This window comes from Tasmannia lanceolata, unplaced genomic scaffold (genome assembly GCF_043159265.1).
Source record: "Tasmannia lanceolata isolate RefF3 unplaced genomic scaffold, GAP_Taslan_0.1 ptg000012l, whole genome shotgun sequence".
In the NCBI taxonomy this organism is placed as follows: domain Eukaryota; kingdom Viridiplantae; phylum Streptophyta; class Magnoliopsida; order Canellales; family Winteraceae; genus Tasmannia; species Tasmannia lanceolata.
Window position 1 is genome coordinate 18434739 of NW_027518689.1, and position 144179 is coordinate 18578917.

The 144179-nt window shown below is 38.9% G+C and overlaps 3 long non-coding RNA genes and 1 pseudogene across 7 annotated transcripts; 1 reads left to right on the forward strand and 3 right to left on the reverse strand.

Moving 5' to 3' along the window:
• Window positions 1-38302: 38302 nt before the first annotated feature.
• Window positions 38303-74028, reverse strand: LOC143887677 (uncharacterized). 2 transcript variants are annotated; one of them, XR_013254331.1, is made up of 7 exons: window positions 73896-74011; window positions 73481-73799; window positions 73135-73266; window positions 53269-54419; window positions 53095-53179; window positions 38837-38926; window positions 38303-38733 (listed from the first exon to the last, which is right to left on the reverse strand). It is a non-coding gene; the product is annotated as an uncharacterized LOC143887677 (long non-coding RNA). The 2 variants fall into 2 exon arrangements; XR_013254330.1 differs by lacking the exon at window positions 73481-73799 and having other exon boundaries at window positions 38308-38733; window positions 73896-74028.
• Window positions 74029-83784: 9756 nt separating this feature from the next.
• LOC143888593 (uncharacterized) lies at window positions 83785-84395 on the forward strand (annotated as a pseudogene).
• A 2713-nt stretch (window positions 84396-87108) lies between these two features.
• On the reverse strand, window positions 87109-111877 carry LOC143887679 (uncharacterized). Of its 3 annotated transcripts, XR_013254333.1 has the most exons (4): window positions 111244-111803; window positions 95802-95889; window positions 87256-87728; window positions 87109-87183 (listed from the first exon to the last, which is right to left on the reverse strand). It is a non-coding gene; the product is annotated as an uncharacterized LOC143887679 (long non-coding RNA). The 3 variants fall into 3 exon arrangements; XR_013254334.1 differs by having other exon boundaries at window positions 87109-87728; window positions 95788-95889; window positions 111244-111877; XR_013254332.1 differs by lacking the exon at window positions 87109-87183 and having other exon boundaries at window positions 87217-87728; window positions 111244-111754.
• Window positions 111878-125058: 13181 nt separating this feature from the next.
• Window positions 125059-126604, reverse strand: LOC143887096 (uncharacterized). Of its 2 annotated transcripts, none has more exons than XR_013254030.1 (3): window positions 126293-126604; window positions 125759-126210; window positions 125059-125555 (listed from the first exon to the last, which is right to left on the reverse strand). It is a non-coding gene; the product is annotated as an uncharacterized LOC143887096 (long non-coding RNA). The 2 variants fall into 2 exon arrangements; XR_013254031.1 differs by having other exon boundaries at window positions 125059-125565.
• Window positions 126605-144179: the final 17575 nt, after the last annotated feature.

Here is a 144179-nt window from a genome sequence, read left to right on the forward strand (position 1 = left end):
AATGTGGAGCGGGAGGAGATTCTTGCCCTGGAAATCCGTGCTGTTCTTGTGGGATTGTAGATGGCCTCATCTTTGGGTCTTGTTAGTATTTGGATGGAAGTAGATTCTAAAATTGCAGCCGATGTAATCAATGGAAAATCTAAAATTCCTTGGAGATGCTTCAATCGTATTCAGGTAATTCACCAGCTCTTATCCCATTTCCAAACTGGAGGATTACTCACATTTGGCGAGAAGGAAACAGTGTTGCAGATTTTCTCTCCAAACGGAAATGCCCTTGCAAAGGGACAGACATCCCTCCTTTTCTGTCTCCCCCGGCTCTCCTTCATCTCCTGGATTCTGATAGGCAAGGAAATGAGTACTGCAGATTGTAATTCCTCCATGCTTTGTAAGTCTGTTTTTTGGATTTTCTGTTGTTGGGAGCTTGTTCCCTTTTGGTTGGCGTTTCAGCCCCCTTAGTTGTATCTTTTTCTCTTTCTTAATGGCTGGTTGGGATCCTACCTAACCCCTGCTTACTCATCAAAAAAAAAGACAGTTGCAGTAAGTTTTCATTAACAATGTAATGTTTTTGGGGATTAAATATATTATCTTATTTTGCCCCCCTTATGTGTAAATACTGCTCCGCGACTGCTAGTTGGACCAAAGAAAGAAGAAACAGTGATGAAAAACAAAATCAAATTTTTTTTAGCCAAAATTTGATTACGGGCGTTGGTGGATGGCGATTTTTAGTGGCTTACCTTCAATTGAACCAAACTATTGTTTGTTTGGACGATAGATCATGTGATACGGAAACCCATCCACCGTGGGCCCACCATGGATGATGATTCTAGATTTGAAGTGAGTAGCAAATGTTCTGGGTTGGGAGAACTTGGAGTCTCCAAAGGTAGGTTTGAGGAGCAGCCATTGTGATGTAGAGGCTGCACTTGCATGTCAGAAGAGAAGGATGAAGTTGCCCTGCGTGGGGGGCCTTTTTCACGTTTATGTTTTCATGCTTATGGTCGAAGATTTATAGATGAGCTTAATTTCGAAAAGTGGTACGTGAGACGTGGAGATTGCCGTTACGTAATTTAGCAAGATTTGGGGATTGGGAAAAAAGAAACAAATCGCCCATATTAGTGACTGAGATTTTAGGGAGGGCTTATTTGCGTTTCTTGAAGGGAGGTTGCCACGTTGGATTGAAGGCTGGATGGGGGAGCTGTCCACGTGGGTGTGAACAGTGAAACCCCCATCTTGCTATAATATAATAGATTCCTGATCTCAGCAACTTCATTCCAATTTCCTCATTCTATAAGGACTTTTCCATGTATATTAAAAGCCATGCACATCTTTCGTTCACATCTTTTGTGCCCATCTATCTCTCGGTATCTCTCTCTTTTCCTTATTCACAACCACTTCAGCTTCTCCTCAAGGTAAATATACTATTTAGATGTCTTCAGATATTTATGATTTCATCTTCAATTCTAATTGTTTAGTTTCAAGAGATATAATAAATTCTGTTTTGCCTAATCTCTTCATGCTATTTTTTTTTCTTCCTAGCTGTAGATTTAGATCTTTAAAGAACAAATTTAAAACCTTTTAACTATCATGTTTAATCATATAATTTTTGTTGGTTTTAGTCAATTTAAACTTTAGAGTAAACAGGTTTAAATTGTAGAGATACAATATGTTAGAAGGTGTATTGCATAGTGTAAGGGCATAGTGGTCTTTGTATGTTCTCTTTATATATAAATACTAAAGTAAGGGGGAGTAAACTCTAACTTCTTCATTTTCTCTCTAATCTCTTCTCCTCTCAGCATGGTATCAGAGCCCTAGGGGTTTTTGTGCCCTAGGGACCATTGGAGGAGCTCCCCTTCTCCTTCTTCTCTCCTCCCTCCCTCCATCACGCTCCTCCTTTTTTTTTTTTTCCCCCGCCCCTGCTCTTCCTCCTCCTCCCTCGCTCTCTCTCTCTCTCTCTTCCACCACAATCTCTTCCTCTTTCTTCCCATTTTCACCCTTCCATTCCTTTCCCTCATTAAAACCCTCATTTTCCCCTACTAATCCCATTTCCTATCCCTCATGAAACCTTAAATCCCTAACCCTCCCACCCTAAGTTCTAACCCTCTTTCTCTCTATGGTCTAAATTTCTTCCGCCCCTCTTTTCTTCTTTGCTCCGCGACTTCAACCTTTCATCTTCTCCATTTATGCCCTCGAGGCCCTATTATGTCTTTTTTTCTCCTCTCCTTCGTCGGAGTCGCGCCACATTCTCTCCCCACACATAGTGGTCTCTTTATGCCCTAGAGGCCTTCTCATTTATCTTGTCCATTACTTTGACGTCGTGTGTTGTCTATTTTGCCTTCGTTCCTTCTATGGATCCTCCTATTGTAGACAATCCCTCTCTCGGGCAAACCTCTTCTTCTTCTACCCCTATTTCCCATTCATCGGGTGATGCCTCCTTCCTCCCGATGATCACGGTCAAGCTTGATGGTTCCAATTACATGAATTGGAAAGTGGCGGTGGAAGTTTATCTCATTGCCAAAAGGAAGGTCTACACCATACGTCGTGACCCTCCTGCGGCTTTGGATCCCACTTATGAGCAGTGGGAAACGGATGATGCTCATATATGTAGTTTACTCTGGCAGAGTATGATCCCACAGATTTCAGGGACTATGATGCAGCTTCCGACTGCAAAGAGGATTTGAGATCATACTGCGGTTATGTTTTCAGGCGTTGGTAACCTCTCCCGTATTAGTGCCACATATTCTGCGTGGATGCATCTTCGGCGTGGTGACACCCCTCTTTCTACATACTATGGTCAGTTCGTCTCTCACTGTCAGCAGCTTGACATTATGGGAATGGACATCCTCCCCTTAATGGCTAGCTTTTGAGGGTGAGTTCTACCCGGATCCCAACAATACCCTCCCTGTGTCAACAAAATAACAAAAAAAATAAAAAAAAAAGTTTAAAATCGCCATGCACCAAATTACCAGTTTACCATTGGTGGATTCTGTCGGAATGGGTCATGTCACTCGCACAAGGGGAATCTGTGAATCATTTGTTACTCCACTGCAAATATGCTAGAGCAGTTTGGGCTAAAATTCTTGTCATGTTTGGAATGAATCTCGAGTTTTTTCGGTTCATTTTGTCGACCTCTAGGATCTCTGGTCTTTTCCCCCTTAGCCTAGGAAAGGCTTGATCTTATGGATAGGGGTGAAACTCGGGTAGGGATGGATCGGGTTGAGGCCAACCCTAGCCCAATCCAAGATAACATTCCCTCAACCCTAACCCGGCCCAACCCAAGCCTTGGGTCGAGGATGGTCAACCAGAACCAACCCAATTTTAAGGTAAAAGCTCAACCCGAATTCTCGAAAAATCAGCCCGAGTTGCATCCCAAACTTTTAGTCATTTAAAAGTCATAAATTACATTTCCAGATGGGAGCCCCATTTAGGGTTGTGAATGGATATTCGAAAATTCGATAACCGTCCGTATCCGAATCCATTTAAAGCGAATATCATCCGAATCCGTTTAAAGCAGATATTATCCGAATCCGTTTATGAGATATCTGGCTCTTGGCGGATGCGAATATGGTAAATGGAATATCCGATCCGTTTAACATTCGAATCCGAGAAGTACATCCTTTTTATTTATTACATCATTTTTATTTATTATTAATAATATCATTAATATTAATTTTTAGTAATGACACACTATCTTTTTTTTCTAAAAGAAAAGTGAATTTTTTTTTAGAAGAAAAAACAAAAACAAAAAGTTTTTTGATAGGAAATGGAGTAATCTCTCATTTTAAGGGCATCCTTAGAGTTTGACATGGCTTCTTTATGAAGCAACAAATGTGGGTTGTAGGACGAAAGAGAAAAATGGATGATGGCGATTGAAAGAAGATAGCATAGCTTCTAGAAGATTCTAAAGGAAAAAGGCCATCTAGGCAATTGATGGTAAATGGACAGCTCGGATTAATTTTCCAACTTAGGGTTATATAAAAACTCAAAATGCAATTAAAAGAGGAGACTTCTAAGGTTTGCAAGGAGAAGCAAGAGAGAGGACAAGGGAGGAGGCCAAGACACCATCTCCGGCATTCCTCGGTGCCCCCAACCCCCACGAAAATCCACCGGCGCCCCTCTCCACCTTCTCATGGCCACCTTCATCACCGCCAATCACCTCCATCTCTAACCCAATCCCCATCTCCATTCCCATTTCTCTTCATCTTCCACCATCAGCACTCCCACTTCCCCTGATCCAAATAGCCCAAACCCATTCCATCATATACAAAAAAAAAAGAAGAAAAAACCCAAAGACCACTACCAGCACTATCATCCATCCCCCATCGCTTCTCTCTCCATCTCCCTGTGCCTTTGTTTTAAAAGGAAGAAGAGGATCTCATATATTTTAGTGTTTGGGAGTTAATTTTGAGAAGAGAAGGTAGAGATCTAGTTTTAAGGTTTGAGAAATTCATTCGAGGAGTAAGAAGGAGAGGAAAGATAATGTGCTGCAATAAAATTTTAGAATTTATCGGATAAATGGATACGGATAATATCCGAATTCGAACAATATCCGCCAAATTTGAATTCGGTAATAGATATTAAATATCCATCGAATTCGAATTCGAATTCGGATAGTGTCTACTGTAATCGAATTTGGATATAGCCATATCCGCTTCGAATTCGATCCTTTTACACCCCTAGCCCCATTTTAGAAGTAATCATAAATGCAAAATTTTGTTTATTAAATAGTTACTATAGGGAAAAAGTCCTAAAATACTTTTTCTTTTTCACAATAAAAATAGAGGTAAATCCGTACGGGTGTGGCTCTTTGGCTGAAAGTCATGGGTACGCTCCCCATTAATGCGAGTTCAAATCCCCCTCGGACTTACCCGATGCGCGTGGTTTACGGGTGATTGCATGCATCCGTAGGGAATAGTCTCGCCCTAAAAATTGGGGTGGGGATACCCTATGTCATAAAAAAACAGACAAAAAAAGGTAAAAATACAAATATTCAAGGTTTAAATTTTCAGACAAATGACATCACTATTAAAGTTATCACCGGCAATAAGATGCGACAAGTGCCGATTGTGGTCTCTCTACCTAGCCACTACGGTGTTAGTCTGTTAGAGGAGAGTGTGACTGGTGAAATGTGGTTTGCTGGCCTTAGGAAAACAAATAAAAAAAATTACAGGAAAACACTTTTAAAATGGAACTCTTTCTAGAAAATAAGAACAAAGGTGAAAATGACCCCGATTTGGTCATTTTTAGATTGTTTTCTACAGTTAGTGGGGATGAGACTATGAGAGCTTTCTTCCCTGTCTTCTTGTGCTCTTGTTACGACTTACGACCATAGCTAGCAAAACTTCGTTTTAAACGACGTCTTCCCCTATGGACCCCGGTCCGAGAAATGCTGAGGAACGGTCCCCAACAATCTCTAGATCTTCACATGTGAAGGAGAGCCCTACCAAGGAACTCTCGAAATAGTGCCACCCTCATAGCATAGCACGAGTGATGATATATGAGATACCTCTTGATCCGGAGATAAAAGCCTCGAAACCAAGACGTACCTAAAATAACTCAGAGTCACCATCCATGGATAGGCCATGGAACCAAAAACAAATCCTCTGTACAATGGATAACTAGAAATAATCGGGTCGTTGCCTGATTACGAGTTGGGAAGGTCCGTAGAGCATCCAACTCGCCCGAGCGTACTTGGTCTCTTATGCCATTTATTTATTAACTTTGAAGAGTTTTGGGCGAAAACCATGTGAAATGAGAACAAATATCCCTGAGAAAATGTCTACCTAAGCATGCATGACCCGGGGACGGATAAAGAAAAATAAACATCCAAGTCCTAACTCAACACATCTAGAAAGTAGTAACAAACACATGCACATCTACAGCTAAGCAGGTAATAGCAGATAATGATGAGATATGATAATCAAGAAAAGCAGTAACAACTAGAGTTAAGCATGTGATCAGGAGATAATAAATGAATAAAGAGATAAAGAGCTACATCAAAAAATGTGAGTAAGCAAAGCAATAAAGACACAAGTAAACTACTGCAAAGCATGTGAGTGAACAAGTAAAGAAATGATCACTGCTTGAAAAAGCACATACTATCATGATCCTATGTAAGAAACAATGCTGAATAACAAACTCAAATCCCAAAATGCTGACAACAAACCCTAAAACTCTAAACGTTTCCGCCCGAATCTTGGATGGTCTGATGTTCATCCAAGCCGCCTACGTATCCCCGCCTCTTACAGGAATCAAGGACACGTAGTTCTTGCGCCTATTCTAAACTATGATACCTAAGACATCTAGACCACTAAACTAGACTCAACCTAAAAGACTAGACTGATTTTTAAAGCTTCTTGAATGCTGTTTAGGTTAAAGTGAATTGTGGATTTTAGGATTTCCTATATGCCCTAACTAGATGCAAGTTTTAGACCCTAAACTAATACAAGTGGGCCCTACATCATATGTGCAACTAGGCTGTGGGTCCTAAGAAAAATAATGGGGTCACTAACGCATCCTATTCTAGTAATCAGTTGGCGATGCGGATCGCCAACTGACCGGACAGAGGCGTAACATACTCCTAGCTGGGACAAACTCTTAACTCTAAAACAAATACAAAACAACACCCAAAACAAACGCATAACAACCAAAACACTCTATCTAGGACAAACTCCTAACTCTAGAGAAAGATCTTTTTGAAAATATTTCTTTTTGAAGGTTTGAAATGTTTATTTTGAAAGGTTTGACTGGACTTGGAATAAAAATCTCAAGCTGCCTCGTGAAAGAGGATCAAGCCAACGTAGTTCGGAAACAAACTTTCCTAACTACTCTCCTAAAATCTTAGAGCATTTCAAATATTTTTGAATTTTTCAATTTCTGATGTTTTTGGATTTCAAATTTTCAAGTGTTTTTAGATTTTTTAAATGTTTTCACCAATTTGGTCAAAGGCCAAAGGGAACACACTATGCAACACCTTAGGGCCAAACCCTAGGACAAAAGGGGAAACCCCAAACAAACAAACTCACTAAAAGTGAAATGATCACAAGACAAGTAAACTAATGTCCCACTATGAAAGCTAAGATCCTAAGCAGATAAACTCTAACAAGGCTAAGCTAGTCTCTAACAAAGAGGAGAGACAACAACACTAAAGGACAAACTCCTACTCTAAAAGATAGACATCTAAATTAAAGGGCTGACTACTGGTTTAAAAGACAAACTCCTAAATAACAACACTATGGAGCGGGTGCAAATAAGACAAACATGTCTCACAACTCTATGAAAATGGTGCAAACAAGTCAAAGACTCTTTAATAATGCTACCAAAATAGGGGTAAATAAGAGTGCTAGTGAGACTGATTAAATCCACTAGACACAGAGGTGGGCTCCAAGTATCCCTATCATTGCCCTTGCAATGATAAATAGGGAATAAGACAACTAATAGACTAAATTAGTCTTCTAAATAATAGGGGGTTCTATAAATGAGGCTAAGTGACTCTCTAATGAGACCAAAATGGTTTCTTATAGGCTCTAAATAACAAGGCTTGCCTCCAAAGAAGAACTACCTTAATGAGACAAAGTATGTCTCCTAATGGGGCTCAAGATGACTCTTTCATTGCCCTTGCAATGAGCAAGGGTTCTAATATCTAAAAAGGTGTTTAAAGACTGGGCTAGTCTACTAAATAAAGAGGGGAATGCTACTTGGACCAAGCAAGTCCCCTAGGATGGGCTTGGGCTAATGCCTTCATCGCCCTTGCAATGAATGGAAAACCTAATAATAACCAAGAAAAGTATCTAAAAAGATTTTGTAAGTCTCTACGAAGAGAAAGAAGAAAGAAGAAAGAAATAGTTGGGATATAATGAATAGATCATGAATACTAATTAAAGTAAATAACTGTCATAAACTAAAATATCTATGTACTCACTTTCTTTATTTTATTGTTGTATTAACACAACTACATGTAAAATTATATCTATATATAAAGAATAATGTACTAAGACCTAACAATTCTTCAATAACCTAAGACTTAGCCATTCACTTTCATTTCTAAACATGAACACAAACTCAATAGCCTACTGAACCGAAACCAACTTTCTTTTATGAGGAAATGGTTTGTGTGCAGCTGCACAGATAGCTAATCTGTGCATGGCTGCCACAAACCATGGAGGGGCCACATTTTTGGAGGGATCCAAAGCATTCATTTGGAAGGCCCTTCCATGGATAGGGTGTGTTCCAAAAATCAGCCCTATAGGATCATCCTAACCCAATCAAAGTTGGAGGGGAAAATGGACAAACATTGTTTCTGCCTATTTTTCTCCGCCACAGATGGCAGGGTTAGGATGATCCTATAGGGCTGATTTTTGGTACACACCCTATCCATGGAAGGGCCTTCCAAATGAATGCTTTAGATCCCTCCAAAAATGTGCCCCCCATGGTTTGTGGCAGCCATACACAGATAAGCTATCTGTGCAGCTGCACACAAACCATTTCCTCTTCTTTTATTCTCAAAAGAATTGAAAAATGTTTAATACCCCTATGGCTTATCAAGTCAATTAATTGCATTACCTTCTATGCTACCATGACCTAAAACTTCACTAAAACTATATGATAGTATCTACACTATCATATCTTAGAAGTGTCAATACTATATATGTGAAATGGTTCTAAAAGACAATTCCTAAACAGTTCAAAGAATAAAACAATGCCATCTTATAAACCGAATGATATCTATTATGGTACTAAATTAATGCTATATATAAAATAAGCTTAAAGAAGACATGACTATTCTTCCATTATTCTAACATACTTGAAGACCTCATTATCATGAGTTAAAGCAACAAACAGTAGAGAAAAGATATCATATTACTATGCCTTTGTCATAGCCTGACCACAGTGAAGGCCTTACATCCGAATTTTAATGCATTAGGAGCACTACATTGAGTCGATTTTCCAGAAGACGAGCCAATTCAAAGCTTTTACCAAAGTTAAACACACTCGATCATAGCAAGTTAAATCATGTAAATCTTTGTCAGAATTAGCACTATATAATAAAGGTTTATCAAGGAATAAGCAAACCTTACGCCCCTGTCAATGCTATAACTGATCTTAACCAAACAAGATATGCAAACCTTGTGTCATGTTTTACAATCAAACTAACTAAGCAACCAGCTAATCTCTCTAAGAAACTCTTTGTCCTATATACACAAATAAACATAAAAGAAAGCTCCTAAACTCTTCTATTTTGATCTCTTAAGCCATGCTTAGTAAAATAAAGTATTCCTTGTGAAAGCCTATGTAAGCCCAATGGTTTCCACCTTGGCATTCCCATCTTATTTTGATGATTCCAATACACAAGTGATTAATGATCACTAATGTGTTTGATTGTCTAAGTTGTAGATCACATTGGTGCTAAGACAACATTGCTTGGATTGAGGCCAAGAAACACTCATTGGACCACATCATGAAGGCCAAAGACAACGAAGTCCAAGACAAATGAAGACTTGAAGAATCCATTGAAGATCAAGTTATATTAGATTGTATTAAGATCCAATACTAGTTTTGGATTTTGAAAGGCATAATTAAGCAAATAAACACACACCCTAAATATATATAAGTGATTGCCTTTGTGAAGTTCCAACACCTTGGAACCCTCATAGCAATCCCAACTTGGTGTTAAGTTGGAAGCCTAAAAACATGAAGTGAAAATCTGCTCAGCATAGGCTTCTCGGAACTCCGAGAAATGGTCCAGTAGACTTTTTTCAACTTCTGTGTGTATTCCCGGAACTCCGAGATTTTTTCTCGGAACTCCGAGAAATATTCTTGGAACTCCGAGAACACTACAACGGTCGGAAAAAGAGCCGTTTGGAATTTTGCTGAAATTACCACAATGCCATTGAACGGTCATATTTGGTTTTTCCTATATATATGGGCATTCCAAACATTCAAATTATCAATCCTAACACTCTAAAAACCTACTTGAACATCCTTAGAGTGAATCAAACTTGTTTATGCCTCTCATCATCTAAGATTAGGATTTGGATCTTTAGGCCATATTTGTACATCTTCTGCAAAATTGTAAACCCTTGTGAGGGATTTTTGTTCTTTCTTTCTTATTCAAGAAATTGTATTCGGGCGAGTGTTCGGAGAAGCGTAGCCCACTCTCCGTGGTGAAGATTGCCACCAAGGTTAAAGGTGATCGGAATTTGTAATCGGCACCGATCTTCGCCGAAGTTAAGAAGATCTCTTAGTGAAGCCATCAACGGGTCTTTGTTGGTGGAGTGGAGTAGGCCTTGCGTTTTGAGGACCGAACCACTTTAAATCTCGGGTGCACTCTCTCTTGAACTCTAGCTCTTTATTTTGCATTGCACCTCTAGATTTAACTTGTGTGCTTGAATTTCATTTTGATCTCTTAATTTCCAATTTAGGTTTGAGTTCTCAAAAAGATTAAAACTTGTTAGAAACCTAATTAATTCTCACTCCTCATAGTTGCCGTACTAGGGACCACCTTTGGATTTTCTCTTGGTATCAGAGCAAAGGCTCTTAAAAGATTTTCTTTTCTATAAATCTTTGGAAAATTTTTCTTTAAAAATTTCAACAAGGGAAAGATCATAAGATCTTTGGCAACTTTCTAATTGTGAAATGGCGGATAGAAATGGAACCGGATTTCCGGAGGGCCATTCCACAACTAGACCTCCCTTCTTTAATGGGTCCAACTATGGACATTGGAAGACAAGGATGCGCATCTATCTTCTTTCGATAGATGTGGAACTTTGGCATATTGTTGAAAATGGATACATTATGCCTTCCACACCATTTGAAGAATGGAATACGGTAGAAAAAAGGCATGCAAATTTAAATTACAAAGCTATAAATTCTTTGTTTTGCGCCTTATCTACGGAGGAGTTTAATCGAGTTGCTCTTTTTGATTCCGCCAAGATTATTTGGGATACACTTGCCGTTACCCATGAGGGAACTTCTCAAGTTAAGGATTCCAAAATAAACTTGTTAAAGAGCAAATATGAAATGTTTAGAATGGATCAAAACGAAAGCATTTCCGAAATGTATACCCGTTTTTCTAAAATTTCTAATGAATTAGCAAATCTTGGTAAATCTTATCCTACTGATGAGCTTGTGAGTAAGTTGCTTAGGTCTCTTCCTCCATATTGGGATCCAAAGGTAACCGCTATACAAGAATCAAAGAATCTCAAGACGCTAACCATAGAGGAGCTTGTAGGATCTCTCATCACCCATGAGATGCTCCTCACTAGCCGACAAGAGGAGAAGAAACCGAAAGAGAAAGAGAAAGAGAGTCGATCTCTAGCTCTAAAAGCCTTCAAAGCAAACTCATCATCCTCTAGCGAGGCGGATAGCGATGAAGAAGAAGCTTTGAGAAAGTTTAAAAGCTTATGGAGAAAGAAACATAAGAAAGATAAAACGAAGAAGAAAGAAGAAAATGAAGTAGAAGGAGGAATAAGGTGCTATAATTGTAAGAAGGCCGGACACAAAAGACCGGATTGTCCACTTCTCAAGTCATCTTCCTCAAAATACAAGGGAAAGAAGGAATGGAAGAAACATAAAGCTCTTGCCGCCGGATGGGATGCTACTAGCATCTCGGGAAAGAGTTCAAGCGAAGGGGAAGAAAAGAAAGACGATCTTTGCTTCATGGCACTCACCCATGAAGACGAGGTAAACTCTAACCCTTCATTGTATTCATCTAGCAGTGATAGTGAAAAAATATCATATGATGAATTGTGCTCAACCTTGCACTCTCAAATTTCTAAAAATAAAGTTCAAAAGAAATCCATTTCAAAATTAGAAAATGAACTTAATTTTTTGAAAAATGAATTTTCTTCCAAATCTCAAATACAACTTAAAAATTTTAAACTTGAGATTGAAACCCTTAAAGGTTGTTTGGATGAGAAATCTTGCCAAATTGCAAAACTCCAAGATGTGGCAAGCTCTTCCAAATCTTATGAAGATGAATTTAATGATTTTCTAAATCAAATAACACATCTTCATAATGAAAATGAAAGGTTAAGATTATGTCTCCATGGATTCTTAAATGGTGACAAAATTATTGACATAATCTTAAAGAAGACTAGTCAAAGACCTAAACATGCATATGATAGGACTAGCGTATCTAACCCTCATGTTAGATGTCATTATTGTAGAATAAATGGTCATTACCAATTCCAATGTGCATCTAAGATTAGGGATAGAAGTGGAACCAAGAAATCTTGGGTTCCCAAAGCCCCCATATGATTTTCATCATATATGCTTAGATTAGGGGCTAATGCTTAAAATTGAATATCTTTTTTCAAAGTTAATTAAATATCCCCTCTTATATTGAATAAAAATTCTAAATAGGGGGAGTTCTAGGTTTGTCTTTTTCCTTGAAAAAGGGGGAGCTTTTAAATTGAATATTTCATCCCTTTGTTTCTCTTTTACCCCAATCTTTTTGATTGATGCCAAAGGGGGAGAGAATTCTAGTGTAAGGAAAATATGATTGCTTTTATTGGAAAATCTCTTGTGCTTGTCATCATCAAAAAGGGGGAGATTGTAAGCCCAATGGTTTCCACCTTGGCATTCCCATCTTATTTTGATGATTCCAATACACAAGTGATTAATGATCACTAATGTGTTTGATTGTCTAAGTTGTAGATCACATTGGTGCTAAGACAACATTGCTTGGATTGAGGCCAAGAAACACTCATTGGACCACATCATGAAGGCCAAAGACAACGAAGTCCAAGACAAAATGAAGACTTGAAGAATCCATTGAAGATCAAGTTATATTAGATTGTATTAAGATCCAATACTAGTTTAGGATTTTGAAAGGCATAATTAAGCAAATAAACACACACCCTAAATATATATAAGTGATTGCCTTTGTGAAGTTCCAACACCTTGGAACCCTCATAGCAATCACAACTTGGTGTTAAGTTGGAAGCCTAAAAACATGAAGTGAAAATCTGCTCAGCATAGGCTTCTCGGAACTCCGAGAAATGGTCCAGTAGACTTTTTTCAACTTCTGTGTGTATTCCCGGAACTCCGAGATTTTTTCTCGGAACTCCGAGAAATATTCTTGGAACTCCGAGAACACTACAACGGTCGGAAAAAGAGCCGTTTGGAATTTTGCTGAAATTACCACAATGCCATTGAACGGTCATATTTGGTTTTTCCTATATATATGGGCATTCCAAACATTCAAATTATCAATCGTAACACTCTAAAAACCTACTTGAACATCCTTAGAGTGAATCAAACTTGTTTATGCCTCTCATCATCTAAGATTAGGATTTGGATCTTTAGGCCATATTTGTACATCTTCTGCAAAATTGTAAACCCTTGTGAGGGATTTTTGTTCTTTCTTTCTTATTCAAGAAATTATATTCGGGCGAGTGTTCGGAGAAGCGTAGCCCACTCTCCGTGGTGAAGATTGCCACCAAGGTTAAAGGTGATCGGAATTTGTAATCGGCACCGATCTTCGCCGAAGTTAAGAAGATCTCTTAGTGAAGCCATCAACGGGTCTTTGTTGGTGGAGTGGAGTAGGCCTTGCGTTTTGATGACCGAACCACTTTAAATCTCGGGTGCACTCTCTCTTGAACTCTAGCTCTTTATTTTGCATTGCACCTCTAGATTTAACTTGTGTGCTTGAATTTCATTTTGATCTCTTAATTTCCAATTTAGGTTTGAGTTCTCAAAAAGATTAAAACTTGTTAGAAACCTAATTAATTCTCACTCCTCATAGTTGCCGTACTAGGGACCACCCTTGGATTTTCAGCCTAAAAATTACCAACACCAAGACTGAAACAAAGGCCATAAAAAAACAATTAAAAACTAAACACAACTCTTAATTTGTACTCTCATTTCTATATTAGACAAGGCAAAAAAAACTGTTTCATATCCTTAAAACCACTATGAAACTTTGAAGGAACTGGATAGTGGAAGTTGTATATTCTGCACAATAATGAACACCGATTAATATAGGCTAGGTTATGTTACATCACTGATGGTTCTTTTCCTCCCATAGTTTGATTCAATGCAACAAATGTACAGAGCAGTCATATAACCAAATCATTCTATGTATGTTCACATTTCAGCATCCTAGAACAAAAGTTATTCGAATTATTACAAAAATATTACATAGACATTTATAAAAACCATTTGCACTATATTACATTTTTCATGTAAACAGACACACACACACGCACACACACTCACATATACATGCACACTCATAAGCGCGCGCACACACAGACACAGACACAGACACATATATACACACACACACACACACACACACACACACACACACACACACACACACACATATATACATTAAAAAACATACACACACACAGCACATGAACCGAACTATTGAATTCATAAAATGCACAAACACATGAACTAAACTATAAATGGATAAGCTAATTTCATAAACACATAAAGCAACATGGAATGAACTGCAAGTGAATGAGCTCAACTACTAACACAGGACATGGACTGAATAGCAGGTGCAAGTGAAGGGGTTGAACTACCATCACAGAACATGGACTGAATAGCAAGTGCAAGTAAATGGGCTGAACTACTAGCACAAAACATGGACTGAATAGCAAGTGCAAGTGAATGGGCTGAACTACCATCACAGAACATGGACTGAATAGCAAGTGCAAGTAAACTGACTTTTACAACACAGGAAATGGACTGAATTACAAGTAATGGAGCTGACTTTAGTACACAGAAAACCTATGCTGAAAGGCAAATGAATACAATCAAGATGAGATTGTACATAAGGGATAATCTAATAAGATAACCTATGAGATCTTAGGAAAAGATGAGATTTATATCCTAATCTCAAAGGGAAAGCTTTTAATCTTCTTACATCTTATCTGGTGTTACCTGAATGCATCCACCCTAATCCAAATCTAGCGGAGTGGAGAGATGATCTCGACTCATGACTTTATTTGTGTACCTAAAACCGATCGTAGCTATTGGAAGATTGACTACGGCCTAATCTAGACACAAATGGGTAGGATATCCTAATCTAGGCTCACACACGTGATGCACGCGTGTTCGTACTATATGCATGTGTGGGATAACCTAGGGGTAAGGCCAAGAGTTCTCTTAGCGTGAATCCGTGTTCGATATACTGTACTAGTGTCCGGTGTATCAGTACGTGAATAAGAGATCCGTTTACGCACCATGAAGGTACTAGGCTAAGAGTGGAATGCTTCTCTAGTACAGAGGCAGCAGGTGATGAAATCCCAGTCAACCATGCTAGATAACACTCCGGGTTCCTAAATAGGACATGTACGTAAGTGAGATGCAGGGGTTTGGATGCAAGTGATGTAAGTGTGTGTAATAAGTTCTCGCAATCTATGACGTCTTCAGGCTTTGTTAGATTAAATTTGAGTATGATGTGATGAAAAACTAAAACATACAAACTAATCTATCAAGCATATAAGATATAAGATAGAATTTTCATGAGCCAATTAAAATTAATTCAAATGAGTTATCCTTTGGAATTTTAATGAAGTTAGGTGGACCCCAGCAGAGTAGCCAATCAGTGGGACCCGATCCCGTGAGAGGGGCACGACGCGTGACCCGCCTCTCTCCCACGCGAATGGCATGTGCTTTTTTTTATTATTGATTTAATTCATCTTTTCCGTGAACTTGGGATCACTAAAGCAATCCGAATTTCACACAAAAGAAAATGACAGAGTCGCCACCTAGATGAGAGATCTAGGACCCATAATTGACCAGAAATCTAGATTCGTTACCTAATTACGAGAATGAAAGGTATAAGGAGTTACCACCACATGCACCATTCTTGCCCGATAATCCGGTCTTTAATTCCAAAACTTAACTCTCTTGAATTTCTTTTAAATTGCCCATTTAACTCTATATTAATGTGCGAACTATATGACTTGCATCCTATGATCCAATTTCAATGCATTTCCTAATGTGTATTTTGATTTTCTTAATTCGTTTGGATTCAATCTATGTGACAGTTCTCCTAAAATTCTAATTTGGGAAAAAGTCCTAAGTGATTTAATCAATTTTAATTTAAGGTTTTAAATGATGAAAGAAAATAAAAACTACCCTAAAAAATCCCACTGATTGTGTGTAAGGCCGACTCGTGATTGCTATGCCATCAAGCATCCAAGCTGCCTACGTACCCAAGCCTCACTGGGATCAGAGTCGACGTAGTTCGGTGCCTAAACTAAGCTATATGCCTAGACACCAATCTAAACTAGACTAACTGTTTCAACAGTTTTTCAAAAGATTACTTAATATAAGTTGAATTGATTTTATTATCTTACGACTCCATTTAAGATGCTATATGATCCTATCTAAATGCAAAACATTCATTAGACTAATGCAGGTTAACCTACATCCTAGATAACTAGGCTTGTCTTATGAAAAAAGAGGTAACTAGTGTAACTAGATCTATGACTCAATGGCTAATAATAGCAATTGGTCGTGATGAGGCTGGACTCCCTAACTCTAGGACATCTTAAAACCTAGAACACAATATGACGGAAGTGTTCCTAAGGGGCTATAAAGGTTCATATGATGGGAGACCGCAATCCAACGGTTCCAAAGACACAGATTAAATTAATTCAGTTTGCTGAAATTAGCGATTTTTAGTTCTTTAAAGATTTTTGAATCCTAAAATCTAAGGAATACCAATGGCTCTAATATTGGCAAATTTCAGCCTTGATTTGCATTCATGGAAGGGAATTGTGCTTTCCACCATTTCATAATTTAGCACGTAAGTTATAATATGTTATTACGTGGCATATTTCTCAGGATTTCTGTGGACAGTGGACCCCGGAGCCAACAACATACTAAAATTTAAATGCTCAAATTATTAAGGATTGATCACAATTAAGATACGATTATGGACGCAATCTTGGCAGTTAAACTATCATAGCATTGCAAATTAGTAAAAAAAATTAATGATTCCTAAAGTTTTTATTTCGATAGTTTAAAGATTGAATACACGATTAAGTAATAGAATTCTCTGAAAATTTTTATAACAATTTGAATTTGCTTAAGGATTTTACAATTTCAGTTCAGATTATAGATTTACACATAAACCTATAGCAAATCTAATCGAATTAAGCTGAAATATTTACAGTAGCTTTCTCTTGACCAGAAAAGGTTACTGTAACATTTTCATGAATTTCCAAAGAGATTTACTATCACTTTTTCAATGTTGAAGGTGTCTGTCCAGATTATAAATTTAGACACCTACTTGTAGGAAATCTAATTTAAATGATTTCAAATTTTTACAGTAGCTTTCTCTTGACCAGAAAAGGTTACTGTAATATTTTCATAAATTTTAAATGTGTTGTGCTATCAATTTTCCAAAGTTGAAGAGATCTGTCCAGATTATAGATTTACACATCGACTTATAGCAAATCTCCTCTAAATGAGTTGAAATTTTATAGTAGCTTTCTCTTGACCAGAAAAGACTATTGAAACATTGTAATCTATTGTTAAGATGATATACTATCAATAATCGATTTTAAAGTGGCGAACTTTTTCTTCCCCTTCTCTTACTTTGCTAAGCGAACCTGTAGCTTCCTTTTAAAGATGGAAAGACCTCCTTTAGTAGCCCGAAGCAACAACAGTTTGAAGGAATGATTATTTCTCTCGGGTTTAATGTCACCTCGTGAGAAGGAAGTTTCTCCTTTACAGCAACTTTTTTGCTTCCGTGCTGAAGTGACACATATCCTTTCGTTATGACACTTGCCCACCTCGGCCCGATTAGGTTTCCCTATATCCCTTTTGTAGCTATCTTTAGATTTCCTTGAGGCCATCAAGACTCCTGCCGATTGCGTATCCTTTCCTCCACCTATACGATTTATGTTGACCTCCCTTCGAGTGCCACTTGTCCTAAATATTAATGCTCTATGATTATCCTTTTGATCAGGTTTTCCTTCTTTTCTTTTAGGACTCGAGTTGCAAATCCCTGACACCTGCGATTCAATCAATTACACCCTTTTTGGTTCAAATTCAAAAGTTTGGTTCAACGGCTCTCTTTCCTCTCCATTTCCTTTGTCTGGAAATACTTTTCCTTCACTCCCTCGAATTAGTTTTTCCTTTGGCAATGGCATTCCGGTGTTATGCTTGCCTTCCTCCTCTCAAAGACCAATGGAATTGCCTTCTATGCTTGTTTCTCTTGAGTGTTGTTTTTCATTGACAATCATCTTGTAAGCCCAAGGGTTCCCCATGGGTTCATTCAATCATCTTGTTTTGATGATTAACAAAGGCAAATTGATTAGTCGTTTATGGACTGATCATTTGCCTTGAGTGTTGTGCTTTAGACAGGTCCTACACAAGTCAAATCATACTAGCACACACCTTGTTGACCTATGCTTGAAGATGAACCAACCAATGGACAAAAGAGCTAGAGCATTCTTGGACAAACCACACCTTGGAGGATCTACCAATGAGAAGCTCAACATCATCCATATCAAGCATTGAACATACAGAGAAGATCATGAAGGCCAAAGCTGGAAGATCAAAGACCTAATGCAAAGGACCAAGGAGCTTGTACCACAACTTGAAGATGTCAAGCATGGAAGCTCAACCATAGAAGATCCCAGCTCAAGAGAAGAGTTCAAGAGAGTGATAGAACTGGTAGAATGTATTCATATCTCTCTTGCATTTTCTCTTAGCAAGGCACATTGTTTTAAACCCCTAGTAAAAAATAACATTTTTCGAAGAGACTACAACACACCCTTAGAGCCTAATTGGATTAGTGAATGTCCATGTGGTGTTCCATCATTGTGGGACCCTCATATCATTCCAATCTTCATAGAAAATTAGTTCCAAAAGCCAAAGAAAATCAGCACTGAAAACACAGGAAATCCTGTTGTCTTTAGGCTTCTCGGAGCTCCGAGCTCGGAACTCTAAGAAATGGTCCAGGGAGTACAATCTATACTCTGGACATTTTCTCGGAACTCCAAGAAATGGTCCAGGTAGTATAAATTTATAATCTGGCCGTTTTCTCGGAACTCCGAGAACACTACGAACTCAAAAAAATATAGTCGTTGGAGGCCCAACGGCTAGTGGACTGTTTGACCCGAAAATTACCAGTTTGTCCCTAAAACAGTAATATTGAGTTGGGAACCTATATATACATGTTGTATGGTTTCAAAACACAAAGGAGAACATTTTCAACTCAAATCAAACCCTAGAAACACACTTGCAACTATTTTGGGTTAATTTCTCTCACCAACCAAACTCATTGTGCCTTGATTTGTGAAAATCATTTTGAAAGTGGTTTAGGCTTAAACTTGTTTATTGTTTAGAGAACCTTGTGAAGAGCTTCATTGTGCATTGTAGCCTACTTAGAGGCATAGCTTTCTTCTTCTTCATTCGATTGGTGGCAAGGGCATCCGTTTGTTTTAATTCCCTTGGAAGCAATCGCTTAGAACTCGGCGGAGTAGGAAAGTCATTGTAAAGCTGGAAGGGCATCCTCATTTAATCCCCTTAGAGTGTAAAAGCCTCGGAGCCGGGCATCGTGGAGGTCTCAATAGTGGAAATCCTCAAGTGCGACCTTGAGTAGAGTCGAGTAGGCCGTACGCCGAACCACTATAAATCTTTGTGTCCCTTGTGTTGGTATTTCTCTATCTCTCTCTCCCTCTCACTCTCTTATTTATTTGTGCTTGTATTTTTACATATTTGGAATTGAGTGAGTAGTTAGCATTTTGGTTTTGATTGAATATTTGTACCTTGCTAACTAGGCTATTGTTTGTCTTAATAAATAACCGCAAGTGCACGGATCATATGTAGTCACAGGTCGATCTCAGGGAAGAGGATGTAGACTTCTATCTTTATATTATTTAGAAAATAAAAGTATAATAGGTTATTGCCTGGCATGAGTCTCAGGATTTTCATGAATTTACCTCGGAGCCAACAACTTACTATAAATTTACTCCTTAAACAAAACAAAGATAGAAACCAACTTTAATTTGATTATTACTTTATTTCCTATATCTAGGCAAAGTGAACCAAAGATTTAATTTGATTATTACTTTATTTCCTATATCTAGGCAAAGTGAACCAAAGATTTAATTTGATTATTACTTTATTTCCTATATCTAGGCAAAGTGAACCAAAGATTTAATGATTCTATTAAGTACTTACTAAATAAGAAAAATCAGTTCTAATTAATGAAAGAAATCAGTTCTAATTAACAAACAAATTAAAACTATCCTAATTAGAAAATCAAAAACTAAAATCTGAATTTTTAGAATCTGGAATTAAAAATACTTTTTACTAAAACAATCATATCTCACTCATCTGAATTCGGATTTTAACCCAAAAGTACTCATTTCGAAGGATTTTGAAAGATCTACAACTTTTATGTCTATGATATTTCCTGATTTGGTTGTTTACCTGTCCAAAATTGGCTTCGAAAATTGACTAATAGCATTAAAACGGAAAAATCAGATTTGAAATCAAACTTGAAAGCTAGAATTAAAAAACAACTAAAATCAAGATTTGTTTAAGAGATAAAAGATAGATTAAAAACTTACTTAGGGGCTGGAATCTACCATGGTTCCTGTTGGGATGATTAATTAAACCAAATGTTTGCTTTAACTCATCATACAATTGATAAACAAGGTCAATGGAAGATAAGATCGAAAGATTTCATTTTCCATGAGTTGTTATCGATTATCTAACAAGTTTTAAAGAATATATAGGGTATATAATCTACTTTATCAACAATCAATCATACGAACGGGGAAAGCCGATGGCATGATTGATTGTGATAAAGCAATCATACAACCTATATATGTTATGTTATTTTTTGCATCAAAAGATTTAATCAAAACTCATTCCCCTTCCCCATGGTTTCATCTAAACCCCAAGCAAGGGAATTTAGTTGCTCATGGAGAAGGGAAAATAATCCCAGAAATTAATGTAGAACACAAACATATCCATCTAAATGAAAAAAAAAATAATAATAAAAGACTCTTCTTTAATTGCTCTTATAACAAGATTACATCAACTTGAAAAGGAAAATAAACAAAAATAAAGAAGACTTAGTCTTTTCTCTCCTTCGAGCAACAGCCAACTTGTCCTTCTCCGTCTCTTGATGTCACCTTGGATTGGAGCCTTGGATGGTTGATCCTTGGTTGAAGAGAAAAAAATGATAAAATTGAGAGAAAGCAAGAGAGAGTGCAAGAGTGAATAAGAGAGAAAAGAGAGTATGAGGGGAGAGAGAGTAGAGAGCAAGAGAGTGGTCGATCCTCGAAAAATACACCTCCTTTTTTCTATTGTGAAAACGTCCAATCAATATTGCTATTCTCCCCCCCCCCCCCCACAGTGCTATTTTTTATCGAATCCATATAATCCAAGTGGGTCCCTTAATATAGCAACATGCCTTTTCTTTTCTTTTTTTAATAAAAGAAGGAGTGAGTATATCCAATTCTATCGTAGAGAGATAGATAGCTGTTTTGGGTTGCCTTGAATATTTTATTCCAACCAATTCTTCCAATTAGCATATCGTATTACCCTTCTTAAAAAAACGCCATATGGCAGCAACATGAAAGAATTACATCATGCAATCCTTCTAATCTTAGCAACCTGCTGTTTTGGTTTTCCTCACTTCCACGTTTTCAAATAACAATGGCAAATGGCTATCAATATAAATCGGCAAATAGAGTTCTTCCTAAAAAAAAAATGCCGAACATTCCTTTTTATAATTTTCCAAAAAAAACACAACACTCTCTTTTATAAAATCATCCATAAGTTGATTGAATTTGGCAATCATGGGCCCACTTTCTATTATATGAGAGCCAGATATCTGGGCACCATGGAATGCTCAAAACCATCCATTTACTTGGCTGCAAAGTAAACAATTCGTGCTCCTCAATTTTATATTCCGTAAAACAATCCCAACCGTCCAAATGATAGCCCAAATTTTGGATATTTTGCATGCCTTTTGTTATTGCGATGAACCCCACTTGTATTGTGCATGGCTTTCCAAAAGCCACACCATACGTGACATCATTCCCTACCTCATCCACAAGAACTGCCAACTATATTGGTTTTATTGCCAAAAACAAATCATCACTCCTCTCTTTTAGAAAGTGTTAGCCCAAGGGTTCAACAAGTACTCCTATTGAAATGTTTTGATTATTAACAAACTCAATTTGTTATAAAAAAAAGGTTTTATACACTAATGATTTTCATTGGCAAAGTTATGGTGTTCATAGCGTAGCATCCTCAAGAGTGCATGACAAATGGCAAATCATTCAAGCTCAAAGTGATATCAAAGGCATGAAGAAGGCATCACCATCACAAAGGAAATTTAAAGACAAGAGAAAACCAACACAAAGGCAAGTCAAGGTATTCAAAGACAAGGTTGAACTCTAGGCTAACAAGAATGGCAATCAACTCAAAAGTTCAAGCTTGGCTCAAGCATCAATGGAGTTGAGTGAAGACATGTCAAAGCCTCTACAAAGTGCCTACAAGATTGAAGACCAAGTAAAATTAAAATGTAAATGGTCATTCATGTATAATCTAGGTCTATGGCACAAAGGAGAGTTAAAATCAAACTAAGTAGAACTTAATGGGTTTGTGAATGTTCATGGTGGTGTCCCAACATTGTTGGACCCTCATAACATTCCATTTAATTTGATGAATTAAAGTTCCAAAAGCCCAAACAAAGTCAGCAAAAAATATAAGGAAAAACTGTTGTGCATAGGCTTCTCGGAACTCCGAGAATATTCTAGGAGCTCCGAGCTCGGAACTCTGAGAAAATTCTTGGAGCTCCGAGAATGGTTCCAGGTTTAAAAAATAAAGGAATTTCGGCCACTCGGAGCTCCGAGCCCGGAGTCCGAGAAGACTGTTGGGGAGCTTAAAAAAGTGTATTTTCTCCCCTCTTTAAATATGAACCTTGGGACTTTTGGGGAGCCATCTAAGGAGTTTAAAAAACATTCTAAGAGCACTAAAAGGTTTTCATTCTCCTTCTCCTCAAGATTTTCACTCTCCTTCTCCTCAAGATTTTCACTCTCCATCTCTCTCTTGTGCCTTTACCTTAGATTATTCTTGAGAGACTTTAGGGTTTTCATTTGTTGATCTTTTTCTTGTGAGAGTGAGTGAGCTTTACATGTAATTAGCCTATCTAGAGGCAAGCAAGCTAAAACCTTTCATCTTCTTTGTATTTGGCACAAAGGGCGCCGTAGAAGACCCTTGGAGCTCGAACCTCGATTTGTACAAGGCGGAAGGAACGCCAGATTTAAGTTCCTTGGTGAAGATAGTGGAATCCTCAATGAGAGCAACTTGAAAAGAGTGGAGTAGGTCTTGAGCTAACACCGAACCACTATAAAAATTCCTGTGTCAAAGCTTCTTTGTCTCTTCACCTCTGCTCTTGTGGTAAGAATTTTACTCTTGCTTTTAATCCTATTTTTGATTTTCTATTCAATCTAAAACTAGTGCAATCTAAGTTTTCAAAATCCTTAAAATTTGAAAAGACACCCAATTCACCCCCTCTTGGGTTGCTAAGTGGAATTTTACTTGGTATCAGAGCTTAGGCTCTTACATAGGATTTCTCTTTGAAAACCTACAAGGGAAAGATCCAAATGGCAACCTTTTCTCATAGCAATAAGGGGCAATCCACTACTAGACCTCCCTTCTTCAATGGCTCAAACTATCCATATTGGAAAGCTAGAATGAAATTGTTTTTAAAATCTTTAGATTTTGATGTTTGGAGAAGTATCCAAAATGGATATAAAGAACCTAGTATTGATATGGACTTATGGGATGATAATGAAAGAAAAGAGTCCACTATCAATGCTAAAGCAATGAATGCCTTGATTTGTGCCTTATCTCCTGAGGAGTTCAATCGAGTTTCTACTCTTGAAACCGCTAAGGAGATTTGGGATGTGTTAGAGGTAGCTCATGAAGGGACAAATCAAGTGAAAGAGTCCAAGATGAATCTTCTCTTTGGAGAGTATGAATTATTCATGATGGACCATAATGAAACCATTGCCGAAATGCATACTAGGTTCACAAACATAACCAATGGTTTGAGATCTTTAGGTAAACAATTGTCCAACAAGGACTTAGTTACCAAAATACTTAGGTCATTACCTAAAGATTGGGATCCCAAGGTCACCGCCATTGAAGAAGCAAAAGACGTATCTAAAATGAGCTTAGAAGATTTAATAGGTTCTTTGATAACTTTTGAAATGGTTTTAAAAGGAAGAGAAACTTTAAACAAACAAAATGAAGATATAAAAAGGAAAGGAATAACTTTTAAAACAAGAGTTGAGAGTGAAGAAGACATACAAGATAATGATCTTGCTCTCTTCACCAAGAGATTCAAGAAATTTCTTAAGTTCAAGAGATGAGATAATTCTAGCCAATGAATAAATAGGCCTTCAAGCAAAGAGGAAATGAGATGCTATAAGTGCAACAAGGTTGGTCATATAAGGCCAAATTGCCCACTCATCAACAACAATGACAATGACAAGAAGAATAGAAGAAATGGCAAAAAGGCTTTGTGTGCGGCAGCTTGGGATGAAGGGAGTGCTTCATCCGAAAATGAATCCAACGGAAAGGATAAAGATGACCTTTGCTTCATGGGACTCGCCGATGTGACGCATGACATCTTTGTATCCGAGGTAAATGATGTCGATGATATCTCTCATGAATTTTCTATTAATGAACTATTAATTGCTTGTGAAAAACTTCATGAAAATTTGGATTTACAACTTGCCAAAAGCAAAACAATGAAAAAGTCCTTACATGATATAACTAGGGATTTTGGGTTCTTGAAAAATGAATTCGATTTGCAAACCAATTCAAGTGAAAAATTGATTTTGGAAAACAAGGCTTTGAATGAAGATGTAGACAAATTAATTTTTGAAAACAAAAGCTTGAAAGAGGAAGATGAGAAACTTGTTTTGAAATGCAAAGAACTTGATTTAACGTTTAGAAAATTCTCATGTAGCAAAAATAAACTAGATGAAATTCTTGAAAATAAGCTTGTCTCTCTAGAAAAAATTGGTCTTGGTTACCAACCCCTTTCTAAAGGAGAAGCCTCATTCAGAAATAAGTTTATAATGAATTCCTCTCACATCCATGCTAACACTAATGCTTTTATTCCTACTTGTCACTATTGTGGTAGAATATGACACTTAAAGTTTGCATGCAATGTTAAGAAATCAAAAGCATCTAAATTTATGTGGGTTAAAAAAGATGAGATTTATGATGTTGCTAACCTTGAAGGACCCAAGAAAAAGTGGGTACCTAAAACTTCAACATGAGCTTTGGTTTTTGTAGGTGTGCTTGAAAGGAAAACCCTCAAAGGACAAGTGGTTCTTGGATAGCGGTTACTCAAGGCACATGACGGGAGACGTAACCAAGTTCGCCTTTGTCACCATGAGTCATCAAGGAAATGTCACATTTGGGGATGATACAAGAAGCAAAATCATTAGTGAAGGTACCATTAAAATTAAGGACATTAAAGTTGAACATGTTTTGCTTGTTGATGGTCTTTCATTTAATTTGATAAGCATTAGTCAACTATGTGATCTTGGTCACAAAGTTCTTTTTGAAAAAGGTAGATGTAAGATTTTGAATGCTAAGAATAATGAAGTTGAATTTGTTGCATATAGAGATGGCAATATGTATTCATTAGTATGAGAAGACCTTGAAAATCAAAACATCCAATGTCGCTCCACCATGGATGATAACCCTTAGTTATGGCATAGGAGACTTGGTCGTGCTCATATGGATTTGATTTCAAGATTATCTTCTAAGAATCTTGTGAGAGAGTTACCTAAACTCAAATACATTAGAGATAAAGTTTGTAGTGCTTGCATTCATGGAAAACATGCTAAAGACTCTTTTAAACTCATAAGTGTATTATCTACCTCTTGTCCACTAAAACTCCTTCACATTGACCTATTTAGTCCCATGAAGACTCGTAGTAGAGGAGGAAGTAGATATGTATATGTGATTGTTGATGACTACTCTAGGTTCACTTGGGTGTTGTTTTTAACTAGTAAAGATGAAACCTTCAAGAAATTTATCAACTTGTACAAGAGAATTCAAAATGAACAAGGGGTTTTCATAAATGAAATTAGAAGTGATCATGGAACCGAGTTTGAGAACATTGAGTTTGATACCTTTTGTAATGAAAATGGAATCGAGCACAATTTTTCGGCTCCAAGAACTCCCCAAGAAAATGGGGTAGTTGAAAGAAAAAATAGATCACTTATTGAAATAGCTAGAACCATGTTAAATGAGCACAATGTTCCAAGAAACTTTTGGACGGAAGCCGTTCACACGGCTTCCTATCTTTTAAATAGAGTGCTCATTGGACCTCACCTTAACAAAACACCTTATGAACTATGGAGTGGAACACCCCCCTAAAGTTAGCTATTTCAAAGTTTTTTGTTGTAAATATTTTATATTAAACATGAAAGACACCTTGCACAAGTTTGATTCAAAATCCGATGAATGTATCTTCTTAGGATATTCAACCCATAGTAAAGCTTATAGAGTCTATAACAAAATAACTCAAATTGTGGAAGAATCCGTGCATGTCAAATTTGATGAGTCATTTGAACCTCCTAAAGTCATTGATGAAGATGATGATGGTGTCAATCTTCTAGATCCTCATAGTCAAGTAGAATCCATTGTTCAACCCTTAGAAAATCTTGATTTAGAAGGTCAACCTATAAGCTTGAAGTAGAAGGTATTCCCAAACATAGTAGAATCATGTCTAGTCACCCTTCTACTCAAATCATAGGTGAAACCTCACAAGGAGTCAAGACAAGATCTCACTATAGGAATGTTTGTGCCAACATGGCCTTTATCTCCCAAATAGAACCCAAGTCCATAAAAGAAGCCGAAAATGATGAATTTTGGATGGTTGCTATGCAAGAGGAACTAAACCAATTTGAGAGAAACTAAGTATGGAGGTTAGTTCCTAGGCCTAGTGGCCACCCGGTCATTGGGACTAAATGGGTGTTTAGAAACGAACTCGATGAGCATGGAGATATTCAAAGGAATAAAGCTAGATCAGTAGCCCAAGGTTACAACCAAGAGGAAGGTATCGATTATGATGAGACCTTTGCTCCGGTTGCTAGATTGGAAGCCATAAGGATGCTACTTGCATTTGCATCCCATAAAAACTTTAAGTTGTATCAAATGAATGTGAAGAGTGCATTCCTAAATGGGTATATTATGGGGGAAGTTTATGTTGAACAACCTCCCGGTTTTGAGAATTTCAAATACCCTAATCAAGTATATAGGTTGGACAAAACCTTGTATGGTCTAAAGCAAGCTCCTAGAGCTTGGTATGAGAGGCTTAGCTCCTTCCTATTAGAGAGTGGCTTTCAAATGGGCACGGTTGACAAAATCTTGTTCATTAAAAGAAAAGAAAAAGATATCCTTATTGTTCAAGTTTATGTAGATGATACAATATTTGGTGCTACTAATGATAAGATGTGTGAAGAATTCACACAATCCATGCAAAAAGAGTTTGAGATGAGTATGATGGGAGAGCTTATCTATTTCCTAGGACTTCAAATCAAACAATGTAAAAATAAAATTTTCATCAACCAAGAGAAGTATACTAGGGAACTCCTTAAAAAAATTGGCATGGATAGCTCACAAATCAAGCCAACTCCTATGAGCACTTCCACCAAATTAGAAAAATGATGAAATTGGCAAACCGGTTGATGAGAAGAAGTTTAGAGGAATGATAGGTAGTCTATTATATTTGACCGCTAGTCGGCTGGATATAATGTTTAGCGTGTGTATTTGTGCTAGGTTTCCATCGGCTCCTAAAGAGTCTCATTTGAGTGCCGTTAAGAGGATATTCAAATATCTCAAAGGAACTCCTTCTTTAGGTTTATGATATGAACGATCGAATGAATTCAACCTAGTAGGATTTTCGGATGCCGACTTTGCCGGTTGTAGAATTGTTAGAAAAAACACAAGTGGCACTTGTCAATTTCTAGGAAGGTCTCTAGTGTCTTGGTTTAGCAAAAAATAAACTCTGTAGCCTTGTCTACTACCGAAGCCGAATACATTGCGGCCGGAGCTTGTTGTGCATAAATCCTATGGATGAAGAACACTCTCATGGACTACAATCTTGCATTTAGTAATGTTCCAATCCATTGTGATAATACAAGTGCCATCAACTTGACAAAGAATCCAATTCAACATTCTAGAACTAAGCATATAGAGGTAAGGCATCATTTCTTAAGAGATCATTCTCAAAAAGGAGATATTGAAATTAAGTACATCCACACCAATGAACAATTGACGGATATCTTCACAAAATCCCTTATTGATGATCGATTTTGTGACCTTATGAGTGAACTCAACATTTGGAGTTTGAATCAAGTCAAAGAGTTTGCACATGAAGCATGAATAGAAGATAAAATTCTCCTTATATATATATATATATATATATATATATATATATATATATATATATATATCTTGTTTTGATAGTGACTAAATGGTTTCAGATGATCCAACCCTAACTCTAAAACTCACTCAATTGGTACCCATAGCCCACTTCATTTCAAGGGGGAGTCGGTACCATCACCCTTAATTAAGATACCTAAAACTTTGGCCATGTGCCATCATCTAAACCTTCGGTAAGTCATATGTGTGATTCGTGCATTGGATCATGATTTATACTTGTAATGTCACCTATATACATATCTATCTATGTGTATGTGTGTATAATGTTACAAGTAAGTAAATTTGAAATATCACGTGATGTATATGTAACTATGTTCTCTTTAAAAAAAAAAAAAATTGGAACTCCGAGAATAGGGGCAGAGGGAACCTAGAAAGGTTCTCGGAACTCCGAGACAATTTCTCGGAGCTCCGAGATTTCGTCCAGGTGATCCTCGGAGCTCCGAGAAAATTTCTTGGAAATCCGAGATTCGGACAGTAGAAAAATAAAAAAAAACTATTGTGTTCTCGGAACTCTGAGAATTTTTCTCAGAGCTCCGAGAATCGGGCCAGGGGCGTTAAAACCCTGGACCCGGTTCTATTTTTTTTATTTTTCTCTCTTCTTTCCCTCTTCCTTCCACTTCTCTTCAAACCCTAACTCCATTTTATCTTTTTTTTCTTCCTTTTCTCACTACATCTTCCTCTCTTCCACCTGTTTCTCCCTCCAAAACCCTATTTTATCCCTTGCCCAGTTGTTTTCACCATCCAAACCTTAGGTTTTTGCTCTTTTTCTCCTCAATCCCCATTTTCTCACCACTTTCTCTCTTCCTTTTACATTTTGTTTTCATATTTCTCCCTTCCTTCTCTTTTCCTCTCGTCTCTCCCTGTTTTTCTTCCCATTTAGGGTTGTTTCACTTCCCTTCTTCCCTAATCCTCCATCCTAGGTTTCCCACCATGCCTCCTAAAACCAAAAATCTCAACATTGGTGGATCCTCCCACGTTGACGACCCCGAATACATTCCTGATGACGTTCCTGAGGAAGAAGGGCCTTCACGGAAGAAGGCAAAGGCCAAGGCTGTGGCGGCCGAGGTTGTGCCTAACTTCTATTTTACTGGGGATAAGGCCAGGAAATTCTGGGCCGACGTCGGCACTAGGGGCATCCTCATCGGTAGGTACATTGATCCCTCTGTCCTTCAAAATTTTGATTTAAAGGCCAAATTTGATGCCCTCCATTGGACACCCATCCTTCACATCAACAAACCCGTTTACCCTCGATTGGCGCGTCTCTTCTACGCCAATCTCACAATTTCTTCCTTCTTCAAAATCAAATCTAAGATCAAGAAAACTGTCATCAAACTCAACTATCACACTTTAGCCACACTTCTTGACATTACCCATGAGGGCTTCTTACACTATTTTTTGCCGGAAGATATGACACATTCACTTGATGATCTTGATCATGACATTATCTATGGTCGGATTACACGGCGCTACCAACTTGATATGCCCGTACAAGCTGCAGACCTCATTCTGGTTGCGCGCATGCTCCATAACTCCATGTACCACATCTTCATACCTCGTGCTGGGATGCATGAAGCCCTGAGACCCTTAGAGGCCTATGTTATCTACTGCATCTTAGAGGGTCGTCAGCTTAGTCTGTCGTATATCATGTTTCGCTACATGTTTCAGACCCCTGGCCGCTACCGCTCTTCCTTGCCATATGGCATGATTCTCACCTGTGTCTTCCGCCACTTTGGCATCATCTTGGACGGAGAGCTGACCATGACTCTTACTGCCCCATTTGATGATCAGACCTTTAACCGCATGGCTCTTAATCAACCAGTGGTTGACATTGATTTTGGCGATGGTGGCGAAGAAGCAGCCGAGGCCTAGACTGCACCAGCACCCCAGCCGTCACAGGATACATCTCAGTTCTGCACTCGTAGGGTTTGGCTCACATGCAGCAAGCCATTGAGCGGTCCATGGCCTCATAGTTTGAGCGGCTGTCTACTCATGTCGACTCTGCGATCTCCTCTCGCTTCCAGACTCTTACTACCCATGTTGATGACCAGTGGGCCGCCTATTACCACTACATCTCCAGTGGCCAGTGGGGCCAGGTACCGGGCAGTTCTTCTCATCAGCCACTGCCTCCTCTGGAGCAGCATATGGCTCTCGTTGAGGATCGTAACAGGCCCTCTTTTCTCTTAGAAAGAGAAACCCACTTTGGCTTCTCTTCTCCACCGACTTGCCAAGGGGCGGTGTGTGGCGAATGGCGCGTGGCGCGTGGCTCGGAAGCTCCGGCAAGGGAGGTTGACGGCGAAGGCGCGACTCCGGACGAGCAGAAAGATACAGATTTAGGTTTTCTTTCTTCTCTCTTTTATTTTTCTCCTAAAAATGGGTTCTGTGAGGAAGAAAGGGTTGGGTTTATGGATGGAGATGAAGAGCAAGGGGCTGAGATGGGCTGTTGGAAGGCTTGTAGTGGTGTCCGACTGAGGCTGAGATTGGGTTTGGGTTGAAATTCAAGGAGGGAAGGTGAGGAGTAGGGGCTGAAATAAAGCAATGGGCAGATATGGGTGATGGTTTGGACTAGGGTTTGCAGGTTGGGTTTTAAGTGATAGAATAAGAGGGGTTTTTGTAAAGGGCTGGTTTCAACAGGGTGTGGGGGTTGGGTTCAATAAGGGTTATGGGAACTGGTTTCTACACGGTAAATAGGGGTTTTGTGGGCTGTGATTTCTGCGGCAAAAACCTCAATTGGTGTGCTAGACTTGAGGCAAAATTCGGATAGATTTTCGAAGTCTTCGTTGCTCGATCAAAAGTTGCAACTCAATCTTCGGTGTCTTAGATCGTTAGCTCTGATACCAAATTGATGTAGCACCGTGAAGAAAAATTGAGGAAATGTGAGAGAAATAGACGAAAGGGGATAGAATTAGAAGATTAGGAGAAGAAAATAAGAGAAGAAGAAGGAAGGGAAGAGAAGACGAATAGGGGAAGAAGAGAATAAAGAGAATAAGAGAATAGAAGAAGGGAGAAAAGAAACGACGAAATTAGAGGGAAGAGAAGAGAAGAAACATTGTTCAATATCAATCAAAAATTTTTCAATAAAGCTGTAAAGAGGCCTATAAATAAGCAAACAACAACCTAGGAAATAGTAACCTATTAAAACATGAACTTTTAAAGAAGCCTACTAAAATAAGAACTCTAAATAACCAAATGACTAAAATACCCCTAATAAAATACTAATCGGCAAATATGCCACTTATTTAGGCATAATATTTGCATCACTTATGCATCACCGGACACTTCCGACATAGATTGAGACTCCCAAAATTCTTATACCCACAGCCTGGGCATTTCCAATCTGAATGGTGAGAAAAGATATTCCAACAGCTCCTCTCCTCCCATGAGCCAGAACTTCTTCTAGCACCTTCATGGAAGTTTCGTTTTAGTGACTCCCTTACATCCTTACTTTCCGAAGCTACATCCAGATTTCTTGGGTGGGGATGTAGCAAATCGGTAGAACTTTTGGATGTTCGTGCTACTAACCCAAGGCGCTGAGCCTCTCTGTAGAAGAACCACATCCTCTCTGTTCCCTTATCCACCAATGCAAAACTCAACAACAAAGAATTGAAGCAGTAGTGGACCATGTCAAGTTTGAGATAATCTGAATGTTGACGCTACAAAATTTGGACAAAATGTCAGTAAAATTCAACCATCAGCTACTAGTTGTGCTATTTTATTTGTTAAAATTTAGATCCCGAAAAATTTCCCTCTTAGCTACTTGGTGGTGTAGGGTTTCCTCCAAACCAGATGACCCGTGGACAAGAATTTTGTCCACAATATATCAGACTCAGGATGTGTCATTGGGCCTCGGGGAATGAAACTCTGCTCAATCCCATCCCTGGATTCCCCTCCATAAGGATACGATTCAATGTCGAAAAGGGGTCCTCTAGTTTCCTCTAACTTGATAAACGGTGTTGGGACTGGGACCACCATCACGGAACACAGTCCCACAATATTTAAAAATATAGTAAAAACTCTTCCATAATATATTGAAAGAAATTGCTCTCGTGCAAATATCAAATATCACTCGTAGCTTAAGGGAAGACTTATCTATTCGTGCTTATAATAAATTTATCTTGTTGAGATGTTGGGGTATTTTTTTCTTCTACACTTCCAAATCCAAGATCTATTTGTGTTTTCAACTTAGTATCAAAGCCAATAAATGGACATCACATGTATACTGACCGGGGACATCTAGAAAACTTGCAGCTAAGTTGTTGACGTCAACTGGTCATTCTGCTGAAATCAGTTGTAGAAATTATCAAAACATCATTCACAAATCAATTAATATAGGCATAATTTATTTATTTTTGTAAAGAATATAAAGGCATAATTCAATGTCATCGTTCAATTATTTTAGATTCTGACGTGTAAAGGTTGATATTGTTTCATTAATACGCTAACAAGCAAGTCCGTTGAGAAAGTGGCACAATCTGTTTATGTTAAGAAATGTGAACTTGTTTGGGCAAGGACACAAACTGGTTGGGATGGGAACACGAGTCTGCCAAATCAGAAGTTTGAATTTGTTAAGATGGAAACATAAATCTGTCGAGTTAGATGTGATAGAAAGATACCAAGCTCGCTCACCATTTAGGTGTCCTATACATCACTTCTTCAATCCATTGAGCAAGAGACAAAAGGGAAGCAGGAAAAAAAGTCAACTAATATTTCTAAGAGAAGCGTTCTTCTCCAATATGACTCATTTACTGGTCCATTTTCCAAAAACAAAAATGACTCATTTACTGGTATACTTAAATGAAACAAAGCTAGCCACATAGAGATGCAACTACACTCAAAAGTAAATTGCCTAAACAATCAACTGGGAGTAATTCATTAATGTTTGCCCGCTAGATGTGATTCCACCAAAAAACCTAAATAAAAATGATTAGGGAATTCCACTGAAAAAACAGAGGTAGCGGCCAGATGCAAAACCAATGAAAATTAATAAATATGTGATTTAGGAAATCTACCTATACTACTAACGAATGCAATCAAGTGCGCGTGTCTGAGATACTGAAGGTGTTTAAAAACACGAATGCGGCATGGAACACGGCCGAAGAAAATCTTAGTTGACTCAGCACAACGCAGTCGAGTACTCGGTTGATGCGGTCATAATTCGTGACAGTCAAAGGAGTTTTTATAGACTCTGTAGGGCAAAACAAGGAACGCGGCCAAGGTAAAACGGGGTCAACTCGTGGGAGTCCACGATGACACGAGGGAGTTTTAAAACTATGATTGAAATACCAAATAGTGAAATCACTTGATGAAGTGTATGACAAAACCTTAAAGAAGAATAGCATTAGATCGGTTTCAGCATAAATAATACGGTGAAATAAATTCTAATGGAACCTATTTTTCTGGTCGGAAGGATGAAGTTTGCACCGTGACCTCAACCTACAAGCATGCGAGTATCACCACTCGAGCATAGTCTCAACTTCAATTGTAGTGAAATCTCATCAAGAAAGATAATGAAAGTTACAACCTGTGATCCTGACATAATATTGCGTGAAATATAAAGAGTGCGATGTTTACCATGCTGAAATAAATGAGCAGAACTCGGAGAAAATTGATCAGAAGGTGCAGATGGTGGCGGTTTCTCAACAATTGTTTCCATAAGCTCATAAAAGTTAATCCATCCTTCCTTTTGGTTAGGTGGTGAATAAGGAAAGCATCCTGTTGCACACTCCAGCAAAAGTACTCCCAAGCTCCAAATATCACTTTTATAGCCATATGTTTTCCCATTGATTCGTCCTGGCTATTCAACACAAATTCAATATAAGCAACTATACTTATGCTTCAAATATAAATACAATATGGAAAAGGTTGCTTGTGTACTGTTAAAGCATAAAAGATTAAACAATGCCTTCTCCAACAGCTTAAGCTTTGGAGTAATTGGTTATTTCACATGGTATCAGAACCAAAGGTCCTGGGATCAAAACTATGTCGCAAATCTCGTTCTCGGGAATTTCTCGGCAAGGGAAATCTTGGGAAATATTAAAATTTTCTATTTTTTCAGGTTTTTATCGGAAAAAAGCGGTAAAAATAAAATTATTTAAAATTATTAAATATTAAATTGGAAAATTTCTTAAAAAAATATTTTTTAATGGGATAAAACCATTCAAAAAAAAAATTATTATTATTATTATTATTATATATATATATATGTAACTTTTTTTAACTAGAACTTTATCTAGGAACATTGGCCAGCACCTTAAATTCTATTAATGTGAAGAAAAGTTATAAAACTCGCATCGCAATTAAGAAAGTATCAAATAAAGTCTTGGAGTACTCACATTAAAATAATTACAAATTGTATTCATCAAATAAAAAATTCTTCAACATTTTCAGAGTCATCTTCTTCTTCTTCGGGATCTTCATTCTCATTGGCATAGAACGGATGAACTTCTAATCCTTCCCAATGGTCTGTATTGCCATCAGCAAATGCTTCTAGATCTTTCATAGATATTGGCATTGCATCACGCATTTGTTTCTCTGCACTGGTCTTCTTCATATGCAAGTCCATCCGCACAAACACTAAGTCTTGCAGTTTTTCTGGCTCTAATCTATTTCTCTTCTTGGTGTGGGTTGCCTCAAATGCGCTCCAATTTCTCTCACAAGCCGAAGAACTGCATGGTTGGCTTAATATTTTAACAACTACCTCCTGAAAAATGGGAAGTTTTGAACCGTACATATCCCACCAAAGTCCTGCATAAAGGAAAAATAATAATATTAGTAATTATTCTAATAAAATTAATGTCATTAAATCAAATACAAACTTACTTGGATGAGCTGTATCAAGACATGCTACTGCAAGGCCTCCAAATACCTTAGGATCCCGTCCATGATGGCTTGTGAGTTCTACACTTGTGAGTTCTACAGCTAAATCTTTATTGTGGCTTGTTCCTGAAACCATCTTCTCAATAACTTCATCAAGTTCAATCCTCACCTCTGGATCAATGCTCACCGTGTTATTGTAAAATAATTGAGGATTGAGATAAGCAACGGCTGCATGCAGAGGGCTATGCAAATTATCATTCCATCGTTTATCTATAATATTCCATAATGGCACGTATTTATCAAGTCTCCCACTATAAAACTTTTTTATCGCTTCCTTCGCTCTGTCCATTGATTCATATAAATATCCTATTGTAGATCTATCACTATCTACCATTCTTAATACATTAATCAAAGGTACGATGGAACCGATTATCTCCTTTCCATCTTGCCAAAATTTATCACCCTGTAATAATTCTATAACTTCTCTCCCATGATCTGATTTGGCCTTATTTAAATTCCTACAATCAAGAGATGCTACCATGTATCTCAATCCATCTTCCTGCTTTAAAATTGATCGCAAACATAAAAAGTGTGTTGCAAATCGTGTCAACGCAGGCCTTTGTAAGTCTCTTCCTTTAGTATGCACCCTCATCACATCCATTGTTGCATGATATTTATTGATAAATTTAACAATTTTTCATGCATTCACAACGACAAGTTGCACAAAAGGCAACTTATAGAGATCTTCCAAAATCAAATACAAACAGTGTCCTGCACAATTAGTCTTAAAAATATTTGGATATTTGGTCTCTATTATATAACCTGCTGCCACATAATTAGACCCATTATCAGCTACGACTTGAACTACATTCTCTGGCCCAACTTCTTCAATGCCAGAAGAAATGAAATTAGCTACGTAGCCGGCATCCTTCATCTTTCCCACACAACATTCTGATTTCAAGAAAATAGCTCATTTTGGAGAAGCAACTAAAAGATTAATATGTGGGTGATTCCTTCCATCAGTCCAAATATCAGACATAAGTGAACAACCAGTCTTTGTCCACGACATTTTCACCTCTTGTATGTATTCTTCAACTTGTGCCTTCAATGTTTTTAATAATTTTGTTCTTGCTGTTTCACTACTAGGAGGAACATATCCAGGTCCATGATTTGCAATAGCAAGAAGTGCCTCTTTAAATTCATCAGACCTTAGTAAGTCGAAGGATAGATTATTCATAACAATACTTTTCATTATTAATAAATATACCACTTCATTTTCCTTTTCCTTAACCATACTAGTAATAATTTGTTGTCCTTTTAAAGAAGAAGTGGAATGAGGAGAAGAACCTACTTGTGTCGAATCTCCACTAGGGAATGATGAACTTGATGATTTCATGATGTAATCTGAAATCTTAGCTTTCTTGTTGCTCCATTTTCTTTCAACCTCTCGGACAGAGGCAACATCAATGTTCTTCACAAATTCAGGGACGCTCGGACATATTGCAACACAACGCATCTTGACTTGAGCTAGATTATACTTTATACGAGAAATCCCCCCATAATATGTTGCACCACAAAACTTGCAACGAACTCTTGAACCCTCTTCTTCGGCATATTCCCACCTTTAATCCCTCTCCCTCAACATTGTATATTAAATGATACTTTATACAAGAAATCCCCCATAATATGTTGCACCACAAAACTTGCAACGAACTCTTGAACCCTCTTCTTCAGCATATTCCCACATTTAATCCCTCTCCCTCGGCATTGTATATTAAATGTAACTACAAATATAAGGTGGAAGCTCATTAATCTAAATTGAAGATCTAGAAATAATTAAACAAAGATTAAAATAGAAAAAGAACTACCTAATTGATAAAAATTAAAAAGTAATCATGAGTTTGTTGGGTTGTCTAGTAAATGTTTGTAGTAATCATTTATTCAATTTGGGCGCTGATTGACTACTCAATCGTAAGAAGGTTAAAATGCTTTTTCTTGATGGAACAGAGCAGTTTTTTAAGAACTTAAATAACTGCAAGAATAGAGAAGCTGCAGATTTATTTATTATTTTGACCAAGTGGTATCTATTTAGAGTTGCAGTTGGGGACTCAGTCGAAATCAGTAGGGCTGCTCCAAGTGCAACTCTAACATCTAAATAGAAAAGTATGTAATATAGAGGAGTGGAATTATCATAACAAAAGGAGCAGAGGTGCGGCAATTTAAACTACAAAATTATTTGCAGGCAAGTTGGGGCAGTTTAAACTCCAATAAAGTTTTATGGAGACAAAAAAAATTAGTAAAGCCCTGTCCGTTGGAGATTGATTTTGCAAACATATTGCGTGTCCAAAAGCAATTATTGGACTCAACATTAAACATGAATTTGAGTCAAATAATTGGTTTTGGACTCAAAATCCATTTGGATTTCAATAAAAATATTCTGATGTAAAAAACTTGAGAAAATTTTCCTTCCCATGATTTAGAGGGAAATAATGTGATTATGATTAATTTAAAGGGATATTATCATAAATTGAAGTTCCCTCTTAAGTAAAAAATTGAATAGGGCTATCTCAAATTATCCTTTTCATGCCTTAAAAAAGTAGGGAATTATAGAAATATTTTTCCTTTCCAAACTTTTCCAAAAAAATCATACAATCCAATCAGGACTTAGGGCTCATTTAGTTATCGGGAATTTTTTTAATGATAAATTGGGGTCTCCGACAGCAAGAAATCAGAGAGGAATTGAGTGGGTGTAGTGGCTGAAAATCAATAAAATAATGTCTCCAGGTGGTGAGAAGGGGATAAAAATCAGAAAACAAAAAATTCAACTCAAAATCCGATGGCTATTTACTGATTTTTAGCCACTATCGTTCTCATCTGAATCAGCCCTCTCAAATCTCTCTCTTTCACCGTTAGGAGACAGCAATTTTTCATGAAAAAAATCCTTACGATGAAGATTTAACAAGTTTATCGGCTTAGATGACGAATGAAGACATGGAAAAAATAGTGCTGAGAGTTGTGTTGTATTGCACTATGACGGCATCGTATGGTGCGGGCCATACCGTACTTTTAATAAAGTGAAGAGTGCCCTCATCAAAATACAGTAGTGCTGATAACATTTCCCTTTTTGCTAGTTCTGAGGCTTTTTGGTAAATACAACCCTTTTTTTCTACCCCTTGAAAAAACCTGGAAAACAGGATCCCTAGAAATAGAAGACTAAAAATTGAAAAACAAAAAAAAAATCCTAAAATAAAAAAAATAGAAAAAAAGGAAATAAACAGAAAAGAATAGAAGTAGAAACCCTAGAATGGAGGTACTTGTCAATACGGCACTCACACCAAAGTCAGTTATCTTGGCTTCTCCTCTATGATTGATTCATGAATTGGATGGTTTTAAATCCCTGTGAATTATGTGTTTTCCGTGATGAAGATATATCAAACCCTAAAGCACCTGCATAGAAGAAAAAGCAGGAAAGAAATAATTTACATGTGAAGTACATCAACTCTCAAGGAAAACAAAGGAATAAGAATTTATTCCGCCGTGTAACACTGACCTGCTTAGTGATGGCAGCAAGATATGGCTCTGGAATTGATTTGACTTTAATCTGTTTGCTAACACTCTCCAAGATATTCATTTGAATAACCTGTGCATGTTCAAGGAGAATATGTAAGAACTATTTCTCAAAAAGTGAATAACACTGATAGGCCTATAAATAATGAAAAGCCTGTGATATTTATTTTAAAGGGATCACTTTGCAAAAGGCACAATCCTCAATATCTTTCTCCTCTCTGACATTTTCCAAAGTCATATGCCCAGGGAACAAAAGAACAAATATCTAGCTGAACTAGAGATGTCTCTCTCATACATGCAAGCACGTGTGATTTTATTGAGGAAGGAAAAATGTCTGTAGTTGCTAGGGAAATTTCAGCCCTCCGTTTATATTTACTAGTCAATCTCCTTGGCGCCTAGTGATTGCCTGCGACTTAGGGTGGAAATTACCACTTCAAGTCAATACAAAATAAAATTTTCTCCTCTCAAGAAGGTAAATCGCCGAGGGCTTTCATTCCTGACCCTCTTAAATGCCTAAAAACACTTTGTCTACAAAAAAAGGGAGGCCCAGTGCACGAGCCTCCCGCCATTGCGGGGTCTGGGGAGGGCTAGATTACGCAGCCTTACCCCCTGCTTCGCTTATTGGAGTGACATGACATTGATTTCGTTCGGAAAAGTTTTCAAGGATAGTCGAAAGTCAGGTCTGTTCTAGCTTATTTGAGAGGTTCTTTTCCACCCAAACTATGGTGGACGGTTGAATAGAGATTGTTCGGAAAAAAGTATGTGAATTCTGACAAAAAAAACATCATCTTTGGCAATTTGAGCTTAAGTCGTTATATTATGGGTTTTCTTCTTTACTTTGATTCAAGACAAGATCTTTGACAATTTAAGTTCAAGTTTACTATATTTTGGATCTTCTTCTTTTCTTTGATTCCCATTTTTCTTACTTTTTCTTCCTTTGTCCATCTTTTTTTCTTTATTTAGGTATAAATGTTAAATTTGGTATCCTCTTTCTTTTTCTTCCCTATAGGTATCATCGATGGGATCTGATAGTATAATAATTGCCAACACCCAAGATCAACCGATCCAGGTTGGAACATGGTTATTATGTGGATCTAGTGAATGAAAAGTAGGGCTGCAACTCGAGCCGGGTTTTACCCGACCCGCATCGACCCGACCCGAAAATAACCTGGGTCGGGTTCAGGTTTCATGGGTTTCGGGTCGAGCCGGGTTGAGCATTCAAAAGCCCGCATGAATCTCGGGTCGAGCCGGGTTTGAAGGGGCCCGACCCGACCCGACCCGAGTTACATAAGTTATAGTGTGTACATATTTTTCTATTGTTAGTTACAAGTTAAAAGTGAAAACCCACACACCCACTGTTATTGTATGTGAGTGTAATTTCTGCTTCTATGAGTTGAGTTGATTCAAGCGTTTGCTTCAGCTTTGTTTGATTGTAATTACAACATTGTTTGATTACGGCATTGTTTGATTCAAGTGTAATGTGAGTGTAATTACATCATTGTTTGATTCAAGTGTAATGTGAGAGTTTTGTAGGTTTTTGTTCTTTTTACAAAAATTATAATTGTGCAATGTCACCTATAACATTAATTTTTATTTTTATTTTTGAAATGGAAAATATAGATAACGTCGACAGCAGGATTCGAACCTGCGCAGGCAAAGTCCAACAGATTTCGAGTCTGTAACACCTATAACATTAATAAGTTTTAACAAGTTATCCTAGCAGAGACAGAGCCTCTTCCTCCATCTCCCCTATTGTTAGACAAGGAGATTCCCTTTAGCAATTCCTGTAAGTTCCTTGACATCAGTAATAGGCTTGGTCATTTTGCTTCTCCCTCCATCTCCCCTATTCTTAGATAAGGAGATTCCCCTAGTGATTTCTGTAAGTTCCTTGACATGATTAATAGGCTTGGTATTTCTATCTCCAATCCTCGAGTTGTAACGACCAGATTGTTTGGCTCCCTGACCAGTGAAGCACCTTCTCAGTTAAATCTTACTACCCTATAGTCTGCCATGATCCTCCATCTCAGACTTTTCCAAATATCTCGAAATCATCTTCTTGCCTAAAGCATTTGCACTTTTATGGTGTGTAATTCACGGTAAGATCCTAAATGGGGATCCATCAGAAGACATATTTGTTCGGCTAGAGATTGCTCATTCTGTAGCATCCCTGATAAAACTCCGACCCAAGACTTTTCTCAATGTCCTTGGAGCTTGCACATTTGGAGTTTTTCCCTTGGTCAGTTCTAACTTCCAAGTCTATCCTATCCCAGTACCCTTCAACATTCTTGATTTCTGACAGTGGTAGGACTCCTATGTCGGTAATAAGAGGACTCAATGTCTACGAAAAATGTTTTACCATCGTGTATCTGGCTCATTTGGAAAGAAAGGAAGGATCAAAGACTCTTGGGCAGCTTACCAACATGATCATTGTTGAAGTTACTGAAAGAGCTTCTAAGAGTAAGGATTTCACTAACGTTCATCTTAAATTCTTAATGATGTTATGAATGCTTGGATTACGATTAGTGAGTGTTTGCTTCCCTTGGCTAGCTGCCCGGACTTATGCGCTAACCCTCCTAGATGGATCAAGCTTAATTTTGATGGTGGTAGTAAAGTTACTGCTGTCAAGTCTTCAGAAGTTAGGAGGGCAAGTATTGGAGGAATCATCATGGATGCCTGTGGTGAAATAATTACGGATTTTGCAAGCCCCTGGGATGAGGCCAATGCAATTTAAGATGAAATCATGGCAGCCTAGACCGGTCTAAGACTACTTAAGAAGGGAAAATTTAAGAATCTTTGGATCAAGCGTGATGCGGTCAACATAATTTGGTGGCTTAACAAGCAAATCTTTCTTCCTTGGAAATTTTGGAGACTCTTTCTCGAGATGCATGATATCATTTCCAAGTTGGCTAAATTCTTATGTATTCATATCCACAAGGACAATAGTTTAGAAGATAGATTAGCAAATTTTCGGGGGGGTTGTGGGGGGGGCTTATCAAGACGTGAATCGACGGAATGAAACGACTACTCTGTAATTAATTTCGTTGTTGGGGCTGTGTTTGTGCTCCACTTGCCTTCTCAAAACAATATCAGTATAGACAAGTCAATGATGGCCGATAGTCAGTAACACATCTGAAACATGTATAGGAAACGATATTGTTGAATGAGCACCCACAGATAAGTTCGACTGTCTTCATGTGAAACTTTCCAATGGATGAATGTCAATGATTTTCTGTATATCCCTTCGATAATCAATGGATCCATTCTAGATTTTGAGAACCATTTCAGCCCCCATAGCAAGGCACGGACTTCAGCTTTATTTAAATCACATATGCCAACAAATCCAGAAAACAATAAAATCTTCTGTCCATTACAGTCATGGAAGAGTCCCCCAATCCCCTCCCGATCCAGTTTGCCTTTACAACTTCCGTCAAAGTTGACCAGGATTGATCCTGGAGGTATTAGATTGACCGTTGGATCAATGTAGTGGTAGATTAGAAAGTTATTTTGGTTATATATTTTGAACTTTAAAAACAGGTAGTTATAGGGACTTTTTTTTTTAAATGGTAAGTAGTTATAGGAACTTAAGCACATGTTTTTCACGTATTTCATGGAAACTACTTGTAATATTTCTCTATAAATATAGTGCAAAAGCACCCCAAAATGTATTGGATTTTCTCCCTATTTTTCAATCTCTTTTATGGTATCAGAGCACCACGCACTGCACTGGGCGCAATACTGACTACATTGTTTTCTCGGCAGATGTGATCCCGTCGGCCCAGACACCATCCAACCTAAATACTCCCCATTCTCGAAGACCTTCCTCCAAAGCCCAGACCTTTTCTCTTCCGGTATTGCTTAAAAAAAATATGCCACATTTGCTTTCTCTGTTTTGGAAATCTTCCCATTTACTCTCCATCAACATTTTTTTTTTGCCTTGCTTTAGCTTTAGATAGCCCTAGAAACCAGTATTTTGTTGTATTCCCTTTCTTTGCACTGGTTCTCGATCCGATCTTCTTCCTCCATTCTTCAGTTAGACTAAAACCATAAATCACTTACCTTCTTCCTTTTCTAAGAATGTTGGTTCTCTTTCTAGTTCTCCTCTTTCCCGTCAACAACCGATTCAGCGGCGTTAGAGGGTTCTCACGGCTGAAACCACGGGAGCAAAACCCTGACTTTCACCGTTGCATTCTCCACCTTCAGTGATCCAGATCTTGCCAGGCCGCAACAAAGAAAATCCATGCTCTCTTTTTGTTCTTTTATGAAACAAGAATGTCACATTGTACAAAGGATATTGGGTGGTTGCCATCATGATGGCTATAGTCAGCCCCCTAAATTCGATGGCAAAGGCTTTGGCTTGTGGTGGCACTTTGCATCCTTGCCAATTGCTAAGTGGGCCTGGGGAGTTACGCCAAGAAGCAATCAAGGGGGGAGAAAGACCATGGCATGGAAAATCCAAGTGTGGAAGGGCTTGGTAACGGGACACGGCAAAAGCCTTGACGGCATAGTATAAGTGTGCAAGGCAGCACACAAGTATTGATGGCAGCAGCACCAAGCAAAGCCATGGGCTGGGCATGGCAAAGAGGACTGGTACACAAGGCAATGCACAATAGCCAGCAGGTTTTGTAATGACCGACCCCGCCAAAGTTCGGAAATCCAGGTCGTTATGGACATTGGCGCCAATCAATGGCATTGGTGGACAAGAGCGAGCCAAATGTGGGCGAAACTGGCCAATTGCATGGGCATGACGCACAACACTCCGGCGGGCAGTTAGCCATGGGCCAATGGGCGTGCAACTAGGCAAAAGGGTGGCAAACCGCGGCAAGAGGCAACATTGCTAGGCGGTTTTGCAGTTACGCACGTGGTAACAAGGCATTTAGCCAAGAGGATGTTGCACATGCACACTTTTGAAGCACCAAGATTGTGGTTGTTGCTTTATTGGGGTGGAGAGACGTGATGGAAGTCTCTTCATATGAGGCTTATAAAGTGAACCTCTAGGTCCCTGCTTCAATCCACGTGAAAAGCAGAGAGGAATTCGAGGGAATCCATCTCCAATTGCATGAAAAGAGGAGAAGGCTAGAGTGGATTCCTGAAGTACTTTGAAGCTCATCCACATCACTAAAATCATAAAGAGAAGTCATAAGTTGGGCGGTTTGAGAAATGGTGCGTGGATATGCGAACAACCGGCGCTATCCCGGCGGCAGACGACAAAACGATGAGGGTAGGAAGGATGGCTGGCGTACTCAATACGCTGGGCATAAGGGACGGGGTGGCCTTGACGGTGGGCATGAAAATGGCTAACAGTACCAAGGGCGCTTCGCTGAAAGACTGGAGAACATGCAACGGCCTAGAAACAGAGGAGGGCAGGAAGCAAACAACCGAGTTCTACCGGAGGACTGCTTCTGCCGGGGATGTGGCTACCACAACTTCCGGCGTCGTGTCGATTGCCGGCATTGTGGAAAAACGAAAGATGACGCTCATGTACCGGCTACAACGAATCGGCGTGGGGAGGTCCGGGAAAATGAAAAGGACTATAACTATCACGGGCCGGAGGGTGGATCAACGGAGGCAATGATTGACGGCGGAAGGAGGAGTGTTATCGTCTCCGGCACCGAAGTTGCTGAGAGGATAAAGCTTCTCAAGACATGCTTGATTGGAAGGATTAAGAAGCCTGAATGGGAGATTGGTGAGATCTGGGATTGGGCTAAGTGGTTTTGGGGGATACCGGACTTACCTGAACCATTTATAATGAGTAGGAACGAAGTGCTAATTGGTTTTGCCAACGAGAAACAAGCGGACAATATTTTCGCCCGGGGTGGGAGGGCACTTGGTGAGTTCCTTCTGTCCTTGTATCCCTGGAATCCATCGTATAAAACGGGTGCTAAGGTGATTTGGATTCGATTTTTTGGCATTCTGATGCATGCCTTGGCCATCTCCACCATCGAAGCTGTTTGGGGACTGTTTGGTTCGGTAATGGAGGTTCGCGCAGACGCGGGTGACCCCCAAAATCTTTGTTATGCTAAAGCGAAGGTATTTACGACCGAATGGTAGTTCTTACGTTCGGTGGTATCTCTTAAAGTGGAAGACCGTGTATATTCCATTGGGGTGGCCGAAGAGTTTGGTATCGACGTCAAGATACCGGCGGACGATGGTGGTCATCCTCGTGTTCATGGTGTGGAAAATGGGCAGGTGGTCGGTCGTAATGCTGATAGCGGACCACCGGTCAAAACTATGCATCGGAAGCCATCTGGTGTGCGCTCGGTGAAGACAGTGATGGCACCGTCCGATCAGTTACTGATGGATAATCCACTATCCAACGATCCAGATTGGAACGCTAAACAGAAGCGGAAAGGTAAGGATCTGACGACATGTGGCTCTGGTGGCGATACTAACTCGATCAATACCCTTCATTCAAATTGTGATATTTCGAGGCGGGAGGAGCCTCCTCTGTTGCACACTGGCGATGGTACAAGACATGTGTCATCTTTTAGTGGGGTCTCTTTCTGGACAGATAGAGACGGTTCTGGAAATTACTTGTTGGGCAAGGAAGCAGGACAGCTAGTGGGTAACATGCATACGGCCAAGTCGCGGGCGGTTTCTGAACCTGACGGATCACGCGCATGCTGGACATCTGTTGGGTCCTATCGGGCCACGTGGCCATATCGAAGTCATGGGCAGCGAGATGGTGACAGCTGGGCATTATTGAGTAATGAAAACGTATTCTCTAGAAATCCGGGTGAAACACTATGCCTTGGTGTAAATCTCTCCCATCCGAAGAATATTAGGCGTGCTCCCCTCAGAGGATACCTATCTTCACGCTGGAAGAAACATCGTGGTTACCGTCCCTATAAAAAAAATCCGATTTAGATCATGGAAGCGTCAACCGGCCGCGAATGAGTTTCCAAATCGTGAGGAGATCGTTCGAGAGTTTATTAAACACAAACGAAAGATATCAAATGGTGATGTGAGTCTTGGAGTGAGGGATACCATCATCTCAACCGGGCCCAAACCCTCGACTTCGCTGGGGGTGAATGCTGAGGGGTGAATCGACGACCTGGCGGTTTCTCACATAAATGGCTTGGATATTGTATCTATAATGGGGGATCCTTCGATGGAGGAAAATGGTGAAGGAAGTGTGGGGGCAAATGTCATGACTGATTTAAATGGGCTAGAATCTGAATCTGTGAAGGGGGATTATGCAAATTCGAGGGTGGTCTCGCCATGTTTGAACGGGAATGCAGGGCTGGTCCACGACAATCCGAGGGGCAAAAATGTGACAGTGCTGGAGGAGAGCTCAATGGGCTCTTCCAATCAGGATTCACTAGAAATAGAACTCCGGAACACGGTTCTTGAATGCATGCATCGGGGGGCGGGAATCTGGTCGCGGATTCTACGGATAAAACTGACGATTTTGGGGAATGGCTTTGATGGCGGATGATATTGGCACACAGTATAAAGAGAACATTCCGGCAACTCGAAGAATGTTCAAGGAGATTGTAGGGAGGGATGCTGAGGGGATCCCTCCTTCAAGTTGTAAATCAAAACCAAGGGGGTCGCGGGAGCTGCGGAGCCTGCGCTGAGATGGGGGTTTTTCAGTTGTTGGGAACCGGGGAGTTGAAGATTGTTACCATGAAGATTGTCTTTTGGAATAAAAGGGGTATGGGTTCGGATCAGAAGGTGCTGGCGGTCAAGGATCTTTGCACTTCCCGCAGCCCTGATATTTTAGCAATTTCTGAATCAAAGCTGGCTGAGGTGGCTGATGTCAATATTAATAAATTCTGGGGGAGGGTGAATCGAGAATGGGTATCGAAAGATGCAATTGGTGCATCCGGGGGTATCATAGTTGTATGGAAGGAGTCTTTGTTCTCTATGGCGGAAAGTTGGATTCTGGATCACTCCGTATGGGGGTTTTTCGGATGTTGGGAACCGGGGAGTTGAAGATTGTTACCATGAAGATTGTCTTTTGGAATAAAAGGGGTATGGGTTCGGATCTGAAGGTGCTGGTGGTCAAGGATCTTTGCACTTCCCGCAGCCCTGATATTTTAGCAATTTCTGAATCAAAGCTGGCTGGGGTGGCTGATGTCAATATTAATAAATTCTGGGGGAGGGTGAATCGGGAATGGGTACGAAAGACGCAATTGGTGCATCCGGGGGTATCATAGTTGTATGGAAGGAGTCTTTGTTCTCTATGGCGGAAAGTTGGATTCAGGATCACTCCGTATCTAACCTTTTCTCGGATAGGGCCACCTCCAAAAACTGGTTATTCACAGCTGTATATGGACCTGTACGTGCTCGGGAGAGGAGCGGATTATGGACTGAATTGATTAATATTCGGAGTCTTTGGGCCGGTCCGTAGATTGTGGGGGGTGATTTTAACACCATCTGATTCCCACAAGAGAAAAATCGAACGGGCCGGATTACTACCAGTATGGCAGTATGCGTAATTTTCCAGATTTTATCATGGAAGCTGAAATTGTGGACCTACCATTATCCGGTGCTCGTTTCACATGGTCTAAAAATCAGGACCGATTAGTGATGAGTCGCTTGGACCGCATTCTTCTATCCAGAGAATGGCTAGAAGCCTTTCCCTCTATCTCTCAAAGCGCATTGCCTAAGCCTATCTCAGATCATAACCTGATCTTGCTAGAGGCTAGAGCTCTCGGAGAGCCGTGATGGGCCGCTCCCGTTTAAGATGGACATGGCGTGGTGTGAGTCCTCGTTTCTCAATGACTCTATTGAAGGGTGGTGGGCTTCGTTTTCGGGGGAGGGACGGAAAGGGTATGTTATCTGTAAAAAATTCAAGCTCTGAAAGGCTTCATCAAATCTTGGTCTCGCGGTGAGATGGTAAAAACGGAGAAGTGAAAGGCTGAGCTTTTACAGGCATTATCATGCTTGTATTTCAAAGAAGAATCTGAACCATTATCTGATCTCGAGCACCAATCTCGGGCGAACCATAAATTGGAATATGATGAAATTCTCAGACGCGAGGAAATGAGCTGGCGCCAAAAGTCCCGGGCGGTTTGGCTCAAAGAGGGGGATAATAATACTAAGTTCTTCCATCGGATGGCTTCCAATCGTCGGTGCATTAACTCTATTCGTTGTTTATCCATCAACGGTGTGCTTGTTGATGATATGGAGATAATCCATCGCAATGTGCAGGAGTTCTATAAGAACTTATATACCCGGAAGTATGATCGGCGGCCTAAGTTCGATGGTCTCCATTTCAATCGTATCTCTGTTGATCGGGCTGAATGGCTTGAACGCCCTTTCTCAATCGAGGAGCTTGAGGGGGCGCTGTCATCGCTACAAAAGGATAAGGCACCTGGTCTTGATGAATTTCTGACCGGTTTCTATCAACGATACTGGGATATCATAAAATCTGATGTGTTCGCTTTTATGAAAAAGTTCCACGAGAGGGGGTTCATCAGTAAGGAGATGAACTCTACATTCCTCACTCTTATACCGAAAAAGGACGGGGCAGAATCTTTACAGGATTTTCGGCCTATCAGTCCTCTTCATGGGATCTATAAGCTTCTGGTGAGCCGCCTTTGTGCTGTCATGAAAGAGGTTATCTCAAAATACCAGGGTGCGTTTGTCTCCGACCATCAAATTCTAGACGGCATCCTGATAGCTAACGAGATTCTCAATACCACAAGGAGAAAGGGGGAACATGGTTTGCTGATTAGGGTTGATATTGAAAAAGCATATGACCACATGGATTGGGAGGTTCTTGACTATATTCAATCCCGCATGGGCTTCAGTCATAAGTGGCGCTCTTGGATATCGGCTTGCCTTAAATCTGCTATGTTTTCTATCATCATCAACGGGACACCTGAAGGGTATTTTGGCTGTACCCGTGGGCTGCGTCAAGGTGATCCATTAGCCCCTTGTTTATCATTGTGGCCGAGTCGTTGCATTCGCTTATTGTCAAGGCTGAATCTTGTGGTTATATTCACGGTCTCGCTCCTGGCCCTGTGGCTTCCTCTCCTATATCGCATTTGCAATTCGCTGTCTATTCTATTTCTGGAAGAGAATATCAATCAGGTTATTAACGTGAAACGGATCTTTCGATGGTTCAAGATTATTTCCGACCTGAAAATCAATCTATCTAAAAATGCGATTGCCGGTATAAATGTGGATTCGTCTACCTGTGTCGCTTATGCTGAGACCCTTGCGTGTCAAGTTGCCACGCTTCCTATAAAATATCTGGGACTGCCTTTGGGGTACAGTATCCCAAAAGCCTCGCAATGGGATCCGGTAATTGAGAGGATCGAAAGGAAGCTTGCATCGTGGAAGAAAAACTATCTATCGTTTGGTGGTCGCATTACCTTAATTAAAGCCGCACTTGCGAATATGCCGGTATATTTTATGTCGGCCTTCAAGATCCCCGCGGGAGTTGCTTCTCGCATTGAAAAAATCCAAAGGGATTTCCTCTGGGTAGGTAAAGAAGGGGGGAAGAGGCTTAAGCACCTTATTGCATGGAAACAGGTGTGTCGCTCCAAGAGAAACGGGGGTTTGGGCATTGGCAAAATCCGACTACAGAATAAAGCCCTGCTGGGCAAATGGTTTTGGCGCTTTGGCACGGAAAAAGATGCTTTATGGCAGAATGTGGTGGGTGAAAAATATGGCAGTGGATGGGGGAATTGGATCTGCAATGGGGTATCAAGGGTCCGGCATTTGGAAGTCTGTATCTTATGCTAGGGACGCGTTTCTACCTCTAGTGCAGTACAAACCGGGATCGGGTACTTCTATCTGTTTTTGGGTCGACTTCTATACGGCAGTGGATGGGGAAATTGGATCTCCGCTGACCAAAATCTAGAGAAATATCGCTCCGCCTCGTATTAAGGGCATTCTCTGGACCTTACTGCTCGATGGAATTAACACTTGTGAAAGGTTGAAGGCCCGGGGATTTCATTTAGCTAACCGTTGTGTTCTATGCAAAAATGCGGAAGAAAGTTCTGACCATCTTTTCCTTCTATGCCCATTCTCTTTCAAGGTATGGATGGGAATTCTCAGGTTTTTCGGCTTTTCATGGGTTCTACAGGGAAACATTAGCAATGTAATCCATAATTGGTGGGGTGTGTTGGCTGGCTGCCTTGGTGATACCATGTGGCTCTCAATTCCGTACGCCATTGTGTGGCATCTGTGGGCAGAACGTAACAACCGTATCTTTTGTGGAAAGGAGCGGGGTTGGAACAATGTTATCTTTGAGATAAAATTATCTATTATGAACTGGGCTAAAGCCAAAGGCTGTATGCCTGTATCCACTATTCGACAGGAGAAATACTTCGAAATTGTGCGGTGGTGACTTCGGAGCGGAAAGCTGTGCATCAGATAATGCCTTAATGGAAACCTCCCCCTGTGGGATGGTTTAAACTAAATTTTGATGGGAGTTCGCGTGGCCATCCCGGCAGGGTTGGAATTGGGGGTGTTATCCGAGATCACTCCGCTAATATCTGCATGTCCTTCTTGGGGACACTGGGTATTTGTGATGCAAATGAAGCGGAGGTGTCGGCTCTACTGTTCGGGCTGCGGTGGTATGTCCACAATGACCTTGGTCCACTCATTGCAGAAGGCGACTCCTCCAATGTCATTGCGTGGGCTGGAAACAAGATCTCTAGGCCATGGCGTCTCGCTTTTAAGATCGATGCGGTTAGGGATTTGGTTGCTGCTATTCGGCCGGTGCTTAAGCATACGCGCCGATCGGGCAATGATCTTGTGGATGTGCTTGCTAAGGCCAGGGTAGATCGCGCATCTCTGCTTCTTCACTCAGCTCTTGAGATGTAAATTTTTTTTCGGTTTTTTCTTTTTCCCCGATTTCGGGCGGGGTTTTTTTCTTTGGCATTGTCATTGTTGATCCTGGGGACATCTTGTCCCTATGTACTTCTCTTTGATTCAATGCATTTTTCATTACCTTCTCAAAAAAAAAAGATTGTGGTTGTTGCACTCTCAACATGGCTAGACGGTTTGGGGCAGTTATGCCACTTGTTGGCTTGTCATTGTAAGTGCATGAGTACATGGCCCTTGTGGGCAATTTTACATTGGCCAATGGCCTAAGGGCAGCTTGTATGTTGGCCAATGGCCTTGAGTTGGTTGCCAAAATTCCCAAAACTAGCCTATATGTGGGAAAAGAAAAATGCCCCATTCACCAAAGCAATGGGGATGTGAGTCTACTTTGAGGGAGAGCTTCTTTGCAAAAGCATTTTTGGCCAAGAGATCTTCCTTGTAAAGGCTGTTGGCCTAGTGAGAATCTGTAAGGGTGAAAGCAATAGAGATTGCTATGGAGTAGGCATTGATTGGGCCGAACCATGTTAAAATTTGGTGTCCCTTTGTCTTACTTGTGTTTGCCTGTGTGCCTTGTCCCTTTCTTGAGAGAGCCTCGAGGGTTGGGTTGGCTGACTACGTTGGAAGGACTTGGGCCATCACAGGTTGGCTTTGAGTAGGAGCAAAACGACCCTGTGATAGCTACTATATCAAGGAGAAAGTTGACGGTTTCATCTTCCAAGGAAATCTTATCCCCAAGTTAACACTATCCACTATGCCACCCCTCCTCTGTTAGTCCCCAACTTGATATCTGCATCCGCATTTCATTTCATTTCAATTTTTCCAACTATCCTCATACGCACATTTACTTACCACTTAATTAGTTACATCCACTCACTCGAAATTGATACCAGCACACCTTCTTCGGCACTTCCATTCTACAGTTGCAAATATCACCCTTTCATTTTACTCCCTACACCCCTTCATTCCTCCGAAGTGATTTTATCTCACTCCCAAATTTGATATTTGCAACTCTCTCAAACAAGTTACACTCTCAGAAATCATAGTTTCATGCTCTTCATTCATGCTTTTTGTAATGATATTTGCCGTCACATGTCGTTCGTTGTCTATTCATCTTATTTTTCAAATACTATTTTTATCTATCTTTACATTTCTATTTCCTTCTTTAGTCTATTTCAGTTGAGATGCCTCAGTAGAGGTGCGTGGCTGAAATAGTTATTATACTCAGTTGAGGTGTCTCAATTTCTTTTGAGTGCGTGCCTGAGAGATTTATTCAAGATCTCATGCGTATCGCTACTCAAAACCAATCAAGGCCCAGCGAGACCCACATTTGCCTACTGAGGCCTGGTCCATAGTGACCACTTTCAACGAGGATCAGCATGCAAAGCCGACCCATGAAAACTCACCCGTGCATCATCGATGGATTTTAATTACATTTCTAGGATATTTTATTGTAATCAAACGTATGTAGACACACATTTGAGGGGGCATGTTAGAATGTATAAGATCGGATCTATAAAGATCTGGCCGTTGGATCAATAGAGTGGTAGATTATGACGTTATTTTGGTTATGTATTTTGAATTTTAGACACAAGTAGTTACAGGCGATTAAGCACATGTTTTTTATGTATTTCATCGAAACAACTTGTATTTCACCATAAATATAGTGCAAAAGCACCCCCAAAACTTATTGGGTTTTCTCCCTATTTTTCAATCTCTTTTAGAGGAGGGGCAGACTAAAAGTTTCTTGCTTCCTATTAGGTTTATGTTACCTGTACCTATTATACATATATCCTAATACAGATCATTTTGGGAAAATTTGGGGAACTTTTAGGCTTCCCACCCTTCTCCATGACAATCTTCCTCCAATCCCTTAAAATATCACTCACATTGTATGCGGCTATGAAGCAATTCTAGAACTAATTTCCACTTCAGGTGTCACTCTCTACACATTCAATGATAAAATGGAAATCTTCTATTAATTCTCCATCATTTACAATGAACCTAATGGGTGTTCAAATAGAACACCTAAAGGATAAACATAGGAAGATTTAATATAAAGAAGGAAAGAGATAATCTCAATCTAATATAGTTACCTAGTACGCCTGCGTACCTCAATTTACCACCAAATCAAATCAAACCTAATATCCTAATTTATTTAGCTTGCCTCATCTAACCTACTTTCCCAATCTACTACCACCAAGATGATCCAACTGTGAGATCTCTCATACTTAACAATCAAATTTCAACAAACAAAACCTAATACAGATGGGGTTGTCTTATTCCACCAATAATAATTAACCAAAAGAGAAGAAGAAAAAACCCACAAATCACAAAACTTCAGAGACTTCAGTTTATTGAGCTGTTTCCAAACAAAGCAGTCTTATGTTTTTTCTGTATGCAAGATTTTGTAATGAGCCACAATTGTAACAAGAACACTAGCAACAAAAAGAGGTGCACCTCATGTTGTTCGTCCTGTGGAACTATTCGTAAGCCATCCTTGTTGACCAAAAGATCTCCGTCCTTGAATGTACCGGTCTTAGTCCTGGATAATGTATAGAGAGATTTTTCAGCAATTAACAAAAGAAGATCAAAGCGTATAGAGAAAGAAGATGAGAAGATTTTATGACACACAGAAATTTATCAATGGCAGGGCAAAGAGCTTGAGCTTAAGGTTTGAGCATCTTCTCTTTTTCATGGCTGCCCTTAGGAATCGCGCAGAACATTAGACTTTGTCACTTGCGAGGTTGGTGGTGGCCGATCGAATTTCCAAACCTTAAATTCAACACGCCCGGGAAGTGATATATATGGCCCTACTACCATCTTCCTTGTTGAATTCCATTATCAGCTCAACTTTCTGCACAAATGTAGGCAGTACTGCCTCCGCCCATGGAGAAGATATAAACTTAACAAACTACCAACAATTCATGGTTCAAAAATAACACCAGAAGACCCACAGTGTCTCATATGCTTCTGTCTTTTTGGGCAAAACTTACTTCGGAATCTTCCTTGCGGCTACATCTTTCATTGTAGCTACATAGAACAATGGATATTAATCGGCAAACCTTGTCCAATCTGCCTCCGGTCTATATAGATAAGTATGCTTGAAAACAAATCCCTATAATTAACTTTTTTTCAATAATCTGTCTTCCTATTTTTAAATGAAAATTCCCCCCTTATTTTCTCATCTTCTCATCTTTGAAAACTTTGCTTCCAGGTTGCACTTTTAGTCAGGGTTTCATTGCACTTTTAAATGACAATTCCCTTCCTGAATAAAAGTACAACTTGGAAGCAAAGTATTCAAAGATGAAAAGATAATAAATAAGGGGGAATTTTCATTTAACAATAAGAAGACAGATTATTAAAAAAATTAATTATAGAGACTTGTTGAGGACTTGTTTTCAAGCATACTTATCTATATAGACCGGCAGCAATTAGGCAAGGTTTGCCGAGTAGTATCTATTGTTTTATGCAACTATAATGAAAAATGTGGCCGCAAGGAAGCTCCCGAAGTAAGCTTTGCCCAAAATGATAGAAGCATATGAGACACTGTGGGTCTTCTGGCTCTTCTGATTCTGAACCATGAATTATTCGTAGTTTGTTATGTTTGTATCTTCTCCATGGGCAGAGGCAGTACTGCCTACATGCGTGCAAGAATTGGAGCTAATAATAGATGTCAACAAGGAAGATGGCAGTAAGAACAATGCAAGCAACTATGACTCCCAAGTAAATAGCGTCAGCATCCGAATTGGGAAGTAGGATTGCCTCATCATATATGTCGATCTCTGTCATATGTTAAGCACCATAAAACACAAATCATAAGGGAAAAGAATTATCAAAAAGCATGTTAAATTGATATATTTGTTAATGAGACTCATGTCTCCTTAAAGTTGACCCTCGTAGTCCTCTAAAATTAAAGAGAGTAGTATCATATCCCTCTAAAGTTACCTTTGTGTTCAACAGTATCTGACCAGTAGTGCTTGTACAAGAATGAAAGTGCCCCCCATCTCTTTTTGGGTATAGTCAGTTGATTTCATTGATCTAATCCAGTCTTTTTGAGATGAGTTTTGGTTTGTTTCCAACCACCCAAACCATTGTAGGCACACCACTTAAGAAGCCCATCTGAGTGACTGATTTTGTAACTTTGAGAAGAAATTTTCGATATCATCTTTGTAAAAGAAATTTCTCTTTTTTGGATGACATTTCAAATATAAGCTATGGTTTATCAAATTACAGAAAATTCAAAATCATTGCATCTGTTGTTTAGCTTTTATTTCCTTCATACTTCTTATCTCGAAATGGAAACTGAATTTTTTTTATTTTTTTTTTAAATCCTATCTCCAACAGGTTTTCTTGATTCACTTCTGCTCTGCAGAGAAGCTAAGACCCTCATCATCATGGCTGCATAGAGGTACTGAGGAATTAGGTTTAACAAAAAAAAAAAAAAAACAGGATGCACACTACTCTATTACATGAAATTTTTTTCTTGTTTTTCTTTTTCAGATTTGGTAGCTTGAGACTATCTCAAGGAATGAGAGCTCACAATCAACAGAAGACTATGATGGATTTGCCGTGATAGTCGATATTTGTTACTATTCACAATTATTAGTAAGTTACCTTCTTATATGAAAACAAGCAATAGGCAGTACTGTTGATCTCTCAGATAGTTTCATAATCGTTATAAGTTATAAATCATTTATCATTTGCTTCTCTGGAGTTGATGTTGATTTTTGCAATAGTATTTCATCTATTTTCTGGATTTAGTTTGTTGTTTCTCTTCATTTCTTTCATTGATTGACGCTAGTGTATGGGGTTTAATAGATTCATATCCATTACAGTTTTGGACCAATGAGTACATATTTATCTAAAATTACATGGATCAATTTCTTTCACCCTATTAACTACATCTTTAACCCTATTAACTCCATCTGACCCTCCCTTTTTCGCTATTAGTGCATTTCTTTGTCAGAGATTTCTGTGAGTATTTTGGTTGCGGTATGCATCCTAAGAGTATGAGAACTAGGATTGAGCCAAGCTCTATTTAACTGTATCTTGCAAATTTTTTTCACCATGGTGCATTCAATGGACTATGGGACCATAGCTAAACATAAATTAATCAAAATTAACAATTTTTTTGAAAATCCAGTGTTACCTGTTTGAGTGTTTGTTCTCGTCTATTTGCACTTCTGATGATTATGTGAATGAGCATGGCCTTAGCTCTTTTTGGATTATAGATTGGTCATGGCAACTTTTCGTTTCATGCTTAGAAAAACAACCATCTTGAAGATGTTTAATGGTTTTATTTTACATAGATTGAAGTTTATTCTAGATTTGGTTTCAGATTTCAAAAGGATTTTAGTTTCTTCTTATTACTATTTAGTATTTAAGGGATGGACCTGTTTGAGTGTTTGTTCGTCTATTTGCACTTCTGATGATTATGTGAATGAGCATGGCATTAGCTCTTTTTGGATTATAGATTGGTCATGGCAACTTTTGTATCATGCTTAGAAAAACAACCATCTTGAAGATGTTTAATGGTTTTATTTTACATAGATTGAAGTTTATTCTAGATTTGGTTTCAGCTTTCAAAAGGATTTTAGTTTCTTCTTATTACTTTTTTTTTGAGACGGTAAAATGAGAATATATTAAAAGACGAACCGAGATGGTTCAAGCAAATTACAGAAAGAGAAAAAACGAAAGTACAAAATCAAGGTGGGAGATAATCAAACCACTCCAAAGTATACCAAAAAACACCACCCCTTGCTAGGGAGTCTGCATCTGAATTAGCAGATATCCTCACATGCTTAAACATTATAGACGAGTTAAGAACTATATCATCAATTTCCTCGAAGAAAGATAGAAAACGCCACGGAGGAGAAACCACACCCAGAAGGCAGCGGACAACATTAGAGGAGTCCCTTTCCACTCTCACCTTATCTAACAAAGTATCCAAAAACTTGATCCCACAATGGACTGCTCTCACTTCCGCCTAATTAGAGTCTGCCACTCCAATGGGACCCTAGTACGCCCAGAGAACATCCCCCTTGGAATCTCTACATAAACCCCCAATCCCTGCATCACCAGGATTGCCAAGAGACGATACATCGAAATTCAGTTTTAACATCCCATCTTGAGGAGGGAGCCAGGATTAGTTAATTTTTACTTTGCTAACCCCCTCCATGCAAATAATATGCCAACCTTCCCATAGATCATACGCAGAGACGAAATGAAACAGAGGAAGGCTTCTAGCCCAAGAAATGACCCCTGCAATGATCTTGATAAATATCCACTAAGACGGTTTTGCCACACCTTCAAATACTCAGGAATTTCTTTCCTTCCAAATGAACCACCATGAAGCCAACAGACACATCTTCCACAGCATCTTACCCTTTTTTTCCAGGGATACCATTCCCAACTTTTAATAAAATCTGACATGGTGTTAGGGAGAACCCATAATACCCCAAAGCAAGATAGAATAAAGCCCCAGATATCTCTAGCTAACTTACAGTGAATGAACAGATGATCAATGGATTCTCCATCCGATAAACATAAAGGGCAATGGTTTACCAAAATCTTCCCTCTCGTCCTCAAAAATTCAATTGTCTGAATACAACCACAACATACTACCCACGCAAAAAAAGAAACCCTCGGCGGGCAAGAAAACTTCCAGATCGAAGCAGATAGTGGTTCCACTTCACTACACACCAAATGTTGATAAAAAGATTTAACAGAGAAAAATCCGGATGTACACCAAAACCACACACGGGAATCAACCCCCCTCCTCTTAATATAACACTCTTCAATCAAAGACATCAACTCTAGAACTGAATTCAACTCTCTATCAAAAAAGTTTCTTCTGAACTTCGGCTTCCAAACCACTGACGAGTTAACCCTCTCAAAGCAATCCGCCACCCAAGCCACCTTCTGAGAAGACACCAGAAACAGATCAGGGAACAAGACCCTAAGAGGGACTGCCGAGCACCACGGATCTGACCAGAAACGGATTATATCCCCAACATAAACCTTAAAGCGTATACCTTTGCTAAATAAAATCTCAACCTTCAAGATATCCCGCCAAACAGTTAGACCTTTGAACTTAAAATTATCCGCAGAACACCAATTCCCCTCCCTCAACCCATATTTGCTCCAAACCTCCAAAGCCACTTTCCCAACAGAGCCGTGTTAAAACCTTTAATTCGCCTTATTCCCAAACCTCCATTTTTCAATGGAGATACACAGAACTCCATTTAACCAAGGGAATTCCTCCAGATGAATGAGAACCTCCCCACAAAAACCCCCTTTGAATTTGTTCAATTCTTAGCACTACACTCGCAGGGCATTTGAACAAGGAAAGAAAATAAATCGGAATGTTTGATAAAACTGCTTTAATGAAACCAACCGACCTCCTTTAGAGACCAAATTGCGTTTCTAAGAATCTAATCTCCTCTCAACTCCGTGGATGATTGAATTCCAAAAGTGTTTATTCGGTCTTCCCACCCCCAAAGGAAGCTAAAGGTAAGAAGCAGGCAGAGAATTCAATATACACCCCAGAATCCTTGCAAAAACAGAAGCTTCAGAAGAAGGAACATTTATCACATATAACCCTGACTTCGAAAAATTAGATCTTTGACCGGAAACCATCTCGTAACACCTTAAGACAGCTTTAAGATTCAATATCTGGGAAACCATAGGGGCACAGAATAGCAGAGTATCATCTGCGAATTGAAGGAGCGAGACCTCCACTTTATTACTCCCAATTAAAAACCCTTCAAAAAGACCCAACTCACTTCCTTTTCTCGTAAGCCGGCTAAGAGACTCCGCAACAATCACAAAGAGAAAGGGGGACAGAGGATCCCCTTGCCTCAACCCCTTAGAAGATTTGAAAAAACCTTTAGAAGAGCCATTAATGAGTACTGAGAACCAAGCTCAAGATACACAGTTCCTGATCCATCCTCTCCACCGAGAACCGAATCCCATTTTTCTAAGACTAAAGTCCAGAGAATCCCACTCCACTCGATCATAAGCCTTTTCCATATCAAGTTTACACAAAACCCCTCCTTCACCGCTTCTCCTGTATGCATCAATAGCTTCATTTGCGATGAGAGAGCAATCCAGAATTTGTCTTTTATTAACAAAGGCACTTTGACTATCTGATATTATTGAAGGAAGAACTAATTTAAGACGATCCGCCAAAACTTTTGCTAATACTTTATATAGGCAGCCAACTAAACTTATCGGACGAAATTCCGACACCTTTAAAGCCCCCTCTACCTTTGGGATTAGGGTGATGAAGGTTGCACCAGTACCTTTATCAAGAGCCAACCCTTCAAAAAATTCTTGGAAGAATCTCATCATATCAAATTTAACCACTTCCCAACATACTTGGAAAAAAGCCAGACAAAAGCCATCCAGACCAGGTGCTTTATCTTTAGCCAAGGAGAGTAGACCTTTCATGATTTCCTCTTCAGTAAAAGGGACTTCCAAGTTTGCAGCCTCCCCCAAACTTAAGCTATCAAACAGGACCTCTTGCGGGATAGGACGAAGAATATCATCAGAAGAATACAATGCCTTGAAAAAACTAAGAATTTCCGATGTAATCACCTCCTTGTTCGTAACTCTTTCCCCTTCCATTACCAGAGATTCAATTATGTTCCTTCTCCTATGAGCACTAGCCATAGCATAAAAGTATGCTGTGTTTTTATCGCCCTCTACAAGCCACTTGACTCTAGATTTTTTACGCCAAGTTATTTCTCCATTAAGCAGCAGACCCTTATGTTCTTGGCTTAGCCTTCCCAACTCTTTTCAATCCTCTTCTGAAGACAAACCACACTCCCCCAAAGCATTTAATTCTAACATACGATTCTCCAGCCAACGCTTTCTACCATGGTCAAGCACCTTTTTCTCCTTAACCCTAGCTTTCAACTTTGCCTTAACATATCTCAGCTTATTACCAATGACTATGTCTGTTGGGCCTTCCAATTGACAAGAAGACTACCAACCCCCTAATCTCTCCTCCATCTGGGGAGACTCCAACCAAGCAATTTCAAATCTAAAAGGAGAAGGACCCCACGATTCCACTCTAGGATCTAATAAAATGGGACAGTGATCAGACACCGAATGAGGAAGCGCTTTCTGAAAAACCTCAGGAACAATATCCAACCACTCCCCAGAAATCAAAAATCTGTCCAGCCTACTTCTACTTTGTCCTCTAACCCAAGTAAAGGAGACACCACCCAGAAGAAGATCCACCAACTCATTGTCCGTTATGAAATCAGAAAAAACCTTCATATTATTATTGACTCTATTACACCCCAACATATCCCCTACTTCCTTAATTTCATTAAAATCACCCCCAATACACCAAGGATGAGAACAGCTCTTCTTACCTTTACCAATTCCTCCCAAAAAAGGCCTTTCTCTGCTGATGGGATAGGACCGTAAACTCCAGAGAAGAGCCAATCAGTCTTATCTACCACCCTTTGAAGAGAAACTGATAAAGAGAAATCTCTAGTCCAAACCTCCTTATTAGCCCATCAAACATTATCCCAAGCTAACAAAATACCTCTGGAAGCCCCTTTTGAAGCTAAGAAGACAAAATCTCATTCTTTTTTTAAACCCATACTTCTGATATCCAGTCTACTAATGGAGTCCAATTTTGTTTCCTGAATGCACACAACCTCTGGCATCCAAACTTTTAACAGTTCTTTTACCTGTAATCTTTTCTCCTGGGAACCCAAACCATTAACATTCCAAGATAGTATCTTCATAATATCACTTAATTAGTAGTGAGCTTCCCCAACCTAGCACCTGAAGATCTCCCTTTCTTCTTCATGAGAGCGCTCTTCCCACAAGATCCTGAATCATAATTAATATTCGATTTTAATCTAAGTAATTCCCTATCCATTCTTCTCGAACTAGATTCATAGGACCCATTAGAGCAAGGATTCCTACCGGATTCTCTTTGTTCCGCTTCCTTGATTTCAGGCTCTGTACACTTCCTCAGAACCCGCAAAAACCAAACCCAATTTCTTACTTATAAACAAAGTATGATCAACCATGTACTCAGACATTTTCTTTCGAGAGCCCGACAATGGGTCCATCCCAATAATTCCACCAGGATGTAAGGACGCCATCAACAGAGAAGGTGATTCCAGCTTACTGCAAATACTCAAATTGAAAGTATGAATGACTCCCCCAACAGAGATCCGGACTAAAAAGCGGAAAGGGGACTCCCTATGAGAACCAGAAATACAATTCATCACCCCACAAAGACCACTAAGGTCAATCAAAATCTTATTAGGGCCACAAAGCCATGGAAAACAATAACCTTCCTCAGAAAACAAAGAAAAATTCCGTTCTACAGCCGCTTTCCCAATCAACACATCACGCGGAGCCCATCTCGCCAAATTCACACCAATAGAAACATCAGCATCCTCTAACTCCCCCTCCTGAATCCAATCCTCCTCAAAAACCAAACGAGCACTTATCCCACTTGCTATGATTTTATCATGATAGCTTTCCTGATTCAGAGATTGAATTAACAATGAAGAAGAATAATTTTCAAGGTTATCACTACCAAAGACAGCGACCTGGATATCTTCTCGAGTGGAGCAAAAAATTGGCTCCCTAACATTACAAATAAAGTCTTCTTATTACTATTTAAGTATTTAGTATTTAAGGGATGGAACTGCTCTGAACTTTGATCCTTTGTGAAAGAGGACTCACATTTCGATGCCTCCTTCGGGTTTTGGTAACACTCATTTCAAACTCTCTTCTCCCTCTCCCTTTTGTAGGTAAATCTTTGTCGAGCATTCATTTCTAAGACCTGATATCTGTTTTATTTCCTTTCTAGGATCTATTTTTAACTCTCTAATATGAAGACAAAGTATTGTTCAAAATGTGTATTTTTCTGTTTCTGGTTCTATTTCTTTAACCCTCTTTTTTTTTCTTCCCTACAGAAATCTCTCCACATCTCCCCTTCGATTGAGCACTTCCACTGCTTTTCTTCATTTATGAGATTTTCTTTCTATTTGTTATCTTTTATTGTAATTGACTGTCTCAATGTTTTTTCTTCTGAGAATTTCAAGTGCTATAGTTTTGTTATGGTTGCAGTTGCGGCAATTACAGAGAGAGATGCTTTCTACAGAAGGTGACTTGTTTTTTTTTACGACCAATAAAGGTCAGTCTTTTCTTTTATTTCTCTAGCTTTCCTTGATTATTAGAAAAGATGATTCTTTCCTGAAAATTAAAGAAAGAACTTGTCAGTTTGAGGCCAATAAGATTGGGATACTCTACTGGTAAGGTAGTCCCTACTACAATTGATGCATATGGTTGACCTCCAAATGCGTGTTTATAACCAAAATGGCTAGCATTCAATGAGAAATGCCAAAAATTCAGTAATAAGATTGTTAGATTACCCTTGTCTCTGTTTAACTGTATTTTACAAATATAGAGGTTGTAATTGACAATTTTGGACCTCAGGTAAATACAGAATTCCCTAAGCTTCTAATTGTTTCCTTATGCTCCGTTTGGTTGCCATTGGATTTTCATCTTCCAAGAAGTTTGTTGGAGAATAGCAGCCACGTGGGAATAGCAGCCACGTGGGACAAATTCCTTGTTTGGTTGCCAAAATAGCATTGGACTCCCATTTTACTCCCTTGGATGTCTTCCATGTAATAATTGCTTGTTTGGTGACTCCTTGTCCCCTCCTTATGACTTTTAAACCAAATTATTCCAAAAGCAAGCACTTTTTGTTGAATTTTCTAGGGAATGGTGCTATCTTTCTCTCTCTTCCTTCTCTCTCCTCCCTATATTCGTAACGACACCCCTACTTATTCTGTTACTCTCCGAGTATATGTCGTGCAACCAAACACTACCTACACTATTCTCCGAGGTCATTCTAGACAAATCAAAATGCTTGTCTCCTCCCTTTTGACTTCTTTTGACTTCATATTCCACTACTCTGAGAGCCACCCCCAATTAACCAAATGGAGCATTAAGAAACCAAGAGGAGTTTTAGACACAACTGCTACATTAAGCGCAATAGTTTGAACACCTATCTTTGATGCTGCTTCTTCACATTCCCAACACTGACAATTCTTCTGAGGTTTGACCTCTTACTTTCAATGTGGGAGTAGTTCATATGAACTCATTTTAAACACAACAGTTGCTCGTGTTGAAAAATCAAACAACATTCTTGCATGATTTTTTTCCATATCCATTTTGAATAAAATTCTTGAAACTGCGCACATCCGTAGGGAATAGTCCCGGCCTAAAAATTGGGGTTGGGATACCCTATGCCATAAAAAACCGTATGGAATAGTTCTGCCCTAAAAATTGGCGTGAGGATACCCTATGTCATCAAAAAATTTCTTGAAACCAATCCCTATGGTTTAAATACATGTGCTCATAAACAATGAGTGAATTCGACCACCATCTAAAATTTGTCTCTTCCTAACAAATGACCCTTCATATGAAAAATAAATGTAATCCAACAGTTCAATTCTCAACAAAGTACATACACATAACTTTGTGAATGATACTGACCAAACTCTTTGGCCAAGAGTTCTTCATTTTCACACCCTCTACTTTCTTTCATTTTTTTTTTTCGTAGGTAAGCTGGGATCGAACCTCCGACCTCTAAGTTGGAGAACAAAGCCTCAACCATTGACCTAGAGGCTCAATCCCAAACCCTCTACTTTCTTCAAAATTGAAGTGTTAAATGTGGCTTCGAACCCCTGGTGGAACTCTTAATAATGTCCAAAAGTTCAAATGTAACCAACACACAACACACTACATAGAATGAGAAATTATAAACCTACAATGCTATATCATTTTAGTACAATATGTCATAGGTAAGCCACTCACTCTTAATTTATATCCATACTGTCTTCCATATGCGGGAACTACACAAGACCTATTAATACACATGTTAGCAGCATCTGCTTTTTTTTTTAAATGGCACAATATAAGAACACGGGACATGTTAATGGCATCTTGTGAACCTTCCCTATATGAAGCAAGATCCTACGAAATGTACAACAATATGATTACTCAAAAAACATATATAAAAGAGCTATAATTAAAAATAAACAATATGTAAATTCCTTTCTGCGACAATCCTTAGCAAATCCCCAATTATAATAAGGAGATTTTGCAACAAGAGTAACAAAAATGTATTGGGACACCGGACTCTAGTGTATCTATGATTGCCAGAGGAAGAGACTTATGTAGTTGGGGAAGTGTTCAACGGCACAGATTGCTACGTACACTGATTTCGGGTGTCCCTAGTAATGAAAATGGGTTTAAATATCACATCCAAAAATACCCAAAATCAAAATCGACTTCTTCTTCCGTCAGTCTTCTCCCAGAGAGTCATTTCCTTCTTCCCTCTTTGATATCTTCTCAAAATGCTTGATTTGCAGAGCAAATCTTGCCCCATTCAACAACGAAATGGACTCTAAATCCAAATCTTCCCATTTTGGGCAGCTCAAATCTTCTGCTATTATGTACCCACTTCCACTCCTCTATAATCCAGAGTCATTTCCGTGGAGATCATCACCATCTGGTTCTAGCTGTGAAAAAAGCAATCTGATACTTCCATTGAAAGCAGAGAGAATCTTCAACTGAGGTTTCTTCCCTTCTTCAATTTCCTTCAATTTTAGCTCTTTGTCAGTAATTTATATTTAAGTTCATCACACTTGCATGCACCGCCTAGATTCCATGGTGAGAAGTGGAGTTAAGGTTTTTTTTTTTTTTTAGTAAGAAGAATTATAAGAATAGAGGCCTCGAGTTAAAGAGTTTAAGACTATTAAACAAGGATAAAATTTTCATTTAAAATGAAATAACACATTAAAGTCAGGGAAGTTAGTTTTAAGATATTTTTTAAAGGAATTTGCTAAGCAATTTTGCAGACATCTATGTTGCGGCTCACTTTTGCAAGAGGGGACAACCACATAGGCAAATTTTGTCTTTTTCGTTTAATTCATCTGAGTTGGTTGTTCTCTATTGCAAACAGTGAGACGCAGAATGACTTTCTGCGAAATTGCCTATCAAATCTATTTTTAAAATTATTATTTATGATGTTAAACATTTTAGATAGGCTACTAATGCTGGCACTACTGTGTTTTGATAATTACACAAACTCGGCTTTTCGTTTTTAATTGGCTTCTGAGAGCTTTTTGGGAAACGTAATAACCTTTGAGAGTTGTTTAAATAATAAATGATGAGATAGTTTGTGCAATTATTAAAACATGGTAGTGCAACTATTAGTAGTCTTAATAGTGCAACTGTTAGTAGACTTAAGCTAATATAGCTGATATTTCTCTAAATAGATATTTTCCTTCAATTTTACACTATTTATCTAATTATGATGCAGATCGTAGGCCCAATAAGAGGCATATTTGCCCATTAAACTTTTAGGATTTTTATTTCCATGTCATTTAGTTTCTAGGAATATTATTTCCATGTTTTTAGTTTGAGGGCTTTTATTTTCTGTGGAAGTTTACTTTCTTTGCCTATATATAGGCCACATGTATTAGGGTTTTTAGATTATGGATGATAAATGAATGAATGAATTGAGAATAGAGATTCTCCCCTTATCCTTCTTCTTCTTCCCTTCTCTTCTTCTCTTATTCTTCTTCTCCTATTTCTCCCCTCTAATTTCCTTACGATTCTTTTTAATTTTTTTTTCAGTTTTCTACTGTTGCTATTAGTTTTGTCGGGTTAGCCCGGAATTAGTTATTCTTTGTGAAATGATCAGGGAGAATTGATATCTTGACTCCTCTCTTTTATTTACACCTTTTCTAATTAGCAGTTAAACGTTAATTACACCAAAACAGGACATAAGTTTTTTGATGCTAGTCTTTCTAACATAGGTATAATGATTATAAGGTCATGATATTGCTCCCAAAATACTCCTCTAGGCACACTGGATCGCGAAATCCCCAAGAACATATGCCATGCATGTGTTCTGAGTCATGATAGTTTTTATTCATCAAAATGAGATCATATTGCTATTCGATCTCTTATAAATTGTAATTGTAATTTTTTTTAATCAAATTACCAAACTTAAATTCATATGGTATTGGAGGTCTTCTAAGATATGAGAATAGCATTACTAAACAAGTCTGATTAGTTTTTAAGACTCCAATGAAACGGAAGCGAGGGCAATTCTTCAAGGCCTTCGATGAGTATCGGATAGAGAGATGGACACCCTCCTAGTGGAAGGTGACTCCTTGAACTTCATTGGATGGTTGGAGGGCCGATCCCATCACCCTTGGAATATTCAGAGATATTTTATTATATTATAGGGTTGAAGGTCATAACATTCTTTATCATCACGTAAGGAGGCCGGTGAATGAAGAAGTGGGACCATCTCACTAGTACAGGAGTGTCTAGATAAGACATAGTTTTTCGATTTTCTTCCTACGTGAGGAGAATAGTATTACTAAACAGGTATGATTGGTTTTTAAGACTCCAATGAAGCGGAAGTGAGGGCAATTCTTCAAGGCCTTAGATGGGTATCGGATATAGAGATGGACAACCTCCTAGTGGAAGGAGATTCCATGAACGTCATTAGATGGTTGGAAGGCCGATCCCATCACCCTTGGAATATTCAGTGATTTTTTATTAGATTAGCTATAGGGTTGAAGGTCATAAGATTCTTTATCATCACGTAAGGAAGCCGGCGAATGAAGAGGCAGGACCATCTCACTAGTACAGAAGTGTCTAGTGGGACTAATTTTGTTTTAGTGGGTGTGCGTCATTGGATCATTGTAGTGTCCAAGTGAGTAAGTTTTATGCAATTTGAGATTCCATTCAGAAGAAGAGTAAGGTGTGTAAATATCATGGGGGACACAGGAAACTGGCTTAAATTGTATGCAGAACTATTGTTTTTTCCTTCTTTAATCGCAATCCTTATGAACATCTTAGTCCATGATTAGAGGTGTTGATGGACCAAGGAGTCCAAATCCAAACTTAAAGATACAAGAACTCGATACATAATCAGGATCTATGTACACATTTTGGGTCTATGTAAACTTAAAGGGACAAGTCATTTTGTGTCTCACTGTTTGCAATAGAGAACAGCCACCTCAGATGAATTAAAGGAAAAGGACAAAATCTGCCTGTGTGGTTGTCCCCTCTTGCAAAAGTGAGCCGCAACATAGCTGTCCGCGAAATTGCTTAGCAAATTCCTTAAAAAAATATCTTAAAACTAACTTCCATGACTTTAATGTGTTCTTTCATTTTAAATGAAAAAAAAAAAAAAAAATTGAAATGGCAATATATTGAAAAAGGGAACCGAGATGGTCCACCAGAGATACAAAGAGGAAAAGCATAAAAGACAACAAAAATGGAAAATGCAAAACAAACTTCTCACGGGGGAAGGAAATCGAACCACTCCAACCCCTCTATGAACTCCAGATCTAGCAAGGGAATCCGCCTCACCATTTGCTTCGCGTCTAACATGCTTAAAAACCATAGACAACTCTGAAATGAGATCAGAAATTTCCTCAAAGTAACTCAAAAATCTCCACGGGGGAGCCACTCTCTCAGATAACCAACTAATTACATTTGAAGAATCTCCTTCCGCAATTACCCTATCGTAAGAATCATCACTTAGACGCTTAATCCCCTGATATACAGCCCTTAATTCCGCTTCAGATGAGTCAGTCCTTCCAATTGGACCTGCAAAAGCCCACGATACCACCCCTCGGGAATCCCTTAATAGCCCTCCAACCCCAGCAGGACCCCTCAAAATTGAGTTTAAGAAAACCTTTAGGGGGGGCTTCCCATTTCTGACTTCTCTTCTCTCTCCTCATACCTTCAAAGCACACAATGCGCCACCCTTCCCACAGATTGAAGGCTGATACAAATGTGAACAGAGGGATGCTCTTCACTCAATAAATAACCATGGCTATGATTTTATTATATAACCAATACGATGACTTTGCCACTCCTTCAAAAACTCTCGAGTTTCTTTCCTTCCAAATGACCCACCACAAAGCAATTAAACATAATCTCCAAAGCACCTTACCTTTCTTTTTCTAGGGCATAAAATCCCAACTCGAAAATAGTTCTACTAGAGACTTTGGAAAGACCCAATAAATACCAAACCTGTCCAGAATGAGACCCCCAAATCTCCCTTGTTACCTTGCAATGAAAAAAAAGGTGGTCAATCGATTCCCCACCTTCCAAACAAAGCGAACAATGGTCCACCAGGCACATACCCCTTTTTCTTAGAAACTCAATAGTCTGAATCCTCCCATTACACACGGCCCAGCTGAAAAAAGATACCGATGGGGGGCCATGAAACTTCCAAACATCAGCAGGGATTAGGGATCCCTTGTTATCCTTATTTAATAGTCTTAAACTCTTTAACTCAAGGCCACTATTCTCATAATTCTGCTCACTCAAAAAAAAAACCCTAACTCCACTTCTCATCATGGAATCTAGGCGGTGCATGCAAGTGTGATGAACTTAGATATAAATTACTGACAAAGAGCTAAAATTGAATGAAATTAAAGAAGGGAAAAAACCTCAGTTGACGATTCTCTCTGCTTTCAATGGAAGTATCAGATTGCTTTCTTTCACAGCTAGAACCAGATGGTGATGATCTCCACGGAAATGACTCTGGGTTATATAGGAGAGGAAGTGGGTACATAATAGCAGAAGATTTGAGCTGCCCAAATTGGAAAGATAGTCCATTTCGCTGCTGAATGGGGGAAGATTTGCTCTGCAAATCAAGCCTTTTGGAGAAGATATCAAAGAGGGAAGAAGGAAATGACTCTCTGGGAAAAGACTGACAGAAGAAGTCGATTTTGATTTTGGGTAGGGTGTGATATTTACACCCCTTTTCATTACTAGGGACACCCTAAATCAATGTACGTAGCAATCTGTGCCGTTGAACACTTCCCAAACTACGTAAGTCTCTTCCTCTGCCAGTCATAAATACATTTTTGTTATTCTTGTTGCAAAATCTCCTTATTATAATTGGGGATTTGCTAGGGATTGTCGCAGAAAGGAATTTATGTATGTTTATTTAAAATTTTATTTAATCATAGCAATTTGTAGCTCTCTTTAATCATCTATACATGGAATTTTGGAGTTTGTCTATAAGAGCAAACTTCACAAAATCCAACTTGTTTCGAGGGTCAAGAATAGGGCTGCAACTCGGGTCGGGCGGGTCGGGTTTTGGAGAACTCAACCCTACCCGAGAAATATCTCGGGTCGGGTCGGGTCGGGTTTTTTTTCGGAAAACCCACGATTCCCAAACCCGGCCCTACCCATGATAAATCTCGGGTCGGTTCGGGTTTTTTCACGTTGACGCAATTTTTAAAGGAAAATTCTTGTTTGGCAAGGCAACTCAACTCATAGAAGCAGAAATTACACTCACATTACACTTGAATCAAACAATGATGTAATTACACTCACATAACACTTGAATCAAACAATGCTGTAATCAAACAATGTTGTAATTACAATCAAACAATGCTGAATCAAACACTTGAATCAACTCAACTCATAGAAGCAGAAATTACACTCACATACAGTAACAGTGGGTGCGTGGGTTTTCACTTTTAACTTTTAACTAACAATAGAAAAAAATGTACATACTATAACTCATGTAACTCGGGTCGGGCCCCTTCAAACCCGGCTCGACCCAAGATTCATGCGGGCTTTTGAATGCTAAACCCGGCCCGACCCGAAACCCATGAAACCTGAACCCAACCCAGGGTATTTTCGGGTCGGGTCGATGCGGGTCGGGTAAAACCCGGCTCGAGTTGCAGCCCTAGTCAAGAACAACAGCAATATATATTAATTTGTTCATCTTTTCAATATCACCCCAATACTTATCATACTTTTCTTTCATTCTTCTCGCCATCATTACCAATTTAAAATCATCTCTCACTCCATTGTTGCAATAGGCATTCAACCTCACTAATTTCATGAAATAGTCTTAGATGAAACATACAATGAGGCCGAAACTCGTATGGTGAGCTTATAAAAGTTTTGAAGCAATGTCGTCATCCTCCAAACTTTTTCTCAGTCTTCACGGTCGGGCTTCCTAATCCCATCCACATCTCTGAATCAAGTTCACTACCGAAAAAATGATCTTGATCGTCAAACCTTTCAAATGCCTTTTCAAACTTTTCCGCTACACTTAACATCAAATAAGTCGAGTTCCATCTTGTATAAACATCCAAACACAATGAACTCTTGCTTTCAATTCTTTCAACCTCAACACTCTTTGAAGAGCTACGACCTAGCTATTTAACCTCCGCCCGAAAATGGTCAACTGAAATTCCCACTTCTTTCAAGCCATCACACACAACTAGATTAATTATGTGTGCAATACACCTCATATGAAGGTATTTGCCTTGCAAAACACTAGACCCCCAGTTGTTTATTCTTCTTCTCAAATATCCAACCGCAACGTCATTTGAACTAGCATTATCCACGGTAATGGTGAACACTTTATCTATCCCCCATTCAAGTAGACACTTCTCAACTGCTTTACCAAGAGCTTTACCTTTGTGACTAGAAATTTGACAAAAGTTAATTATTTTTTTGTGCAATTTCCAGTCATTGTCTATATAATGAGCTATGAGACACATGTAGTTAATTATTTGCAATGAGGACCATGTGTCTGTAGTGAGGCAAACTCTTTGTCTTGATTGTTTAAAAATCTTTTTCAACTTTAACCTCATCCAAGAAGAACTGAAAGCAGTCACTTGTAATTGTTGAACGTGACGGAATACGAAATCGAGGACATGCAATATAAATCAAATCTCTCAACCCTTCATTCTCCACAAACTTGAAAGGTAGCTCATCAACAATGACCATACGGGCTAAGACATTTCTAATAGCCTCTTGGTCAAACTTCCACATAATAAGGGTGCCGCTATTGTCCCCCTCTTGACCTTTGATCGGTTGGTAGTTCAATTGTGTCTGCTTTGTGTTTATATTGTGGGGGAACTTCCTGCATGAAGCAATGTGAGTCTTAAGTGCGGAAGTTCCATTTCTTCGCGGATCACTATGAAACTCCTTCTCGCAGTACTTACACCTAGACTTATGTTCACCCTCTTCATTAACAAATTTTGTATAGTGATCCCACACCTCTGACCTTGGCTTCATGTTCTTTCTCTTACGTGATGTTGCAATCGTTTCGCTTGAATCTGTGGGGTTTGAAGATTGGTCGCTAACAATAGGAGTAGAAGCTCCTCCTCCTTGCGACATCTTAGGAGAAAAAGAAGAAAAGTACACAATAAACCACTTCTCAATAAAGTAAATAAAGTAGTAGCTCTCAAACACAGCAGCACAAGATATTTACATAAAGTAGTAGCCTAAATAAGAGAAGATCAAAGATCAAAGACTGCAGCACAAGATATTTACATAAATTACAAAGTCCAAAGTCCAAACAACACAAGATATTTACATAAAGTAGTAGCCTAAATAAGAGAAGATGAAAGATCAAAGACTGCAGCACAAGATATTTACATAAATTACAAAGTCCAAAGTCCAAACCATTAGACCCCTCAAAGTACTCCAAAGTCCAAAGTCCAAAGTCCAAACCATCAGACCCCTCAAGTACTCCAAAGTCCAAAGTCCAAACCATCAGACCCCCCAAATTTCAATACAAACCATCTAAATCTCATTACAATCATTCCGTCAGACCCCTCAAATCTCAATACAAACAAGTACTCCAAAGTACAAACCATTCAATCCATGTAAGTAGTAATTATCCTACAACATTTAATCTGAAGAGACATATAATTTACTAGGGCATATTTAGAAAACATGAAGCATGAAATTCATTCTCAATGGATTGCAGCAACTCAGCAATGGAACAAATCACACTCACAGGGCAGAGAAGTAGATACTAGATAGTAAGCCACAACAGATATAGTGACTGATTACCAGTGTTTAAAAACGCGGATCTGACGCGGAATGCGGCCAAAGAAAAACCTAGTCAACTCGGCGCGGACGCGGCCAAGAACGCGGTTGACGTGGTTGAGAGCCTGAGATGTAATTTTTTTTTATAAAAAAATACAAGATGTGACCATCAAATGGACGGTTTAGATCATCCTATGGTATGGGCAGTACAACATTTTTGAAAAAATTCTGGACTATATGTGGCCTATCAAATGGACGGTTTGGATTATCCTAGTGTGAGTAGTACTGCACTTTTTGAAAAAAATTTGGACACACCATAGGATGATCCAAAGATCCAAACCGTCCATTTGATGAGCCACAACCTTAATACTTAAGTTACCTTTTTTTTTTCAAGTGTTAAAGATGTAAGAAAATTTAGAAATATTTTTTCTTTCCAAACTTTTACATAAAATTCATGCAATCCAAACGGGGCTTTAGATTTAGGGGAGTGATATCAGGAACACCATGATTTAATAAGGGCGGTCATAAATTCACCTCCTTCTATTACAGTATTCACCCCCTATTTTTCAAAATGTACTGTCCAGCCCATACCATAGGATGATCCAAACTGTCCATTTGATGGGTCACAATCTAATTAGGTTGTGCCCCAAAAATCTTTTCCATAGGATGATCCTAGCCCTCCGATCTATAGAGAAACTCCATATAATCAAGCCTCTATAGATCAGACGGCTAGGATCATCCTATGTAAATGATTTTTGGGGCACAACCTAATAGATTGTGGCCCATCAGGTGGACGGTTTTGATCATTCTAAGTGTGAGTTGGACAATCCATTTTGAAAAATAGGGGCTGAATACGGTAATAAATGGGGGTGAATTTATGACTGCCCTTGAATAATTGCACAAATCCAACATGTCTCTTCTTTTCTTTTGAAAAATTGGGAGTTGCAATAAAATTTGATACCTATTTAAATTACTAAAAGACAAGATGAGTCAAATGACTGTACTGGTAGCAAAAACGAGGCACTTTTAGTGATGGGAAAGAGAGGATAAGACAGAAGCAAAAGAGGGGCTGGCATTACACTGCCAAAAAAAAAAAAAAAATAGTGCATTGCTTTTGCATAAGTGATGTATTTGCTTGCCCTCATGTTTTACTTGGACACCACTTTTTGTTATAATATTTTACTATTATTTAACACTAGAGGGGCTGCCCCAAGTAAAAAAGAAGGCCGGATATATCATTTCCTCCATCTTCTTCTTCTTCGCAATTTAGGATATACAGGGTTTTTCAGCGGCAAATGGTGGGTGTTCGAAATGGCCAAGACTCGGCCAGGACTCGTCGTGTCTGGGACACCAAAACGCGGCCATTGCAAATCCGCGTCGACTCGGCCGAGTTCCGAACCGAGTCGCCAAGTTTTAAAACACTGCTGATTACAGCAAATCAGCAATGGAACAAATCACATGGCAGAGTAGTACATAATAAGCCACAACAAATAGCCAAATAGGCCTAATTCCTAAACCCCACTCAGAATGCAAGGCAAAATTCAATTCCAACAAAATAAATTAAACCTAGAAGGAAGAACCAACCATAGGAATTATAAGAACCTGCTAAAGCTTGGGTGTGACTCTAGAGAGGTGGCCGTGGGGAATGAAAAGAACCTCCTTCGTCCTCTTTCAAAGCTTGAGAGTAGAGAGGAATAAAGAATCAACCAACTACAAGAATCATAACAACAGAACCTGCAAAAGAAATAAGAAAAAAATCTAGTTTAGCTGCAAAATATAGGAACCCTAATTGAAATCACCATGGAGCAAGTATAGAAAAGGAGTGTAGGAACCCTAATATGCCATGAATTAGCACATCAGATGAGATGTAAGAAAAAGAAAAAAAAAATCAGAACCAAAAAAAATGAAAAATCAGTACAAAACACAAAGGGCAGTGACATTTACCCACCCTCAAATGGATATTTCCCTCCCCTTTAACAAAAATCGTTAACTTATAAGCCTTTTGGACTTGACGGTGGTCGGTGGCTCCTCCACCACTCTGTATATCCTAACGTTATCTGTTAAGGGGGGTGGGGGGGTGGGGGAATAACCATCAGACATTTACCCAGCCTCCAATGGATATTTTGTGTTTATATTTGTGTTTTCCATTAAATGAAAAAAACAAAACACAAAGATCAGAGGTTGCCTTTCAGTGAATCTTCTGAAAGAGGGGAGAGAAATCAAATCTCTCAAACAAAAAATGACAACTCTCCAAGATTTGCGTGGATCTGCTGAAAGAGGGGAGAGAAATCAAAACCTCAAATGAAAAACATAAATAAAGAAAAAAAAAAGAAGAAAAGAAGGGAGAGGATCAGAGAGAGTACCTGATCGGAGAGGTGGCCGGAGGCGGAGCCGCGGAGAAGAAAGAGACAGATAGAGAGACGGGAGAAAACCCTAACCCTAAGTTCTGTGGGAGCTCTCTCTATTTTGACTCTTTTTTGTTAAAATGAAGAAACCCTAACTTTTACACTTAACTTATTCAATATTCACCCCCTTTTTATTACTCAAGACAGCCCATTTTTATTTTCTTACACTTCCCAGGTAAAAAAAGGGCTGAATAAGGTGAATTTATCATTTCCATTATTCGGTTGCAAAATCTAAGGGGTTGCATTATTCGGTTTTTGTATCGAAAACCGATTTTGAAAAACCGAATTTTTTGGATGGAACCGGCATTTCGGTTATTCGGTTAACCGAATAATTTTCTGCTGGAAACCGAAACCGAAACCGAAACCAATAATCGAAATTTGTGATGATTAATAACCGAAACCGAACCTATACACTTGGAAACCGAACCGAAATAACCAAACAACTTCGGTTCGGTTGGTTATTTCAGTTTAAACCGATTAATGCACACCCCTACTTAAAAACCCTAATCGCATCCCTATAGAAAGGGATGTGATATATTCAACCACCTTCATTTTCCTTGGTCAGCCCCCTCAAGTGTATTCATGGCTACTCTTTTATACTACCAAGGGGTGGTTTGGGTACAAGCAAGCCCCAAGGGCAAAAATGATAAATTCGAATTCACTCCCCTTCTGTTTCAACTAAAGGAAAATGATATTTGTACCTCCATGATTTGATAATTGCACTAATTTGGCTTGTCTTTTCTATCATTTTTCGTCTATTCCTTCTGAAATTTTGCGGGCATATTCTTGGGAGTAGTAACCTCACCTCGTCAGTACTTGGCGAACAAATGTGCAAGACGAGTTAGCGAAAATGTCAAAATGTGGTTGCGATCAAGCATCGAAGCTTAGGGGTGTAAATAAGTAGTGCCAATACCAAGAACTCAGGAGTATTTTGTAATTTTTCAAATTTTGGGGGAAACCAAGAGAAAAGGATGGGATATTGAAATGAAGGTTTCTAAAAGGGTTCTAGAGTCCCTCGGGCTCTGCAAAGGCTTCAAAATATCTGCAAATGGACATTTTCCTGGTTTTTCAGGGTTTTGGCATTTAGGGCTCGGTTCTTTCATAATTTCGGAATTCGGATCACGGACTTTATTCGAGTTCAGGAATTCAATCGATTTCGGGAATTTATTCGATTTTGGGAGCTTAGTGTACGGTCAAAATGAGGTGTCTACAACTTTTAATCACCAGTGATAACTAGTAACTAGGTCTCCTGGAAAATCGAGTATGTGACAAAAATTTTGTTATTTAATATCTCAAAGGCCCTCCGCTGCTCTTTAGATCCCTATTCGATCTAATTAAAACTAACAAATCAAACTTCCAAGGCGTTCGTGTTTGAGAAACTTCGAAGCCGGCGAGGAGTAGATAAGCAGAGATCACTATCTAAGTATTCACTCCAGTTTTCTTATTCTTCATGAATTATATTTTGATCACCAATGATAATCTAGTAGCTAGGCTTCATGTAAATCAGATTAAGGGAGAAATTTTTACTTTATATTGTTCCAAGGCATTCCACCGCACCTTGATCCCTTAATCAGAGCGGGTTTAACTAATATATACATCACTGGCTCAATTTTCGATCTACTATGAATTAGATATTCTAGTTCAAAAAATTTAATTTGGTGGTTCATTATTACAGACTTCATGCTGATTCCTACATAGTCATATGATGCTCCATTCGTTAAGTACCCAGCGAAATACAAGATAAAAGACACTTTAGCTTTTTCTATTTTCTGAACACGCATCGAACACCTATAAAATTTAGGAACAATCATTTAGCGATTCAATCTTTTAGAAAGCATCAAGAAAGAAGTTTAGAGAACTCAAAAAAACATAAATGAAAATATATTGTGCAAAATATATGATAAGTCCTTGTAAGTCATGTTTCGTGCCAAGGTAAGTCGAGTTTAGTTATTGGTTCAATCAATTTTGTTCACATATTAATTCGAGTCGCATGGTAAGTCGAGTTTTCACATAGAGACTGTTATATTTGATCTTAGAGTAAGTCGAGTTTACTCACAAGGTAACTCATGTTTGTTCTCAAGGCAAGTCGTGTTTTGCTTAACAGGTAAGTCGTGTTAAGCCTCAGAAAAAGTGATGTTAGGTCTCGCTGTAAGTCATGTTTGTTTTCAATGTAAAATTTGTTTCTCATCACAAGGTAAGACATGTTACATCTCGAGGTAAGTGATGTTTGGTCTCAGGATAAATTCTATTTGTTTTTAGATTAAAGCGTATTTTGAGTCACATGTAAGTCATGTTTGTCTTAGGATAAGTTACGTTAAGTCTCAAGGTAAGTAATGTTTAGTCTCGCATTAAGTCATGTTTATTCTTTGGGTAAGTCATGTATTTTTTTTCCAGGTAAGTCATGTTTTGCATCACAGGATAAGTTAGGTTTCTCTGGGTAAGTCATGTTTGGTCTTAGGGTAAGTGCGTTTTGCGTCAAAGGATAAGTTATGTTAGGATGAATCATGTTCGGTCTTGGAGTGAGTCATGTTTGTTCTCAAAGGAAGTTGTTGGCCTAGGCGGGTACTGGACCCAGATCGGAGGTTGGCCGCATGGTCCTAGGCCTTGTGCCAGCAATGCCTCCTGGGCTGGACTCTTAATAAAGATAATGGTTGCGCCTTTCCCTTCACCAATTGGTTTTGGGATAGTTGGTAACACCACGATCCTACAAGTCGTATCGGAGCCAAGTCTCAGGTTCGAGTCCCCCCCAGGTCATCGTTGGAGGGGAGGGGGGGGGGGATTGTTGCCTTGTTGGCCTCAGCGGGTACTAGACCCAGATCGGAGGTTGGCCGCGTGGTCCTAGGCCTTGTGCCAGCAATGACCCCTGGTCTGGACTCTTAATAAAGATAATGGTTGCGCCTTTCCCATCACCAATTGGTTTTGGGATAGTTGGTAGCGCCACGATCCTACATAAGTTGAGTTCAATCTCGTGGTTAGGGTAACTTTTCATCACCAGAAAGAGGGTAAAGCTTGTTAATTTCAGCAACTGACTGTACGGCTCATGAAGGATTTTCTTAGCAGCCCTTTTTATTTTGTTTTACTTTACCCAAAAATACTTTAACGACCCCTTGGAAATAAAAATTAAAAATCCCACATATGTAATAAAATGACAAATATTACCCTATCGGAGGGCTGTTTGGTACTCACCTGACACAAGCATGTCTTCACAATAGAGATACTATTGTGGTTGCCTTTGAATTTGGCAAAGCAATTTTGTATGGTGTTTTAATACCGTGTGTATCTCAAGAAGTTGAGTCACTCAGGACTCCTCTATCAAGATTCATCCAAGTAGTTTACGACTAATAGTTTCCTAACTATATGGGAAAAGTCCAATACGTTTTGGAGGGTTATCTTTTGACGTAAAAATACTCTCGTGGATGGCTTGGAGGATATACAACCAAAAAGAAACTAAAATGGTTTCAAGAGTCGAGTTTCACAAAAAAAGATTGGGAAAAGTGGAGGAATTGATTTTGGGGTCTCTCTTTGGCGAGGAGGAAGAAGAAGAAGAAGAAGCAAGGCTATTCTAGGGAGCATTGTTGCTTGGATCCTAGAGGGTGTAGAGATTGTTTTTCTTGTATTCCGGAGAAAGCTTGGGCTTTGTAATCCGGTAAGTCAATTATTTTCCACATAGTGAAATTTTTTGAAGTCTTCTCCCGTGGATGTAGCCACACACATTGTGTGGTGAACCACGTAAATCTTGTGGGCTTTGTTTGTGGTTTGGCTTACACTTTACTTTATTTGTTCTTGCAAATTTACTTCGGATACATTGCCTAGTGTTAATGTTATACCGGAAACACACTTTTGTGTTCGAATTATTAACGGGTCACCGCGGAGGGCTGATTTATGCCCCAATTCCACAACAGATACCACGAGAAGAGAGATGGATGGAAAAATGCTTTTATTACCGTCTTCTCTTTGGACACCTCTCTCACTCTCGAGCCCTTTCTTGTCTCTCTCCACTGCCCTGCTCTCAACTCTCCGTTGAAGTCTACAGAGAAATGTGTTAAATTTTAAAGTGTATTTTTTGAGTAGCTTTATTTTATTTTTATTTTGAGTGTTGTAGTGAGGGCAAATATGTACTTTTGTGTCCATGGGCATGTTGGTCTTTTTGCATAGCGTTTACATGTGTGAGCCACACATGTTTGCTCCATCTTTTCCCAATACCTACCTATTTCAAATTCAAACCTTTACTTGGAACTCCAAACCCACTACTTCCCTAAGCATTTAAGACACCACTTTCCCATACCCACTACCACTTACCTAAGCTATCTTCTCTTTACTTTCCTTGACCAAGCCTAATTCTCATTACTTCACTTTTGTAGAGATTCTCCACCACCTAGACCTTCATTGAAGCTTCATTGAAGCTCTCTTGTGTGCAAGCTTTCCTCTTGAAGCTTTCTTCTTTTTGTGTTCTTTATCTTGTATGTTTTGTTGTTCTCTCATATATTGAAGCACATCTTTATTGGGCATTGTTCTTTTTCTACTTTGGTTGTTGTTCTTGGGCTAGTGTAAACTTTGGTTTCAGTATTTGAGAAGAGGATTTTCTGGTGTTGTGAAATCCGTATTTCTCTATATGGTATCAGAGCCACAAAGGTGGTAGTTGGTACTTGTCAAGATTCCCTTGGTGAAGAAGTTCAATCGGTGCTTTGAAGATGGATATGAGTGGAAGAGTTAGTGGACTCGGCATTGAGTTGCTAAATCAATCAAATTACAAGATATGGAGAACATGTATGGAGTCTTATCTTGTGGGAGAAAATTGATGGGATGTTGTTTGTGGAGATGCAAATGTGGCTCCGGAAGATACACAAGAAAATGGTTATGTGTTGAAGGCATGGAGGATGAAGAATGCTAAGGCCGAATTTCTTTTGAAGCGGTCTATTTCGCATGGCTTGCTTGAGCACATCATTGGGTGTAAATCGGCGAGTAAGATTTGGATTACCCTTGATGGATTGCTAAACAAGAAAAATATGGCTCGTCTACAAATGTTGAAGAATGAGTTGGCAAATACTACACAATGTAGTCTCTCTATTTCTCAATTCTTTTTGAAGATTAAGAATATTTGTTCGGAGATTTCTCTATTGGATCCGGAAGAGTCTATTTCGGAGGCATGAATGAAGCGGTATATTATTCGTGGGTTGAAAAGAGAGTACATTCCATATGTTACGTCGATTCAAGAGTGGGATCGGCAACCTTATTTGGTGGAGTTTGAGAATCTTCTTGCTTCACAAGAGTCTTTAGCTAGACAAATGACGGGTTGTTCAATATCCGGGAGTGAAGGAGAAGCATTATTTTCAAGCAACAAGAAGCCTTCCAACAAATATAAAGAGAAGAAAAATATTACAAGTAAAGGTAGAGATGAAGGAGGATCATCCGTTATGGGTAATGGAAACCGAAAGAGTATCAAGTGTTACAGATGTGGTAAACTTGGGCATATACAAAAGAATTGTCATGTGAAATTGAAGGATGGAAATGTAGCCGAAAATGTTGACGATCCAAAACATGAAGAAGATTGGGGTAGATGTTTCGTGGCGGAAACTACTACGATGGGTGCTTTGGTATCCATCAATTTTGAGGATGATTGGATTGTCGATTCCGGTTGTGGGCATCATCTTACCGGCGACGAATCTAAGTTCTCAAAGTTCCGAAAATATGAAGGCAATGACCCTATCATCACGTCGGACAACACTATACATTCGGTAGAGAAAGAATGGGTCATTGCCATTGGTGGTGCAAATGAGGATCCTATTACACTTAAGAGTGTGTTTCATGTTCCCGGTATGAAGAAGAATCTTTTCTCGGTCGCAAATGCGGTTGATGCGGGAAATTATGTTTTGTTCGGGCTTAAGGAAGTGAAATTTCTTCGGAATATTTCAAGCTTGAAGGCGAATGTTGTCTATACCGGTAAGAGAGTTAAAGATTTGTTTGTTTTATCGACTTCAACTTTATATGTTGATAAAATGAGTACAAATGATGGCGCTTCAATTTGGCATGCTAGATTGGGTCATATTAGCATGGATAAATTGAAGGTCATGGTGATTAAGAATCTAGTGAATGGACTACCAAATTTGAATTCCTTTGGTAGTGAAAAGGTGTGTGAGGGTTGTCAATATGGTAAGGCACATCGCCTTCCATTTGATAAGTCTCTTTCAAGGTGCTAGGCCCCATTGGAGCTTATCTATAGTGATGTAATGGGACCTTGTAGGACACCTTCACTTTCCGGCTTCCGCTATATGTTGTTATTTGTTGATGATTTTACTAGATTCACATGGGTGTATTTTATAAGGGAGAAATCTGATGCATTGTCTAAGCTTGTTGAGTTCAAGAAGACTGTTGAAGGTGTACTTCACAAGAAGATCAAGCGGTTGAGAACCGATAATGGTGGGGAGTTTACTTCAGATGACTTTTCTATATTTTGTCGTGATCATGGTATACAAAGGGATCTCACTTGTGCCTATACGCCTCAACAAAATGGAGTTGCAAAGAGGAAGATTAGGCATCTTGTGGAAACTTGTAAAAGTTGGTTGCATGCAAAGAACTTACCCAAGGTCTTATGGGCGGAAGGTATGGCATGTGCAACTTATGTGATTAATCGGGTGCCTCTTAGTCCGATTAATATGAAGTCTCCTTATGAGTTGATGTTTGGGGTGAAGCCTAGTGTTAAGCATTTCAAGGTTTTTGGTTCAATTTGCTATGTGCATGTGCCGGATGAAAAGAGAACCAAGTTGGATGCTAAGGCGAAGAAGTGTATTTTCATTGGGTATGATGAAAGGAAGAAAGGTTGGAAGTGCATGGATCCTACAGCTCACAAGTCCATTGTTTCAAGAGATGTTGTGTTTGATGAAGTCTCTTCTTATTATGGTTTGGATGGTGATTCCACTAATGGTGTTGGTGTAGAGCACATCCTTGTTGAGTTTGAGCCTCAAGCAACAATGAACTTGCCGGTGACACCAAATGTTCCAATGGAATTTGGGTCTTCCTTTTCTTTGCCGATGGGAGAGCAAGGTGATAGGGGGAGTGATGTTGCATGTCACATTCAATAAGATGAGCAAAATGAAGAAACTAATGAAGAGGAGTGTAGTGTATTACATCTTAGAAGATCAAAAAGAAAGAGTCAAGGCGGCACGGTATCGGGATGAAAACATGGTGAGCACTTATTCTTGTTTTCTTTCAGGTCCATTTGATGATAATGAGTCTTCTTGCTTTGATGAAGCAAAAGCGGTGAGAGAATGGAAGGATGCAATGGATGAAGAGATGAATGCACTTGTGAAAAATGAGACTTGGGATCTTGTTCCTAAGCCTAAAGATGTGAATCCAGTTACATGTATTTGGGTGTACAAATTGAAGCGGAAAGCGGATGGGAGTGTGGATAGATTTAAAGCAAGGTTGGTGGCTATAGGGTTCTCTCAAAAGTATGGAGAGGATTATGAGGAGACCTTTAGTCCCGTTGCCAAGATGACTTCCATTCGAGTTGTGATTTCATTCGCCGCTTGTCATGGTTGGAAATTGTTTCAACTTGATGTGAAAAATGCATTTTTGTATGGTGAGATTGACAAAGACATCTACATGGAGCAACCGCCGGGTTACAATTCAAGTGATCATCCAAATTATGTTTGCAAGCTCAAGAAAGCTCTTTATGGGTTAAAGCAAGCTCCAAGGGCGTGGTATGGTAAGATTGCCGAATACTTGCAATTTTGTGGTTATTTTGCATCTAACTCCGATTCTAGTTTATTTGTGAAGAAAGACAAAGGCCTGCTTGCTTGTCATTGTGCTTCTTTACGTCGACGACATGATAGTTACCGGAAATAATGATGTTGAGGTTGCAAAGCTAAGGGAGGAGAAATTAGGGATGAATCAAAGTAAAAGATCCTCTACTCCTCTTGATCCCAACATAAAGATAAGGCGGGGAGAAGGCAAGCTTCTTCCGGATACACGGCCATATCGTGCTCTTGTGGGTAGTCTCATCTACTTGACTATCACAAGACCCGATATTTCTTTTTCCGTTGGGCTTGTTAGTCGCTATATGCAAGCGCCACGGAAACCACACTTGGAGGCGGCAAAGAGAATTTTGAAGTATGTGAATTCTACCCTTGACTTTGGGTTGCTTTACAAGAAAGGGGTTGATTTTGTGTTGAATGGATTTACCGATGCCAACTATGGAGGGGACTTGGATGATCGGAGATCTACTTCCGGTTATGTGTTTTTGTGTGGATCGGCGGGTGTTTCTTGGTGTAGTAAGAAACAAGACTCGGTGTCTCCTTCAACAACGGAAGCAGAATATAAGGCCGCCGCTCTTGCGTCTCAATAATGTGTTTGATTGCGGCGGTTGATTGAAGATGTCCATTTGCCTATCCACAAGGCGACGACTATTCTTGGTGACAATCAAAGTGCGCTCAAACTTGCCACAAATCCGGTTTGTCATGCAAGAACAAAGCATATTGAGATCGAGCATCATTTCATTCGTGAAAATGTGTTAGATGGTACAATTGGTGTAGCGGAAGTGAGGAGCAAAGAGAACATTGCCGACATCTTTACTAAGTCACTTTCCAAAGGACCATTTGAGCTACTTCGGGATAAGCTTGGAGTAGTTTCCAAAAAATCACTTTAAGGGGGAGTGTTAAATTTTAAAGTGTATTTTTTGGGTAGCTTTATTTTATTTTTATTTTGAGTGTTGCAGTGAGGGCAAATATGTACTTTTGTGTCCATGGGCATGTTGGTCTTTTTGCCTAGCTTGCACATGTGTGAGCCACACATGTTTGCTCCATCTTTTCCCACTAACTATCTATTTCAAATTCAAACCTTTACTTGGAACTCCAAACCCACTACTTTCCTAAGCATTTAAGACACTACTTTCCCATACCCACTACCACTTACCTAAGCTATCTTCTCTTTACTTTCCTTGACCAAGCCTAATTCTCATTACTTCACTTTTGTAGAGATTCTCCACCACCTAGACCTTCATTGAAGCTCTCTTGTGTGCAAGCTTTCCTCTTGAAGCTTTCTTCTTTTTGTGTTCTTTATCTTGTATGTTTTGTTGTTCTCTCATATATTGAAGCACATCTTTTTTGGGCATTGTTCTTCTTCTACTTTGGTTGTTGTTCTTGGGCTAGTGTAAACTTTGGTTTCACAATTTGAGAAGAGGATTTTCCGGTGTTGTGAAATCCGTATTTCTCTATAAAATGGAGCAGTACCCAACATGTTACTCCTTTCCATTGGTAAGTTATACCTCTGATTCTTCATAGTAGATAGATATTTTCTCTTCGAAGAGAGAGAGAGAGAGAGAGAGAGAGAGAGAGAGAGAGAGAGAGAGAGAGAAGAAGAAGAAGAAGAAGCTTGTTGTGTGTGTGTGTGTGAGAATTTTTTGTTGTTGTAGTTCGAAATTGTTTTTATGTTTGTAGAAGAAGAAGAAGAGGGTAGAAGAAGAGAATGGGCTGTAAATTTTGTAGAGGCTGTGGTGATTTCCCTCAGATCCAGGGAACCCAAATGTAAAAGTACACCATCTTTTGGGGAAGTCAGATTTCTTGTGAATCTCATGACCTTTTTCTCTTGTTGTTAGATGGTGATGGAGGGTATATAGATAGATGGATGGGTAGATATATAATAGAGAAGAGTCTAAATAGACCAGAGGAGGGGTTAAGTTCCATAGAGATCTCTCTTTATAGTAATATCTTTAGCACCACCCTGGTTGAAATTCAAATAAATAGTAATTTTATCCATTGTTTCTGCACCAAATCTCTTCACCATTTCCTGTTGTCAGGCTCCTTTTTTGTTGCTATATAGAGTTTCCTTTTTCCTTCCCCTGCTCCTGTGAGAATTGTCTCCGGCGGTTGCAATGCCATTTAGGGCAGGTAATTCTATTTGTGATAACTCGACAGTAGCAATCCATATGGAAATCACACACTTCAAGTTGGTAACAAACACGACAGCGACCTTTTTGTCTGAAATGAAGGTGGTTGCGGTGATACAATGAAGGAGGGTGATATCGTGACCACGCCATCTGAAGAAAACCCGAGAGAGGGAGTTGATTTGTTTAAGATGATACTCGTAAGCAGTTGGGTTGCTAGTGATACGGCTACCCATGAAAGTGAAGAAGACGATTCATTATCCATAGTAACTGAACAAATATTAGATAGGTCTTGTTCTCTTTCCGTGGCTAATGATACTAGTAGCATTGATGCCAAAGAATTGTCAACATTGGAGGGAACATATGAGATTAGTGCATTGACATCTGGGGGCATAAATAAGAGCATGAACAATGTTCAGATTATTTCAAGGATTGGTTTGGGGGAGCTAAGTGTTGACGTCTCACGGGCTCCTGTCAATGGTCTCCTCGATACGCCAACTAGTGAAGGAACAGAGCTAACAGTTGCCGAAGGTGATAATTATTCGAAAACATTAGCAGTTGTTCTTCAGTTGCCTTGAGAGAATAGGACTGGTGGAATTGCCAGTCACTGTGTTTTTGAATTGGAATGTATACCCCTTTGGGGTTGCGTGTCTATATGTGGGAGACAGGTACACATTGCTCCCCCTTCATTTATTAAACTTATAGAGAGTATAATGCTACTCGTGAAGATTTTTTCTTATTCCGCAGGTTGCTAATACAGTCAAGATCGTATGCATTCGGCATTGATCGAAGAGATAGAAAATCTAGAAGAACGATCAGAGGGCTACATCGGGGATTAGCGGTGACAGTGGGAGAAGCTTTCACAAGTTGCTTTCTGAAAGTTGATACCGAGGTATGTGGGAAAGTAGAGGAAGTTTTGGAAGTAAAGTGAATGCTTCTGACATCACCACAGAGCCTGTTGCCCCAGAAACCGTGGGATCTACTGCTGTAGTTTCTGTTCTTTGTTCCTCCCACATTATAATTGCAAACAGTAGAGATTCAAGAGCATTCCTTTGTCGTGGCAAATCACTTGTGCCACTGTCAGTGGATCATAAAATAAGGCATGTGTTCGTGGTTTTTGCATCTTCGTCTAATTTGGAATCGAAACCATACCTCTACAAGAAGCTGATCTCCATTTGTGTGTTTCAGCCAAACGGAGAGGATGAATATGCAAGGATTGAAGCAGCTAGAGGCAAGGTTATTCACTGGAATGGATAACGTGTGCTGTGTGTTTGGTGTTCTCGCAATGTCAAGGTCAATTGGTATGTAGATTCTTCACCATGCTCCCATTATTGTTCTCATTTTATCGTGATATTTTAGATATCGGCTTCACCGAGCTCTATGCCTGTGCGAGGCATTAAATGGTGACTTCCATTTGTCTAGTACATTGGGCCGTTCAGTATAATACTTGGCCAAAAGTACAATTCTTACTGCTTGGGAAATATCATCACAGTATCCACACATATTAATCTGTCATGTTGCTGATTAATTTCTTGTTTTGCTTGCCATTGTCAAATTTCTTGGGAAACGAAATTATGTCAATTTGGGAGGTGCCCCAACCAGAGCTTGTTATCATGAAATTGGTTGGTTATTGTATGTAAGCGCGCGCATGTCGGTATATTATTAGTTCCCCACTCAAGGCTCGACGGTGTATACTGTATACCGTGTGCATATGATTTCTGTTAATGTGTGTTGCTCTGAGTTTTGTTTTGATATGTATTGACACGGGCCTAATGTCCAACTAGTGCTTATATATAATAGGTTAAATATTTTACAGTGTCCTATCAATGTAGAAATAATATATACTATGTACTATATAATGTAAATATGATATGGCTACTGATATTGGCTCTACCATGTTTTGAGAGTTGCACTGTCTTTTAATATTTAATTGGTTGTCAAAGGTAATTACAATTCTCAAAAAGCTCTCAGAAGTCAATTAAAAAAGAAAAGACAAACTGAGTTTGTGCAATTATCAAACCATGGTAGTGTCAAAATCAGTGATGCAAGGTGATCAAAGGAAGGACTACTACTTCTCTTTGATACCAAATTGATGTAGGACGATCTAGCTCTGATACCAAATCTGATGCAGGCCAATCGAAGAAGGACTATTATTTTTGTTCGATATCAAATTGATGGGTGAAAATTAAGATTTTGGATGCTAAAATATGTGATTAGATTGGAAAAATATTTTTATTAGGTTTATGAGAGTTTAGAAAAGTGCAGACATATGGCAAGAATGGGCAAACATGTGCCGGGAAGCTGCAAACGTATGCTAGGAAGGTGCAAACATATGACGAGAATGGTTAGGCTGAGATCGGACGGGTAAAACAAAAAAAAAATTATGGTTTTGAGGCTGAGATCGACGGCATTTGCTTCTCCATCTGAAATTGCAATAGTTACAAAGGGGACAGAGCCAATCCCTCGGCCTCTCCATGAGAGGCAATCCAAAGATGGAGCTTTATCACCCAAACCCTTCCTCTCTTAGCCTCTGAGAGGAATTATAATTCGGTTTTAAATCCTTTCATCAATGCCATTTCATAGGGGTGCAACTCGGGCGGGCTCAACCCGAACCCGGCGGGTTCAACCCGGAAAAAACTCGGGCTGGCTTGAGTTCAAGTCGGGTTCGGGTTCGGGTTGAGGGCTTGAGCAACCCGACCCGATTTCAACCCGAAATTTTTAATAATTTTTTTAGTTTTTAAGCTTAAAATCTCAGATTGGGTCAGGTTGAACTCGGGTTCGGGTTGGCAAAAAGGGCTGCTAAGGTCGGGTCGGGTTCGGGTTGAGTAAATGGTTGCTCGGGTTGGGTTTGGGTTGGCCTCAACCCGAACCCGACCCGCCCGAGTTGCACCCCTACCATTTCATCAAACAGCATCCGAACAGTATGGCAATGTTTGGAGTAGATCAAAACAAAATTACACATCCACCAAAAGAAAGATTTGGAATTTCCCCTGGAAAAAAAAAATAATAAAACATGCATTTGCAAAATTAGGCGGCTGTGTAATATCACATTCACCAAGAACAAGATAGACACACTGCTTGAGATATCATTTGCGGTCAGTTATTTGAAGTTATATCCCAGAAAGCGGCCTACTTGCTTCAAGATCACACTATGCCTGGTACAAAGAATTTGATAAGTGGGAGGCTTCAGTTCCTATTTACCATATACATACCTTTAGAAACTAAATGAGGAAAAAAGGGGAATGCAAAGCTGCAAAGAAAGTGAGTGAATATGCTGGAGACCTCAAGCAGTCAAGCTAACCCTTGAAATGATGCACATTATGGCAATTCAAGTGTCCTCCTTATGCGCTACTCTTTTTTTTAATCCTGAATGTAGAGATCTAGTTAATAAATGCCAAGGAGGTCTTAATGTCCCATTTGCAAAGGAGATCAACTTACACTAATATTATTTGTGGACAAAGACTGATTTGGTGGCATCCACAGAGGCCCCAAGTCTTGCATTGTAGCGCCCAGATATGCATATTTTTCCGTGTGTGTGATCTTCTATGTATGCATATATGAGACACGTAAAAGTTTTATGCATCTGAAATATGCAAGCACACAATCACAGTGGAAACAAAAAACAAAGACGTAGGGAATCTAATTATCTCATAAATTAGAGTTCCCCATTACACAGCGACCTATGGAAGATTGAGGTTTAAAATTAATGGAAGAGTACTTATGACAAATGGACAATAGATTAGAGGATAACGAGCAGCATGCATAGAAGTTTGGGGGTTTACGAATCATCCTTATATTCTCTTCAGCAGCAGCATAGAGTGCTGTTATTTCCTTAATGTCATCATAGATGCCGAGGAATATGGAAGACAACTCGGGGATCTTTGTAGAAAGTAGGAACCAACTCTATGTGCCTACAAAAATGGAGGATAGCATTAGCTCGTTATTTGTTCTTTGTCAAACTAAGATCTACAACAAAACTTGAAATGATTCTCCACCTTGAAGTTACACAGAACAGAATTGGATTCCCAAACTAATTGATATATCCAACTTACTTGCAATATCACAAAGTTTTTAGAATTTTATGAATAAAATATTAAGTCCCACAACCAGCTGTAGAAAATTATTAAAATGTAACAAAGATGAAGAAAGAAAATGGGAGTTTCACCTCTCCAAACCAAGGTTTTAAATTTCGGCCGCATCCGAAGTTTTTGATTTCGGTGGAGGACCGAAACCGAAATTGCATAAATTTACCAAATTTCAGTGGAAATTTCAGCAAAATTCTTGATAAAACATTAATTTTTTATTCCTTTACAATATTTCAGCAGAAATTTCGGGATTTTCGGCTAAACTTTCCGTTTCCATGAGGACCGAAATTACCCCCGAAACCAAAATTTAAAACCTTGCTCCAAACAACATACTAACATGAGAAGATTCCATGAAAATGATGCAAGCAACAAAACATGGCAGTTTTTCTTTGAATGATAAACATGGTAATTTCGAAGCACTAAAATAGCATTCCATTTTTTTTTTGATGGGCAGCATTCCATTACACTCACTTGAAAAGCAGCACCATACTCAAAGAAGTTGCTAAATTTTTTGTGCTTTTCCTTTCCTTTTTTTGTGTGAAGAAATGTCTAAGGTTTTGTCTTGTTTTGTTTTCAAATTTGGATCGTTGCGGATTGGATTGTTGGCAACACATGACGAATTACAATGTTGGGGATACAAAATGAATGAAGGAGAAGAGGTTTCTGGGTTTGTCTTGTTTTGTTTTGATTCCAACTATCTAGTGAAAAAAGAATTGGGCATTTCATTTTTCTTTTTATGTTATTACCTTGGAGCCTGATTCACTGTTCTTTCTCAAAGAAGTTGCTGAATTTTTTGTGTTTTTCCTTTCCTTTTCTTCTGTGAAGAATTATCTTAGGTTTTGTTTTTTTTTATTTTTACTGGTGGGGTTTTAATTAGTAGGAGGTTTTTAATGAAATGGGATTTAGTGAATCTACTTGCCCAGAATAATAGGAGAGATGCTTGTGAATCTTCAGAATCCATTTTCTATTCAGCTGGCACTTTGGCAATTCTTCTTTTTTTTTTTTAATGGTAGCCAACTTTATTGCCAAAAAAAAAGAAAAGGAACGAGATGGTCAGAACACAAAAAAAAAATTACAAGGTGAAGAGCCACATAGACTTCAAAGCTTTCATCTATAGGGGATCCATTTATGCAAAGAGTTTTTAGAGAGCTATTCATAGTAGAGGGTCTTGGATTTGGGACTCCTCAAGCATGATTTTCATGGGTTCTGTAATCGATTTTAGGTGACCTCCAAGAAAGAAGAGAGCTTTCTACTTTCATCTTGACAAAACTTCTATGGTCAAGTGATCTGAACAAATTCATATGGTGTATCTATTTTGAATTTGTCATAGTATAAAATCACTCTGATCAAAAGATCCTAATTTTTGGATTGATAGGATTTTAACTCCATATGAATGGGTTAATGTCCTTACATGATTCAAATGCTTTGTAGTAGAAGCGTTTGTTTGGAAGTACACACAAATACAATATAAGTATTCATTCTGTTAGAATAAGCCTAGCCTAGTATGGACATTATGGTCATTGTACTTAGTCTCTCATTAAATAAATACTTAATGAGGGGGAGTCTATAACTCACTTTTCTCCTTTCTTAATCTTCTTTAACATGGTATCAGAGCCCTAGGGTTTCTGATCCCTAGGGACAGCCATTAGCATTCACCTTCTCCATCTCCAATTCTAACCCTAACCCTAACCCTAACTCTATCCAGTCACCTCCTTCCCAGCTCAACCGGCCACGACCGAATTGAAGTCAGAAAGTAGAAAGAGCAGTACCTACCCACATTCTCATACCTTCCCTCAACCCCCTCCTCCTCCATCTTCTTCATCTCTTACCCTAACCCAACCCATCGAAACCCTAATCCAGCCCATCCTGCTACCTCCTTCTCTACTCCCGCACCCCCTGTCCATCACGCCCCCTCCCCACACCTCTTTGTGCATCGCGACCTCCCTCCCCCACTCCATTGTGCATCACGCCAACACCCCCCACCCTCCCCTGTGCATCGCCCCCATCTCCCCACTTCCCATGTGCCTCGTGACACCACCCCACCCTCCCCTGTACATCGTAACACCCCCCCACCTTTCCCTGTGCATCACTCCCCACCCCCGGCCCCCCCTTGTATTTTCCCCGCCTCTTCTATGCCTTCTCCACTCAACCCGACCTTTCTGTCTCCTTCAATCAATCACCTCCACGACCCTCTATTTTACCTCTTCTCCCACTTCAGTCCCTTCCTCACCCTATTTTTCTCAATGTTCTGAGATCTCTTCCTTCTTGGTTCCCTCTAACATCCTTCATGGTTCCCTTGTTTCTCGTGGTCCTCCTATGCGGAGCAACGATATGAGCGATTAATTCCATTCATTGGTTTCTCTGGCTTGTAGTCCCGTCCTTGAGGGCCGAATATTTGTGGGTATTTTTGCTCTTCTACTGATTGATTGTTGTCATTTTGGATCCACTTGTAATTGTGGATCCCTATCTGGGCATGACCACTGACGTCCACCCCCATCCCACTTCTTCGACTAGCTCTTCTTCTCCTTCTCCCAACTTAGGCCTCTTCTTCTCCTTCTCCCAACTTAGGCCCTGTCGAGGGTACTTACCCACAGTTGAACACTGCCAGACTTAATGGAACCAACTACTTATCCTGAAAAGTAGAGATTGAGACATACCTTCTTGGATGGGGCAAAGTCAGCTTTGTTCGTCAGGATCCTCCCCCGCAAAAGAATCCTACGTATATTCGCTGGGAATAGGAGGATGCTTTGATTCGGACTCTCCTCTGGCAGAGTATGACCCCTGCCATCTCTTCTACCATGATTCTCCTCCCGAATGCGAAAGAGATATGGGACCACGCTACCTTGACATATTCGGGAGTTGAGAATCTTACCTGCATCTGTGCCACGTATTCTGAGTGGATGCGTCTGCACCGTGGCGACATGTCTCTTGAGGCTCACTATGGCCAGGTTGTCTCTTTATGTCAGCAGCTTGACATTTTCATGCCCCTTACTTCTGTTGTTAACGTCCTACGCATGCAACAGGAACAGATTCGAGTGGTGCACTGTCTTGAGAGCCTAGGCCCGGAGTTTACTCATTTGCGTCATCAAATTCTCGGGTCCGGCAACATTCCGTCGTTGCGAGAGGCCTATTCACGTGCACAACAGTGCCTTGATGAGTCTCCGTCACGGCTTCCGACTGACAGTTCTGCTCTAGCGGCGTATGATGGTGGTCCTCGCCTTGCCAGGGGTGGAGGTACTTTCTCACGAGCTCGTGGCCATGGCCAGGGTGGTGGTCATGTTGGTGGTGGATATGGTCGCCCTTATTGTACTCACTGTCAGCGTGATGGCCACCAGATAGAGACTTGCTATATGCTTCACCCTGAGCTTCGTCCGCCTCACTCAACACATCTCACGACTCTGAGACAATTGCTTTTGGATCTGTCTCTACACCTGTTGATGATTCCTTCAGTTTTACTAGAGCAGATTATGAGGAGTTACATCGCTATCGACAGAGTGCTCACCATCCTACTGTAGGCTTTACTCAACCAGGTAGTTCACCCACGATCTTACTCTCTAGCTCAGGATCCTGGATCATTGACTCAGGAGCCTTAAATCATATGACTGGTAACTCGTTTGTGCTCTCTTCTTTTCATTCATTTCGCTCTGATTTTCAGTCTATTACTCTAGTTGATGGTTCCACTACTCCCATTACTGGTATTGGCACCACGTCTCCTTTCCCTCACCTACCATTATCACCTGTATTATGTGTTCCTAAGTCTCGCTTCAGTTTACTTTCTGTTAGTCAACTTATGAAAAATCTTGCTTGCTTCATCTCATTCTTTCCTTCTTATTGTGTGTTTCAGGATCTTTCGACTGGGAAGACGATTGGATCGGGACGTGAGGTGGATGGCCTTTATCGCCTTGACTGTAGTCATTCTTCTACTGCTTTACATAGTTTCGTTGATGCTTTTCAGTGGCACTGTCGACTTGGTCACCCATCATTTCAGCACCTCCGGCAGACCTCCTTAGTTTCTGCTTCTGTTTCTTCCTTTCAGTGTGCGTCTTGTGCGGGAAGCATCACAGAGCGTCTTTCTCTTCCCGAGTCATTAGTCGAGTCGATAGTCCTTTTCAGTTGGTTCATTTGAATGTATGGGGACCTTCTAGGGTCGCGTCAAATAATGGATTTAAGTATTTTATTGTCTTTATTGATGATTATTCGCGTATGACATGGGTGTCTTTACTGAAGGACCGCTCTTAGGTCTTTTCTGCTTTTCAAACTTTCCATGCTGAAATAAAGAATCATTTTAGTTGCAGCCTTAAATGTCTTCGTACAGATAACGCTCGTGAGTTTTTCTCTGGCAGTCATGGTTTTCAGGACTACCTCTACTCTAATGGTATTACACATCAATCCTCATGTGCTTACACCTCGCAACAGAATGGTGTAGCCGAGAGGAAGTTGTGATATCTCTTTGAGGTGGCCCGTGCTCTATTCTTAAAGATGCAGGTTCCTAAATCTTTTTGGGGGGAAGCCATTCTTACTGCGTGTTTTCTGGCGAATCGTCTCCCGTCCTCTGTTCTAAGTGGTGATTCTCCATATCACACATTATACCCAAAGCAATATCCTTTTCCTCTTACGCCCCGTATCTTTGAGTACGTATATTTTGTTCATCATTTGGGTCCTGGCCGCGACAAACTCGATCCTCAATCCGAAAGGTGTCTTTTTGGGCTATTCTCGTAGCTAGAAAGGATATCTCTGCTACAATCCCAGTTTATGTAGGTGGTTTGTGTCGGCCGATGTTAGATTCTTTGAGTCAGAACCCTTCTTTAGTTCTACCACCGTCCCTAGCTCGTCCAAGTTGGAGCCCGAGGTGTCCATTTCTCTTCCTGTCCTTCCGGACATTGCTTCGGTACCTTTCCCATCAGCCTCTGACTCTCCTGCTGGTCAAGTCGAATCCTGTGTTACCAGATTGGCTCCCACATCTTTACCATCAGCCTCTGACTGTCCTGCTGGTCAAGTCGAATCCTGTGTTCCCAGAGTGGCTCCACCTTCTACTAAAATACATTATCAGCATCGTCGTCAGCAAGCACTGCCGCCTTTATCTCACCAAGACAAATCGTCTTCACAGGCAGAGATCTCCTTACCCTCTACTCAAGTATCCTCCTTTCCTTCTCCTGCAGTTGTATCTGACTCGCCTATTGCCTCGCGTACTCGCTCTCATTCTACTGCACACCCTATATTTATCTTTGTTTCCTACGATTTTCTAACTCCTACTTTCAAGAGTTTTGTGCTCTCTATGTCTTACGTTGTGTTACCACAGTCTTTAGATGAGGCTCTAGCTCACCCAGGGTGGCGCGCTGCCAGGACCTTGAGAGAGATGCTCTACATTCTAACCAGACATGGAATTTGGTTTCCCTACCTTCTAGTGCTCGACTTGTTGGTTGCCGTTGGGTGTTCTCCATTAAATATCTGTCAGATGGTACTGTTAAGCGATTGAAGGCTCGTCACGTGGCTAAAGGATATACTTAGACATTTGGAGTTAATTACAATGAGACATTTTCTTTAGTTGCGAAAATACCTTCTGTTCGTGTTCTACTATCCCTTGTCATCAATCATGTTGGCATCTTCACCAATTGGATGTGAAAAATGCCTTTCTACATGGCGACCTTCATGAAGAGGTGTATATGGAGCAACCTCCAGGATATGTTGCTCAGGTGGAAATGTCCTCTTCTGTATGTCGACTAAGGAAATCTCTATATGGACTAAAGAAGTCTCCACGAGCATGGTTTGGCAGATTCAGTGAGGCAGTTATGAGGTTTGGTTTGAGACAATGTGATGTAGATCATTCAGTGTTCAATCATCCGTCCTCAGTAGGGTGCATTCTATTGATTATATACGTCGATGATATCATCATCACAGGTAGTAGTAACTCAGGGGGAATCCAGAAACTAAAGACCTTACAAGTTCGCAACAAAAGATTTGGGACGTCTCAAATATTTCCTTGGGATAGAAGTGGCATACTCGTCTCGTGGTTTATCTCTATCACAGAGGGAGTGTGTTTTAGATTTGTTGGAGGAGACCGGGAACGTTGGCGTCAAACCTGTGTCTGCACCTATGGATCCTAATGTAAAACTAATTCCAAAAGGAGACTTGTTGAAAGACCCTGGCAGCCTGGCAGGTATAGAAGACTTGTGGGCAAGCTCATATATCTTACTGTCACTCATCCTGATATATCCTATGATGTTGGGGTGGTTAGTAAGTACACGAGCTCTCCACGGACCTCACACTGGAGTGCAGTGGTTCAAATTCTTAAATACCTGAAGGGTGCACCAAGTGCTTATTATTCAAGAAACATGGTCATATGCGAATTGAGGGATTCTTTGATGCTGATTGGGCTGGATCTCCTGCAGATAGGAGATCAACTACCGGGTATTGTACCTTTGTAAGAGGTAACCTGGTATCCTAGAAAAGTAAGAAGCAGGAAGTCATTGCAAAGTCGAGTGCTGAGGCAGAATACAGAGCTATGGCACACACGGGTACAGGGATTATCAGGTTGAGATTGCTCATGTCTGAGATCGGCGTTGCATCTTCTTCGCCTTCACAGTTGTACCATGACAACAAGGCCGCCATTTTATATTGCGATAAACCCAGTATTCCATGAACGAACAAAGCACATCGAAGTCGACTGTCACTTCATTCATCAAGAATTCAGAAGGGGGAGCTATGTACTCTATTCACCCGATCTGCAGATCAGTTGGCTGATATGTTCACCAAGCCGTTGAATAAAGCAAAGTTGAGCGGCATTTGTAACAAGATAGGAATGTATAATTTATACATTCCAGCTTGAGGGGGAGTGTTAGAATAAGCCTAGCCTAGTATGGGCATTCTTCTCATTGTACTTAGTCTCTTATTATATAAATACTTAGTGAGGGGGAGTCTAACTCTAGCTCACTTTTCTCCTTTCTTAATCTCCTTTAACACATTCAAAGGCATCCAAAGGTAGATATCGTGAGAGGGCACGTTCATAGGCCCGCTAATTTAAAAACTTTAATCAAATAAAGTTAAAATATGTCAATTGTAAAGAAATTCTAATGCATAGTTTGAAATGCTTCAATTGTAAAGAAATTCTAGTAAGTCAATTGTAAAGGAATCCTAATATGTCAATTTTTAATACATCATTAAGCATATCAGAATGAGGAGGCTTCACCCAAACATAAGAAAACGGTTAGAAAACAGGCAAAACCATGAAAAATATCATAAATGCAGCTTGATATAAATGCTAAGCCTAAAGTTAAGAATTGATTTCAATTTGTAGTCTTACAAATTGACAGCCTTGTATTAGGAATGTTTCAATAGTTAAAATATCGGTAAGAACCTTTAGTTTAATACTCAATGAGCAAGAACCTTTAAAACCAATTGCAGAAAAAAGCCTCGAAAAGGTGTTGTATATGATGGTAACTATAAAAAAATAACAGAATAATTAAAATTGATTAGAACATAGACTGATACATATAGAGCTTATGTTGGACAAACTTTAGTTAAAATATGGTTTGTCGATACCTAAAAAAAGGAAAAATGGTAACCAAATAGAGGTTTTATGAATTAAATAATAGAAAGCAAAAACTCAAAACCTATTAAACTGGAATCATATTTAGGTACAAAGGAAACTCCTAACTTAATCCAAATCCCAAAAGTAATAAGCATTTCATAAAGACAAAACTACTAATGTTCAAGCAGAAACTAATACAACTAAAACTGTAATTTTCGTCCCAATAACTAAAATATTCCATCTAAAATAGACTATTTCAATTTGCTATTGCACATCAAAATTTGTATATGGAGAAAAGGAAATCTTTCAATTACATTCAAACATATGAAATACAAATGAAAGAACAGTCATTAATACCTCGAATGCCTTACCCTTCTCAGCAATATAAATTTGGAGAACCCAATCCCCTTCTTCCTTACAAATGTTCTCCGCAATTTCAATTATCTGAAACAAAGGAAACTAAACCAAAACAAAAAGAAGAATAAATACCCACTTAACCATCGAGGAAAATAAATCAACTGAGATATGGAAAAAGGATCCGCTTACTCACGGAGTAAAGTAAAACATTTGAGATAGAAAATTGAATCTTCATGAATAATATACTTTTTGGGGAGAACCCGATCGCTATAAAAACAAAACTAATTTCCTGTGTATAAATATGGCAAGGCGGGGTGTAAAAATACCATCTTCATGAATAATAGTAAATTTTCTTTGCAAAAACCCGATCGTTGTTGAAACGAAAACCCATTTCCCGAGTGGAAATCTGGCAACGCGGGCCATCCAATAAGACATTAGAGGAAAGTTAAGGCACTCTTACCTCTAAAGTAATACCCTTCTCAACGATATTAACTCGGAAAATCCAATCCCCTTCTTCCTTATTCAAATATCAAATGTTCTCTAGAATTTCTTTTTTTTTGAAAGGGAACGATTTCATTCCATCAGAAAAAAGTAGCACCATACATAGAAAGGGGACAAGTTGTCCCCCATTGAAATAGTACCTACAATCCAATAAATAGAAAAAAAAAGCCCATGATCCCGACACCGTTGGGTTGAGTTTAGTAACAGTTCATCAAAACAATTATCCAAGATTGCTGGATCGAGCACGTGACGCGCATAGTCTTTAGTCCAAGAGCGAGCGGGTTGGTCAGCGCCGCTATAGAAAACAGTAGTCGTAGATTGAAGAGTACCCTTCTTCGCCGATCCATCAGCGAGAACATTAGCAGAACGACGCATATGAGTGAGAGATGGTTTTAGAACTCAGACCAGGTCACGAATTCTGTCTAAAATAGACGCAATCCGCCAAGAGCCCGCACATCGATTAGAAGCCCAAGCAATAGCATTAGAAGAATCTCCCTTACTAATTAGAGGGCCCAAATTATTCTTTGCATACCATCTGAGTCCAAAGAGCAACGCCTTTACCTCGGCCTCGTTGGCGTCGCAATAGCCCGCAAGGCCCGAGAAAGACATAATAGATGCACCATCAGCCCCTGAATAACACTGCCGATCCCCGCAGTGCCAGGAATCCCAAGTGAACTGCCGTCAAAATTGAATTTGAGCAAGCCTTCCGGTGGAGGCGACCACTTTGGAGGAGGTACAAAGCGGCTGATTCTCTCAGAGGCAATGGTGGTCCAATTACGAAGGATCTCCAGTGTCGAGTAAGGTATACCGAACTTGGTTTTTGACCATGCGATGATCGCAAGTTTCACTTCCAAGGAGACATGATTCCAGTTTCTCGCCTTGTCGGAGAAAATCTATTGTTCCGTTCACCACAAAGGATCCATGTGATTGCGTATGGGACAGAATCCCACAAGCTTTTACCGAGACATCCATTGAAAGCCCTGTTCCAGTTACAAATAATTTTTGTGATACTATGTGTAGTACTGTTGATATGTCAAAGAATCGAAATACGCTCATCCAAACAGAGTATGAGAACGGGCAAAAGGAGTAGATGGTCAAGTTGGAAAATAATCCAGAACAAAACGAATAATAAGTACCCACCTAGCCGTTGAGCAAAGCAAATGAACTAAGATATGGGAAAGAAAGACCCATTTACACTCGTTGCCACATTTACGCCATATTTACACTAGAGAAATGGGAAATGGCGTAAATATTAAACTCAGAATCGGTAAAATAGAAGATGGTTCTCATCTCATGGGCAGGACAAAACATTTATACCAAAATATTATTTCTACAAAAACTAAATACGATATTCTATTACGGTCCTCACTAGCTCTTCGCTTGGTTGTACAAGGAGCATGCCCGAGGGGGCTACTACGCTCGCCGCACACTGATCTCAACAACAACAACAAAATATTGTTTCTTTTTGAACTCTTCCACATAACTCCAATTGAAAAAAAAAATGAAAAAAAAGGAAGCAAATTTCACTACACATTAAAAAAAATGAGTAAGGACCCAGATCATACCCCTGAAGCCAATCTTACATAGAAGATGAACTTGTAGATAAATAAAGTTCAACCTCCTAAATTTAAATTTAATGACTCAGAACAGCCCAAAAGCAATTGTTTTTCAGAAATTAGGATCACCAATTCCAACAAAGAAAGAGAGCCTAGTTTTCTTGTTTCATAAGAAAAAATTAAAGAAAACCACCATTCACTTGTCATCACTTAAGTAAATTAGGAAATCATGAAATAAGAGAAGAATATAAATGTAATAGGTTCCACCATTGCAATGTTTTGCTCTAGTGAATCCTAACCATTTAATGCAAGATTGGCACAAAGTAGTAATCCTATAAAAGTCCCAAACACTAAATTTAATTCGAAAATAATGGTCAACTAAAGAAAGCTAAAATTTCTCGAAGACTGAGGGAAGACATCAGGCAAAGCCCTCAAAAAATTATAATCACTGAAATTTTACATTCAATCAGATAAATGATAACATGCACATATACGGCACGATTTTGAAAAGGGCCAACTTAGTTTGAGCCACGTGAACCACCATCAACTCGACGATAAATAAAACCCCAAACCTAGACACGGAGTCATGATTGATTGATCTGTTAAATAACTTCACTTGAAAGAAGTGATATCTAATGCAAGTCCATTAATTAGATCTCAAAAAACTAAGTTACTTTGGTGTTATTCAATGACCTACTATTTCTCCTCTCTTTGGTGTTATCCAATGACCTACTATTTCTCCTCTCTGAGCATAACCAAGGTTTTAAATTTCGACCGAAATCCGAAATTTTGGATTTCGGTCAATACTGAAATCGAAATTGTGATTAATCGAAACGTTACATTATTTCGATCGAAATTTCGGATTCCTGAAATTTCAGGGATTTCGCCAAAAAATCTGGATATTTGATAATTTTTAATATTATCCCGAAATTTCAGCCGAAATTACCAAAATTTCGATTGAAATAAAAACGGAGAAAAAATAGGCGTTGAATAAATTTCGTCGGATTTCAAAATTTCGGTTTCGGTGGGGACCGAAACGCATTCCGAAACCAAAATTTGAAACCTTGAGCATAACTAACAGGTTACCTGCATCTGGCCAAACATGGGGATCTGTTCGCGTCTGGCCAATCAATGCACATAAATGCGTGAAGATCTTAAGAAGAATGTCAGTTAAAATGACCCAAATTCAATATAACAATGATATTTCTCCGGAATTGCACGGCCGTATAAGTAAACCAACCAATAAAACCCGTCTTTAATTAGACAAATCTATATCAAGAAAGAAGCACCAACCTGCTTTAAAGCTGAATGGGATCAATCAGCTATTCATAATGGTATAAACCACGAGTCAATTTATCACATTTGGGACGATTGTTCAAAAATTGCAATAACTGAACCATTCCCAAGCATTGAATATGCATGCACTTGGATGATAAATTTAAAAATGAGATGCAGGTAAATAGAACCCACACATTCCTACATAAAATCAGACCCCATTATGTGATATATATCATAAAGACCAAACCAAAATGGGTTTTTATTACCAACCAGCCACACCATTAGATCAAAATCAGACAGTTTGATCAGGATTTCCCGTCCATGAGAAATTGTTATGCTTAGGGAGTGGTCCATCTGCGAGTTTTGAAGAAAACCCAAATGAGAAATATGATCAGATGAGCGAGGCATTGAAAGCAGTCATTTGTCTCTTCCATGAAAAAATAAACTGACCTCGTCTCTAATAAATGTTGATTTCAAGAAATTTTCTGGATTGAAGACGCATCAAGATTTTCTAGCAAAATCCAAGAGAGAGAGAGAGAGAGAGAGAGAGAGAGAGAGAGAGAGAGAGAGAGAATGACGGCAGCATTTGAGGGGACCAAAGAAATTAGGTTACGCATCGAACTTAGCAAGGTGGAACAAGGTCTTCTGGGTGGGCTCTCTAGATCATTCTCCTTCGGAGTACAATTTCTAGTTTTGATTGGAGGTTTCAAGGAGGTGCGGCGAAAGAGATCGGAGCTCGGCGAGAGAGATCTAAACCTAACAGGGCAAAACAGAGCCGACACGTTTCACGCACGTGAAAATACGTGGCATGATAAGAATTACAAATGGCAAGATTTTTGCAATATCTTTAGGGAAGAGACCCATAGAGATAGGACCTATTTGGAAGATTTAGTCAAACAGGGGCAGGGATATTTAACAAAAGAAGCAGACGAAACTAGGAAGGCGAAATTGCCCCATAGAGATAGGACCTATTTGGAAGATTTAGTCAAACAGGGGCAGGGAAATTTTTCAAAATAAGGAGATGAACTTTCGCTGGTTTTCCCTTTTAGTAGTAAAGGATTCACAATTTCTACTGCTATTTTGGAAAATTTAAGCCAAGGAATACATTAATTACCAAATCACGAGACAAAAGACACTATTAGCTAGCAATACCTTTTCACAATTTTCACAGCTATTTTTAAAAGGAAAATGATATCATCATAACCATGTTTTAACAATTGCACAAACTCAGCTCGTCTTTTCTTTTTTAATTGGCTTAAGAGAGATTTTTTAACCTTTGACGGATCTTTAAATAAAAACAGCCAAGATGAGCTAGTGCAATTATCAACACATGGTTGTGCTGAAATCTTTTCCCTTTAAAAATTTCAAGTGGATGAATAACATTATCGGAACGTGTCACATGTAGCGGTCCAACTTGGGTCGGACTCAACCCGAACCTGATGGGTTCAACCCGATTTTGGCTTGGGTTGGGTTGGGAAAAGCCAACCCGATTTAATTTCGGGGTGGGTTAGGGTTGAGACCTTGGCAGCCCAACCAGACCCAACCTCCGTCGTCTAATTTTACCCCTTTTTTCTTTGAGTTATTACATTTTTCTGTTTGGCTCTAGGTGAACCCTGTTGAATAACATGTTGTAGGGTAGTTTAGTCATTACCTCTAGTATAGAGGGTATTGTAGTCTTTGTACTCACTTGCCCTATTTGGGCCTATATATACATTGTATGAGTGTAGAGCTCCCTAGTGGAGTATTTCCAACCTTCACTCCTCTTCTTCTTCCTCTCTTCTCTAACCCTAGATTACTTCTAACATAGTATTAGAGCCAATGGGCTGATCCTTCAAGAAGGAAATAAGAAGAGTCTATCTCCCTCCACGTCGTTCATCTCTTTCTCTCATATCACTCTCGTATCTCGATTTCCTCTCTTTAACTCCCTATAGTTTCTCCTCAAATCTTCCCTAAGAACTCTCCTCCCTATTGTCTCTCTCGTATTTCTCTATTTTTTGTTTCAAACCCTTAAATTCTCTCTCGGTATTTTTTTTTGTGTGTGTCGTCATTTCTCTCTCAGCAAACCCATTTTCCTCGACCGTATTTACTCTCTCTCATTTGGTTTTTCGTATGGAGTATTGTCTTCTTGTCCTTCATTCTCATCTTTGTTTTTCTCCGTCTATATTTGTTGTGTTTTATGTCTTTTGTCTTCCTCTCCAAGGTGCCCACCAAGTGTTTGATAAAATGTCTCAAAGGGGTTTTGTGCCTTGAAAGTCTTCTTTTCATTTCAAGTTGAAGGCCCCAACTTGAGGAGGAGTATTATCTTGTATTGTTTTTCTTCTTGTCTTGTGTTGTTTCTTATGGTTCTCTTATTTTATTTTATTTTTTGTGTTGATGTCATCTCTTTCTTTACATTGTCTTCTATGTATTGTTTTCTATGTCTTTTATGTAGTTCTTCAAGGCGCACACCAAGTGTTTGCTCAAATGTCTAAGAGAGGTGTAGTGCCTTGTTTCTATATGTTTCTTTGTCTTCTTCAAAGCGCACACCAAGTGCTCGATGAAATGTCCGAGAGAAGTGTGTTGCCTTGTTTGGCTTCGTTTTTATTTTAGTTGCAAGTTGAAGATATTTGACCTTCAACTTGAGGTGGAGTGTTGTCATGTAATTTTTTGTATCTTTTCTTTAGGAGGAGCGTTGTCCACTTTGTTGTCTTTTCTTGAGGGAGAGTTGTTATTGTTGTCTTTGTCTTCTTGAGGGAGTGTTGTCTTGTTTTCGTGTCTTATTTTTCATGTCTCTTTGTATTGTTTGGCTTTATGCCTTATTCCTTCATGTTGTCTTCTCTCTCATGTCTTCTCTTGGCGTAGTTTTATGCATTCATCTTTCTTTCCGGCTTTATGCCTTATCTACACCGAGCGATGGTTCCCCATCGTTGTTCGGTTATCTTCTTCCTTTTCTTCTTCTTATCTTGAGGCGACGGTTTCCCCGTCGACCTCTCATTAGGCGACGATGTTCATGCCGTCGACTTTCTTTCTAGACGACAATTTCCCCATCGTTGGTTGGTTATCTTCTCCCTCCTTTTCCTGGAGGTGGCTTCTTGAGGGAGTGTTGTCTTGTCTTCTTGAGGGAGTGTTGTCTTGTTTTCGTATCTTATTTTTCATTTCTCTTCGTGTTGTTTGGCTTGATGCCTTATTCCTTCATGTTGTCTTCTCTTTCATGTCTTCTCTTGACGTAGTGTTACGCATTCATCTTTCTTTCTGGCTTTATGCCTTATCTTCACCGGGCGATGGTTCCCCATCGTTGTTCGGTTATCTTCTTCCTTTTCTTCTTCTTATCTTGAGGCGACGGTTTCCCCGTCGACCTCTCATTAGGCGACGATGTTCATGCCGTCAACCTTCTTTCCAGACGATGGTTTCCCCATCGTTGGTTGGTTATCTTCTCCCTCCTTTTCCGAGCGATGGCTTCCATATCCATCGTTGGTCAGCTCTTTTACAGGCGACAGTCTTTTCCCGTCGACCTCTCTTTTCCGGGCGATGGTTTCCCCATCGTTGGTCGGCTCTTTTCAAGCGATGATGTCCCCATCGTTGGTTGGTTATCTTTCTCTTCTTATCTTCAGGCGACGATGTTCATGCCGTCGACCTAGTCTCCAGACGATGGTTTCCCTATCGTTGGTTGGTTATCATTTTTCTCTCTATCGCTTCTCTCCAGGCAACAGTTTTCCCGTCGACCTTGTCTCCGATGGTTTCCCCATCGGTTGTTATCCTCTTCACTTGGCGTTGTACTGCTTCGCCCCTTTTGCATACATTTTCGACTTTAAGAGATTGGACCGCTGACCTGTAATCAATTCATAACATCTAAGAGTCCCTTGAGATTCAAAATCTTTTCAGTTTCAGGTGTACAAAATACAAAATACAAGAGTATCATCTGCAAATTGGAGGATCGACACTTCCACCCTATCACTTCTAATAGAGAACCCTTCAAGTAAGCCCCTTCTACAACCTTTATACATCAATCTACTAAGAGTTTCTGAGATAATTACAAAGAGAAAACGCGATAGAGGATCCCCTTGCCTCAAACCCCTAGAGGACTTGAAGAAACCTTTTGGAGAACCATTTATAAGAATAGAAAACCAAGCCGAGGAAATACACCTCCTAATCCACCCTCGCCAACGAGAACCAAAACCCATCCTCCCGAGAAGGTAATCCAAACAATCCACTCCTTTTTATCGTAGGCCTTCTCCATGTCAAGTTTACAAATAACTCGCTTTTCACTGTTTCTCAAGTATGAATCTATAATTTCATTCGCCATGAGAGAGTGATCCAAAATTTGCCTCTTGCTAAGGAAAGCACTTTGATTATCAGAGATCAAAGAAGGAAGAACTACTTTGAGACGATCCGCCAACACTTTGTATAAGCAACCCACCAACCTAAGAGGCCGAAACTCAGACACCCTTGAAGCTCCCTCCACCTTTGGAATCAAAACAATAAAAGTTGCGCCTGTGCCCCTATCAAGCGATAAACCTTCAAAGAACTCTTTAAAAAATCTTAGAATATCTATCTTGACAAAAGACCAACAAGCTTGGAAGAAAGCTACACAAAAACCATTTGGTCTAGGGGTCTTGTCTTTTGCCAGAGAGAACAAAGCTTTTTCAATTTCCTCCTCTTCAAAAGGACTTTCCAACTTAACACTTTGCTCTAAATTCAAGCAATTAAGCTCCACCTCCTCTGGGATGGGACGAGAATAGGACTCTTTAGAATACAAGGAAGAGTAGAAACTAGTGATAGCTGCTCAAATTTCCTCCTTGCTAGTCACCGAAGAACCATTCACATTAAGAGATACAATTCTATTCCTCCTTCTAGCACTTGCCATAGCATGAAAGTATGCCGTATTTTTGTCCCCTTCCACCAACCACTTCACTCTAGATTTTTGGCGCCAAGATATCTCTCCTCATCGAGAAGCAAAGACTTATGCTCTTGTTTAATTCTACCCAACTCTTCCCATTCCTCCTCATCCCCCAAACCACTTTCTTCTAAAGCAACCAACCTGATTTCCAACCATTATTTTCTGCCAACCGACTGCAACTTCTTTTCCTTTACCCATTCTTTTAACTTCTTCTTTACAAATCTCAGTTTATGCCATATAATTACATCTGCCGGTCCCTCCACTGAACAAGAAGCCCACCACCCTCCCAATCTATCCTCCATGTGGGGAGTACTAAGCCAAGCAACTTCAAATCTGGAGGGTGGAGGACCCCAAGATTCTAACCTACGATCAAGAAGAATAGGACAATGATCTGACACCGAGTGATGCAAAGATTTATGAAAAACTTCTCGAACCGAATCCAACCAACTAGCCGACACAATGAAGCGGTCTAAACGACTCCGGCTTTTATAAATTAAAACTTAAAATAAAGTAAAACAATTATGCATATTAAAATCAAACCTAAACAGAGTACAATAACTCTTTACAACAGAGAATGTTCAGATATCTTAATGAGCTATGATTAATGATTTCTCTTTGCATATTCTCATCAATCTGAACCCCCTTTTACAAAGATGAGATCGGAAATTTCTTGTCAAAGTTACAAAATCAGTTAGATGGGCTTCTTAAGCGGTGTGCCTACAAAGGTTTGGGTGGTTGGAAACAAACCAAAACTCATCTCAAAGAGCCTAAATTAGATAAATAGAATCAGCTGCCTATACAAAAAAAAAAAGAGGGCCAACTTCCATTTGGATGCTGTTGAACACAAAGGTAAATGTATAAACAGATCCACACAAATGTTGGTAAGAAAAGGCTACTAAAGGGTTCCGACCTAAGGTATAATTCACAAATGGACATTCTCAACTCAACTCAGCTAACCCTTTGTCCCAAACTAGTTGGGGTCACCGCAAATGGACACTAAATGGAAATTTCAGTAAGATTTGGAATTAAATAGAAAAGGCCAAATCTGTTCAAAAAGAGAGTGAGGGCGAGTGAGCCAGGGAATGGTTTATCTTTGAAAAGAACAATAGTTCCTAAAACCCAATCCACACCCCCCGTGGCCGCCGCTCAGTTGCTTTACCTGGGATTACAAATTTTATCACTACTACATAAAGGTCTGCATTATTCAGAACTTTTGGGCTCAAACCAGGGAATGGTGTTTCTTTAAGGCAAATGATATTTTCACCCCCCATGCAGTATGCATGCGCCCCCCTTGTAACGTGATTTGACTTGAACAGTGGGCAACTTTAACGCTTTTTGATGTCAAATCACGTTATAAGGGGAGCGCATACCTACTGCAGTGGGAGTGAAAATATCATCGCCCTTCTTTAATTTATTGCTTTTATGGTGTGTGGTTTATGAATTAGTATGATCGTGGAAAAACTCATAGTTTGCCAAAAGAGACTGAACTAACAGTTATATTAGAAGGGAGTAATGCACTATGCTTATTTGAATATTATCAATGATTTTAGTCATTTATCAATTAACTGCCTATTTTTAGGGAAATTCTCTAATATCTGCATTCTTCCATAAGGACATAGTAGCATTTTGTTAATTGTTAATTTTGTCAAGATATTTATTGACTGACTTTGAGCTCTTTTTCAAAGATTAATAATGAATCTTTACTTTTTCTTATGAATAGTTGAAGTTTTGCAAGGAAACATTGTAGTCATTAAAGAAAATAAACATACGACATCTTCTCAATGCCAGAAAAAAGGGGATGTCACCATTTTTCTAGAGCACTACATGTCTAATTGTCTTTTGCATTTCGCCTTCAAAGTCGATATATGTTTTCTAGTTTGTTAATCTCATTCTACGATTGTGGTTTGACAGAGGTTGGAATTTGGATACAAAGAAAAAGATCTATCGTAATGTTGTTTTATCTCTCCATTTTTGTCTTTTTCCTCAATGCTCGTGTTTTCTTTTTGAACGGTGCATAATTTAATAGAAAACCAAAACCAAAAGACTGAGATGGCCGAGTGGCATAGTGTAAAGAGAAGAAAATGAAGATAGAAAACCAAGAAATGTATAGTAAATCAAAGAAGCACAATAAAACATAAAAATACCAATGTCAAAAAGCAAAATCCCCTCTCTACCAACAACAACTACATATGAGAAAGCGTCAGCCTCCGAGTTGGCCTAACGCCAAACACGACGAAACTCTAGGTCAAGACACTCCGAGGAGTCCCAAATCTCCTCAATGGCATCTACGAAATGCTATGGGAAAAAGGTCCCATTTGGCACTCATCTGACCACATTGAGGGAATCTCCCCTGATAATCAAATGGTTCCTTTGGTGCAACGAAGCAAGTCGAATCCCCCTAAAAAGCATCTGGCCTCTACCCCGACAGCATCTTTATCCCCTATTGGGCCCGAAAAAGCCTGTAACACCTCTCTGTCTACATAAAGCCCGTAACAACTGTCTACATAAAGCTCGTAACACCTCTCTGTCTACATTTCTCAATAGGCCCCCGATCTCTATTGGTCCAGGGTCACCAAAACTCGAATGATCAAAGTTCAGCATCAACCTCTCGGGAGGTGGAGGGGTCCTTTTGGGCCTAGGGCCCTCCACACGAGTCCTGCTCAACCTAATCTTCTACCAATTCCTTTTTTTTCTTGAAAAAGTAATCTTCTACCAATTCCTATGAAGTCACCGGTATTCCACTGAATATATAGAGGACAAATGACTACTGGACAACAAACGAAAAGATTTGTCTTTGTACACTATGCAAACCTTTGGATGTACTTCAAAGACTCTTCTATTACTTCCATAGAATCCATAAAGTGGAAACTACGAATAGGCTCCACAAAGTCCTACCTTTGGAGGGCCAGAGAGCAACCATGACTCAATATGGCCATCGATGTGACCAATGAGAACACACCAAACTCCAAAGCAACCTAAGACAAGAAGTCACAACTCATGAGTAAGCTAACAGTGAAGCAGGTGATCAACAGACTCGGCGTCGCAAGGCAAGGGGCACAATGATTCATGATAAGCATTGGTCTATTATAAAGATGATCCACAGTGAGAATAATATAAATTCTTGTTACCTTTCTCAACAAAAAAAAATGTGTACCAACATAATGCGTTAATCCTATGAGGGGACTTTTATCTTCCAAACTAATCTAGCAGGTGAGGAATGATGCCTAAGGACCAAATGATAGAAAGTTTTAACAATGAAATAGCCCAATGGGATCCATTTCCTAGCTCTTACCCAAGCCCCTATATTTTACGTATGTTAAGTTAATTCTCGCTAGAAAAGAGGTGACCTCATCCAGTTCTAGATCGAAAAAATTCCACCTGAATTTGAAATTCAGGTCCACTACATAATTTACTCTACTAAAATATTTGACCAAAATAATGTCTTTTTGTGCATCCATACTAAACAGCGACGGAAAATCCTCCTTTATAGATGTATCCCTACACCAAATGTCCAACCAGAACCTAATCATCCCCCATCCCCCGCTCTCAAATGTATCCCTTTCTGAAAGGGTACCAAGAATTTCATGGTTTCTCGCCAAACTGTACACCCTTGGCAACAATAATCATGGGTGGCAGTCCAGTCTCTGGGGCCAGAGCCAGAATTGTATTTTGCCTTAATTATCCTTTCCCATAGAAGATCTCTATTCTCGCCAAATTTCCAAAACCATTTCCCAAGGCCACCCTCTCTACCGGGACTACAAAGGCCACGCTAAGGCCACCCTCTTCAGAGACTACACACTACATCCCAACTAATCATATGATACTTTCTAATTCCTTATCATTCCATAGGAAATTTCTTTGAAGTGGTTCAATTCTATTAATGATAGAAGTCGGCCAGAAAAGATCAACATAAAGTACAGAGGTAAGTTAGACAAAACTACATTGATTAATGTGATACCCCAAAGAAAGTAGTCCTTTTTACCACATGGATATTCTCCCTTCCACTCATTTTATTACCAAGTCCCACAATATTTGTGATGGACTACAAGAGCATAAAGGGAGGCCCAAGTAAGTACTGGGGAGCGAACCCTTCTTTCACCCTAGTATTCTGGCCCTTTCCTATAGATTAGAAGTCCCAAACCTTATCCCCATAACCACCAACATAGCAAAGTTGACTCTTTGAATTGATTTTGTTTCATAGCATCTAACAACCATCTCGAGATTCTATAACTAGTGTGAGTTTTTTTTGGTAGGTAAGCTGGGGTTGGGCGTGGACCCCTACCGGTTTATTTGAATAATAAAGATTGTACAATCAGCTCACAAATACTAACCCTATCATAATAATAGGGAAACAGATCAAGAGTACACCGATAAGATGCTATCAAGTGACACAGTACCTAAGTACACGAAGTCTCAAAAACTCTTAATAACCACGGGCGTCTATCATCCTCGGACTCAGCTTCCTAGCTCTCTGGCTCTTTCGCAGATTTACCTCCTGCCATTGGTCCCTTTGCCAAGAACCATTCTCCTGATGGTAGTTTTGAGAGTTACTCTTCGTACAATGCCCAGGATGGTCCTGAATCTTGTTGGCATTCTGTCCTTGATGCTTCTGCAGCGGAGGTTGCACGTCAATGGTGATTGGATCAGGATCCAAGTCCTCCAAAGCCGAGAATCTATTGCCTTTGAGCTGGTCCTGGTCAGGGGTCACAATAGTGTCTATTGGATTGCCATTTGAGGAATTTCCTACTATTTTCAGATCCTTTGAAGGGCTTCTAGGCAGTTCGGTGTCGGGATTGCTTCAATGGGATGGATCTCATCAGATTGGGAGCTTCTTTTGACAGGTTTCCCTTCCTTTTTCAAATGAAATTGGGAATGTCTATGGAGGTTGCACTCCTCCGTGAGATGGCTGAAGTCTTTACATGTGGTACAAGCTTTTGGCTTCCAATCGTAGACTATTGGTTGAATAATCTCTCCTGAAGAGGTTCTGAGTTAGTTGGATTCCGGGAACGATTGCTCAACACTTATTTGAATGCACATTCTGGCGTAATTTAGCCTGGACGATTCTGCAATATGGGTATCCATATATAGCGGCTTTCCAATCAAACTAGCAATCCTACTCAAACAATGCTTTGTCCAGAATTTGAGGTGAAGCCCAGGGAGCCTGATCAAAAAAGGGATTTCAGGGAGACTCTTCTTTTCCCGGTTGGAATCACGGTCCCACCTTTGTAGGACTAAGGGTCTACCTCCATAGCTTTGTCCCGTGTCTTCTAAGACTCGTGTACACTCATCAGCGGAGGAGAACTTAAAAAGAATAAAGCCATGCTCCAGAGTGTGCATTTGGAGGGATCCAGTGAGCTTCCATTTGCGCATGAGCGTCTCTCTTAAGGAGATGAAATAGGGTCATTTGCCGAGAAAATATCCCACCAGGGAATTTGCCCATTTGTTCTCTGATTCGAGCATTTCTTCATCCTCAAACAATAGCTCCATCCTCGATTTTTCCTCTTCAGCGGGAGAGATAAGGTCAAGCTTTGTGGGGACAGGAGGGGAAGCTTGGTTTGTGAAGAGCTAGCTAGTGCGAGTTGCGCTACTGAAAACCAATATGTCCGGACGAGAGAGAGAGAGAGAGAGAGAGAGAGAGAGAGAGAGAGAGAGAGAGAGAGAGAGAGAGAGAGAGAGAGAGAGAGAGAGAGAGAGAGGTGTATCTAATCGATCGAGCGAGTAGATAACTTATCTACTCCATCGGCTTAAAATACAGTGGGGGGGCACATTGTTTGGATGATCCAAAGTATTCATTTGATAGGCCCTCACATAGATAGGGTGTGCCCAAAAAATCAGCTCCTTAGGATCATCCTTAAAAAATGGACAGAATTGTGCTACTGAAAACCAATACGTCCAGATGACTTTCTCTCTCTCTTTCTCTCTATTCTCTTCTTCTTTTTTCCACGCAACATCATTCATTGATTCAGCAAACGTGACAGAACTAGTGTTGATCCTATACAAGTGATTGAAACACCTCCAGCCATTTCACTTTTCCCTACAACCAACCTATGCACATTTTTCGTCACTTTAATTAGCTGAACCCATGCCACCTTTTGTAGGCCCTTCATCCAGATCGGAGTTTTGATCAGATTTCAGCCTGCTAGACCTCCACTTACTAGGCATCACATGATCACTCGATTCAAAACTGGAAATCTCAAACCACAGAGGTCTATTTCTTCTAAGCACATCCTTTCCTACATGTAGTCTCAATTAGAAGATATAGAGTGAACTTCTTTCAAGAAGGCATCTTCTACTTCACAGTGGTGTCAACCTATGTTGGAAGAATTTCACGCACTACAAAAGAACCAGACTTGTAAACTTGTACCGCCCACAGCAGATGTGTCAGGGTACGGAAGGGCTTGGTGATTTACACTCCAATCTGAATGTGGTCTCCTCCCTCACTCTACTTGAGGGGGGTTTTAGGATATTTATAGAAACAGCCCAAATTGAGTTCTGATGACCAAATCATACTCTAGCATATGTGCATAAGAATTTGACATATTCCTTTTGTGGTCCTCCTAAGTCCTAATCCTAATGCTTAGAAGGTTTCCCACAAAAGCAGGGTACCTAACTCTTATGATCAATCATCATAAAAAACAATTAAAAAAATAGAAAAGCACAAACTCCTAAGTAACCCACATTTTTGCTCATACATCAGCTGCTTCTTTTACTACAATGTTAAATTATTTATACTAACATTTTAATCTTTTTTACTCCGGCTACCATGAATCATCAACAGAAGAAAATCACTAGCAATAATAATAGGGAATTAATATCTGCGCCCCTTGTTTTAACAATGACACTCATAATTATTACTTTACACTTTTCTAATTTGCTTTGAAGGCTGATACAATTCCCAAGATAATCTCCAATCTTGGGCTTTAAAAATTGGAAAGCAAATTGGAATGAGAAGAAAAACAATAACAATAATAATAGGGAATTTATATCATCACCCCTTGTTTTAACAATGACACTCATAATTTCTACTTTACACTTTTCTAATTAACTTTAGAGGCACATACAGTACACAAGATAATCTCCAATAATAAAAGTGGTCAATCAAGTGTGAAGTTCCATTATCAAAACAAGGAGTGTCAACATCATTTCCTTAGTAATGAGAAGAACCAAACTTGTACAGGCAACAAAAAAAAAAGCATCAAATTGAAAGGAAATTGGAATGAGAAGAGATGATGTCGATATATTTACATGGATTCGACGAGAGGGGCGAGGTGGAGGAGAATGAAGCGGTGGGCTTGTGGCATTAGATTCTCCACCGCCCAACGGACGGCCCGCCGGCTGCTCCGATTGGGTCCGCTGCTCACCGCCACGGCCCCTGTCCTACTATCGTTGCTGTTGCTTTTCTTCATTTTGCAGCCCTAAATTCTCCCAAAATTGAATCAGGATTCTCCTCGGAGATAGAACTGTGGGGACCACTATTTCATACATTTTGGGGCCCTCTCTCCTTAGGTTTTGGATTCAAAATTGGTCGAGTCCAATGATCAGTTTTGGATTCAAAGTTAATTCTCAAAATCCCAATGAAAAGCTTGAAAATAGAAAAGCAAGCTATCGGTACAGGTTTGATTTCCGAAGGTGGGTCTTGTTTTGATGTGTTTGTGGGTTTTGGAGTGGGTTCAGTCCAACATTTTGTCATTGATGTACTTTTTGAGAATGAACTGCTCTTGCCAACGTTTTGAAACGCGGCCCTGTCGCTTCAGATTGTGACCCTATCTGTTGGGCCAAGAGTCGGTTGGGGCCCTCACCGTCGGTTGTCAGAATCATGGTTTTAAATTTCAGATTTCGGTCAATATCGAAACCGAAGGGTCTAAAGTTGTTCCTCTTTGAAGGTTATTGGCATACTAGAAGCGATGCTTTATTTCGGCGGAAATTTTGAAATTTCAACCCAAAAATCTCGTTTTTTAATTATATAATGTTTTCCCGAAATTTCGACCAAAATTTGGTATTAGATATAATATTATTTAAAATTGGTGTATCGGATTTTGGCCGAAATTTCAATTTCGGTGAGGACCGAAATGCATTCCGAAACTGAAATTTGAAACCATGGTCACAATCTGAAACAAACAGGGCCTTGGCCATTAAATCGATAGTGGGTAAACAGATTAGCGGTAAAGTTGTTCCTCTTTGAAGGTTATCGGCAAAACTAAAAAAATGAATGTAAGCGGTAAAATAGAATTAGTAGCAGTAAAATAGTAGTGGCAAAACCAAATATTAAGAGAAAATATTCTTCAAAAAAAGTTTTCTTGGAAAAAAAGAAGAATAACAGTGGAAAGAAGCATGCTTATTACATATTATAGATAGATAGATAGATAGAAAGATAGGTGGGTGGGTAAGGCGCTCTTATTAGTTATACATCATTCTGAGAAATTATATGGTGTGTCGTTGTACAAACCCATATTTAAAAAAAAATACGGTACGACACACTCCATAGGATGATCATAACCATCCATTTGTTGGGCCACAACGTAAATAGTCATGGTTTCAAATTTCGGTTTCTGATTGCATTTCCTTCCTCACCGAGAAACCGAAATTTCAGTTGAAATTTCGAAATTTCGAACGAAATCTAACAAAATCAAGCAATGTTTTAGGGAGATGATATTTTCACCCTCCTTATAACGTGAACAGTGGGCAACTTTAACGCTTTTTTTTTTGGGGGGGGGGGGGGAATGTGTACTGCAGGGGGTGTTCGGCTGAAATTTCGTGAAAATATTTAAAAACGAATAAAATCCAGATTTTTTGGTGATCTTCCTTAAATTATGGGCCGAAATTTCACGGAAAATGAAATTTCAAAATTTCCGTTTTAGGTTTACCCAATTTCGGTTTCGGTCTCGATGAAACCCGAAATTTTGGATTTCGGTCAAAATTTAAAACCATGTAAATAGGTTGTGGCCCAAAAATCATTTCTATAGGATGATCCTTGTGGAAACTTAAATAGATCAGAGGGTTAAGATCATCCTATGAAAATGAGCTTTGAGGCACAACCTATTTACATTGGGGCCCAACAAATGGACAATTTGGATTGAAAAATATGGTTTTGTACAGCCACCCATCATAAAATTTCTCCACCATATTTGACAACTGGATTACCGGCCTTTTCATCATACACAATTTCCACTACCTATTTTGAAAAATTTAAGCATAGGAATACATTAATTACCAAATCATGAGACAAAAGATACTTGAAATCCCGAAGGGCAACAACCAAGAGGGGGTGAATTGGTGTTTTCAAAATTTTCTATTTGAAAAGTTAGGGCAAGTGAGTTTGGCCTAATTAGTTCTAACCCTTGTTCAAATTATATTAAAAATAAAAGGGAAAGAGATTACCAACACCACAAGAGAGAGGGAAAAGAGTGAGGAGACCACACAATGATTTATAGTGGTTCGGTCACAACTTGACCTACTCCACTACCCAAGTACTTCGCCTTTCCTTGGGATTTTCTCCACTATGGTAAGACTCCTTAACGTTGTCTCACAAAGCGTATACACATTCACCACCTCTACAAGGGGACACACCCTTGTATTACAAATCCACCTCTAAAGATGTTCTTCTTCGTTGCACTCCGGCCTTGAAGCAAGAAACTCCTATTTGCAATCTCACATACACATAAAGGAAAGAAGAAAGGAAAATGAAGAACACTCAAGCCTCTTATAGGCGTATGCAACTCTCAAAGCTCACAAGACTCCCAATGATTAAGACTAAAAGCTTAGGGAGAATCTCTTGATAAGAAATGAATGCAAGTTTAAATGCTTAAGAAATTTGAAGAAGAATCCTTTTGATTTTCAAGAGAAAGCTCTAAGTTTGATATTCAAAAATATTCAAAAGGTGTTTAGAGACGGTCTTTGATGGGGTTTAATAGTTCATTTGGGAGAGAATAAGGGCAAAACTGTAATAAAACTGGGTGGTTGCACCTACCCACTGTACACCCTAACGACTCTTTTGCGAGTCCGTCGTGGTCGACTGAGCCACGGAGGTCGCTCGCCCATATCGGGCGCCTTTTTTAATTTGAAAAATCTTTATCGCTGCGGTCGACCGAGGTGGTTGCGGTCGCCCGCCGATAGCTTACTGTTTTAGAAATATTTTGGCTTAAAAAGGTTACGCGGTCAATCGGACCTTCGCGGTTGCCCGCCATGGGCTTACTGTTTCTAAAATTCATTTTGCCTAAAAAAATTTCGCGGTCGACCGAGGGGTTAGCGGTCGACCGGCTTGATAAATTTCGAGATGTGTTGACATTCCAGTAAGCATCTCGTGGTCGCCTGGTATGTCCCGGTAAACTGGCCCTGGGTGAAATTCTGTTTTTAACTTTGAAATACAGGAGCTTTTGAGCCATGGTCTTTGGGCTTTAAACATGTGTTTTCAAATACATTTATGCACTTAGAAAAATGGTTTTAGAGATGATTTGAAAATATTAAAACATTCAAACACAAAATGCCAAGAGGACTCCCATGCATTCTACAAAATATAACATTGGGACTTCTTGATATTCAATCTTGTTTGGCGCTTGCACGATCTTTTCCTTGTCTTGAGATAGTCTTCAAACATGTTCTTGAACTTGTGGATCCCTTGATCTTCAATAACCCATACGGCTTGAAGGGAGTCCACCAAGACTTGACTTTCTCCAAGACTAGCCCTTGTTTATCTTGCTTCAAGTGTTGACATGAATGGACACTGTCTTAATCGCAACACTCGAACAACCATTAGCAAACTACCATCAATTTGGGTTTGTTGATTATCAAAACAAGAGAGGGATGTACCCTTGGGCTTACTTTCTCCCCCTTTTTGATGATGACAAGCCTAAATTGATTATGGGGTTGGAGGCTCCCCCTTGATAAAACATTTATACAAATTTTGCCTCCCCCTCAGTATATGCTTATCATAAATATGAAGATTAGAAGATATATGAATCCATTCGGAACAAATGACAATGAGCACAAGATAAGCATAGATAGAGCTAATATGGTGACTAGGGAAAGCATATGCATGGAACACAACAGTGTAAGAACACACATGCAGACATAAGCAATTTACCATTCTTCTCCCCCTTTCGTCACATAAAAAAGAATAGGGAATGATAAAACAAGTGAAGATCCCGTTTTTCTTCTCCCATTTTTTTGTAGAATACATGCCTAGATACATATAGTATTTAGAGAACAAGTAAACATGATCATGGTCTTGATGAGGCATAAAGCCTAATGATTAGATGTCTTAATTAAAATATGAGTGTACACTCTCCATCTTACGGGTAAGAGGACTAAGAATACGAATTGAGTAGCTTTTAAGTTTAAGTTGACATCATGACCATGCATTCCATAATATACAATCATTAAAGTATATAAAGTATATGTATATGCATACCGGTTCAAAATTCTTTTACCTGTTGAAGTGACCACATATTCAAACCACTCCGAAGATCACAAAATCTCTCTTCACTTAGGGGTTTGGTGAATATGTTAGCAAGTTGAGCATCAGTGTGAATGTACTCAATTGATATGTCACCTTTCTGTGAATGATTTCTAAGAAAATGATGTCTTATCTCTATATGCTTTGTCCTAGAGTGTTGAATGGGGTTCTTGGTTAGATTGATAGCACTAGTGTTATCACAATGAATCGGCACACATTTAAATGTGAGACAATAGTCTTCCAAGGTGTTCTTCATCCAAAGGACTTGTGCACAACAAGCTCTTGCAGTAATATATTCGGCCTCTATGGTGGATAAGGCGACCGAATTTTGCTTCTTACTAAACCAAGAAACAAGAGATCTACCTAGGAACTGACAAGTGCCACTTGTACTTTTTCGATCCACTCGACATCCGGCAAAGTCAGCATCCGAATACCCTACTAGGTTTAAATCATTGAACTTTTCATACCATAAACCTAGGCTAGAAGTCCCATTGAGATATTTGAATATTCTTTTGACACCTTGCAAATGGGATTCCTTAGGGTCTGACTGAAATCTAGCACATAGACAAACACTTAACATAATGTCCGGTCGGCTAGCAGTCAAATATAGTAGACTCCCTATCATACCCCTATATTTCTTTTGATCAACAGATGGGCCAAGATCATCTTTGCTTAGTTTGGTGGATGTACTCATAGGAGTAGGCTTTGTTGGAGAGCTATCCATCCCAAACTTTTTAAGCAATTCTCTTGAAAAATTTTCTTGATTGATGAATATGCCATTTCTTAATTGATGAATTTATAGACCTAGGAAATATTTGAGTTCTCCCATCATGCTCATTTCAATTTCATCTTGCATACATTGATCAAAATCTTTACACGTACTCTCATTTGTTGATCCAAAGATGGTATCATCAACATATAATGGTACAATGAGTATGCCACTTTCTTGACGTTTGATGAAAAAGGGTTTTATCCACCTTACCCATATAAAAAACTTTGTCTAATAGAAATGAACTAAACCTATCATACAAAGCTCTAGGAGCTTGCTTTAAACCATACAAGGCTTTGTCCAATTTATAGGCATGGTTAGGGAATTTGAAATCTTCAAATCCGGGAGGTTGTTTAACATAAACTTCCTCCATTATGTATTCATTTAGGATTGCACTTTTGACATCCATTTGATATATCTTGAATCATTTATGGCAAGCAAATGCAAGAAGCATCCTAATGGTCTCTAACCGGGCTACGGGTGTAAAGGTTTCGTCATAGTCGATTCCTTCTTGATTGTAACCTTGGGCTACCAATCGAGCTTTGTTTATTTGAATCTCCCATTGTTCATCCAACTTATTTCTATAGACTCATCTAGTGCCAATCACAGGATGGTCTCTAGGTCTAGGAACTAATTTCCAAACTTTATTTCTTTCGAATTGATTTAGCTCCTCTTGCATGGGAATAATCCAAAAATCATCTTTTTCCGCCCCATTTATACTCTTAGGCTCTATATGTGACAAGAATGCAGCAAACTCACAAACATTTCTATACTGAGACCTTGTTTGGACTCCCTGAGAGGTACTTGGGTGACCAGATAGAATCCGTTTCCATTTTCCTTGATCATCAACCTCTTTAGGAGGACTTTATAGCTCTAATGTCTCTAGAGTTTTGCTAATGTTATCAACAGGCACTTCTTTTTCAATTTCATTTAGGTTTGTGTTTCGGGGAATAACCTATTGAATACTCTATATGATTTACTTCTAGTAGAGTATCCAAGAAAAATACCTTCATCGGATTTGGCATCAAATTTATGAAGGTTATCTTTTATATTCAAGCTATAACACTTACATCCAAACACCTTAAAATATTTAATATTAGGCTTTCTATCATTCCAAAGCTCATAAGGTGTCTTGTGAGTGTGAGGTTTAATCATGACTCTATTGATGACATAGCAAGCCGTGTTAGAGCCCAAAAAATTCTGGGCACATTTTTGTCATAAAGCATAGACCTAGCCATTTTCTGAAGAACCTTATTTTTCCTTTCCACTACACCATTATGTTGTGGGGTTCTAGGTGTTGAAAAATTGTGATCAATTCCATGTTCTTTGCAATATGAACTAAAGTGAATGTTTTCAAATTCGGTTCCATGATCACTCTTAATTTTTGAAAATTTACAACATTTTTTAACTTGTAATCTATTGCATAAAGTGCAAAAATTTTCAAACATTTCATCTTTGGATGCAAGAAAACAAACCCAAGTAAATCGAGAGAAATCATCAACAAGCACAAACACATATCTTCTACCATTGAGACTACATATTTTCATGGGACCAAACAAATCCATATGTAATAATTGTAATGGTCTAGAGGTAGATATGATATGCTTGGGTTTAAATGAATCTTTGTGTTGTTTACCAAGTTGACAATCTCTACATATAATATCATTCTCATATTTCAACTTGGGCAAACCTTTCACAATTTCTTTTGAGGCAAGCCTCGACATTAGATCTATATTCGCATGTCCTAACCTTTTGTGCCAAATCCATGAATTGTCTTCCGTAGAGGGAAGACATTTCACGTCTTGGTTATTTAGCTCTTCTAGGACCAATGAATATATGCTTTCGCCTCTGGCCGCTGCAAATTTAATTTTACTTTCATTTTCTTTCTTAACTATGCACTTATTATTTTTAAACAAGACTTGACAATTAACATCGCATAGTTGGCTAATACTTAACAAATTTTGATGAAGGTCTTCAACAAGAAAAATATTTTTTATACTAAGATCTTTGAATTTAATAGTACCTTCCCCAATGATTTTTCTTTTGCCATTGTCTCCAAAGGTAACATGTCCTTGATTTTCCATGACAATGCTTGAGAATTTGGTGGGGTCTCCAATCATGTGTCTTGAGCATCCACTGTCCAGGTACCATCTATCCGTTATGGCTCTTGAGCTCAAACACCCCTACAAGAAAGATTTAGGTCTTGCCCTTAGGTACCCAAGCTATGTTGGGTCCTCCAATGTTAGTATCAAAAGACCTATCTTTTCTTACCCAAACAAGTTTAGATGATTTTCTCTTTCTACATGCATAGTTGTAATGTCCAAGTTTTCCAGAAAAATAGTATGTTGGTGAATGGATGTTGAAATTCTTGTAAGGAGTTTTAGACTTGACAAACTTATTTTTGTAAGCAACCTTCTTTTGGGGCTCTTGGTAGCCAAGACCTTGTTTCCCAATAGAAACCTTGCTTGCTAAAATTTCACCGAGTTTCTCTTTTCCACAAGCATGTCTAAGAACAAGTGTATCTTTTTCAATTTTAAGTTTCTTATTCTTATTGTATAGTTTTTCAATATCAATATACAATTTTTTATTTTCTTCTTTTAAGTGATCAAATTTATATTTTTGATTTTCATGTTTTCCTTTTAGTAAAGTGTTCTCCATAGAGTTGATCATTTAATGAGATTTTTTTATCAAGCTCATTCTTCAATTTTCCAAAATCCTTGGTTATCATTTCAAGAGACTTTTTCAATTTTTAATTTTTGGAAACTTTAAGTAGTAGTGCTTTGTTGACTATTTGACAAGTATCTATTAATTCATTCATGGTAGGTTGTTCATTTTCATTATCACTTTCACTACCACTACTATTATTACTATCACTACTTTGAACAAAAGAATCTAAGATTTGACTTACATTGAGCTTGGAGGAATCACTAGCCATGTAGCATACAAAGTTGGATTTCTCGTCTCCACTTGATTTGTTTTCTGACGTGTCGCTTAAGCCATCCCAATTAGCACTAAAACTCTTTTTCTTTTTGTCATCTTTTCCTTTTCTTCTATCTTCCTTCTTTTTCAATAACGGAGAGTAAGTACAAATATGACCCTCTTTGCCACATTCGAACATCAAATAGTATCATCATCATTATCTCTTCTTCTTCTGTCTTTATCTCTCTTTGGGGAGGTGCTTCTTCTTGAGCTCCTATTTTCCTATTGAACTTCCCAAACCTAGAGATCCGTTTGGAAAGGGGAGTCATTTTCGAAGTTAGGTTTTTCATACTTAGCTTTCTCTCACTGTCATCTTCTTCGCTTTCGACCCTGGCCTTAAAAGCCACATCCTTCTTCCTAGATTCTTCTTTCTTTCCTTTTCTTTTGCTTTCCCTCTTATTCATCTTCATCTCATGAGTGATGAGGTTACCCATGAGGTCGTTTAGTTCAAGGGTATCCAAGTCTTTTGATTGCTCTACTGCCGTGATCATTGGATCTCATGAGTCGGGAAAGCATCTTAGGAGCCTTTGGACCAGTTCATAATTTGTATAGGTTTTTCCTAAAGCATTCAACTCATTTACAATATTAGTAAACCTTGTGAACATGTTGGAGATAGATTCTCCTTCATGCATCTCAAAGGCTTCAAAATCACTAATAAGCATATTTACTATAGATTTCTTTACTTGAGTTGTCCCTTCATGGGTTGTCTCAAGTGAGGTCCAAATTTCCCTCGTCTTCTTACAAGTCGAGACTCTATTGAATTCTTCAGGAGAAAGAGCACAAAATAGTAGTGTTACTCCCTTGGCATCCAATGTAGCATTTCTCTTGTCGACGGGACTCCATTCCTTCCTATCCGTTGTGGGTTCAATGTACCCATCTTGGATTAACTCCCAAATTTTAAAATCTACGGATTTTAAATAAAAAGCCATTCTAATTTTCCAATACCCGTAGTTTAGTCCATTCAAATACGGAGGTCTATTTGAGGCATGATCAATATACCCCGAGGGAGCTACCAGAAGAGGAAGGGGATTACATGAGGATGGAGGAGGATCAGTTGCCATGGATCTTTCTCTTGTAGATTTAAGAATATAAAATCTCTATTAAGAACCCTTAGCTTTGATACCAAGTGAAATCCCGAAGGGCAACAACCAAGAGGGGGGTGAATTGGTGTTTTCAAATTTTTCTATTTGAAAAGCTAGGGCAAGTGAGTTTGGCCTAATTAGTTCTAACCCTTGTTCAAATTATATTAAAAATAAAAGGGAAAGAGATTACCAACACCACACAATGATTTATAGTGGTTCGGTCACAACTTGACCTACTCCACTACCCAAGTACTTCGCCTTTCCTTGGGATTTTCTCCACTATGGTAAGACTCCTTGACACTGTCTCACAAAGCGAATACACATTCACCACCTCCACAAGGGGACACACCCTTGTATTACAAATCCACCTCCAAAGATGTTCTTCTGCGTTGCACTCCGGCCTTGAAGCAAGAAACTCCTCTTTGCAATCTCACATACACATAAAGGGAAGAAGAATGAAAAATGAAGAACACTCAAGCCTCTTATAGGCGCATACAACTCTCAATGCTCACAAGACTCCCAATGATTAACACTAAAAGCTTAGGGAGAACCTCTTGACAAGAAATGAATGCAAGTTTAAATGCTTAAGAGATTTGTAGAAGAATCCTTTTGATTTCCAAGAGAAAGCTCTAAGTTTGATATTCAAAAATATTCAAAAGGTGTTTAGAGAAGGTCTTTGATGGGGTTTAAATAGCCCTAGTTCATTTGGGAGAGAACAAGGGCAAAACTGTAATAAAACTGGGTGGTTGCACCTACTCAGTGTACACTCCAACGACTCTTTTGCGAGTCCGCTGCGGTCGACCGAGCCACCGCAGTCATCGGCCCTTATCGGGCGCCCTTTTTAATTTTCAAAAACTTTGTCGCTGCGGTCGACTGCCGATAGCTTACTGTTTTAGAAATATTTTGCCTTAAAAGGTTACGCGGTCGACCGGACCTTCGCGGTCGCCCACTATGGGCTTACTGTTTCTAAAATTCATTTTGCCTAAAAACTTTTCGCGGTCAACCGAGGGGTTAGCGGTCGACCGGCTCGATAAATTTCGAGATGTGTTGACATTCCAGTAAGCATCTCGCAGTCGCCCGACATGTCCCGGTCGATCGGCCCTGAGTGAAATTCTATTTTTAACTTTGAAATACAGGGGCTTTTGAGCCATGATCTTTGGGCTTTAAATATGTGTTTTCAAATACATTTATGCACTTAGAAAAATGATTTTAGAGATGATTTGAAAACATTAAAACATGCAAACACAAAATGCCAAGAGGACTCCCATGCATTCTACGAAATATAACCTTGGGTCTTCTTGAGCATCAATCTTGTTTGAGATAGTCTTCAAACATGTTCTTGCACTTGTGGATACCTTGATTCTTCAATAACCAATACGGCTTGAAGGGAGACTACCGAGACTTGAATTTCTCCAAGACTAGCACTTGTTTTTCTTGCTTCAAGTGTTGACATGAATGGACCCTATCTTAATCACAACATTCGAACAACCATTAGCAAACTACCATCAATTTGGGATTGTTGATCATCAAAACAAGAGAGGGATGTACCCTTGGGCTTACAATACCCTTAGCGAGCAATAGCTTTTCCACAATTTTCAATGCTATTTTTAAAAGGAAAATGATATCAGCACAACCATGTTTTAATAATTGAACAAACATAGCCTGTCTTTTCGTTTTTAATTGGCTTATGAGATTCTTTTTAACCTTTGACAGCTCTTTAAATAAAAACAGCCAAGATTAGCTAGTGCAATTATCAAAACATGGTTGTGCTGATATCATATCCCTTAAAATATTTTAAGTCGATGAATAACATTATCAAAGCGTGTCACATTACAAGTATCCTTTTTTTTCAAATTTTATTCCTTTCTTTTTGCTATTTCAAGCAGAGGTAAAAGTGTAGCACATGGAATTTATCTTTGGGCTACGGTATAATTTTTCAATTCCTATTGCTATTTAAAGTTAGGATTTGCTAGCGACTTTTGCAGAAAGACATTTCGTGGCTGGCTGTGGCATGAGAGAGCAGCCACGCATGCTCACTATTCTGCAGATTTTGTCTACTTCATTCATATCATATGACGTGGCTGATCTCTCATGCAATAGCCAACCGCCAAATGGCTTTCTGCTAGCAAATCCCTTAAAAATTTCAAAGCAAGAAATAATATATGAAAGCATGTCATATCTGAGAAATTATCTGGCGAATGTGTACCGCAGGGGGGTGTTCGGCTGAAATTTCATGAAAATATTTAAAAATGATTAAAATTCAGATTTTTTGGTGATCTTCCTTAAATACAGACCGAAAATTCAGGAAAAATGAAATTTCAAAATTTCCGTTTTAGGTTTACCAAATTTCGGTTTCGGTCTCGATGAAACCCGAAATTTTGGATTTTGGTCAAAATTTAAAACCATGTAAATAGGTTGTGACCCAATAATCATTTCTATAGGATGATCCTTGTGGAAACTTCAATAGATCAGAGGGTTAGGATCATCCTATGAAAATGAGCTTTGAGGCACAACCTATTTACATTGGGGCCCAACAAATGGACAGTTTGGATTGAAAAATATGGTTTTGTACAACCACCCATCATAAAATTTCTCCGTCATATTTGACAACTGGGATTACTGGCCTTTTTCATCATACAGAATTTCCACTGCCTGTTTTGAAAAATTTAAGCATAGGAATACATTAATTAGCAAATCATGAGACAAAAGATACCCTTTGGGAGCAATACCTTTTCCACAATTTTCACTGCTATTTTTAAAAGAAAAATGATATCAGCACAACCATGCTTTAACATTTGAACAAACTTAGCATGTCTTTTCATTTTTAATTGGTTTATGAGAGTTTTTTTTTAAAACTTTTGACAGCTCTTTAAATTAAAACAGCCAAGATTAGCTAGTGCAATTATCAAAACATGGTTGTGCTGTTATCATTTCCCTTAAAAAATTTAAGTCGTTGAATAGCATTATCAAAGTGTGTCACATTACAAGCATCCTTTTTTCAAAATTTATTACTTTTCTTTTTCGCTATTTCAAGAAGAGGTAAAAGTGTAGCACATGGAATTTATCTTTGGGCTACAGTATAATTTTCCAATTCCAATTGCTATTTAAAAGTTGGGATTTGCTAGCGACTTTTGCAGAAAGACATTTCGTGGCTGGCTCTCGCATGAGAGAGCAGCCACACATGCTCACTATTCAGCAAATTTTGTCTAATTCATTTATATCATCTGACGTGGTTGATCTCTCATGCAATCGCCAACCGCTAAATGGGTTTCTCCTAGCAAATCCCTTAAAAATTTCAAAGCGAGAAGTAATATACGAAAGCATGTCATATCTGAGAAATTATATGGCGAATGTGTACCGCAGGGGGGTGTTCGGCTGAAATTTCGTGAAAATATTTAAAAACGAATAAAATCCAGATTTTTTTGGTGATCTTCCTTAAATTACGGACCGAAATTTCAGGGAAAATGAAATTTCAAAATTTCCATTTTAGGTTTACCCAATTTCGGTTTCAGTCTCGATGAAACCCAAAATTTTGGATTTTGGTCAAAATTTAAAACCATGTAAATAGGATGTGGCCCAAAAATCATTTCTATAGGATGATCCTTGTGGAAACTTCAATATATCAGAGGGTTAGGATAATCTTATGAAAACTAGTTGCAGTCCCATGCGATGCACGGGATCTCAATACTAAGACGGATTTCCAACAATTAGCCCTCATAAACCTTTATATGTACAATCCCACACTGAAAAACTAATGATACTCAATATGAGTAGAAACCTTGAACATTGTTTCAAAAAGACAAATGTGAAAAAATTTGAATTCCTAAGCCATTGTTTGGATTGAAGAATTTTATTTGCAGAAGTCTGGAAAGCAAAAATATTACTAAATTTCCTACTTTGATGCTCAATATGAATAGAAATCTTGACCATGGTTTCAAAAAGAGAAGATGTGAAAAAAAATTGAATTCCTAAGGCCCTGATTGGATTGTTTGGAAAGGAAAAATACTAATTAAAAATTTCCCGTTTTACATCCAAAGAAACAGAGCTTCTGGAAAAAAATTTCCATAAAAAAAATTCCTTCTCACAATCCGAACATGGCCTAATGAAAATTTTTCCATCATAAATATTTTTCTTGCGAGTCCAATATTGAGAACTGTTTTTAAACTCCAAAACAAACAGGGCGTAAGTATGGCTGAAGTAGTTTTTCCTGGATTGTTAAGTATATCATTATATAGGTGGAAAAGAAGAAGAAAAAACAACCATCTTGGTTACGAAGGGTGGAAGAAATATTAAGTTATGGCTGAAGTAGTTTTTTTTGCTGGATTGTCAAATATAGTTCGATTAGAAAAGAAGAATAAGAAGCTTCAGTTAGGAAGGGTGGAAGATTTATAAAGTTGGGTTCAAAGATTTGTTTGATATATAGAGAGTAAAAGAAATAAATAAAAAATAGCTTCACATATTGGTTTATATATCAAAAAATAAAATACACAGAGGGAGGGAGAAATTGAGAGAGGGACTCGATTATAGGGAGATGAAACTTTCCTCTTGCCTAAAATACCCAAGTGGGGAAAAGAGGTGGAGAAATTGAGATGCCGTCCCTGCTCTTCTACGTTTCCCTACTTGGAAAAATCGATAGAAATATTAAAGGAAAAAAAATACGTCAACAAATTTCCAAAAGCTATACATATATAAATCTCGAAAGTAATCAAATCCAGAAAATAATTAGTCAACAAAAGCCAGTGAAAGCCGTGAATCGGAGAGAGAGAGAGAGAGAGAGAGAGAGAGAGAGAGAGAGAGAGAGAACTGTATTCTTCAAAAAAATGAAATCAAAGCAATATATTTGAAAACAAAAAATAAATTGAAAATACAAATTTTGAAAAAATAATGAAATCGATTCCGGCACAAAAGTGGTGCAGAGTAACCCTGCTTCCACTTCCAATATGCTTATGTATCCATTGAGTTTTTTTTTTTTTGCCAAAAAACAACTTGAAATGACTCTTTTTAATCCACCCGCGAGGTATAGGAAACAATTTAGACTATGGGAAATGATTATAAAGAAGGAATTTCTATGACTTGATACCATGTGCAGCTTAAACGGCAGGAGTAAATACATCTTTCAGAAAAAATGAAATGGGAGGAAATTTGAAACAATCATATACCCAACATAGATATCTATCCTCATGCAAGAAAGAACTGAAATAAAAAAATTGCTACCATGTGAAAACTGGTTTTCCATGTCTTTGCTTTCCATTTCCCACCTCTTCCAACTTTTCATCTGTAACCGACTAAAAACTCCAAGTAAAAAATATCACCCACTATTATAAACAACATCCAAAAGCAGAATGAAATCACTTAATTTGAGGAAAAGAGAAATAACAGTGGGCCGAATACAATAGATTGTGAGAAAAACCGGCTACACAGGGCTACACAAACATGGAAAGTAAATTGAAATATTAAAATAAAACTGGTTGGACAAACCTTGGCATGAGAAAGCTTCCACAAACGAAATCTCCTTTGTTGCATCAAGATCATTGGCATTGTTCAAGGGAGAAATGTATTGAGAACAGTCTTTACATGATAACCAATTGAAAATATGGTGCACTAAAATGAAAGGAAATTCAAAAGGGAAAAACATTACTGATTATATATATAGATTCAGAATATAAAAAAAACATCAAATAGTAAATAGGCCAAAAATAATTCTGAATAGTTGGAGTGGTGTAAAACTTCCTGTTCTGCAGAGATTTAAAGTATCTTCAACTTCTATAACCTATTCTGATTTCTATGGTTTTTTCAATTAAAAAAAAATTATATGATTTTTTTAGAAGCCAAGGTTGAAATTTTTTCTACGTGGGATAGGGCTTTTCTTACCTGTTCCTTTACTGGAGGTGGAAGATTGAGAGACCAAAAGTCTTAATTCCATATTAAGCCTGTAACAAAAGAAAAAATTAGTAAGTAAAATTAGAACTCCAAGGAACTAGAAATGGAATGGGAATGGAGAAAAGCACAAACCTGATATTGGAAAGGAAGAAGAGTTCTATGGAAAATAGGAACGGCAAAAGAGCAAGTGAAATGAAGAGCCCAAATATGTATTTTACATTGATTAGATCTGGAACGTATGGCTTTTGGAATTCCAAAAGCCTTGTGTTTGGAATCCCAAAAGAGAGAGACGAAAAGCCATGCCTTTTTAGAGAGAGTGAAATTTTGAGAGAGAGAGAGAGAGAGAGAGAGAGAGAGAGAGAATTTTGGAGGATTTATTTGCTAAATTAAAGGGGTTGTGTTTGGAATCCCAAAAAAGAGAGACGAAAATCCATGCCTTTTTAGAGAAAGTGAAAGTTTAAGAGAGAGGGAGAGATTTTTGGAGGATTTATTTGCTAAATTAAAGGGGTGTTACTTACAAAGAGTTATTTGGTGGATTTACCTGCTAAATTAAAGGATGTTACTGCCAATTTAATTTAATGTAAACATGGAGGTGAGAATCGGATTCGTTAGGTGAAAGAAATATAGTGCGTTTATAGGATGGGATACGATAATGTGAAAACAGGATATAGAGGGGCTGACACGTGGCACCACCACGGCTTAGAGGATTCCACTTTACTTATACATATAGGATGAGCTTTGAGGCACAACCTATATTCATTGGGGCCCAACAAATGGACAGTTTGGATTAAAAAATATGGTTTTGTAAAGCCACCCATCATAAAATTTCTCCATATTTGAACACTGGGATTACCGGCCTTTTTCATCATATACAATTTCCACTGCCTGTTTTGAAAAATTTAAGCATAATATCAAATCATGCGACAAAAGATACCCTTAGCGAGCAATACCTTTTCCACAATTTCACTGCTATTTTTAAAAGGAAAATGGTACCAGCACAACCATGTTTAAATAATTGAACAAACTTAGCCTGTCTTTTCGCTTTTAATTGGCTTATGAGAGCTTTTTTAACCTTTGACAGCTCTTTAAGTAAAAACAGCCAAGATTAGCTACTGCAATTATCAAAGCATGGTTGTGCTGATATAATTTCCCTTAAAAATTTTAAGTCGATGAATAGCATTATCAAAGCGTGTCACATTATAAGTATCCTTTTTTTTAAAAATTTTATTCCTTCTTTTTGCTCTTTCAAGCAGAGGTAAAAGTGTACCACATGGAATTTATCTTTGGGCTACGGTATAATTTTCCAATTCGTATTGCTATTTAAAAGTTGGGATTTGCTAGCGACTTTTGCAGAAACACATTTCGTGGCTGGCTGTGGCATGAGAGAGCAGCCACACATGCTCGCTATTCTGCAGATTTTGTCTAATTCATTTATATCATCTGACGTGGCTATCTCATGCAATAGCTAACTGCCAAATGGCTTTCTGCTAGCAAATCCCTTAAAAATTTCAAAGCGAGAAATAATATACGAAAGCAAGTCATATCTGAGAAATTATATGGCGAATGTGTACCGCAGGGGGGTGTTCGGCTAAAATTTTGTGAAAATATTTAAAAACGAATAAATGCAGATTTTTTGGTAATCTTCCTTAAATTACGGACCGAAATTTCAGGGAAAAAGAAATTTCAAAATTTCCGTTTTAGGTTTACCCAATTTCGGTCTCCATAAAACACGAAATTTTAGATTTCGGTCAAAATTTAAAACCCTGTAAATAGGTTGTGGCCCAAAAATCAAATCTATAGGATGATCGTTGTGGAAACTTCAATAGATCAGAGGGTTAGGATCATCCTATGAAAATGAGCTTTGAGGCACAACCTATTTACATTGGGGCCCAACAAATGGACAGTTTGGATTGAAAAATATGGTTTTCTATAGCTGCCCATCATAAAATTTCTCCATCATATTTGACAACTGGGATTACCGGCCTTTTTCATCATACACAATTTCCACTGCCTGTTTTGAAAAATTTAAGCATAGGAATACATTAATTAGCAAATCATGAGACAAAAGATACCCTTAGTGAGCAATACCTTTTCCACAATTTTCACTGCTATTTTTAAAAGGAAAATGATATCAGCACAACCATGTTTTAATAATTGAACAAACTTAGCCTGTCTTTTCGTTTTTAATTGGCATATGAGAGCTTTTTTAACCTTTGACAGCTCTTTAAATAAAAACTGCCAAGATTAGCTAGTGCAATTATCAAAACATGGTTGTGCTGATATCATTTTCCTTAAAAAATTTAAGTCGATGAATAGCATTATCAAAGCGTGTCACATTACAAGTATCGTTTTTTTCTAATTTTATTACTTTTTTTTTTGCTATTTCAAGCAGAGGTAAAAGTGTAGCACATAGAATTTATCTTTGGGCTACGGTATAATTTTCCAATTCCTATTGCAATTTAAAACTTCGGATTTGCTAGTGACTTTTGCAGAACGACATTTCGTGGCTGGCTGTGGCATGAGAGAGCCGCCACACATGCTCACTATTTTGTCTAATTCATTTATATCATCTGACGTGGCTGATCTCTCATGCAATAGCCAACCAGCAAATGGTTTTCTGCTAGGGGTGGACATGGTTCGGTTCGGTTCGGTTTTGGGCTAAACCCATAACCGAACAATATATAATCGGTTCCCTGAAATTGGAACCCGAACCGAACCATATATGTGTGGAACCGAACTGAACCAGAACCGTATATAATCAGTTCGGTTCGGTTCAGTTCTGGGTTTCCCAACCTTCACCAATGGCCCTGTTTATATATGAATTACAAGCACTAACAGTAACAGTAACAGGCACAAATTTGGGCAATGCAAAACTTATATGAAGTATGAAGGGGTACAAACAGGTGGGATAATCATGCACAAATTTTGGCAATGCATGAAGCCATGAACTACAAATTTGGGAAATAATCAAGCCCTAATATCCAAAGCAAACAGGCCCTAATATCCAAAGCAGAAATCACATTAAACCAATTCGGTTCTCGGTTCGGTTTTCAGTTCCGGGATCCCAAACCCAGAACCGAACCAAATTTCCACTGTTTCCCGGATTTCTGAACCAGAACCGAACCGAGCCGAACCAAATGTGCCGGTTCGGTTTGGTTCCTCGGTTCGAGCCGGAACCATGTCCACCCCTACTTTCTTCTAGCAAATCCCTTAAAAATTTCAAAGCGAGGAATAATATACGAAAGCATGTCATATCTGAGAAATATATGGTGTAAGGCCTTACGACAGTAAGGCATTTGTACGGTGGAAGTACCACCCTTGACATTTGATCCAACAGCAGCTCCTCAAAAAGTGAGCTGCTGTTGGATCAAATATCAAGGACGGTATCCCTACCGTATTGTTGTAAGGCCTTACACCATTAAAATCTCGTCATATCTAATCTACTAATATATAAAATGAATCATGCATGCTAGGAGTGCACCATATGGCACTCCGTGTGTGTATCCTGTTTTCTTCTGATAGTTTTACATGTTATGTCTCCTGTGGCACCGTCTTTCAAAAAATGCATAAAAAACTTCAAAAAGGTATTGGTTTCCTATTTTATCTTGATGTCTCTCTAATGCGGGCCTAAAATTTAGGATTCTATTTTTCCTCTCAAACACAAATCCTTTTTCTCTCGCTTCTTCGTACCCTAATGACCTGAATTGCTCTTCTCTATTTTCTTTCTCTCGCTCATGGCTCCTACTTTGTTGACCATGGACACCTTATTTTGGTTTGCTTCCGGTGTATGTTCTCTTCAGAGCTGTGTTGCGTTGTTTTCCTCATCTAGTTTGTCTTTCTTTTACCTTCTCTTCTTTTATTTAAGCCAAGTTGTGGTTGGGTTGTCTATTCCTTTTTTTTTTTGTAGTCTTTATGGATCCCGTTATTGAGAATCCATCTACCGGCATGACCCATGGGGTCCGTGCGACACCCACCCATTCGGCTCCTTCATCGTAGGTCTCTGTGGATGGTTCATTCCCACAGATGACCACTATCAAACTAGATGGGACAAACTATGTGACTTGGAAGGTTGAAGTTGAGACCTACCTCGTAGCTCCTTGCAAGACCCACATTAGTCGTCGTGATCCTCCCTCATCCACGGTCCCACTTATGATCGGTGGGAACCTGAGGATGCCCTAGTTCGTACCCTACTTTAGCAGAGTATGGCCCCCCACATTGCTGTCCCCTGATGCTTCTTCTTACATCTAAGCAACTCTGGGATCGAACTACACTTCTTTATTTCAGGGTGGCCAACATTAGCCGTATTTGTTCCACGTATTCAGAGTGGATACACTTTCGCCGTGATGACATGTCTACGGCCGTCCACTACAGTCAGTTTGTCCCCCTCTGCTAGCAGCTTGATATATTTATGCCTCTCACATCATATTTTACTGTTGTTGCTCGCCAGCGGGACCAGATACGTGTGGTTCATCATCTCGAGTGCTTGGGCCCAAAGTTAACCCTCCTTCGTTAGCATATTATTGGGTCCGGGTCTATTCCCTTGCTCACAATGGTCTATTCAAGTGTCCAACAGTGCTCGCCCAGTGTGTCTTCTGTGGCTATGTTCGTTGATGGCTCGGCTCTAGTGGCCTATGACAGCAGTAGTTGTTCGGGCCGTGGTGGTGCTCCCTTTGGCCGAGGACGAGGTCGTGGCGGTGTGGGACCCTCGAGGCAGATGCGGGATGAGACCCCTACCTCGATCTCCACATGAGATGGAGAGCTCCACGTGGCTCTCGAATGTTGCCCTCACAATATGAGTAATGACGTGTGTTACCACCTGATTTGGGGTGAAGACCCGAAACCAAGTCGTACCTAAATAGTATCCCCACACAGATCTAAGGATCCGATGAGAAACTAAGACTAGAGTCGCCATTCAGGATGAAGGCCTGGAACCCATAAATGAACTCTGTGCAAAATAAAGCATGTCTTAGAAAGAAAGGTCCATGCCTGATTAGGAATGGGGAAGGTGTCAGGCACCCCACTCGCTCGAGAAAACTCGGTCTCTAATGCCATTTTATTAATTTTAAAGAATTTTAGGCAAAAATATGAAATGAGAACCGGCATCCCCGAGCAGATGATCTATCTACAACATACATAGCTCGGGGATGAGCAATCACATCCACAAAAGGAAGAAAAACCATCGTAACCTAAGGAGGGTTGATATCAGTTCCACCCAACATTGGTAGAAACACTAGAATCGGCCGTCTCCCCCTCTTAAATATACAGACCATATAATATAATATGAATCAATAATCCTCACATCTCTCATGGGGAGGCGGGAAAGACTAGTGCAACTCCAATATTGTGTGACCCTGATACCTGTCTTCACTACAACCTAGCAAATATCATCTAAGAAATGTGATAAACATCCACATGCTACAGCTAAGCAAATATAATAAGCAGATATCAGTAAACAGTGATGAAGAACTACAACTAGCAGATATATGAATAACTATCTAGAGATAATGTGCAAGAGTAAGTAATGCTACAGCTAAGCATGTATAAGCATGTGATCCAAGCAAAGCTATGCTAAATAGAACAATCAACAAATAAAAGAATCAATGAATCAATAAAATAATGAGCAGAATAAAAGGGGCAATGCACGATAGGTTAGAGAGGGCAATCATCATTATCTGTCGCCTATGTTCAATGAAATCAACTCTCGTGAGAGCGTCGATCTCATAGTGCCGTCGACAAGGGAAGAATAGCCTTTTCTTCCTTGTTATTGGTCAAAAACTATTTTTTTCTTAGGTTTTCAAAAACCGTTTTATTATTTTTGAAAATTGTTTTGTTTGACTGGACTTCGTTGGACCCAAGCTGTCTTCATACGCTGTGGAAAGAGATCAAGCCAACGTACTTCAGAAACAGCTTTTCGAAATACGTTCTTAGTATTTTTAAGTGTTTGTGTTTTTAGCATTATTAAGTGTTTTTGTAATTTTTACGTGTTTTCACCCTTTGAGCTAAAGGGAACATGCAAGAGACTTCCTATACTCATCATAGTCTGGTAGAATGTCGACTAGGAAGGATAGAATCCCTGAAGCTTAAGGGAAATCCCGAAACAAGTGAACAAGAGTCCATATACGATGCTAAGAATGATCCCAAGAAGTGAATAGACAGAATCTAATAAGACTGAACTAGTCTCTAAAGGAAGGGGAGAGAAGGGAAGGCTCCGAGTATCCTCATCATCGCCCTAACCTAAGGTGACAACTACCTAGGCTAATGGACAGAATCCTAGACTAAAGAATAAAATTCTAAACTAGTGGACAGAATCCTAAACTATGAGACAAACTCCAAGACTATTGGACAAAATCCTAGACTAATAGGCAGAATCCTAAACCGCAGGACTGGATCCTAGACTAATAACCCTAAGAAGAGGGAATGAGGTTCTAATGAGAGTAAGCAAGTCTCATAAAGAAGAGGAAGAGGCAACAGGGGTGGGCTCCAAGTAACCTTGTCATTGCCCCTGCAATGAATAAGAAAAAGATTTTGAAGAGACAAGTTGGTCTCAGAAAGACAAGCGGAGAAGGAAATGTGGTGGGCTCCAAGTGACCTTATCATTGGCCCTGCAATGATAGAAAGAATGATCTACAAGACTTAGGTAGTCTCTGAGAGAGGAAGGGGAAAAGAGACTAGGATGGGCTCTAAGTGACCTTATCATTGCCCCTGCCAATGATAGAAATAAGGAATAAGCTAGAGGACTAAGCTAGTCTGTAAGGAAGGAAGGGAGAAAGAAACTAGGATGCTATTGAGACTAATCAAGTCTCCTAGGGGTAAAGGAAGAGACAAATAGGGTGTACTAATAATAAATAGGGTGTACTAATAATGAGATTAAGTCAATCTCTAGGGAAAAAGGAGGGAAAGAAAGGGTTGGGCTCCAAGTATCCTTTTCATTGTCCCTACACTGATAAATTTTTTTTTGAGAAGACTAAGTGAGTCTCTAACTAGAAAAGACATATTATTGAAACTAAACAAGTCTCAGAAACTAACAAGGGGAAAGAAGGAATGATGGAATATTTTTGCCTATGTTAACATGAATATAAACTCACTTAGGAGTTACACCAAACCTTTTTCACCTTCTACTGTTATGCAATAATGATCCCTTATAACTCCAAATGACATTCAATAGATAAAGTAATTAACCCAGTAATCACGAGAATCATTTGGTTAAATATTACTTCATCTAAAGCCTTGGTTCACTACCACACTGTTTCATGAACCTCTTTCTCTATCAACAGATACCAATTATCATTGTTATATTTAAGCATGCTTTTAATTCAATCATCAAGAATGGTAAGCAAATATTATTAAGTTCTACTCATATACACGTCAATCAGAATATTAACTACTTTGAGTATTTGCACCCTTCGTAGTATAAAACCAAAACAGGAACATTTAATCTCTATGGACTATCAGATTAGAATTATTTCATAGTCACACCCTAAACTATTGCATTCGTATAAAACATAGCAAGTAACCAACATTGTTAGCTGCACCATAGTCCAGGGAAACGATATTTCTTTACCACAAGAACTAATCAAAACTATAGTTTTTCTGAACATTACAACTCCAAGGGACTGTTTCATACTCATTCTTCCTAAAACAAACAGAATTGATGGCTTTACAAGCATTTTGAACTTAAAAATTTTCTTATCAAATGAAAACAAATTCATTACAAATTAGTACTGAATCATATCATCTTGTAGCTACAATGTATGAAATCAACAGTTTGCAAAGCAAGTTCATCAATAAAAGAATTCAGTGGCCATTGCCATCATTCAACTTCCAACAAAAATATTCTTGAGCATAAGAATGTAAATAATAAGTCCATCAAGAATAGAAATACTCAAAATTACAAAATTGATCGAAATAGGGCCCATAACAAAGAGTTTTTTGTACCAAGTATGTAAAGAAAATCCTTCCTAACCTTAAGAGCATGTCTGAAAGTATCTTATACAGCAAACACGCATCTTTTTTCAAATCAAAACATAACAATGTAGTTGAATCCAAAGGCCCATCTCTAATTCGTTCATCCCCAATTAATATAGACATAATTTTCTCTAATCAAACCATCCAGAGCATGAGAAAGCCTAACTAAAGAAAATATATACTCATGATTTCAAATTTGGACATTTATTAATGGTGTCTTCAAAAATCAACATAAGGTAACTGCTAACTCTTAGACATGATATGAACTTGATCATATCAAGATATGTAAACCAAGGTTTTAAATTTTGGTTTCGGAATGCGTTTTGGTCCTCACCGAAACCGAAATTTTTGCCAAAATTTTGAAACTTCATTCGAAATCCTACGAAATCTAAAAAGCAATATTTTATCTTGTGCTAAAATTTCGGTAATTTCGTTGGAAATTTCGCCCGAAATTTTGGGAGAATATTCAACAAAGTCAAAATTCCAGATTTTTTGAGATTTTCCCGAAATTTCGAGAAAAATGAAATTTTGATCTAAATTTTGTAACGTTTCGAGTTACGATGATTTCGGTTTCGTTCTCCACCGAAACCTGAAATTTCGGACCGAAATTTCAGATTTCGGTCGAAATTTAAAACCTTGATGTAAACACAAGATAAGATTACATTCCCCATTCTATCAATATTGTCACCCAAAATCAATTAAGTATATAATTAAGTACCTTACATACGATATAAACACACTTTTAAACTTCATCGGTAAAGAATCTAAGAAAACAACCATTTCAGGAGAAGTAATTCATGTCGAAAATTCAATTCAGAAGTTCATTTCATAAAAATCAATCCAAAATTTTTAAATATTCTCATATTAAGACTACCTAAAAGAACATTAGCTATAGACAAGACTGATGAGAGCATACAAAGTAATTAAAGACCCATCAAATGAACATAATCTGCTCAAACTACTTAGAAAATCTTAAATCCAGAAAATCTCGATCTCATCTTGATTCCATGTAACACAGTGTGGACCCCGATCTGAGAAGGACGAGTGCCGAGGACACGAAATCCCCTGCAATCCTCAAAAATCTCCACATGTGAAGGAGAGCTATACCAAGGAACTCTCAAAATAAGTGCCACTCTCATAGCATAGCATGAGTGGCGATACAGAATGAATGAGATACCTCTTGATCCGGAGCCAAGGCTCGAAACTAAGACGCACCTAAAATAACTCAGAGTGACCATCCATGAATAGGCCATGGAACCCCAAAAACAAATCCTCTGTGCAATGGATAACCAGAAATATATATGGGCTCGTGCCTGGTTACGAATGGAGAAGGTCCGAAGAGCACCCCCAATTCGTCCGAGTGCAAGCACTTGGTCTCTTATGCCATTTATTATTAACCTCGAAGCGTTTTGGGCAAAAATCATGTAAAATGGGAACAAATATCTCCGAGAAGACGTCTATCTAATCATGCATGACCCGGGGATGAAATAATAAGCACACATGAAATAAATGAAAGAAGTGTTACCTAAGCATTGCTAGGTTATGAGTGACATGCCTAATATGTGTCTAAGTTCTGGTGGACAGACACATGCATGATACAGCTATAGGTATAAGGTTTGCACAAGATATATCAAATACAATAAACAAGATAAATGAGATACAACTAAACATATGATCAAGGTAAACAAGCAGGTAAATATTACAACCAAACATGTATGTAATCAAAGAAATGAACGCCCACTATCGAGATCCTATGCAAAAATCACCATCAATATACAAACGCAAACCCTAAAGTGCTAACAACTGACCCTAAGACTCTAATGCTTAAGCCCGAGTCTTTAGATGATTTGATGTTCATCCAAAGAAGTCTATGTATCCCCGCCTCCATGAGAATCAAGGCAACGTAGTTCTTCGCCCCTATTATAAGCTATGATGCCTAAGACATCTAGACCTCTATCCTAGACTCAATCTAAAGACCGGATTAGTTATTAAAGCTTCTTGAGCGATCATTTAGATTTCACTGAATTGTGAATTTAAGGACACCCTATATGCCCTAACTAAATGCAGGTTAGCCCTAAGCTAATGCAGGTGGTTCCTACAACCTATGTGTAACTAGGCTGTGTTTTCTAAGGAAAACAAAAGGGCGGACTAGCGTATCCTATTCTAGTCATCAGTCGGGGATGTGGATCGCCAACTGACCGGACGGAGGTATTTCAATAACTCTAGGACAAACCCCTAACTCTAAAACAACCACACAACAAAACAAAGACTAGACCCTAACTCTAAAACTCTCTATCTAGTACAAAGTCCTAACTCTAGAGAAAGATTTTTCGAAAACAGGTTCATGAAATATTTTTGTACCGTCTAAGGAGTTTGAATGATTTATTTACAAAGTTTGGCTGGACTTGGGATAAGGACCCAAGCTGCACTACGTACATCGTGGAAGAGGATCAAGCCAATGTAGTTCGAAAAAAAACTCTCCTACTACGCTCCTAAAACTCAACACTATAGATTTTTTCGAGGTTTTTAATGTTTTCAAATATTTTTGATGTTTTAAATTTCTAATGTTTTTGAGTTTTCAAATATTCCAAAGCTTTTGGACCTTTAAATGTTTTCACTCTTAAAGGGAACACGAAAGTAACACCACAAACTAGGGCAAAGCCCTTAATCTAAAGGAAAAATCCCGAATAAGCAACTAGCGTCTCAAAGAGACAAACCACAACAAGTAAACTAGTGTTCCAAGAACAGATAAAACGAGCAAAGCTCTAATAAGACTGAGTTAGTCTCTAATCAAAGTGAAGTAACGACAACTCTAAAGGAGAAACTCCTAACTAATAACACCAAAGATAGGGTAAAAAAATAGTCAAAGACTCGCTAGAAGAAATGGTTATTCTAACATGAGGCTGGGTAAGCCTCCTAAAAGGAAAACTCCTTATATGAGAAAAGGCTTGTCTCTAAACAGGGACTCTATAAATGAGGCAAGGCATGCCTCATATATACAAAGGTGGGCTCCAAGTATCCTTATCATCGCCCTTGCAATGAATAACTAGGGGCGAGAGAACTAACAGACCATGTTGGTCTCCAACTAGTAAGGAGTACAAGTTGGGATACAACTTGGAAAAGGGTTCTATACATGAGGCAAGTCATGCCTCCTAAGGGTAAATTCTCTAACGTAACTAGGGTAACCTCCCTAAGGATAGGCTTTAAACAACGAGGCTTGTTTCCAAAAAGGGACATGCCTCACGAGACAAGGTATGTCTCCTAATGATGGCTCTAGACAACTCTCTCATTGCCCTTGCAATGAGGGAAAAAATGCCTAAGGTGTCTAAAGACTGAGTTGGTTTACTAAATGAGGGGAAAATGCTACTAGGACTTGGTAAGTCCCCTAAAATGATGGGCTTGGGCTAATGTCTAAACAAGTATAAAATGCTGGGCTAGCTTACTAAATGAAAGAGGGAAAAGCTATTAGGACTGAGCAAGTCCCCTAAGGATGGGCTTGGGCTAGCGCCTTCATCGCCCTTGCCATGAGAATAACTATTCCTCTATCTAATTCTTAAGGAAAACAACATTGTGCACCAAACTCCCTTACACTTTATGACTACCTATAAATAATTAAATGAAAGAATCTTCTTTTGAACAGATGGACACAATGATAAATCTTTATTGTAAAGAGAACTTTACCTTAAGATGAACTTATATACTACTTTGTTAAATGTGTCACATTTAACCTGGCTATTTACAATTCATGAAAAAAAACAAATCTTGATATAAAGCTCTCCACTCTTCTCCTTTCAAAGTCCTGCATATACAAGGCAATGTAAAGAAGGAACTAATGGTCAAATTTTGAGGATCATGTTAAGACATATTTCTTGAGAAAATGCTCCTTTCCACTTTTTCCTGCTTACAATTTCAAGTGCTGAAGTTATGGTATTGCTAACTATAGAAATCAAGACTCATGACAAAATGAAATGACACCTAAATTCCACGACCCAACCCTCTAAATTTTTTTTAAAACCGAATGAAATGAAATTTGATCTCAGACATTCTCCCAAGATATAATGGGATTCAAATGTTTAATCCCATCTCTATACACAAACCTCTTATCTCCAAAAGCATGAATTGACTTGGCGAATTCCCCAACCAACTAAAATGATTTTTTTTGAACTATACACATTTGAAATAAGAGCTAACAGAATTTAGACATTCACTTCACATGGTTATGCTTTTATTTTCCAAAGAGAATGAAGAAAAGCATTGAGCATTCTAAAAGGGAAAAGCATTCACCCTTGATGATCAGAAAATTCATTTTTGCTTCAAACACAGGTAGAACCATATGTCTTTCACAATGGTTTTCAAATGATGCGTTAATTTGATCTTAATAATGTTAAACTGTATCAGATTAACTACCACAGACAACTACATCATTGAAGTCAAATAACCATTCACAGATAGCTAGATTAACACTAACAAATGGAACCAACACCAATGCCATTGAAACAGGTAGTAAGCTAAACATCAGCTGAATGTATCAGCAGAGTACAGATCAAAGAGTTTATGTAACATAGATACAAAACGAATGAACAACACATCACAGTCTTCAAAATGAACAAAGGAATCAACTTAGGGTAATGAAAATGGGTTGATCATGGAGCATGAACCATGACTGCACTTTGTGCTAACATGGGCTGATTTTTCGGACTGCATTTTGTGCACAAACAGGGCTGATTCATGAGCCGAACCCATTCACCAATAGGGGATGAATTATGGACTAAACCTGTGTAAAAACCGGGCTGAAATGTGGGCTAAACCTGTGTAAAAACAGGGCTGAAGTGAGGGTTAAACTTGTGTAAAAACAGGGTTGGAATGGGGCTAAACCTGTGTAAAAACAGGGCTGAAGTGAGGGTTGAACTTGTTACAACAAAGTGGGGCTACGCATGCCGAAACAAGGTGGGACTGTCAGTATCAATATGGTGAGATGGTGGCTGCAAATACCAAAGTGAGGTATGAACTTGTGCCACCACTAATACACATAGTGCTGACAATATAGAGAGAAACTGAACTTGTACCATTACTCCACTACCAATGTTAGCAATGAAGAGATAGACTGAACAACAACTAGAATTTTTGAAAGCCACACAATTGCATAGCTCAAATTACTTCTACTACTCAATGCAAATGACAACAGATGTAGGAAAGATTAACATCAACCAAGCATTTCCATACAATCACTTTTAGAAATTCTGTTCATAACCTTAATATATAACACTTATCACCTTAGGCAAGGAAACCAAATATCATGATTCTACCTAATGTTTAAAATCAACATTAATATCATCAAGATCACAATCGAATAGACATATTACTTGGTCTCAGAGAACCAAATCAACTAAAGGATCCAGGCATTAAGTCAGCATCCAAGGGAATTGTGATTTCCAAAAAAAAATGCCCCAAGTCATGACATAACTTCCTCAAGTCTGAATAAAAATTATGACTACATAAGACCAAACAATATTTAAACAAGCATGATTATGAGTCCTATGAAATTCCCCAATCTTTAGATGAAGTCGCAACCATGAAGCATCAATGGATTACCAAAACGAAAATTACTGCAGAAACTGAGAGACTTAATACCTATTTTAGCACATATCTCAACACAAAACACAATAAACAAGGATATATTCCAAAGAATTAACACACCACACACATCACTACATACACCAAAGTAATCAAAGAAATGGGATCATATCACAAAGAAATGAATACCTGAAACCACTTCAAAGAAAAAAAAATATACCTTGTTTCTTCAATAATCTCACTGATCTATATCTTTTTCTTTGACATTTTCTCCTTCAATCTTTCTCTATGCACTTCTTCTTTTAATCTCTACAAAACATCCAAATTGAGAGATCCTCTACACCCCTGCTATTTTCTTACAAATCTTAGAGAGATGGGTTGGATTATGGAGAGGAAGATGGCTAATGGTGTTGAAGAGGGTTGTAGCTTGCAGGTTTAATGGAGGAGGGTTGATGGGCATTTTTGGTTAGAAAATGATGGAAATGGAATGGGTTTAGTGGAAGCATGTGAGATGGGTTTGGTAGTGGTGGTAATGGTGGAAATGATTCGATGGTGAGGCTGGAGCCGGAGCTTGGATTTGCCGGCGGGAATATTGGAAGTGGGTTTGTGATGGTGAAAATTTAAAGAAGGGGAAGAAGATGGTGATGGCTGAGATGAAGAAGGTGGAAGTGGTCGAATGGTGGTGATTGAGATGGAAGTGGGTTTGATAGGGGAGATGAACTGGGTTTTGGGAGTTTGGATTTTGCAGAGAAGAAGAGGAAAAATGAAGGAGAAGGCGGAGATGGTTTGATGGTGGCTGTGAGGAGAGGAGATGGGTTTGGGATTCAGAGAAGATGGCCGGAAAATGGGGGCCGAGTAGGCTTGCTTGGATTTGGGTTAGAGAAGAAAAGGGTTTGTAGAAAGGTGTTGATGAAGATGGAATGGGAAGAAGATGGTGGTAGGGGTCGATGGAGAAGGGTGGCCGGATTCCGGTCGGAGTGGTCAGAGAATATGGAGTTGGGCCGGAGAGAATGGGTTTTGATATTTAGAAATGAGGTAGGGATACGGTGGAGGTACAAGGGGAAGGAAGAGAATGGAGGTGGAGATGGAGAAGTGGTGGTGGGGATGGGGATTCACGATGGCCAGCCGGAGAGATGGCCGGAGATGGCAGCTCTCTTTCCTTCTCTCTCTCTGCAAATTTTTTTGTTTCTCCTCTTTTCTCTAAAAATGGGTAAAATCCTCCTCAAGCCCTAGTTCGGTGGCACATATAAAAGGAAATGATAAATTTACACTCCCTATTCCCCCCTTTGGACAGCCCTATGTAGTGTATTTGTGACTAATCTTTTGTTCTATAGGGGGGTGCCTCGGATAAGACAAACCCAAGCAAAAATAAAATGAACTTGACCCCCCTCCTTCTATGGACAACCAACCCTAGTGTATTTATAACTACTTTTTATACCAGCAGAGGGTGACCAAGTAGAAAACAGGAGGAAGAAAATTTGTGCAAAATATCTTCTCCTCCTTTGATCTTAACCCTTCAAATCACCTTTTTATTCAAGGGTTAAGATCAAAGAAAACTTAACCACCTAGGAAGCTTCCTAATATTCCCTCTTAACTAATCCTAGCCTTAAACATCATTAGCTCATGATTAGGCCTAATTGAGACTTGAAAAGGAAGAAAAGAATCTTCCCTATTTACCAAACTGCCCTGCTCTCGGATAATGCACCCCATAATCATGCCGCACATTAATCTGCACACCCATACATCCTCCTGGACAGCCCACCACAGCAAATTTGAACTGGCTTTTCAGGTTCCAGCGCACCCCCTTTTTATGGCTAAATCGCCACCCTTATTCCTACACTACACTACTCTACAAACTTTGCTCGTTTGCTAGGCAAACGCGACGGATTCCTATAAAATTTTATGGGGACCTAAATGAGACCATAAACTATTCTAGGAACAAATTAGGGACACTAAAACACTAGTGTGATATAGTTTCTATCCTAATGATGCTAAAAGGGGTCGGTCGAAATGGGGTGTCTACACACAGTAATCTCAATTATTACTTTTGCAATACCTTTTGATAAAAATCCATGACATATTGCTATTCTTTATGAAATTAAGACCAAATAAAAAAGAAAAATCACATGTTATTGAAAACCTTTATTCATCTCGACATCTGACAGTGTAAAACTAACAAAAAAATCTCGACAATATCGGCTCCGTTTGGTTGCCAGTAAAATTTTTGTCCTAGGCCATCCCATGTTTGGTTGCCTTTTAGCACTAGAATTGTTTTAATCCCACTCTTGTAATGATTGCTTTCGTGGTGACATGGACTCCTTGTCTCCTCTTTTTCTTTCATAGGGAATGATGTCCTCTCTCTTTCTCTCTCTTCCGTTTCTCTCCTCCCTTCCCATATTTGGTAATGACACCCCTAAATTTTGGCGGGAATTTTAGGAATTGTAAGGAAAAAAAAAAACCTAGCAAATCGTATTGACTTCACTGTTTGGATTAAAAACTCCCTAGGATAAAAAATTTACTGGCAACCAAACAGAGTCCCGTAAAATTTGTATAAAGAAGATGAAAAATTCCTTAATTCAGATGGAATAAGATTATAAATTCAAAGAGCCTAAATTCATTTCAACACCAAATAACCTGATAATTCGAACACTGAGCTAAATAATATCTCATGAAGATAATCAGAAGATAGAGATTATGTGAAAAATGTGAAAACTCATCCATCATGCAAGCATTTTCAGGTAAAATGTGCTTCAACCAAGAGCATTTGATCTAAATGAAAATTTTAAACCATTTCAACACTTAAATAGACCAGGATCTAAACACCACTCACATTTCAAAGAGAATTTTAACAGAAGGCTTGTAAGGAAAATATAAATATGATTTTACCTCAAATCCTTATGCTTTGATCTTTGATCCTTCCTTCTTCTCCAAGGTTCCCTTCTTCTCCAAGGTTTAGATCTAATAATGGATAGCTAGCAATGAAGAATTCTAACACAATCGTAGGCACTACACCTTAAGTTTCAAGAGATCAATGGAAAATAGAGAGATCTAGGGTTTCCAAGCCTAAATGAAAGAACATTATGCCTAGATCTAAGACCTTAAAGCTTAATCAAAGAGAAGAAGTGCCTAGATGTTTAACTCTTGTGAAAGAAATCAAAATCCTAAAACAAATGAAAGATCAAAGGTTAGAGAACAATGGAAAATAGCTAGATTGGAGATATGCAGTGATGATCTATGGCTAATCTAAGAGATCGAATGTAAACTCTCTAAAAAAAGAACGAAACATAGTAACAAGGGAGAACAAGGAAGAAGAAGAAGAAGAAGAAGAAAAGGATGATGATGACTAAGAGTTTTGAGCTGGATTCCAGCAAAATTGCTTGAGAAGATAGAGTTTGGCCCAAAAAATGGGGATCTAGCTCTCCTCTCTCTCCCCCCTTTTCCTAAAGAAAACCCTAATTTCTTTCTTAAAATGAGTTATCAAGTCTCTATTTATAGACTTTTGGAGTAAACTTGGGTCTCCAAATTCCTTCGGGACGCCCCTTTTTTTTTACAATGTATTTCAATTTAGTTTTGTTGAGTGAGGGTGCTCTAGGAAAATGTTTAATGAAATATTTAGGTAGGATAAATCACCCCCTTTTGGTGGTAGCCTAAATTTTAAGCTAAGTTATTCCCTGATTTGGCTAATTAACCCCCCTGCTATCCTAGTATATATGTTGACTGCTTAACTGGATAATTCACTCCCCTGTTGGTAATGCACTTCAAACTTAGCTCGTCTGATTAGGTAATTTTTGTCCGATTTTTCTGAAATTTTGTAGGAGCCTTCTTGGGATCCTAAACTACCCTTGGATGAATTTAGGACTCTGTTTTATTTATTTATGAGATTTTTATTAAAACAAAGTGGTATAGGATCTGGTCAAAATGGGGTCTCTATAGGCGGCTGTAGTGGTGGTCGTCTTAGTGGCGGCCGTGGCCGATCATTTTGTACTCATTGTTAGTGAAAGGGCCATCATATTGATATTTGTTTTTAGCTACATCCCGAACTTTGCCAATCTTGCTTGGCTCACCTTACTGCTGCGAGTCTCCCTGAGCCTTCTGCTCCATTCGACTGTACTACTGCACCTGTTACTATTCTCTTACCATTTAAAGGGCTGATTATGATGAGTTTCAGTATCTTCATTTAAGCCGCTAAACAATCACTTTGAGTTTTGCATAGCCAGGTAGTTCCTCAGCATCCCTCCTTACTAGCAGCTCCATCTCCTGGGTCATTGATTCTCGTACTGTCGTACATCAAACCACCTCACATGTAATTCTTCTTCTTTTAGTTCTTTTCACTCTTTTCCTTTTGCTTCCCATTCGGTCACTCTAGCCGATGGGACATCCACCCCTATCTCGGGTATTGGTACTCTTTTCCCACATTCTGGTCTTACTTTATTGTCTGTTTTATGTGTCCTTAAATCTCCTTTTAATTTAACTTCAGTTA